This window comes from Pelobates fuscus, chromosome 2 (assembly GCF_036172605.1).
Source record: "Pelobates fuscus isolate aPelFus1 chromosome 2, aPelFus1.pri, whole genome shotgun sequence".
NCBI lineage: Eukaryota > Metazoa > Chordata > Amphibia > Anura > Pelobatidae > Pelobates > Pelobates fuscus.
Window position 1 is genome coordinate 124,142,684 of NC_086318.1, and position 144,179 is coordinate 124,286,862.

Here is a 144,179-nt window from a genome sequence, read left to right on the forward strand (position 1 = left end):
ATCTTTTTATTTTCATTAGCTGGCATAAAATATAATAAAATGTGTTAAGTACTTTGGGTTTTCTTCTTTGTGGTGGATTTAAATATTTATGTTTGTGTTTATGAACCGTGAAAAGTATTTTTTTACATTATTCTCTTATAATACACACTGGCGAATAAACCTGCAAGTGCAGTTATGATCATGCTAGATACGTGGTGCACCAAAGGGTAGATTCTAACCTGATGCTAAATAACTACTCACATGATGCTGATAATGACAAAGAATAATGGGAATTGTAGTTCTTCAACATCTGGGCTTCTGCTTTTTGACCACTACTGCTGCAGACAATTGTTTGGGATTAAAGGAACACTATAGCGTTAGGGATTCAAACTTGTATTCCTAATGTTATAGTGCCGCTGTCGCTACATATATATTGATCAGCCACAACATTAAAATCACTGACAGGTGAAGTGGATAACATTGATTATATTGTTACAATGGCAGATGTAAAGTGGTGGGATACGTTAGGCCGCAAGTGAACAGTCAGTTCTTGAATTTTGAAAAATGGACAAGCGAAAAGATGTGAGTGACTTTGACAAGGGCCAACGTGTGTTCTTGGTATGCAGTGGTTAGCACCTACTAAAAGTGGTGCAAGGAAGGACAAGTGGTTAACCGGCCTCAGGGTCATGGGCATCCAAGGCTCAATGATGCACATGTGGAGGAAAGGCTAGCCCGTCTGTTCCAATCACACAGAAGAGGTACTGTTGCTCAAATTACTGAAAAACGTAATGATGGCCATGAAAGAAAGGTGTCAGAACACAGTGCCATGCTGTGTAGGGGGCCGTGTTGCCGTAGAGTGCCCTTTATGGTCCCAACCACTGACAAAAGTGTCTGCAATGAGCATCAGAACTGGACCATGGAGTAATGGAAGAAGGTTGCCTGGTCTAATGAATCACATTTTCTTTTAGATCAGGAGGATGGCTGGGTATGCGTTGCTCGACAAACCCCAGGCTGCCATGGTGACTAGGAATTGTGTCCTTGTACAATAGGAGAAACGCAAGTTGGTGGAGAAGGGGATATACTCTGAAAAGTGTGGGGTTAATTTTACGCAATTTAAACCGAGGAAATAATCACAATATATGGCAATCAATGTTAAAATTCCATCCGGCCGATTGTAGATTCTATGACACAATGTATGAATTCATAATGTTGCTTTAATATAAAAGGCACACATAAAAGCTTTATGCATTTATTAAAATATACACATTTTGGTAAACTGTGTTTTCAGATAATCACTTTTAAATGAGTAAATATAACACACAATTGTTTGAAAATAAGTCACTCCATTATATATTTGTATGCATGTTTTTTTTTTTTTTTTTTTTTTCAACTTGCCTTAGTTTACATCACAACGCCCCATTGTCCAGTGCACCAATGGGATTTTAGAAAACACAAAAAGAACGCTAACAAATACAGCATTGTAAAATTAGGCCTGCGGGGAAAACACAACAAGAGGACATCTGCATTTACGCCAGAAAAAGACCAGATCAAAAAAACTAAAAGTGATAGAAATTTGAAAGGTGATATTGCAACATAAAAAAATCCCCTTCTATGACCAAAAATTCTAACCTTTTATTTCAGATTTGCAGAGCTTACTTGGAAAATTGGACCTCTTCAGCTGCTATAGTTTACTGGCTAAATACATCTGACATGCTAAATCCAATCTCATTCTGAGGTAGACATCTGGAATCTAGTTTTGGTGACATAGTTGGACTACTAGGGGACCTCTGGTGTCCAGCTCTTATAAAAGACTTCTATGGCACTCAGCCAATGTTATGGATGGCAGACTGAGAATCACTGAGTATGACAGAGCCATAGCTGATAGTACCAGAGGTAACCTGTGTCTGTCTATTAGTGCATGTCGTATCTTGACACTTGATGCACAGACCACAATTTAATGCGTATACTATCCTTTATTTTTCAATAGTTTCTGTATTATCAATTACTAATCTATGCAAATAATCTTAAATGTCTGCATATATAAGTATATATCATCTCTAGAACACAATATACAGAAATAAATGGGCATTTTAATAATTTTTCTGTAAAAGACCATCAGTCTTGCATGGAGCATGATACAAGTAGTTTCCTGTATGTAACATTATTTATATATATATATATATATATATATATATATATAGAGAGAGAGAGAGAGAGAAAATGTATTTTCTCACTACTCTACCTAGAATACGAAAATATTTCATCATTAATGTTAAAGGCTAGTTGTTGGTCTGAACAGACATTAAATAAATGCTCTGGATTCTACGCAAAGTACTCACTGTATCCTACATCTACATAGTAAATAGGACGAACACAGCATTACAGGCATTGCAGTGTGGAATCTTTGGTCTGTTACAGTAACAGGTCCTAAAAATGCTTTTAACTTGTGAAACTATCCCCATTATAAACCGGCAGGTAAGAAATTAGCTACCTTCAGCCTGACATCTTGTTTAGGGACCTCAAGGTGGCTCTACAAACTACACCCCCCTACAAATCTAATTAATATAGCATAAAAAAGTCTCTAAGTAGGTAAACTCTTTAAAATGAAACACAATTTTATATATTTTCCTTTATACATTTCCACTAAAATTAACAGCTTTGTTGCAGCATAGTTTTTGTTTATCACCATTAACCCTTTGTTAACCCAATGCTATAGATTCCAACAGATCGCTTGCACAGCGTTTGTTGTCATACTTTATTTAACTGATATAGTGTGATTAGTTATATGCTGTCTTGAAGTCTAAACATTTTGGGATTTTATATATTTGCAAAGAACTCCCTATTGGGGTATCTTATCAGATATGATCTAACTATTTATGTACCAGAGAGTATGAGCACATCTTCAAGTAGGGAGAGTGATATTTTGGAACATTTTAAACAATTCCAGATTAATATAAAATATCAGCTTTTTTGGCTGCATGGATTAATACAATTTAGGTTTTTGAAGAAACAGTTATACACAGGATCACAAGTATCTGGTATCATTTTATCATTTTGTAATTGAAGAGAAGTTTTTGAGATGGGACCAAAAATGATTTTGCAATAAAAGTCTACAATAAGAGTCTGTGAGCGACTGAGATATATTTTTTTTATGAAAAACATTTTAGGATTTCTATATGAAAGAGTACACAGAAGGTGTACAGTAGTGTAATCGAAGTTTTTACAATTTCATTTAGACGATAACAGTGCTGCATAGGTTTTGTGTTTTCTTTTTATTACACTCCTGGCGTGTTTTACAATGCAAAAGGGTTGCATGGAAGCACTTCTTGTAGTTTATTTTATTTTATCCTATTGTCTTTGGAAATATTGTGTTGTTGTTTAAAAATGTGTGGTTGTAGACACAATATTTGCCTGTCTATTATAATCGCATATTGTGCTCAAAATATTATACTATTAAACACATATATAAGTATATAAGGTGTAGAATTGCTCTAAATTTAGAGATATCAGCATTAGATCATATGTGTAAATAAAGGCAGAATGTTCAAGTGGTACATGTATGTAACATTAAGAAGCTCTCTATGGCCCTTATAATGAGTTCCTTGTAATAAATTCCTTGTAATGTTCAAGGGCAGAAGGGATACAAGATGTATAGATAGAAGAAGGAGGAATCTAGATAGGAGGACTATAGATAGAAGGAAGGCTGGGTTGAAAAAAAAGAAACATTTCAGGAACATCATATATTCCAAATATTTTGAATAATGTACAGTATGTAAGAAATTAGATACTTACCCTTTGATCACTCTTTAGTGGCAATGCAATGCAATAAGTTTAGACAGCCTTTTATGCTTCAATCAGGATACAGGTGAGCACCTTTTCTGTCTGCCCGACACTGTGACTGAGAGGAGGATACACTGAGAATGCTTAAAGGTATTCCAGAATAATACATTTAACAAATTCCATTACGACCAGAAAATGGAGAAGGAGTAAAGCCAGGTGTCACAATAAATATCTTAGACAACTGACAGTACAGAAGGAAAGAGTATTTCTATATAGCAAAGTTGCCCTGATATAACTTAATAATAAGAGACTCTATAGGCATCAGAACCTCTAGAGTTTAATAAAGAGGTACTGGGGCATATAGCCAGTCCCTGCAGCCTCAGCAGTGTTTACACCTCTAGTGGATGTCACACAGCCCTGCAAAGAGTGCAGAACAGTAGAAAGGACTGTTCATGAAGTCAAGAATGTAGTCCAAGTCAGATTTATTGGAGAAAAAGAATCCCAATATTTTGGCTTCAAGCTTGATACAATTCCTATGGGAGCCGAAACACTGTGATTCTTCTCCAATAAATCTGTCTTGGACCACATTCCTGACTTTGTGCACAATCCTTTCTACTGTTGTGCCTGTGAGAGAAGTATACCTTGGGCTTGTGGTATGGTAAGTGCCTTCTCATTTTTGTATGTTTTGTAAAGATTGCAGGACCAACGTTCGCTGATCACTCCCAATATAGATGCATTGAGTCAATGTATCTCTACGAGGAGATGCTGACTGGTGAAGTGCAACACTTTACTACACATGCATACTAGCCTCCTCATGCTTTCTTATGGTGAGTATTGGATTGGACCATCAGAATTGATCTCAGCCAGTAAGGCAGGGCAAGGGCTAAAAGGTGAGTAAATCTCTGTTAGGTGAGCAGGAATCTAAATACTTACTAGTCATTGCGTTAGGAATACATGTTTATATTCCTAAGGCTATGGTGTTCCTTTAATCTGCACTTTGGATCAGTGTGTATACCCATGGTAAACAAGTGTCATTTGGGTAAACCAAGAGGAGTAATGGAACCAACATGCTATTGCCTTTTTGGATCAAGAGTTCTATATTGCTGGTTGTTCAACATTCTTCAATACAACATACCCACAATTACACAGTCCTACCCAAATGTGGAACCCATCACTGGTTCTCCCAAGGGAGTAGCAGCTGAGATATACTTATAAATACTAAAAGATATGTACTGGTACAAAAAGACACTTAACAGCCTAGCCGCTGTACATTGTTCACTGTTTATAAGAGAAGGCAATACAGGCTAACTGCTATGCTTCCTGGAGAGATCTATTTCAGGCAATCGCTTGAATTATCTACATCTATTATCCATCAAGGCACTGGATGACGGTTCCTTCTAATATTTTATTCAGATTATACAGGAGTAAGTAAGATTGTAGGTGTACTGTTTGTGCAACATGGAGACTCTCAAGGTTGTGACCATCCATCCACCAACATCTAACTAATAGATCCTAATACTAGAACCACATGGCTATCTCTCATTGACTGCCCATCATTTAGTTGTGTGATTACCTAGTAAGCGCTGCAGGCACTATACAATGACATAGAAAACAATACCAGATACATAAAGGCTTTAGTAATATTAATAGCATTCAGCAGGGATCAGTAGTGTTGACCATTTAAATGCTACAATATATACATCAAACACATTGGAATAATAAAAGCAGAGGTAGAGAACCACACAGAAATAATAAATGAAAGTAGAACATGCAGTAATCACAAGTTGCAAAAAGAAATTAAAACATTCTCCTACTGAGTGAAAACATATTTAGACAATATTTCACTGCTCCAATTTGCTGAGCAAGATGCAATGTTTAAAGTTGAAACTTTGCATCCATAAGAGAGTAGCATGAAGCCCATAAATCAGCTTTTTTCAGCTATTCACTGTTATTTAATGAGAGGTGAGCCAACAGAGACACTTAACACTTTGAGGGACAGAAGGTTGTACAATAAAGAATACAGTAACTTAGCAGCCCCAGAATCTCATTAAACTGGGGTCTGCTGTGATGGAAAAGAAGACGGTCTGCAATCATTACCTGGGGTATTGCACAGTAACTGATGTAGACAATTACATACATATATGTGGCACGGACCTCGGATAGGGGGGCACAGATTAACCTTTTCTGTATGTGAAAGTGATGGCGAGACAATAACCTAAGGCCTATTCTGTCTGTCATTTGAATTGCACATCTTCATCAGGCATTCAATGGGTTAAGAATTATTTTCCAGCACAATAACAATGTTTTTAAAAAAACACAGGAAAACTGTCAAACTAATCAGCAATCAGTTCTCATGGTACCTGGAAATAGGCAGGTGACGTGTACCTGTCCCAACGGGATCAAGAACCTCTGCTATCAAATAAATATTCAGCAATCAAACCATGTAATAGTGTAAGTATTTATATTATTCAGTAAAACATTGAATTGGACTTCGATCAAATCGATCAACCAAGGTTTCGGGAATCACAGCAGATTAACATTAGGAGGTTCCGTCTATGAGCTTTCAGAGGATGAGATAATGCTGGAGGGCAGTTAAGGATTTCAAATGAGCGCAACGCTTACATTTAACAACAACCTTGTTTTGAACGGCTCAGTGCAGTGAGCGAGTAAAAGGTTCTTCACGCAATAGTCATATAAAGCGCTATTATAGTGGATTTTTATTTTAAACAAGTGTAAACCCTTTTTAAAAAAGGCACTATAAGTAGAGCTTTAAATGACTATTTCGTGAAGCTCTTTTTACACCCTCACTGAAAAGTTCACAAGACTCTTACTACATTAAAGAGCTTCGCTCATTTGTTTAGCTTTTTTTCCCCCCCGGTTTTGTATTGAGAGCAGCTAAGAGAATTGGAAATTGTTAGATTTAATTTAAGGATTTTCTCGGAAGAAAATGTTTATTTACATTAAGGGTTCCAAATATGTCAGCGCTCCAAGGATTAACTGCCCGTAAAATATCCAACTGGCTCCTCTATCCAATCAAAAGCCTGTATAATTGCTGCTTCTTTGAAGGACTTCTCATGATTGGTGGTAATGTCCCCAGTGTATGTTAATACTGAAATGGTAACATTTAAGTATTACCTTAAAGCAACACACCAAGTACCATAACCACTACAGTGTGCTGACCCCTACCTCAGAAAATCATGTAGCTTTATTTGAGCTTATCCAATAATATGAAACCGAGATCCAAGTTATAAGGATCTCTGTACGGTTATGGAAATGTGACAATTCCTCTGAAATTGCTCTAGAGATGAACGATTTAACCTGTGTTGAAAGCCGGTATGATAGTCTGTTTTACTGGATAAAAACACTTACATCATTCAGTTTGGGTTTCCGAAAACTTGTTTGATAACAAAGATGAAACATTTATATAGGATACTTGCACACTGCCTACCTTAGTATAAGGTTAAATAACAAGTACAGCTTACTTTTATTTTTCAAGATCTTTCCTGTCCTGGAATTTATTTTATAACACCAGGCAAATTTTAGTCAGCATCTGATTATTCTGCATAAATCAAACCAAACAGGGTTATTTGCTAAAGTAAGAATTGTTGTGAATTCATAGTGAATTTTAAATTTAAAGGGACACTATAGTCACCATAACCACTACATCTTATAGTAGTGGTTCGGGTGTCTATAGCGTGTCCCTGCAGGCTTTTTGCTTATTCCTGACACTATAGTGTTTCTTTAAGGCCTATATATAAACTAGAACAATTCTTCTAGACAGCTATGCTTAGAGTTTGGATAATTTTACCTTAAATTTTAAATTCAATTTGAATTCCTGACAATTGTCACTTTATTAAATAATCCTGACCATGTAATCCCTGTGAACTATATCATGTTTGGAAATATATTTGCAGCACATCTTCTGATGTCTGTATTCGCAGATCTTTAATATTTTATTTATCTTTTCAATGTTTCTGACCCTTAAATTTCTGCTCCATTGACCAGCACCACAGAGCAGGTTGGCGCATTATATATAATAATATATTATTATAGTCAGCATCTTCAACCCCAGCTGTTGCTCTAAGCCAGGCATAGGCAACCTTCGACACTCCAAATGTTTTGGACTACACCTCCCATGATGCTTTGCCAGCATTATGGGTGTAAGAGCATTATGGGGGATGTAGTCCACAACATTTGGAGTGCCGAAAGTTGCCTATCCCTGCTGTAAGCCAATGATGAGAACTGTACTCTAACAGCAGCTGAACGGATACAGATTTTTCACCCACATACGAAGCAGAGCCTAAAACAGCCATCTAAACTATTTGCATGGGGTGTATCTTGTTTATTATAGGCTTATAAATTGATATCTCAGAGGTTGATAACATATTTTATCTGTAGACCTTTTGGCACACAGTGTTTTAAAACCTACATCATTATATGCTAACCCATTCCAAAACTCCAATTTCTACGCAAGGCAGAGTTGGGATGGTAATAATGCAATGACAGAATGTTAAAATATTAATATATAAAGAGATAATATATTATCTGGAAGCATCTCAGGCTACTGTTGTATATATATTTAATTATGCACATACTGTACACACCCAAACTATTCTAATTGGGAATTTCTAAAGATCACAAAGAACATGCTGCTCCCAAAACTCCTCCAAAACCCATAATTTTGTTTTTTCGACCCTACTGAGAAAGAGGACACAGCAAGAAGTAATTCATATTGTGACGGTCCTGGTGGTAGACCCTTAACACTACTGACAGTGGTATTTACTAAAGTGAGAATTCAAAGTGACCTCAAGGTGAATTTCAAATTTAAGGTAAAAATTGCTGAACTGAAAAAACGTTTAAGGGGAACTATGTTTTCAGTTTGGCTAATATGGCCTTAAATTTTAACTCACTTTTAATTCTCACTTTAGTGCAGGCATAGGCAACCTTCGGCACTCCAGATGTTGTGGACTAATTCTCTTACACTCATAATGCTGGTAAAGCATCATGGGAGGTGTAGTCCAAAACATCTGGAGTGCTAAAGCTTGCCTATGCCTGCTATAGTGTATAGCATGTTAATATCTTCTGCCCATTATCTGTGTCCAGCAGTCCTCCCCAGTGTTCTGAGGTCCATGGGGTATGTCTCGTCTTCAAACATGTCTTCTCTCTCATGCAACTCAACAGTTCCTTTTCCATGTTATTAAACAACGCTCATTTCATTATTTTAAAAAATGTTCCTCTGAAATTCTTGCTAATATACTAATTTCCTTTCATGTTTTTAAAAAGAAATAAAAAGTTCCTCTCCCAGACATGTCTCCCTTCTGGGCAAACTCACACTCCTTGCCCAGAAATTGTACTCTACCCCTGGCTAATACAGCTTAACTCTTTCTATACAGTGCAATGCCTTTTCGTTTTGAAGAACATTTCATTTTCAACATCAACACATATAGCACTTCCTTAGTTTATCTTCTCTCCCTTGCTATTGTTTAATAAAAATGTCCTATGTACCCTCTTCCTTCCTCCATAAACCATCAAAATCTTCCTGCTATCCCTAGGCTTCCCCTTTTTCTGTCCGTGTATATGAGCTCTATTACATATAACTTGTCACCTATAGAATGTTGTACCCAGGCTGCTTCTAGTAGAACTCAACGTTCTACATAAGATTTTATAGTAAACAAGGAAAAACAGTGTCGGCTTAAACTGGAACAATTTAAATTAACATTCAATGACTTGAAAGGATACATAATTCAATCCAAAAATGTATGAAAATGGAGAAATGATCAGAAATCTGTTTAAACACTTTCTTGCAACGTAATAAGCAGTAAACTGTGAGAGACAGAAAGAAATCCCTACACAGAGCCCCAGAAGCTGTCATATCTTGGGCCAACGTTACAGTGGTTCACAAACACAAAAGATTTGCCTTTATTCTTCAGGGTAGTCTAGCTCGTCGTTGGCAATCAGTGCACCAGGGTCCTGTTTGTGCTTCCCTTTGCTTTTGGATCTACTATTTGTCCGGTTGCTGTCATGTGTCTCTGCTGAATGCTGATAGTAGCCTTTCGTGCCTCCGGCTTCCCAGTCCTGATATGCTTCTTCTTCAGGAGCATAGGAGAACCCATCGTCTACTGAGAAGGTGTCATCCACATCGTAGCGCTGATATGTACTCTGGTGTAACACCTCCTCCCGTGCGCTGATCTCTAAGGTACTGTTCCACATACCATAACCAAAATAGATAAGCAAACCTAGAAAACAAATAGCAAAACAAAAATTAGAAAATGTTTTACCAGAAAGAATTATTTGAGATCGAATGAGTTTATTCTGGGGGGGAAAAAGCCTGAAAAAAGTAAGAGAAATGTATTCATTTTCCCAGAAGTATTAACGCAATTTATACTCACACCTTTTAGTCCACATCTGGACAGGGCCTCTACCTTGAAAGGACAAACTTAGCACCAAAACAACTTTAGCTACATTAAGAAGTTTTGACGTATAGATCATGCCCCTGCAGTCTCACTGCTCAAGAAATTACAAATAAAAATTATTTGCAATAAGGGAACCTAAAAATTTAGACTCATTTTTAGTTAGTGTGTAGAAAGGCTGTGTGAGTCCCCTATCCCCTATCTGAAGTCCATATATGGGGGACAGGGTAGGGAATTTTTTTTCCCATCCTTTATCTTGAATATTAGGTCCCCCACCATTAGTATCCCCATCTGGAGCCAATGGGTATTATTTTACAGGCCCCATCCCCACTTATTTTAAACATTTAACAGACATACCCTCACCTGCTGCAGGATATGGAGGTTTACAATCACCATTGTACTAACATAGTTTTATTTTTTATCCTCCCCCTCCCCCCCACTCCCACATGATTTTAAAACATTTTTTTTTTTTTTTACTTCTTTAATGTGGCTAGCTAGCAAGCGTTGGCCAGCCACCATATAATTAACCATGAGGGTTTTTAACTGCCAGCGAGCAAACTGTTCAGATGTTTTTTTAGATCAGGGTCCAGAGTTGAATCCTCCAAACTGGGATTTAATTAGTTCGGTTTTGGATATCAGCAGTCTGCCAGCATCCGGTGCAGCTGAAATCTGGACCAAATTTAGGCCCATTCAGATCCTGAGTTACAGAATCCGGACATTGATGAATTCCATCAATAATGTACGGATTTTGCTGTCCGAATGGCCCTGTATGCAGCCGTATGGTTTTGCCCCCTTTGGTTCAGGGTCATTCTGACTTTATTGAATTGGTCACCTCCCACCCCAAACGCTTGTTGGAAGATAAGAAAAAAACAGTGTAGCACATTACATACAGATGAGAAAACAAAAAAAATGCCATCATCTGCAAATGATTTAGTGTGATAACCAGTATTTACAATAAATAAATAATACAATTCTCTACTTTAAAATAATTATAATGTACTAGGCATTAAAGAAGAGCACACAATTATTGTTTTATCCCAACATTACTCTACCTTGTATACGTATCCATTCCCCTTGGATATTTCCATACTCGCAATGTTACAACCTGTAGTTAATATGGATTATATCAAGATTTCTATATTGGTTAAATGGATATAGTGCAAAGTGTGGGATGGATATATATATATATATATATATATATATATATATATATATAAACTAATGCTGGTTAAGCAGTGTTAAAGTGTTTCCTAGCAACAAGGATGAATATTTATGTAACCAACAAATGTTTGTTGTTTGTTTAATTAACTTCCACGTCAAAAAATGAAAAACGATTTCGGAATTTTCAAACTGTTAAAGGGCTAGTTTGGGCACCATAGCAGGCTCATCAAAATTAAGTTGTTACGGTGTCAGGAGGTCCCTTTGCGCTGGCTCACCTTTGGCGGTTAAACCATTCACGAATGCTTTAACCCCAAGGTCTGTGTTCCAGGTCTGGATCGCTCTGCCCCATGTCTTTCCACTCGCTGAAATCTTAGATAGCAGAAGGCTTGAGCAGCATAGGGCAGGGAAAGCAGTGATTGATTTAGAGTGGTCAATCAGTGGCGCCCCTGACTGATGTTGTCTGATCCTACTCAAGACTTCTGTTATCTAGGGGTGTAATATAAAGACAAGGAGCAAAGCAGATCTGGAGCTAATGCACCTACATTAATCTATTTGCTGAGACCTGTTATATTTTCTGTTGATGTGATATGAGTCAAATCCAGTGACACAACAGCCTACTGGCATGCTGAGATAAAGCAGTCCATGACAAGTTTTACCACAATTTTTTTTTTTTTTTACTTTGCGCAAATCGAGAAAGGAATTTTTTTTTAATTGACCCATGAGGATCAGAGTACTTGACCTAGACATGCCACCATCACGATGAACACTTGGTACTCTGGTCTGCTATTAGATCTTGTCATATGTCTTCTGTATTGTGTTACTACGCTTTGCAAATGAATGAACTTTTGGAAGACTGCCAGGAACGGAACGGTGCCTGTTCTCAGGCCAATTAGATTACTGAGTTCTACCTTTTCTCATTGTTTTTTCTTTCTATATAATATGTGGATTTAGGTGTTTTGACGAGCTTATGTTTGTTTGTTGATTACAAAGTGTTACCATGATATTTGTACACACCAGGAGGGTTTTATTCTGTTTGTGATGTTAAATTCTCTTATCACTGACAGCTTAACATATTAAAAATGCATGAGAAGTGTTAGAGGAATCTCTTGATATGGATAGAAGCCGCAGGACTCACACAGACAGATGGTATGTGAGCGAAAGGCTCTGCTCATGAAAATTTAACAAGGTTTCAGTAGATCCCGGTCATGCAGCTCTGTCCCACATCAGCCCAATTAAAAAAGTAACTACATCATCTGGCTGTCCACATTTGATGAGTGATGAGTCCTCTGACCATTTATCTAGGACATATTACGAGTATATTAAAAAAATAAATCAGGAGAATGTGTTAATTGCTATTTTATGTGCTCAATACTTTGATGTTATATTATGTATGCATAGATCATTCTTCAAACCTGCAAGTCAAAGGCTTAAATAATTGCCTGAAGAAAATAATTCAATTTTTAATTAATCTCCACACCTGTGACTCGGAAATCAAGGGACCCAGATGAAAGAGGAGCATTTGGTGTACCTTTAACCTTTTACAACCATCACAAATTGTACAAAATCTTAATGAGATACCTAGTATGGTGTATTCCCTAAATTGGGAAATGTGGAGAACTGACAAGGAGATTGCCCATATTTTTGCCCTTACAGCTGAAAGAGAACATTCTTCTTCTCAGACTTTTTTGACCTAGTTTGGCCAGTTAACTTGCCAATTCCTCATTATTGCTGGTTTAATGAATTGACCCCAGGTAGGGAGTAGTTAAAGCAAGTACCAATGTCCGTATGCTATATATGAGTAGAGGTGGCTGTTTCTATTTTGTGAAGTCAGGTATTTTGGCTTCTATAATTTGACACAGTAGAATGTATGTTGTTTTTTTTGTTTTTTTTTACCATTCTATCTATTGTTTCCATTGTTATTTTAGCACCCAACAATGCCTAGCACCATTAGTATAACATTTAATGAAGATATATCACACATAACCCAAATATATCTGTTTTTTTATATAATATATCTGTCCTTTTTTATACAGAGTTCTGGTCATTGTCTTGACATCCAGAAGTCATATTAGCTAAAATCAAAAAGGCTGCAGTCATGTGAGCTGTCAGAATATATTATCATGAATATCTAATTATCCAGATATCATTATATTGAACTGGTAGAGCTTTTATGGCTTAGCAATGATTTAAATGTCAACTAGTCAATGATATATGAGCTTGAGATTCTAAATCTGCAGGAGTGAGCAGGTAATCCCAGTGCTTATATTTTCTACAGCACAGGTAATTTAACTCTGGCCAGAGGACTATATTGGGCTTCATCTACTGTACTTTATTTTGAGATAAAATAAGATATAACAAGAGAAAAAATTATTTGTCTGGACCTATAAATTATATCTTAAAGGGACAAGCTAAGGAACACTGATGAACATTATAGATTGAACGTTATTGATTCATCCTAAAAGTGTATCTCAGCATTATATTAGGATTCAAGTACCAAGTCTAAAGAACACAAATGTGCAACATGTTGATATATACATGCATCTTGTAATGTGCTATAGATATGACATATAACCAAAATGTATTGTGTGCCATGTAGAGATGTCCCGAACAGTTCGCCGGCGAACATAGCTTGTTCGCGGTCGCCGCGGCGGGCGAACATATGCGATGTTCGGTCCGCCCCCTGTTCGTCATCATTGAGTAAACTTTGACCCTGTACCTCACAGTCAGCAGACACATTCCATCCAATCAGCAGCAGCCCCTCCCTCCCAGACCATCCCACCTCCATGACGAATAGGGGGCAGACCGAACATCGCATATGTTCGCCCGCCGCGGCGACCGCGAACAAGCTATGTTCGCCGGCGGACTGTTCGGGACATCTCTACATGGCACACAATACATTTTGGTTATATGTCATATCTATAGCACATTACAAGATGCATGTATATATCAACATGTTGCACATTTGTGTTCTTTAGACTTGGTACTTGAATCCTAATATAATGCTGAGATACACTTTTAGGATGAATCAATAACGTTCAATCTATAATGTTCATCAGTGTTCCTTAGCTTGTCCCTTTAAGATATAATTTATAGGTCCAGACAAATAAATTTTTCTCTTGTTATATCTTATTTTATCTCAAAATAAAGTACAGTAGATTAAGCCCAATATAGTCCTCTGGCCAGAGTTAAATAGTCCTCTGGCCAGAGTTCCCGGCGAACTGTTCGGGGCATCTCTAGTGCCATGACACAAACATGGACACCGTTGTTCAGGCATCCCCAAACTCCGGCCCTCCAGATGTTGCTGAACTACAACTTCCATGATTCTCAACCTATCTATTTCATTCATAAAATCATAGGAGTTGTAGTTCAGCAACATCTGGAGGGCCGGAGTTTGGGGAAGCCTGCCGTGGTTAAACCAAACATAATGCAAATAAAAAAAACTGGTGTTTTTTTCAATATTAATGCATAGTGGTAATTACTTAAAAAATTTAAAAATGTGGGGGCAGGGTTTGCACCGCATGGCTTCCAGACACACTATGTGAGAGCTCTCTACTCAAATCTGCTAATTTGCATCCTAACGCATGTTTGCTCCCACACTTTGGATAATCTAAGGCTTACCTACTGCCAGAACCGGGTGCACTCGAGAGGTTCCACTACAAGCCTGACTTTGTCTTTGGCGGAAAAACAGTGAGGCCTAGCCGTCTTATCGGGCAAGAGAGGCAGCTGCTCTCACATCCTGAGCAGCATCGGATTACCTAACAGACTTACCTCGCAGGCCCCAACTATCCCTCCCCCCTAGACCGGTGGGGGTTGTCCTTGTCCCCACTGGCTCCACCACTTACTCATGCAGACACCAGACGACAGCTACTGCACTAGCTGGGACATCCTAAAATGGCGACCACATTCTCAACTCCTGGGCAAGAGACTCCCGCATGGCTCTGTAGCACTCATTAAGGAGGCTGGAAGAAATATTCAACCGCTTCTGGGTGGCCATTGAGGCTCGCATTGGGCCTGCATCCTCTCAACAACAAGTGAAGAGTCAGGGGGCGGGAGGCCGGAGGATGAGTGGGGCACCCTCAGGTATTGCCTGTACACAGCCACAAGTACCACTCTGCATCAGCCCATTTGGGCGGAGGGCAGCTAGGGGAGAGACCCCGCCGCATCGTCCACACAGGAAGAAGACTGCTCGCCGCAGAAGGTGACTGACCACCAAAGTCTCTTGCAAATCCCTGAAACGGGAGGACTTGGACTTTGAGAGCCCCCAAGTCCTCCCATTTCAGGGAGGACTTCATCCAAGCCTGGAGCTGGAGGGGCAATCCGACTCACTCCTGTCTTGCTGCATACCCTGCTGACATTCCTGCACTTTCTTTCAGTCACCCAAACCAGGGAATTGGTTAAGCAAGATTTCATTGCCCTGGGCTGTTTACCTCACCTATCCAGGGGTTTCCCTTTTGCTAGCTGTTAGTTCTGCAAATTTGTGCCTCTGATTGTCCAGCATTGCAATGCCTTTTAGTTAGGCTTTGATTTGTTTTAACATGCACATGGCATGACACTCCACAGTTATTGTAGTCTAAACCCAGTGTTTTTTTCCTTTTATCGTCTCATTTTACCGTCTAACATTGTTCACCCTCTATAATCTTCTTAAATGTATGCCTCTTGTCTAGCAGTTCATTGATACTCTATCATACAGCTGTTTTATACCCAGATAAGATAGTGTAGCCTGTTTTCTTTATTACCTAACTAAAAAAACTAGACAGTTGATCCAGGAGAATGTAACATAACAAAAGTTTTGGCTGAACGTGTACCTGCTCTAACTCCTCTCTCATATACTTATGTATTGTATTGCATCTCATGTCTCGAAAAAAGAAAGAATGACAAAAAAAATGTGAAAATTTAAAAATTGTCATGCAACCAACTTTACATTTATTTGACCACTTGAGATGGATTGACCCACTAACTAAAATATGTAAAGATTTAGATACAATTCCTTGTATATTCTGCAGTTCAGTTCCCTGTATACTCATACAGGGTCTACTCAAAGCGTAACTTTTAAGAATACAAGTAAATTCAAATTAAATTTAAAAAAATTGTTAGAAACATAGAATGTGACGGCAGATAAGAACCATTCGGACCATCTTTTTTTAAAAATACTTTCATCAGTCCCTGGCCTTATCTTATAGTTCGGATAGCCTTATGCCTATCCGACACATGCTTAAACTCCTATACTGTGTTAACCTCTACCACTTCAGGCTATTACATGCGTCCACTACCCTCTCAGTAAAGTAATACCGCCGAGTATTATTTTTAAACCTTTGCTCCTCTAATTTAAGACTATGTCCTCTTGTTGTGGTAATTTTTCTTCTTTTAAATGTAGTCTCTTCCTTTACTGTGTTGATTCCCTTTATGTATTTAAATGTTTCTCTCATATCCCCCCTGTCTTGTCTTTCCTCCAAGCTATACATGTTAACCTTTAACCTTTCCTTGTAAGTTTTATCCTGCAATCCGTGAACCAGTTTAGTAGCCCTTCTCTGAACTCTCTCTAACGTATCAATATCCTTCTGAAGATATGGTCTCCAATACTGCGTACAATACTCCAAGTGAGGTCTCACCAGTGTTCTGTACAATGGCATGAGCACTCCCCTCTTTCTACTACTAATACCTCTCCCTATACAGCCAAGCATTCTGCTAGCATTTCCAGCAGCTCTATTACATTGTCTGCCTACCTTTAAGTCATCAGAAATAATCACCCCTAAATCCCTTTCCTCAGATGTTGTGGTTAGGACTCTATCAAATATTCTGTACTCTGCCCTTGGGTTTTTACATCCAAGATGCATTATCTTGCACTTATCTACATTAAATGTCAGTTGCCACAACTCTGACCATTTTTCTAGTTTACCTAACTCATTTGCCATTTGGCTTATCCCTCCTGGAACATCAACCCTATTTCATAATTTTTCCAATTTGGCTATTTTTTTCTATAAATTTTAATTATGCTTGTATTACATAAAATTCACAATAACACACTTGTGAATAATCCCATCAGTCACCCAATGATACATGATGTTGACATAAGAATCCCTGAGAACCTATACAAACATTGGAACCTGAAATACAACCTGCCTGCAGCCTTCATTCCTAGTTCTCTAGCAGGACAATCTATGACACTCATTTTCTCCACATTTTAGCTTCCATCATCACTATATATTATCATTTATCTCTTTTTAATTTTACCATGAATCAGCAACTTACCAACAAAACACCAGACAGCAAACCGGATCCAGGTAATGGATGACAATTTCAGCATGAGATATGTAATATAGTCTCTTCCTTTACTGTGTTGATTCCCTTTATGTATTTAAATGTTTCTCTCATATCCCCCCTGTCTTGTCTTTCCTCCAAGCTATACATGTTAAGATCCTTTAACCTTTCCTTGTAAGTTTTATCCTGCAATCCGTGAACCAGTTTAGTAGCCCTTCTCTGAACTCTCTCTAAAGTATCAATATCATTCTGGAGATATGGTCTCCAATACTGCGTACAATACTCCAAATGAGGTCTCACTAGTGTTCTGTACAATGGCATGAACACTTCCCTCTTTCTACTACTAATACCTCTCCCTATACAGCCAAGCTGCTATTCATGCTCGCATTTCCAGCAGCTCTATTACATTGTCTGCCTACCTTTAAGTCATCATAAATAATCACCCCTAAATCCCTTTCCTCCGATGTTGCGGTTAGGACTGTATCAAATATTCTGTACTCTGCCCTTGGGGTTTTATGTCCAAGATGCATTATCTTGCACTTATCCACATTAAATGTCAGTTGCCACAACTCTGACCATTTTTCTAGTTTACCTAAATCATTTGCCATTTGGCTTATCCCTCCTGGAACATCAACCCTGTTTCATCATTTTTCCAATTTGGCTATTTTTTTCTATAAATTTTAATTATGCTTGTATTACATAAAATTCACAACAACACACTTGTGAATAATCCCATCAGTCACCCAATGATACATTATGTTGACATAAGAATCCCTGAGAACCTATACAAACATTGGAACCTGAAATACAACCTGCCTGCAGCCTTCATTCCTAGTTCTCTAGCAGGACAATCTATGACACTCATTTTCTCCACATTTTAGCTTCCATCATCACTATATATTATCATTTATCTCTTTTTAATTTTACCATGAATCAGCAACTTACCAACAAAACACCAGACAGCAAACCGGATCCAGGTAATGGATGACAATTTCAGCATGAGATATGTATTTACCAGCATGGCAAATGCAGGCACAAATGGGACACATGGTGCCATATAAGGCAGTTTTTTGGGGTTCTCTGGTTGTTGTAGGATTACAAAGACCAAGGCAATGATCAGCAGTACCATCAATACGACTATTAAGACTGCCCACCACACTTGATCATACACATAGTCTGCACCAAATATAATAAAAGAGCAGAAGATGAAGACCAAGACAAATAGAAGCATAACACAAATAGTGACTGTACGACCAGTAGCAACAGTTGGGCGGTCCATCTTTCCAGGTAATCCAAGGCGAATCCTCAATGTATAATAACGTGGACCTATAAGTTTCTTCAGCTTAATAAGATAGATGTTTTCAGATCCATCAGCTTCAATTCCTGATGTCATATCAACTGTTCCATAATTTGGATGGTTTACATTGTAATTTGACTTATCTGATTTACCAATCAGCATTTCATTGTCTCCAAGAGAAGGCAGATTCTTTGCACCACATGTGTTTGTAGCTGGACTTGAAAATTCTTCTCCATCACTCATCGGTGAACATGCCTCCTTCTCACAGTCTGCAAGGATTCCTTCTTTCTTCTTGGTGTGTTCTTCGGAGAGAAACTTGACAAATCCATCAATGTCACTCTCAGGCTGATAACGCAATAATAATACACAAACTGAGACCAGAGTGTATGCTAACAAAGTGCCAATTGACATCATTTCAATCAGGTCCTGAAGACTGACCAAAAGAGACAGGAGAGCGGCAAGGAATCCAGAGACAATGCAAGCCACTACTGGAGTTTCGGTATAGGAACTGACGTGGGACAAAAACCTATGAACACAAACGGATACCTTTATTAGTTGGAGAATACATTGTTACATTACATGAGCAACACATTTATTCTACAGTATTTAGTATGCAGGCAGGTTATAAATGCATATAAGTTACTATATAATGGTAATAAAATGTGCTATACCAACCTGAATAAAAGGCCATCACCAGCCATTGCGTAAATTACTCTGGGCATTGGAAACAGTGATCCAAAAAGGCTGACAGTGAGACCTGCCACAGATCCAATGGCTACAATAAACTTTGCGGTGTAAAAGCCATGAGCTACAAACATCTCCATTAGAGGGGATTCTGTATCAATCATATTGTATGGCACCATCAACGTTAATATAACGCTTACCTAAAAAGACAACAAAGTTATTGTTGGTCACTATTTCCAGTAAGGACAGAGCATGTATTGATCACCAATATTCTGGAATTGATTGAAGGTTTATGATGTACCTTTAAATGGGCTGGAGTTGGGACCCAGATTGAAATACAATATATAGATGATGCACTCAAATAAAGTAAAACTATCAACAAAATAGAATTAAAATAAATAAATAAATATATATATATATATATAAATAAATACATCTTTTAGAGTCCCTACATTTGCTGCAATAGGCATTGCTCAGATCAGGAAACTGTTAAAGATCTTTTAGCCAATCACGTCGCTCCCAGCAGGGGGTATGCTGTCCAGTTGTGCCAGCAGTTTCATTGATGATATAACATAAATGAAACTGCTGCACAAGCTAATGAATAACCTTACTGGGTGGTGGGAGCAAATTATTTTATATTGTGCTGAGCATGAATAGCAGCATAATGTTGAATACTACATTGTGGCATCTTTATCAAGTCACATGAACCAAGTGAATGAGAGGAGTGAGAACTGCAACATGTAAGTCCTCAAAGTCTGGTGATATCAGTAACCAGCACTATGGTCTTCCCAAACACAAAGAGTCAATGGGACTCACTAGAATGATGTTACCATCAACACAAGAGGTATTTAGGTGTAATCTGTGTAACCTCTAATACATTTATCTCAGATACTGTCTGCAACTTCTCCCACTGAGATATGAAAAAAATAACACATGCATGAAAGGTAATAGATTTAATTACAGAAAGTGATAAAACATATAAAAAATATGTGTATATTGATAGTGAAGCGGTGACCCTGTGAGAAGCTATTCAAAAAGATGAATTCTCATGTAGAATAGTTGTCCCATATTTTAGTTTCATATATATTTATTTATGCATGATTTGTGACTGGAGGCTTACCTATAAGAAAGTATATCGAGTAATACTTACAGACACATATGCTGTTAAACACGTGATCAGGGAAGCAGTGATTGCATACGGGATCGACGTGTTCGGGCTCTTTGCTTCTTCTCCTGTGGTTGCAATGATATCAAATCCAATAAAGGCATAAAAGCAAGTCGCTGCGCCTTTCAATACCTGTGAATACAGTCATGAATGGCATGTAAGAAATTACTTTATACACAAATAACACTCATTTTCATATTTAGGGCTATCTATTACTACTAGAGTTTGTATATAAAACACAACAATTGAACTGTAACAATCAAAGGGATACTAAAGTGGCAGGAATACAACGCAGTATTCCTGGCACTATAGCTACCTCTACCTCCCTTCCCTCACCCCCACCCCCCCCCTTCCCCACCCCTCCGCAGTGGTGAATAAATAATTTAAAGGGTTAAAAACCCTTTTGTAACTTACCTGATCCTATGCAAAGTGTGAGGACGTCCAGCGTCAGTTAGCGGACCAAAAGTCAAGTCGGGTAACATTCCAGAAGCGCCTCTAGTGGCTGTATGGTAGACAGCCACTGGAGGCAGACTTAGTACTGCAATATAAACATTTCTCTAAAACTGCAATGTTTTGCATTGCAGCACTTGGTGCAATAGAAACACTGTACCCAGACCACTTCAATGAACTAAAGTGGTCTGGATGCCTATAGTGTCCCTTTAAAAAAAACTGATTAATAAAACAGAATTGCCTTGCTTTCCTACACAGTCAAAACCATACACAGATCCAACAGGAAGTTTAAAAGTTCAGTGATAAATCTCACCATTACTAACCAGGCCGGACTGGTCATTGGGCACACCGGGCAAATGCCCGGACTTCTCGCGGGCGGCTACCTTCCTATGGAATAGTCTTCCTACCGCCATCAGACTCTCCCCTAGTCTTCAATCATTTAAGAAGTGCCCTAAAACCCATCTCTTTAGGAAACCTTACGGCCTCCCAGAGTAACCTCTACCTTACATACCTGTCTCTTTCTCTCTCCTAAAGGGCAGCACTCTACTCTCTCCTCCAGCCCTGCTTCACTCCCACCTTATTTGACTGCTATTTCATGTCCTAATGTGTTTTATATCCCACCTCCTGAAGACTGTAAGCTCGATTGAGCAGGGTACTCCTCAACCTATTCCTGTAAGTTTTCTTGTAATTGTCCTATTTTTAGGTAAAGGAACACTATAGGGTCAGGAACACAACCATGTATTTCTGACCCTACAGTGTTAAAACCACCATTTAGGTGGCTTGCCCCCCTTAGCCCCATTAAAAGCAATTAAAACTCACCTTATTTCCGCCGGCACTAGCTCCGCACCCTTGGTGACATCACCAGAATTGCCGATTTTTAGCCAATCCAATGCTTTCCCATGGGGTAAGCATTGGATTGGCTGATATCAGCAAGGGGACGGGCCAAACACATTTTAGCCAATCAGCACCTCCTCATAGAGATGCATTGAATCAATGCATCTCTATGAGGAAAATTCAGCATCGCCAATGCAGAGCGTGGAGAATTGCTACCGTGCAGCACTGAGACAGGAAGCCCCTCCATTGGCCATCTGAGGAGTGGCCACTTGGAGGTGTCCTTAGGGGCAATGTAAACACTGCCTTTTCTCTGAAAAGGCAGTGTTTGCCTGAAAATGCCTGAAGGCAATGATTATGTCCTGGTATCCCATTTATGGAGACACCAGAGACAAGTTTCAAGCAAACACAACGCAAGCATGTTATTAAATTTGCTTGCACTGTGCAGAACAAATACAAACCTCATGGTCTGCCCTGCAAGAGCACTGAACCAACATGCTTACTTTGAGATGGGGAGTGCTTGTTATTGGGGATGACAAAACACACCCTATCTGGCCCAGCCCCCTTTACAGTGGGCCGCTGTGATCAAAAAATGCAGGGCCAAATTTTTTTCCCAGTCCGGCCCTGTTACTAAATGCTGATAACCTGTTACTGCCAGGCGTCTTACAATAATTTTTAGCACAATGTTTGATTTAGGATGTTTTAAGAAGTGCAGTCTGGTATCTTCTTCATTTGGACAATAATGTAAAATTCCAAAGAAAAATGTGAAAATCATGAGGTCAGTGGCGTACATACCGGGGTCGCAGGGGTCGCGGCTGCGACCGGGCCCGGCCCACCAGGGGGCCCGGCCGCCCCTGCGACCCGGTATGTACGCTCTGGGCCAGCCTCTTCTCCTGGGGGGCCCAGGAGCCGGCCACCTCCGGGCCCCCCGAGGCTGGCCCTGCTGTCATCCGGCTGGCCGGTACTGCGGGCGCGCGAGGGAGCACTGTCTCCTGGGTGCTTCCTCTTCAGCTCCCTCGCGCACCGCACTGATACCGGAGCCGGAAGATGACGTCAACTTCCGGCTCCGGCATCAGTACGCGGCGCGCGAGGGAGCTGAAGAGCAAGCACTCAGGAGACAGTGCTCCCTCGCGCGCCCGCCAGCCTGCCTGCTCACCGGGTGACCGGCCCCCCAGGAGCCCAGCAGCACCCCTGACCCCAGGAAATCCCCTCAGCTCTCCCACAGGTAAGGAGGCTGGGGGGATTTAAAAAAAAATGTGTTTGTGAGTGTTAGTGTTAGTGAGTGTGTGTTAGAGTGTGAGTGTATGTTAGTGTGTGTTTGTGAGTGTATGTTAGTGTTAGTGAGTGTGTGTGTTAGAGTGTGAGTGTGTGTTTGTGAGTGTGAGTGTATGTTAGTGTTAGTGAGTATGTGTTAGAGTGTGAGTGTGTGTTAGAGTGTGTTAGTGTTAGTGAGTGTGTGTTAGGGTGTGAGTGTGTGTTTGTGAGTGTGAGTGTGAGTGTATGTTAGTGTTAGTGAGTGTGTGTTAGAGTGTGAGTGTGTTTGTGAGTGTGAGTGTATGTTAGTGAGTGTGTGTTTGTGAGTGTGTGTTAGTGTTAGTGAGTGTATGTTAGTGTGTGTTTGTGAGTGTGAGTGTATGTTAGTGTTAGCGAGTGTGTGTTTGTGAGTGTATGTTAGTGTGTGTGAGTGTATGTTAGTGTGTGTGAGTGTATGTTAGTGTGTGTGAGTGTGTGTTAGCGTGTGTGTGTTAGTCTTAGAGTGTGTGTGTGAGTGTATGTTAGTGTGTGTGTGTGTGTGTGTGTGTTAGTGTGTGTGTCTGTTACTGAGTATGTTTGTGTGCATCTGTTAGTGAGTGTGTATGTATGTCTGTCACTGAGTGTGTGTCTGTCAGTAAATGTGTGCGTCTGTTCATGAGAGTCTGTGTGTGTGTGTCTTAAGCACTTACCTTTCTCCAGCGCCGGACTCCCTTGGCGCTGGGAATCTCTCCGCCTCTCAGCTCCGAATACGCATGCGTGGCAAGAGCCACGCGCGCATTCAAACCGCCCATAGGAAAGCATTATTCAATGCTTTCCTATGGACGTTCAGCGTCTTCTCACTGTGATTTTCACAGTGAGAATCGCAGAAAATCCTCTAGCGGCTGTCAATGAGACAGCCACTAGAGGCTGGATTAACCCTCAGTGAAACATAGCCGTTTCTCTGAAACGGCTATGTTTACAGCTGCAGGGTTAAAACTAGAGACCTGGCACCCAGACCACTTCATTGAGCTGATATGATCTGGGTGTCTGTAGTGGTCCTTAAAGTGTATGTGTTTATGCATGCACTGGCGTACATACCGCGGTCACACAGGTCGCAGCCCTGCGACCCGGTGCCCGCCGCCATGTGTTGCGGCCCCTGCCCGCGCAGCGTAAGCACACGCGCGGGGGGGCCCACGGATCAGTTTTCGCACCGGGGCCCCATGGGTTGTGTGTACGCCACTGCATGAGGTATTTATATCTCTTTTAGTCAAACAAAATAGATGCTCCTCGGCAGGAACAATAGCTGTCTGCCATGTGAGTCATAACACGTGGAACAGGAAGAGCTAAAACTGTAATATTTGACCTTGGCAGAACATCGTAGCATCTGTACTGGACAGCAGCTGCAGTGCGAAAGTTTAGACATCCTTGCTTTAGAAGTTGCATCAAGGGCAAGGTTATACAAGGCAAGCTGTTTTCCCTGCAATGATTTCCTGTGTACCGAATATATCATTCATAAAGTATAAACTGGTGCATTATAAAGTATAATCTGGTGCATTATAAAGTATAATCTGGTGCATTATAAAGAGCATATTTATGTTTTGCCATTTTCAAAAAAATGTATTTCTCATTTGATTATACTAGAAAATGTAGGTCAGTTTAAGCTAAGTGCACAGAACTAATCACTCCTACATTTGGAAATAACAATTTACAGTTAATTTGCATAAAATAAGCAGAAATTAAACTTGTAATGAAATATTTCTGCTTCCACCAGGCCAGTTGAAATGAAAGGGAATTCTCCATAATTAGTATGTGTTTGTTTGCAGTTTGCATTTTGTACCATAATATCCATGGCGGAGTGTTTTACTTTGTGACTGAAAAATGCTGGCTTGGTTTGTGGCTGCTGCACGGTGCTTGTAACAGTTTGTGTGGGGATTTTTCTTCATTTTTTCTTTTTATTTCCATAACCTTTGATTGGCAGCAGTTACAGCACAAGGATAAATGGATGTGTGACTCCTTTATTCTATATCAGTAGTTCCTAACCAAGGCCAGCGCGTCCGTAAGGCAGGCGGCACAAGTGGCCGCCTTAGGGCGCACCAGCCCGGAGGGGGGGGGGGGGGTTGTAGATTAGAGTGATGCTCCATCCTGCCAGTCACTCAGTGTAGAACGGCTGAGCAGAGCGGATAGCGCGGTACAGGAGGATCTGTTTCCTGTACCCGGACAGACTGACTGGAAGTGCTCTCTCCTGTCAGTCCACCTAAGTACAGGAAACAGATCCTCCTGTAATGCAGCTCCGCCCGGCCAATGCTAGAAAGAGAGGTAGAAGACACACCGGGGATCAATTGTGGAAGATAGAGGGGCACTCTAGGAGGATGGAACACTTTGGGACGTGAGGTGGGGAAGAACACTATGGGATGGGGGGGGGGGGGAATAGAGGAGAGAAAGAACACTATGGGACAGGGGAGGGGGGGGAGAACACTATGGGATGGGGGGGGCAACCACTAAAAGAGAGGGGGGGAGAGAGGAACACTAAAGGATATGGAGGGAAAAGGACCACTAATGGACAGGGAGGGCAGAGGACTCCTAATAGACATTGAGGGGAGGAAAGAGGAATACTAAGGGACATGGGGGTGAGAATGGCACATAGAGAGGCCTGAGGCGGGAGAAAGACACACAGATGGGCCTGGGGGTGCTAAAGATGTACAGAGGGGCTGGGGATGAAAGCAATACAGAGAAGGGCCTGGGGATGGAAATACAAAGGGGCTGGGGTTGAAAGAGACACAGAGGGGCTGGAGAAGAGGAAAAATAGACACAGAGGGGCTGGGGGGAGATAGACGGACTGGTGGTGAAAGCGAAACACACAAAGGGGCTGTAGGGAGTAAAACACACAAAGGGGGGTTGTAAAAGATACACAGGGGAGGTGTAAGACACACAATGGGGAAAAATAGGGGATAAGATACACTAAAGAGGTTAAGGCATTTAAAAAAAGGGATAAGAAACAAAAGGCGGGTTAAGAGGCACACAGGTGAAGATGCTTTTGGGTGAGGGGGTGGGGGCACCATAATCATCTTCCCCTGTCCACCCAAAAATCATTGCACCGGATGTAGGGATTACCCAGTTGTGTCTAAGGTGTTTTTAGAAAAGAAAAAAAAAAACACTTTGGACACAACAGGGTAATCCCTAAATCCTGGACTAGTAGGGGGAACTTGAGGACTGGGTTGGGAACCACTGTTCTATATCAATGATTCTACACCTCTGGATCCAGAGCTTAAATTTGGTCGTGGTCTGTAAGTAACTGTGCACAACACTATACCGAAGGAGCATTGCTGAAGGAGACAGTTTGTTGCTGTAAAAAAATTCACAAATTTAGTTTCTTACATTTACTATTGCATTTGAAGAACGGTCACACAGCTAATTGTACAATTACAGATATGGTTTTTAACCCAGTTTTATTGTTAGTATTGTTATATTTGAATGGTTCATCAGTAAAGTATACTGTTTTATCTTCACTAATAAGCCACTTACATCTAATTACGGGGTTTGTGTTATAGTATATAGTATGCCATTTAAGTGACTGGTGAATGAATGGTTTTAAAGGCTCTCTTCTGCTGTTCTTTCCTATTACTTGTTTCCCCTCCCACTGCTCTCTCTGAGACTGCAGTCTCCCCCCCTCTAAAGTCCCCCTTCCGTATCATTCGAGACCGGTTTCTCTATAACTCAGACTATTTTTTTCTTCTGTGTGCATGTGTTTTTTCTTTTCCCAGACCTTTTTTCCACTGTCCAGGGTTTCTGGCACGTTAAGCCGATAGTTTACTAGACTGTGTGTAAGCCATATTTATTGCACATTATACCCCTTAGCATATGGTGAAAGCATAAATGGGGGGGCCTTGGTGGTTTATTTCCTCTGAGTGTTTCCTAGTCATCAACATACCTGAAATCTCTCCATTGTTAGCCTGGTGATTCTGCATATAACAGTCAGGCTTTGGGGCAAATTGCTTTTTTGAGGTTGGAGAGTGGAGGTATTTAATTCCCCCTCTCTGGGTAGTCTTAAAACAATGCGGTTACTCCAGTGTTTTAAGACTACCCATCTCACAAAGTGCAGGACGAGCATGGTTGTGTGTGTTCTGCCCCTTTTGGGGACTGTTCCTAAACAAACCCTTTTTTTGGTTGACACGCTCGTTTTGAGGGTGAAACTCCCCGTTTTTGCTCAGGCCCAGACATTTTCTATGTCTGGATGGAGGAAAAATGAACGAGATTGCCAGGATCCAGATATCATTATCAATACAGCAGCTGGCAGTGGAACCACATTCTCTCTAACATGCTCTTATGGCTCAGTGCAGGTACTCTTGGAGACCTTGTACACGGCTCAACCCTAATTCCCAGGCCAAGTCCAAATGGCCAGGCTTCTGTCAGACATGACTGCATTATTTGTAATTAGAAGCAATCAGTGCCACGTGCAATAGAAACACTTTTTGATTGCATGGTATAATCAGGATATGATCCTTTGATACATTTTTTATATGATGCATATTGCTATTTTGTTATCTTATTTTATATTAAACCTTATAAAATATTTTTTTATCCTGTACTTTTGTAAATTAAGAACTATGTTTGCACCTACAATTTTGATAATATATACTCTTTGGCATTTATTTTGATTCATTGAATATTTAGTATGGCACTTGGCACTCTTTTCCAAATGTTTATAATGAATTTTTACAATGTATCTGATTGATTTCACTTGGCACTTCTTATAATGAATTTATTAATGAATTGACTGGTTTTGATATTATTTTGCGTACACAATATTAGAGTTGATAACACATCTTTTATACACGATTACACTTTTTTGTTAGTATTTGGCACTTTATTGGTTGTAAGCACTTTAATGTGCAGGGTGACCATATCCACCATGTTTTCAGGGACACATATCACATATATATATTGATGGGCAGCACATGAAAATGGTTGCCCTGTAGTATGTAGAATTCAGAAGAAGATTTATAAGCGTAAGTAATTAGGCAATGAAGAATCCTGCAGAATATGTATTATACATACTGCAGGCATAGGCGTAACTAGAAACCATGGGGCCCCGGTGTGAAAACTACCCTGGGCCCCCACATAAGTCTTATCCCCCCAGCCCCTTATCCCCTCCATGTGTCTCATTCACGCCCCACAGGGATAGTGTGGCAGGATTGGGGGGTTGAGTATAACAGAATTGTTTTGAATATTTGTATTGTTTTCACAATATAATCACATGTATCAATCTGGTTTGTAAAATAACAAAGCAAGTGATTGCCCACGCAGGGGCTTAAGCATCGGTTTAAAACAGTGTAAACATGTGGTTGGCTGCGCAGAGGACTGTTTAGCGTAACATTTTTGTTCACAGTTCTTTGCTTTGTGTCATAAACTCTTATGTGTTAAAGTTGGTTATTGGGTTCCTAACATATTATATTACAAACACAGTGTTCGAAAGGCGGGTCAGTGCCTGCGTAGAGGCCTGGTTATATATGCATGAACGATTTCGCCGGTTGTGGCCTGCGCTGAGGCCCTTTGAACCTGTCGAATGGCGTGCAGCTTTCGACATAGTAACATTTTCGGGCGTTTACCCTCTAGGTGCTGGCAGGCCGTTAAAGTAAGCTGGTAGATTAGACGTCGTGGGTGTAATCAGCATATTTTATCTGGCTGGTGCCTTACGGTCATTGCATGACTCAGTCGTGTGTTACGTAACAGCTCTTAAATAGTCGCTGTGCTGGTATATAAATCATGGAAAGAAACGTAGTGGTTAAGTATCACCAGTGAGAGACATGGTAATACGAGAGCAGGTCTGTAGCGACCCGCAGGGTGTTTCCCTGTGTGCGTCTGCCTATACCTATAGTAGTGTCGGGCGTAGTCCCTCGCTACGTTGCATGGAGAATTGTATCTGTTCGGGGTGAGTTAGTTACCGTAGCTGCTGTAGTTTGTGGTGGCTCTATGGTGTTGTTAAGGTTAAGTGTCTATCATCATGGTTCTGTGTCGCGTGGTGCGTCTACCGGTTGTCTAGTCCGTTGTGTTCTAACAGCAGAATATAGTCTCCGCTGTCTTATTTGGCGTCTCGTATACGGCCCTCATTGGTGCCCGGTGGTGTGGGGTGGTCCGTTGGTGTGGTCTGCGTGTATGTGGTTAGTGGTCCCTCATGTCTGCATGGGTGCGTCGTGCTTGCATGGTCGTGTGTTCCTCTGAGTGGTTTGTCTGACACCTTCGGCGCCCATGTCATCGTGACTTCTTTACCAGGTCAATCACCTGTTTTTGTGGTCGTCCTGTGTCTTATATGTCCAGGGGTTGAGCACGGTACGGGTCAGGTGTGTGGTCCCGTGAGGTGTGTTATTTGTCATCTGTTTGCGTGAGGGCTATATGTCTAGCCATCCCCATGTGCAGTTGTGGCCTGGCAGGTGGTCATGTGTGTGGTATGTGTACGTCGTCGTGTCTGTGGGTGTCATGGCCGTCTCAGTCGGCTGTGGCAGTCGCTGTGGCGAGGTGGCGTCTGTGTGTGGGATTGGGTAGGGTGGGTCTGGTATTCTGTGGCCCGCCCCCTGTCCCCCGCCCGGTCCGTTGTGCCCCGCCGTCGTCCTTTCACCTTCTGTGTTTCTCTAGGTCTCTTCCTCCTGCCACCTGTTACGGTGTGGTTAAATGGTGTCTGAAGGAGTCCGACGTGGTTAGTCTCGTCCAGTGAAACCAGCATTTGGTATGGCGGTCTCTGAGGTTCGGGGTTTCTGCTTTCATGTCCTCGAATGACCTTGTGACTTCCACCTCCTCTATCCACCTCGTTATGGGAGGTGTTTTGATCTGTTTCCAGAAGATGGGGATGGTCATCTTAGCTGCATTCAGGAGTCGAGGAATAACCAATCTCTTGTACGTTTGTGTCGCCATGGTGGTGTGGTGTAGGAGGAAGGCAGCTGGGGACTGTGGCAGAAGCTCCTCCGTGACCTCGTGTATTATTGTCCTAATTCTATCCCAGAACGGTCTGATGCGGGTGCATGACCACCATATATGTATAAATGTACCAGCTTCAACCCCGCATCGCCAGCATGTGTCTTGGAGTTCTGGGAGTATAACAGAATTGGAGGGGTGAATGAGAAAGGGTGTGTGTGGCAGGGTGAAAGGGGGCGAATGTGACAGAGTGATGGAGAAAGAATGTGACAAGATTGGGGTGGTGAGTGTGACAGTAAGAGAGAAGGTGAGTGTAATGGGGTGAATATGGCAGAGCGATGGGTGGTGAGTATGGCATGGGTGAGTGACAGGATTGGTGGAGTTATTGTAAGTGTGGCAGGGTGAAGGGGGGTAACAGTGTGTGTGGTGGGGTGACAGTTACACAGACACACCTGTGCATACACTGACACACATGCAGATATACAAACACACACTGATATACATGCAAATGCACATACAGAACACTAAAACAAAGATATATATATATGCATATATATATATATATAAATATATATATACAGGGAGTGCAGAATTATTAGGCAAGTTGTATTTTTGAGGATTAATTTTATTATTGAACAACAACCATGTTCTCAATGAACCCAAAAAACTCATTAATATCAAAGCTGAATAATTTTGGAAGTAGTTTTTAGTTTGTTTTTAGTTTTAGCTATTTTAGGGGGATATCTGTGTGTGCAGGTGACTATTACTGTGCATAATTATTAGGCAACTTAACAAAAAACAAATATATACCCATTTCAATTATTTATTTTTACCAGTGAAACCAATATAACATCTCAACATTCACAAATATACATTTCTGACATTCAAAAACAAAACAAAAACAAATCAGTGACCAATATAGCCACCTTTCATTGCAAGGACACTCAAAAGCCTGCCATCCATGGATTCTGTCAGTGTTTTGATCTGTTCACCATCAACATTACGTGCAGAAGCAACCACAGCCTCCCAGACACTGTTCAGAGAGGTGTACTGTTTTCCCTCCTTGTAAATCTCACATTTGATGATGGACCACAGGTTCTCAATGGGGTTCAGATCAGGTGAACAAGGAGGCCATGTCATTAGATTTTCTTCTTTTATACCCTTTCTTGCCAGCCACGCTGTGGAGTACTTGGACGCATGTGATGGAGCATTGTCCTGCATGAAAATCATGTTTTTCTTGAAGGATGCAGACTTCTTCCTGTACCACTGCTTGAAGAAGGTGTCTTCCAGAAACTGTGAGTTGAGCTTGACTCCATCCTCAACCCGAAAAGGCCCCACAAGCTCATCTTTGATGATACCAGCCCAAACCAGTACTCCACCTCCACCTTGCTGGCGTCTGAGTCGGACTGGAGCTCTCTGCCCTTTACCAATCCATCCATCTGGCGCATCAAGACTCACTCTCATTTCATCAGTCCATAAAACCTTAGAAAAATCAGTCTTGAGATATTTCTTGGCCCAGTCTTGACGTTTCAGCTTGTGTGTCTTGTTCAGTGGTGGTCGTCTTTCAGCCTTTCTTACCTTGGCCATGTCTCTGAGTATTGCACACCTTGTGCTTTCGGGCACTCCAGTGATGTTGCGGCTCTGAAATATGGCCAAACTGGTGGCAAGTGGCATCTTGGCAACTGCACGCTTGACTTTTCTCAGTTCATGGGCAGTTATTTTGCGCCTTGGTTTCTCCACACGCTTCTTGCGACCCTGTTGACTATTTTGAATGAAACGCTTGATTGTTCGATGATCACGCTTCAGAAGCTTTGCAATTTTAAGAGTGCTGCATCCCTGTGCAAGATATCTCACTATTTTTGACTTTTCTGAGCCTGTCAAGTCCTTCTTTTGACCCATTTTGCCAAAGGAAAGGAAGTTGCCTAATAATTATGCACACCTGATATAGGGTGTTGATGTCATTAGACCACACCCCTTCTCATTACAGAGATGCACATCACCTAATATGCTTAATTGGTAGTAGGCTTTCGAGCCTATACAGCTTGGAGTAAGACAACATGCATAAAGAGGATGATGTGGTCAAAATACTCATTTGCCTAATAATTTTGCACACAGTGTATATATATACACATACACAAATACACATGCAGATACACAAACACTTAAGGACAAACATTAAAATACACAGAATGACACTCATACAGATACAAACAGTGACACACATACAGATACACAGGGCACACACTGACATACAGATACGCAGACATACAGATACCCATGCAGACAAATAGATACACATACAGACACACACATACATACAGACACACAAACACAGACAAACACATACTTACAGACACACACATACATACATACAGAGACACACACACATACAGAGACATACACACATACATACAGAGACACACATACATAGAGAAACATACACACGTACATACAGAGACATACATACAGAGACATACATACATATAGAGACACACACACATACATACAGAGACAAACATACATACAGATACATACATACATGCAGAGACATACACACATACATACAGAGACATACACACTTACATACAGATACATACATACATACATACATACAGAGACACACATACATACAGAGACACACAAACATACAGAGACACACACACATACAGAGACACACACAAATACATACAGAGACACACACACACTTACAGAGACACACATACAGAGACACACACACATTAGTCACCTTCCTGTTTCCTATGTTTTAGATGCAGGAGGGTGACTTCCCTGGGGTACAGTGGTGGCTCACTCTGACTCCCTCCTCTCCTTCCTCTTGCGTGGCGCTGTGTGTAAGCTGGGAGGAGTGACCGGGGCAGTCACTTCCTCCCAGCTCTGTTGTCATCACAGAGGGCCTAGTCGCACTGTTAATGTGAAACAGGTCTCTTATATGTTCTTTCTTACAATTATTTGTGTATGCTTATGTTACATATCTGAGAAACATGTACTATTTATTATCTATCGCGTATTAATTCATAGTAGCTATTGGTGGATAACATTTTCTGATATATCATATATTAATTTACTTGGGCTCTATGAGGGATTACCCCTTTAATAATTCTTTAGCGGATTTTAAAGCCAGCTTCAGTATAAAAGAGTGGACACTTTATCTCCCCGTAATATCGTTTTTTTAACTGGATATGATGGAATTCAAATTTCCTGTATAGGACTCTCAGTCTTTCCTCATATCGTCGATTCCGGATATGACATTGCTGCACTCCAGCCTAGCATCTTCGGTTCTAGTTATATATATTTTTTTTATATATACATTTTTGGATATCTGTAGTAAAGCTGCTAATTTGACAAGCACCCTGCACTTTCCTTTCCTATAGTATCTTTTGCACCTTGGCACATGTACTTTATACCACTATATTTTGTGTCATGTTTTATTAAAGCTGCTATCCCTAAGAGTTTTTATGCCAATTTTGGCTTATATACTGCAATATTTGCACGTGTTGTGATATTGTCTTATTTATATTTGATTATTAATAAATTGAATGTTATTTTTTTTTATTGATTGTTTCTTCTTTTTATGGAAATCCTATCATTATTGGCAACTGAAGTGATTGTGGCGCCCTGTTATCTGATATCGACTTGATCGTATTCAGTTTTTTTTTTCTGTAGAAAATCCCTCAGTAATTATTAGCACTCCAAAGTGAGTTTTAGATTTTTATGTGTTAAATACATTCTTGGCGATATACTTTAAATAGACATGACTTAATTGCCATTTTCACTTCCTGTTTGTATTGTTATGCTTGATAAAGTCTATATTGTTGAGCCAAAACGTTGATTCAATAAAGTATGCCCACTATTTGGATTCATAGTGCAAGGGAATTTATTTGCGATGGCTACTATTTGGGATTCACCATCCCTACCGGGCCGCACCTGAACATTCTGAACAGTAGGGATATTGTACCTAAATGGGGATATGACACTGGTATCAAGTCAGTTTGGGAAATGTTAAAAAGGCAATGTGTATTTAACTATAACAGTCAATGTAGGTGTAGCTATTGTTTGTGTGGGAAATTGCAGAACTGAGGAGACTCCCTCAATGAGTGTGAGATTGAGAACTCTTCTTGAGGTATGAGTGTTTTTTTTGGAAACAACTTTATGTATAATCTTACATCATATAATTTTCTTTTTCCTACCATTTTCTCCCTGAGCTCAGACATAGTGGAAAGTGTTTAAAGACGGAATTTAACATTTGTAAAAAGTCTCAGCTGTCTGCATATATTCCATCACCATAATTTAGAATTTCTATCTGCAAGATAACTTGGCTCATGCTGGCATGATCTCAGCTCACTTTATTTCTCGAGTTCCCTAATGATCTGAGGATACTGCACAAGTCTCAAATGGCTTTTTCAATGTTCTGGAAATATATTACTATTTTCAGTCTTATACAACTAACTAATGAAAGTACAATGAATATAAAACAGTGAGCAGACACAATAGAAGCTCACATCAGTATTCACATCTATGACAATTATATTTTTTTTATGGCTTTCATGGTCACACATGTCATCTCTTGAGATTTCACACAGATATTCCTTTTAACAACATTTTTTTTAAATTTAGCCCCTTTGATTAGAGCAGCTAGCCTTTAAAATCCACACATAGAACAGGACTCACCAGCTATAGTAATCAAGGACCACTCCTCATATCTAAAGCACCTTAACTTATTGAAGTGCTTTATGTGTGAGGAGTGTGTCCATTCCTTTCCACATTTGGTTAGTGCATGATAAATATAGAGGCATTTAAGGCATGGCTAGAAGAACATTAGCTGTAGGTGGAGGATTATACATATTGTAATACTTATTTTGTATGGAAAATGAAATCTACACATTTGTGTAAGTGGCTTCTCAAGGTCCCAAACAAAGCAGGATTACCCATAAGATGACATTTCGTGACTGCCTAGGGTCTTGGGGTGAGACAGGGGTACCAGAACCATGAATTTGCTTGGCCACGTTCCACGTATCTCTATGTGAAGAATGAAGGAGATCCCAAACCCGTAATTTGCCTAGGACACTGTGGGATCTCAAACCTTCTATGCCCCAAGACTGTTGTGAATCACACAGAATGTGGACATGACTCTCTTTTATTTTGTAACCTATCCCATTTCTTTTTTTTCCCCATTAACAGACTGGGTATACGGAGGAAAATTGAACTGACTCTTACCGTAGTGAACACACAGATACCTCTTTCTGTATAGCCACAAAACCAGGACACACAGCTGCAAGTATGTGTTTACCTAACAAATTAAAAACTCCTTTTTTTAATATATATAGTCTGTTATGTTACGATCACATGTTACAAAAAAAGACACATAAAAACAACAAGTTGACTGTGCTCAACTACTGATTTTTCACATTTGTATAGAATTATTTCCCCTCTACTTGTTACGATCAGAGAAGAGATAATCAAAAACGGGTTGATACACCATCCGTACCCATGCTGTGATGGACTAGAGAGTTCAATCTTTTTTCTGTTCTTTGATCAAAACAAGAAAAAAGAAAGGCCTTAGTTTTGTGTGCTGAAGCAGTGTCAGAATTAGGCATTACTATTCTGTGCTATTGATCACAGCAGGCTAAGGAGACTGAGAACAGTCTATGGGATTGCTGTAACTAGACTGTCTGATGACTCATTTGGCATTGTGAAGAAAGACAGTATACCATTAAATGTGAAGAATACCAAAAACTCAGAATTTAACAAACCAAGAAAAGGATACTCTTCTGCACATGGTATGATAGATACAAACATTCCTTAAAGGGGCTGGAGTGTTCTCCATTTCAATACATTGAGGAAACAATGGGGGGCATTCAATAGGAAGCAGAATGCATCTAAGATTTTTAACCTACTCATATCCCATAATCTCCTGCCTTGCGGAGGGTTTATAGAGTATATTTAGTGCAACACGTGTCAGTTATGTATGAAACCAAAAGCACATGAAATAGGGACACAACATAAATTAGAGCTAAAATGATATATAAAGCATCTATTTTAAATTGCCTTAATTATTTGAAGAAATATTACAGTGGAATTAATTATTTGTGATCCAAATTGCAATCACTAACGGCTTCATAATAATTAACACAAAGCACACCCGTTAATATTATAATATACTTTAATTGCACAATAAAAAAAACAATAATCTAACTCGTTGACATTTTTAAATATTTTTTTTTTATTGAAATATCTTGCCTCACAACAGCACAATCATATTTCAGTGCCATTTAAAAATCAAATGTCAGTACACGATCTACAGAGTTGGACTCCAGTGTCCCCTGTGGATATCAGAAATTCTGTGGACTAAATTCATTACGCTGTCAAACATTAACTATGGTATTAAAAATAGTGCCACATGATCAAAGATCCTGAGAAGAATTTGTTTTAATTGTTTATCAGGGAATTAGTATGTACAGAAAAAAACAATCTAGCTAACCACAGTAGGTCATGACATCATGACATGCGCATAGTCGTTCTTTAGCATATGTCATGAAACAATAACCGTAAACTCCCCAAAATAACACAGACACAAGATTTAAAGGGGAAAGATAACAAAATGGGTCATTGCCAAACATACCCAATTTGAACATAGACACGTAAATTCACCCCAACTGACAATGACCCATAACATGAAATAACAATAATCCCTATAACAAACTATGAATAACATAACACAAGACACAGCCCCAGGCACCATACTCCAAGTAATTTAACATTGTAGGGGTATACCGAGATACCCCTACACACCCAGGCTGAAAGCCACCTACGGGCTCCAACCTACCAATTAACAAATTCAACCATGTGAATAGTGTTATCAAACTTCAAAACATCCCCTACCAATCCTACCTACCCCTCAATTTCTTATCCAGCCTCCACCACCGTGATCAAAAGGGATAAAAGAAGAAAATACCATACCCCAATAACGAAATAAGGGATGGAGGGTAGGACAACAACAGGTAAATCTGGCTAATTAAAATGGCCCCTAATCTAAAATGTCTATTATTAATAACTGATTTCAAATTAAGCCCCATCCCCGTTTGATTTCAAATTAAGCCCCAAGCCTGCTCCAGGCTCCCGCGGGTCTCGGATACCTAGAGAATAAGACATTACACACGCATACGAAGACCCCATCCTGTTGCAGCGTAATCCTACCTTTTAGGGACCTGCCTTGTCACCCTGATTGAAACTCCAGTGGACAGGGAGGAACCCATGGAGATTGGATTTATCCGAACTAGGTTACCTCCTAAGGAAAGAGACCGTAGGAGAGTCCATGGCCTGTGTTTATACTGTGGAGAAAGAGGGCATTTCATCTCTTTCTGCCCAACTCATCCACTTAGGCCAAAAACTCTTCTATTGGCCGACAACACAGCCTGGAAACTGCCAAGGTTTCTGCCAAACCTGTCCACATTCCAGGACACAAAAGGGTACCCAGACTATGGTAAACAACATACCCTGTACTCCTGAGAAGTCTCCACCTTCTGTACCTGAAACATCTGCGCCTCATCCTGTGAATACTTCTATTGCCACCATCCTTACTTCCTGCCAGCCCAAAGAAGATCTACTTTCTAATGGTACTATAGTCCGTACTAAGGATTTATTACAGTTCGAGAAGGCATTGCAAACCCGCGAACTCCGCCACCTGCATCAAAAACCTTGACTGCACCCCAGCTGTACCAGAAGCTGATACTATGGAGTCTCACAATGATAAGGGACTCCACTCTGGGGACTTTGACTACAAGGACTTTCTTGATTTGGATTGTGAAACAAATGAGGTGTATGGCAAAGACAAAGAGTCTGTTCACGCCTGGAAGGCATTCTTAAAGGGGAGTCCTGTCACGGTTCTCACTGTGACATGCAGACCGCCAGACCAAGTCACCCCAGAAGTGCCCAACAGGGTATTTGAACCTGGATACTTCAGGTTTTTTTTTTAGCCTGAAGCTTATCCTTGCCATGTCTCCAGCACTGGGGGCTGGACTTTACCTGTGACTGCTCCTGTCAATCATGGTCCACCTGTAGCTTATCACTTATTAGCCAGGTATAAGACACTGCCTCTCCCTGAGGGCAGTGGCAGTTCATTGACTCTAGTTCACGTGTTTGGTTTCTGTCTCTGCGTATCCAGATCGTGTGTTCTCCAGTTTGTTCCTGGCTCCTGACCTTGGCTCTTCTCATCGTTTTCTCTAGCTTCCCCTGACTTTGGCTTTCCACGACTTCTCTTCTGCTTGTCCTTGCCTGTACTGTGACTTGGAGTTTCATCCCTGCACAGCCCCCGTGCACAGACTCACAGCTGTGCCAGGTGGCTTCTTGCCTGATCACCTTGGTCTGTGTTTATTTGCAAGGGTGAGCGTATATCTCTGCATACTGGACTCCACATCAGGTAAGACCCTGACATTCATGAGTGAAGAGTCAGTGAAGGATAACAGTGTAAATTGATCCATTCTGTGATCAATAGATTTGATTCTGACTTTACAGATGTTCACACCATATATTAGTGGGGTGTACACTATGGCCCTTACATATCATCATGCATCCTGCGAGGGTGGTGAGACTCTGTAATTAGCACGGGCCTACCACAATGATCCGTATCGCATATCTTTCTGGATCCTGCAACACTTTTACATAAAATAAATGTGCAGGAATCTTTTTATTGCCAAGAAAAGACGCAGAGGAAATGAATGTTGCCTGGCATTTGTGGATGTCACAGACTAGTGCTTGGCCAGACTGAAGTCTGTAAATGTATTATACCTTATTATACCTTGTCTTATTTAATGACATATTAGAAAAAGAAAACGTAGAGACATTACTGCCCCCTAAAGATTGTTAGCATTTACACCTATATTTACTTTTTTTTTTTTTTAAACTTGCTCATTAATAGGTACAAAAAATATAAAGGAGCAATGGCAGTGTATTATACAATAAAGGTATTATTAATAAAACAGAATGCACCTACCCCTGACCATCCATGGGGGAGGAAATTCCCTTCTGACCAGTTCTTGCCGTTGACAAAGAAAAGTCCTGCAATCATGATAAAAACCCACACAGCCAGGTTTATTACATTCAGTACGTTATTAAATCCAACCGAATTCTTTACTCCAAGAGTGACAATTATTGTCACAATAACAGCTATCACCAGGGCGAGAAGGTCTGGGTATGATTCCTCACCTTTACCTGGAAGAAAAGTAAAAAACAATGAAAGAAATACTATTTTGAATCAAATGATTGATTTTTAGACCAAAGGTACATAGCCTCCAAATCCCAATGCTTTCCTATGGAAAAGCATTGGATTGGTTCAGATCATCAAGATTGATGATCTCAGCCATGGAGGTGGAGCCAAGCGGGGCCACCCGCAGCAAGACTGGTGTGGTGTGCGAGAAGAGGTGAATAAAAGCACCTTTTTCGTGTGATCAGAGCAGGGCCGGTGCCCTAAACAGCCACACAAGCAGTATAGTATCAGAAATATGATTTTATTCCTGACATTATAGTGTTATTTTAAGAACGGTTTGCACCTCTACCTCTAATGATAATTAAGTTTTAACGTAATTACTAATTATAATAATTAATGTTTTAATGTTGTTAGCTAATTCACTTTTGCAGGAATATTAACATTAAAATGTTTGGTTGGGGTTCTGCTTCCTCTCGTTACCGTCTCATTTTAAAATGATTTGACGATTTCCATAAGTATTATTATCATACCATTTTTGAAATGACTATTGTATTTTTCCATCATATGGGTGCATGTGCAATCAGGAATACAGAGAAAACATAAAGAAACCACAAGGATTTTACCCAGAGTTTATACTGGTATAGGTCCAAATTAATGTGACAGTTTTGTTTAGAGCTTCCCAGAGACACAACAAAATTTCAGTCAGCACGCTTTTCTGGCAAGTGCAATGGGAAAGCCCTTGAACTGCATATTGATTTTGTTTATCTCTAATTTTGTTATTAGATGTGGAGGAAACTAAATGTGATCCAAGATTCCAACTTAACCTGTGATTCTACCACACTAGCATATTATTAAAAAACCAGCATAGCTCGCCATTCCATAAAAAAGCAAAACTTATTTTAACAGCAAACTGTGAAGTAAACTATTATCCGACACTGGTACCAGACCAATAACATTTTCCAGAGAGTTTTTTTGCAAAGAGGGTTTTTTGCAAAGAGTTTCTCTGCTGCTACTACAATTATATAGTGAATGTAGTCAAGTCACTCAGGATCTTTTTCAAACAGCATTTTTATTGAAGAAACACGGCAAACACAGCAAGATTTTGATCCACACATTTGGATCTTTTCTCCAATAAAACTGCTGTTTGAAAAAGAACCTGCGTGTCTGGACTACATTGTCTTTACTATATGGAATGGGGGTTTGCCATCCCTAGGTACAGTGCACTGAGATCTACAAGTGATGAGAGTACCGATCCCTCCTTTGTTTGCAATCAGTGCTACTACAACCGTAGACAGAATACACCAACATTGCTAATCGTGTCATGTCATGCTCAATAAGCGATCATCGTAAGGTTAACATGTGATCCAGGGAATGGCGGCCATTTTGTCTCCCGAACACAGGTAGAGGTACATGGTCATCGAACACGTGAAACTCCTTTCAGCTACACGATCCGGCGAACCCCGGGGAAAACTATACCGCTGCCCGTTCTGCTCCCAGAGAAGTTAGGAGAACGTCGTTCAGGAGAAAATAATTACTGACTGGGGGGAGCATTCGCTCCCTAAAAGCCAGGGGGAGCATTTGTCGGTGTTTGCACAGGAACTCCGAAAAGATGACTGGACATAGCCCTTCTCCACCTGGAACTGTTTTGATTCCATTCTACCGAAGGGATCTGAGCACTATTTTGACAAGTTGGGGGCTCAGATCCGGGCTATTTGGGAATATAAGACTCGTGGGGTTCCTGTGTAGTATGAATGCATTTTCAGGGTGTTTTATGTACTTCATGTATGGTTCCCTGTAAATGAGAGATAATTAAGTTACCAGTGTTTGACTCAATTATCTCCCAGACACAGGGACGCCTGTAAGGGGTTTGTGTTGTGTTGAATGGAGACCCCCTGCTGGGGGTCAGTGCATAAAAAGCAGAGTGCGGCTCAATAAACTTTAGTTGTACTCCCAGAACTGTGTGTCATCCAGTTACTGGGGAGAAGCAGAGCTATTAACTTTTCAGCTCCTTGTTCCTGAGTTCCAGTTACCCAGGATCCAGCAGAGGAAAGTCCTGGTCAGGACTAGCGCTCTGCTATAGCATATATCATCAAGCTGGGGGGGATATTTGTTCATGTGATGGTATCTCTTACTTGGAAGGATTGTGATCACTTGAGTGTTTAATGTAAGAGGCATATCTTTTGAAGATAGCGAATATGGCAATCGCGCCCCTCATGACCCATGTCCAAACATCTGACCCTCCTGCTTGGCTTTCTTCAAGGAAGGGCGGCTATAAGCCCTGGTGGCCCAGTTGAGTGGTCATACTATCTGGTGATCCAGCAGGGGTGGTCTATAGAGGTCCTGAGCCCCTGATGGTCCAGTGGAAGAGTGTGAAGTTCGCATGCAGACGTCAGTAATTGCTCCCTCACAGTCAGGCACTCAGCGAGTCAAAGAACAAGCTGGGAACATCTGGTGGCTGCTCTCTGACTCACTAGAGAGGACCGGATGCCAATAAAGCCATTACTGAGGTTTCAAATACAGAAAAAAACAGGTCATGCACTCAAAGTCCCATCACACCTGTGCGGCAGGACCATAGTACACATCAGCCCCAATACATACATTAAAAACCAAAGAAAAGTTACCTGCGCTCTCTCCTAAATCCCTATGTATATTTAAACAAATGGAGGTCATTTAGGCCATTGGCCATTGGAGGGAATGCCCGCCTGCCACGTCAAGGCAAACCCCGTATGTGGGTCCTACATTGACCTGTCACCTTGCTTCCTTGAGCTTCTGGCAAAGATATCTCTAATGAGAAAGAGAGGGGTCTTTTTTATAAACACCCCTCCATACTTATTAACCCTTAATAGGGAACACATGGGAGGGGTGGCAGCATTGTAACAAAAAGTGAATACAAATACAGAAAAAAACAGGTCCTGCGCTCAAACTTCCATCACTCCTGGGCGGCAGCAACGACCATAGTACACATTAGCGCCAATAGGTGCAAGTCTCATGCTGCCAGCTATGATTCCCCTCTCCAAGGCAGCCGTGCCACTTACCTGTAGCAGGGCTAAAAAAATAAAACTAACTGCCTATCCTTTCACTGCTCAGTAGCTCCAGAGCCAGATTAAAGTAACCAGGAAGCTAGGTAGGATGCCAGATTGCCAGATTAAATACTGTTTCTGTAGAATTTTAACATGACTTCTGTATGTAAATAATTTAAAAAGGTTTTTCTAACAATATTGAATAATTTGAAAAGCTTATTAAATTGCGTCCAATGTTACCAAATGTACAGATTTTAATTTGAAATACTCTTTCTTAGGATACACCTCACACTGACAATGAATGACCGGGGAGAGTAGGAGAATGTGAGGTTCTCCTGCTATTCATCACAGTGTTCTATCCTGATGTCACTCTACTGATATGCTTGGGATGAATCCAGAAGGCCAGTGTGATTAGAAGAGATTGCATAGCTTAGCAAAACCCCAGGGCAGGGACAATTGCACCAAACACAGGATGGAGGAAAGTAGGAAGAGAGCGCCAGTGTTACAGGAATTTAACACCCAATGACCGCAGAGTATGGTGACTCTGGCTGCTAGAGAGGAGGTAAAATATTAACAGCTGTAAAGCAATTGTATGTATCATATATCATGATAAAGTTCATGTTGCTTTATAAGCTGTTATTATTTACTCCAAACTGTCATGTCAGGTTCCCTTTAAAAGCACAACTGGCCCATGACATTTTTCTTCTGGGCCCAAGCATAAATAATGCCCCCAAGCTACAAATCCCCACTCCCTGAATAGACACCCACAAATCTACATAACTCGCCACTCTGCGCCATTTCTGCATTGCTCAAACTTTGCTGATGTAAAAATACATATAATATCTACTCATTATTCCATACGATGAAAAGGATTTGGGTTGAGCTATTTTCAGCTCTGGAATAACCTTCCAGAAATTCTAAAATCTTCCACTGGACTAAAGGATCCACCTCTATGGATATATAATGCCTACAATAATTTATAATATATGTTTTGTATCTATTTAACACATGATTGTATTGTATTATTCTAAAGGCTCCCCAGGACACACTTGTCTCCATGTATTATATCTAATAAAACCTTTCCTGAATATAAAAAAGTCAGAATTGCTGAAACTCTGAGTTACATTAGGCTTTATAATTCTCTGCATAAAGTATGATGTACCTGCAGGGCCATGTGTGACATTTTCCTAAATCTCTGAAAAGCTATAAGCTGCTAAGTGGAGAAAAATTCAAAAGCATACATTATTCATGAGTAGGTAGATCTGCTGTCTTTCTAAAGTTTATAAAAAGACAACATTAATAAATGTTTCACTTGTCGATAAAATATCAATACAACATCATCTGTAAGCAGTTAGCTAATATACAATAAACATTTAAGGAATACAAATATGTAACATATCTCACACTGCTCTATCTTCACACTGTATGTTATGTTAAAATTGTTCGGAAAACACAATCTCTGTGGGTATATTTTTAAAGAGCTGCCACACAAAAGACATTCAGAGCAAAGTTATGCTCTTAATGATGTGAGCAATGATTCATCACTCATCACGTTTTATTTGGTTTACATAACGTAGTATATACAGTATGCACATGTTATTTGTGTAATCAGTTCTTGCAATTGCAATGAAGAGTAGACTGGAATTATCTCATAATGCTGTCCATGGACCAGTGTAGCTAAGGGGAGTGGGCCTTGACATTGTCAGGAGGCAGGCACAGAATGTTTTTAGTGACTGTGAGTGGTTAATTGTGCAGTGCGGGCGGGGGCAATTTTGGGTTAGGGGCCATCTTAATTTAATTCTCACTTACCTGTTGTTGTCCCATCGTCCCTCCCTGTTTTTGTTTTGTCTCCTGTTTGATCACAGCGGAAGGGGATGGATGGAAAAGTTGGGGTAGGTCGGTTCCATATGTGCGATGGTTCTAGTTCTCTAAGAATAGTTAGGTTTTGAACTAGTATTGGTAGGTTTGAGCTTGTTGGTAACTCAGAACCTGGGTGTGTGGGGGTATCTTGGTATACCCCTAAAATTGTAAAGTGGAAAAGTGGCAGTGGGTTATGTGTTCTGTTACTTATATTGTGTTATAATATGGTATAACTTTATTTTTTTAGTTGGGTTGGGTCATTGCCCGGGGTATAATTGTATAAAGGCGGTATGATGGGGTTGATATGTTAATGATTAAGTTATGTTGAGAATTACCTGTTTTTTCCTTGTTCAAATTTTTATATTTGAATAAAGCTGTGATAATTCTCTTCCAAAATATGTGCTGTCCGAGTCTTTTTGGGTTATTGGGGCATGTTTTTTTAATATGCCAGGGGGACGACTATACACATGGTGGGACTGGATACAGCACGGTTTGTATTGGGAGGAATGTAGGCTGGACTAAAAGTTGTCTGTCCTGTGACTTCCTAATACTATGGCACTCAAGGAAACTGTCATATATGTATCTCCCAAAAACATATACATTTTCTTACCCAATCCATTCAGTGTCCCCACACTGTGAATAATCCAGTTACTGATTGAGTGATTTGCGAGGGAATCAAACATACTGCTGAGGGCACTAGCTCCCGCTGCTGTGCCAATCAGATACTCCAGAATTAAATTCCAGCCAATGAAAAATGCCACAAATTCACCAACTGTGACATAGCTATATGTGTAAGCAGAACCAGTGGTTTTGGGAACGCGGACTCCAAATTCAGCATAGCATACACCTGTATAAAATAAAAAATAACAATAACAAGAATAAGGTTATAATACATGCTTAAAAAAAACTCCCAAGACCCCTGACTTATTAACTATATCTAACATATCTAAGACATTCTACAAATAAAAGGCTTCCGTTACCTATAAAGAACTTTACATACCATAAGAATACTCTTTTTATGTTAACCTCTTAATGACCACATTCACAACCTCTTAAATGGACACTCCACAATCCAAAAAAAAAAGGCAAAAACACAAAATCACTTTTTAGTAGATATGCTCCTGATTAAAACATGTGTGCATTTATTTTTGTCAATAAGGGTTTATCTAAGAACAATGAAAAAACAGGGTTTATAGGCGCTCACTATACCGTAAGATAACAATGGGGGCTGCTGTATACAATACAAGGATTCCCAAACCTTGTGTATTAGTGAAACAGAAAATATAGGATATGGCGTATACTGCGCCCAAATATTATACGTACATACACCTCTGCGAGGAAAAGTTGGTAAAATACCTCGGAATAATAAAACAGAAAAAAAATAATAGTGCAATACAGTATATAACAGTGCAAATATTTGTGCTAGGTAACTGTAGAAAAAACACTCACATACAGTAGAGCTATATAAGAGCTTCACTTTTTTCAGCGTGGACGGTATAATCCCCGTCTAAGGATGTAAGGTGGTGAAAATATCACATATAAAAATATAGGTACAAATGTCCAAAGTATAAGGGGGTCCCACTTGACACGTTTCGCCTCTCCAGAGGCTTTATCAAAAGTGTCACTTATGATAAAGCCTCTGGAGAGGCGAAACGTGTCAAGTGGGACCCCCTTATACTTTGGACATTTGTACCTATATTTTTATATGTGATATTTGATAATAAATAGTCTATTTTATACTTTTAGACATTTATTCTTTTATTATTTTATATATTATTCCTTTATGTCCTGTTCAACTACCTAGTGCCATCATATCCTTAGGTGGGGATAGTACCACCCATGCTGTGATAACTAGAGCAAGTCTTGCTCTAAAAATTGTAAGTACATTACTTTATCTTATCACCCTGATTTTATAGTACTTACTACACTATCAGAGCGTCTCTTTCTCTTTTATCCCCATTGTGCATTTGGAGGACCAGTACCATCTTCACCACCTTACATCCTTAGACGGGTATTATACCGTCCACGCTGAAAAAAGTAGAGCTCTTATATAGCTCTACTGTATGTGAGTGTTTTTTCTACAGTTACCTAGCACAAATATTTGCACTGTTATATACTGTATTGCACTATTATTTTTTTTCTGTTTTATTATTCCGAGGTATTTTACCAACTTTTCCTCGCAGAGGTGTATGTACGTATAATATTTGGGCGCAGTATACGCCATATCCTATATTTTCTTTATCTAAGAACAGTTTGCAAAAGCTTCAGATCTCTTTTCTTCAACCTTTGCAAGCCATCCTCTTATTCCTCAACCCAGATTATCTGTGGCTGTCCAATCAAAGACTTCCCAATGTGCTCAATGAGAAGTCTTTGCAAGGTAGGTGCTCTGGGCAATTGCTGTCTCTTCAGTTTATCTGCACAGAGCTAAATGACCAGGAAGTAACTATGCTAATTGCCTGATTGAAAGCCAGGGGGTTAATTTATAACAAATTGCAATTTCTATTAAGATCTGAACTTTTTTGTAAAATGAAAAGAGGACACACTCTTCACACATAAAGCAATGCATTAAGCTAATTAGTTTCAAGCATTTAGAGTGTTATTTTAAGGATTGTAATCCAGTCCCTAAGGACCATATACTAGTATACCTCCAAAGTGTCCCTCTTTTCTATCCTAATGTCCATCTTTTCCAAGAGCTTCATATTGTTGGTATGTCTAAATATATAACAGATTTTAACAGCAATAATACTCACAGTAATGTGTCTTTAAACTACAATACATGTGTTTAGAAATCAGTCTGTGTAATTAAGATACATTGTTCTTGTTCTAAATTACATTTTAGTTGTATAAATTGTTATTAGTAAGTCGCCTAAAATTTCTCAGAACAACCTACCCTGGCCACAACCCCACTCACTCCCCTAAAATTAAATCGTTCCTCTTTGTCCATATGAAATATTGGGAGGTATGAACTAGTATAAAATGGCCTGACTATTTTCTTTTTGCAACTCTACAGCCTTGTGTTTGTTTAAAGGGATCCTATAGTGCCAGGAAAACAAACCTGTTTTCCTGGCACTATAGGCTCTCACGGGGCCCCCCTCCCTAGGTGCTGAAGGGGTTAAAACCCCATTCAGCCACTTACCTTAATCCAGCACCGGGCTCCCTTGGTGCTGGTGACCTCTCCTTCCCTGCCGACGTCAGCTTGCGAGTGGAGCCGAATGCGCATGAGCAGCCAGAGTCACGCGCATTCAAACCCGCCCATAGGAAAGCATTACTCAATGCTTTCCTATGGGGATCTTATCTGACGCTGGACTCCGTCAGGTAGACAGACACTAGAGGCTGGATTCACCTGCAGTGTAAACATTCTCTGAACCTGCTATGTTTTCAGCTGCAGGGTTAAAATTAGGGGGACCTGGCACCCAGACCACTTCAATGAGCTGAAGTGGTCTGGGTGCCTATAGTGGTCCTATAATGAAAAAAAAAATCTTCTTTTTGATTTAGGATCTTTAAAGGCTGATTTGTTATGAGACTGGTTATGGGGTTTAATGTTATCAGTTATATACTCTGCATAGGTTTATGATATGCTCAGTATATAAATTGAAAACAATGGGGGGAGGCGACACTGCCTAACTAACCACGTTTTTACAGAAGGGAACAAAGATAAAACAAACAGAAAAGTGATGAATACATAAGGAACGCAAACAGCTGAAAATAAAAGCTTGATTTTTATAATAAAATAAAACCCTAACATGTTTATTGCAGAATTATATCTTATATATATAGGATATAGGATCATACATTGTAATGTAAGCTTCACCACGTTTTACAAATGGGTGATGGCCACAAAGGTTTGTGTGAGAAGCCATCCATCTTTCTTATTTAATTTGGGACTTGGCAGAAGGGCCCTGAATGAAATCAATCTGTGAATCAATGAGGAAGAAAGCTGGCAAGGTTTAACTAATATTACTGCAAGTCGATGGAAAAAACATATGCAATGACGTTAATTCACCTTACTCCTGCACAGCAAGGGGAAAGTGCTACTGAGGACCTTTTCTGATTCTATGCTACACACTAGATTAGTAACTGTCTAAACTGCAGAATGTGCATTAAGGACCACAGGACCGCAATATAGTGCCCCCACCCTCAGGGTCCCACTCCTGTGGCGCTGAAGGGGGAGGAAGGGGTTAAACCCTTACCTTTTTTCAGGTGCTGGGACTTTCCTCCTTCTTCTTCTGTGAAAATCACAGTGAGAAGTGTGGAAGCGCCTCTAGCAGCTGTCAATGAGACAGCCACTAGAGGCTGGATTAACCCATAGGTAAACATAGCAGTTTCTCTGAAACTGCTATGTTTACTGCAAAAAGGGTTAAACCTAGATGGACCTGGCACCCAGACCACTTCATTAAGTTGAAGTGGTCTGGGTGCCTATAGTGGTCCTTTAAGACTGTTTACCAGAGGCGGCTCTAGACTTTATGAGGCCTTAGGCGAAACTCAAACATGAAGCCCCACTAACAAAAAAGTGAAAAAAAATAGAGTTGCAATACATGCACACTCACATACACACATTAATGCACAGTTGAGTGTGTTTGACAGAGTATCCTTGTGTGTGTAAATGTATGTCTCTGTGAGCATGTTTGTGTATTTGTCTGGGACCGTATGTTTATGGGGTAGCTGCTTGAAGTGTGTTGTGGATATGGGGGGTCTGCCTTTATGCATTGTGTTTGTGCATTGTGTTAATGGCAAAGCTATTTTTCCTGACTGTGTATGATGAATGTCTTCAGCTGGTGACTGTGACAAGGTGAGTTAAGGGGTACCAGTGGCAGGGAGAGTGTGGCAGGGCGAAGGTGATAAATGGACAGGGTGGGGGTGGGAGGTTGTGAAAGAGAATGAGGGACAGAGAGTATGACATTGTTTGATGAGGGAGTGTGACAGGCGAGTGGAGGTAAAGTGTGGATGAGTGTGGAAGCATGAAGAGGCTGACAGTGTGGGGGGATTATGACAGTGTAGGGAGGGGTGACAATGTGTGGGGAGGTGACAGTGTGAGGGTATGCTAACAGTGTGTCTGGGGAGGCTGAGTGTGTGAGGGGGGTTATACTGTGTGTGTGGGGGGTGATCCTGTGTGTGAGAGGATGATGATGATAAGAGGGAGTGGGGGTGATGGTGAGAGGGAAGGGGGGTGATGGTGAGAGGGAGGGGGGGTGATGGTGAGTGGGGGTGATGGTGTAAGGGGGTGGGTGATGGGGAGAGCGGGGAGACTAAATACCTTTAAAAAAAAAAAAAAATATTCCCTGGTGATCCAGTGTTGCCCATTATATCCAGTCTGCAGCTCCGCAGAGCTGCAGACCATGTATCTCGCCAGACCCGTCAGAGCGTTGCCGTGGTAACCCACGGCAACACTCTGATTGCCCAGTTCTCACGAGCAGAGGCGGCTCTCTAATTAGGCGATTTAGGCGGCCGTCTAAGGCCTCGCGCTTGCTGGGGCCTCGCGGCCGCCTAAATCGCCTAAGGGCAGACTGAACTGTCGTGTTCTCGGACCCGACAGTGAGAGGGGGCCCGGCGGCTTGCCCAGTATGCCGCCGGGTGGCCCCTCCACATGGTCTGCCCACAGGGAGAGCCAGCCTCTGATCTGCAGCTCCGCCGAGTGCAGAGCTGCAGATCACATAATGTGGTTCTCGCGGGCTTACAGAGCGTTGCTGCGGGTTACCACGGCAACGCTCTGACAGGCTCTCGCGAGAACAAGGTCTGCAGCTCTCGCGGAGCTGCAGGCGGAACAGTCATCCCACCGGACCACCAGGGACTGCTGCCACTGGACCACCAGGTAATTATATAATAAAAAAAGGTATTTTAGTGTGTGGAGGCTTGTCACAGCCTCCACACACACTGTGCCTAAAAATGCCCACCCACCCTCACTGCCCCAAAACTACCCACCCTCACTGCCCCCAAACTGCCCACCCTCACTGCCCCAACAATGCCCACCTACCCTCACTGCCCCAAAACTACCCACCCTCACTGCCCCCAAACTGCCCACCCGCTCTCACTGCCCCAAAACTGCCCACCCGCTCTCACTGTCCCAACAATGCCCACCCGCTCTCACTGCCCCAACAATGCCCACCCACCCTCACTGCCCCAAAACTGCACACCCTCACTGCCCCAACACTGCCCACCCACCCTCACTGCCCCAACACTGCCCACCCGCTCTCACTGCCCCAACAATGCACACCCTCACTGCCCCAAAACTGCACACCCTCACTGCCCCAACAATGCCCACCCACCCTCACTGCCCCAACAATGCCCACCCTCACTGCCCCAACACTGCCCTCCCACCCTCACTGCCCTCCCACCCTCACTGTCCCAACACTGCACTCCCACCCTCACTGTCCCAACACTGCCCACCCACCCTCACTGCCGCAAAACTGCCCTCCCATCCTCACTGTCCACCTACATACACTGCCCCAACACTGCCCTCCCACCCTCACTGTCCACCTACATACACTGCCCCAACACTGACCTCCCACCCACACTGCCCCAACACTGCCCTCCTACCCCCACTGCCCACCCACATACACTGCCCTGCCCCCCACATAACCTGCCTCAAACATGCCCTGCCCCAACATACACTGCCCCGCCATCCACATACCCTGCCCCCCACACTGCCCTGCCCCCCACACTGCCCTGCCCACCACATACACTGCCCCCACACTAACCACCACAGACACTGTCCCCCCCACTGACCACTACATACACTGCCCCCCACACTAACCATCACACTGACCACCACAGACACTGTCCCCCACATTGACCACCACAGACACTGTCCCCCACATTGACCGCCACATACCCTGACCCCCACAATGACCACCACATACCCTGACCCCCACATAACCTGCCCCCCACACTGACCACCACATAACCTTCCCACACATACCCTGCCACCCACAGTCACCACCACATACCCTGCCCCCCACGCTGTCCGCCACACCCTCTGCCCCCACACAATTTCTCACACAAAATGCCCCCCACTGTCACACACCCTGCTCTCCCACACTGTCTCCCACACACTCTGCCACCCACATGGTCACACACCCTGCCCCCCTACACAGTCATACACACTGCCCCCTCATGCTGTCACACACCCTGCCCTCACTACACTGTTTCCCATACACCTTGCCCTTCCAATCTGTAACACACCCTGTCCCCCCACACTGTCACACACTGCCCCTACACTGTCATCTTCCTCCTCACTGTCACCCACTCACACCCTGCCCCCAAAAGTGTCACATTCCTCCACACTGCTCTCTCAGCCTGTTACCCTTTCACACACTGCAACCCATATTGTCCGCCCCCAACACTATGTCACCAATACATACAGTCCCCCCTCCCACACACTGCCCCTGCACACACTGTCACCCTTTCCAACACTGCCTCCCACACTCTCACCTACCCACCGTCACAATTCCACACACACATACAGCCACCCCACACACTGTCACCCCCCACATGCTGTCATGCCCCCTTCACCTCGCTCAGATTAACCTCTCCTAATCTTGTTGCTCTCACCCCCTCCATCCATACCACAATTACTGGCCCTCGCTCTTCTACACTCACCCTATCACATTAATCCCCCAATCCTATCACACTCATCTTCTCTCATACTGTCACACTTACCCCCAACCCTGTCACACTCATCCTTTTTCACATTAACCCTTTCACGTGGGCCCAACCATGCCACACTCACCCTGTCACGTAATCATGTCCGGCTCACTTTCCCTTTGCCTTGTCACACTCCCTACTCCAGCCGTTCAACACATAACCCATAACCCTGTCAAACTCACCCCCTCTTTACCCTATCACATTAACTTCTCCTATCCTGTCACTCATCCTGCCTAGACATGCCACACTAACCCTGTCACATAACCCTCCCTCATCCTGTCACTCTCACCTCCCCTCGCCCTGTCACACTTTCTCCTTTAACCGTGCCACACTCACCCCAACAGTGAATACAGAGACTAGCACTCTGTATCCAGCACTGCAAACCTGTCATACATTATACCTACAGCTCATTATACACAAGATGCAACCCCTATATGTTTTTTTATTATGAGTGTTAGTTGGGGGCCTCTTGTTTGAGTTTCGCCTAAGGCCTCATAAAGTCTAGAGCCGCCACTGCTCACGAGACACATGGTCTGAAGCTCTGTACACTGTGGAGCTGAAGACTGGTGTCTGCTATTGCTGGCCGGCCAGACAGGAGGGGCCTCGCACCCGGTGGGATACTGAGCAAGCCGCCAGGCTCCCTCCTGGTGTCTGTCCTAAGGTGGTTTAGGCAGCCAAGAGGCCCCAGCCAGCGTTGCAGCCTTAGCAGCCGCCTAAACCGCCTAATTAGAGAGCCGCCTCTACTGTTTACCCATTTAAACAATACACTTAATTTATGTTTCTGTGTGTCAAATTTGATTTGTCACCTTGACTTTTATAAAATGTTTTCCCATAGTACATAACTTGAATGTTATAGCATCTTGTAAGTAACACTAGTAATCAACACCTCCCAACAATGGGAGTATGGATAAATGCCAACAGGTAAGAGTGAAGGAAGAGCAGCAACAACAGGTAGGTCTGCCTGTCATCTTAGCATGCCTGACGCAATAGGGGGAGTTTCAAATTACCATGCTTAGGGTCAGCCATGATCACAGCATTCTTGAAGCACTATTACTGTGGGCTGATAGCCCTGATGTTACTCAGCGTAGGCAAATCTACTAATGCACTAGTGTTAATCTGATTAAGGACATCAAGAAACAAACCCAGAGCAGCGGGACAAAACCACAAATTCAGGATAGTTTTGCTAGTTTTATCCACCCATCCCCCCTCTCATCTTGCAGTATACAATCTCAAGTTCAGCGAGACAGTCCTTTTTGACCCGAGTTTTGTTTTTTGGATTATGCTGCACTATTTCCTTTTTACTCTAAAAATACTGATGTATATGATATAATGACTTTTGTGAGCTCTAGTTCAGCTGTTAGTTACTACCATCGAAATCTGGCATTTGAAATAAAACTCGCTCACTTTGGCTGTAAAGCCCTGCTCATGGAATACACTTAACCATATAAATTGCTGGGGGAGCTTTAGTGCTCAACCCCAAGTTGTGGGAATCTTCAACCCCAGATCTCTACAGTTGATCGAGGAAACAGGAGGATTTTTTTAAATTTGACATCAGTCAGCAGTTTCTCAAAGCAGCTAAATGTAAAACGAAAGATCTCTAGTATAGTGCTTCGTAAAACTACTTAGTGGAGGTTTTTGTTGCCCTTTACATAACTGTTGGGAGGAGGTGATATGATACAGAATACTTGACTGTGCAGCATGTGATTGTATCCAGCTATGCTTTCATTGAGATTCCAGCACAGAGAAGAGACAGAATGGCGGGGATATTATTATTTTTTATATAGCGCCAACAAATCCCGCAGCACTGTACAATGGAATATGTCATGATATACCCCCAACGCTCTGTTAGTTTAGGGGTCTTCATGATATTCTTTGGGGTCCAGCCCCAAGTGTTCCTGGGATCTGGCAATGCCTCAGCACTCGACAGTGCTCTAGAACGTAAAATTATCATTGCGGGTGGCTGAGTCAATTTCTACATAGAACTTCAAAGTTTTTTTTTTTTATTATTATCTATATAATACATTTAAAGAGCATCCACTCTATGATTGCCTTAGTAATTTTGTAAAGCTCAGCTATGGGTTAATGAAGCTTAGAAATAATTGTGATGAAACAAGTTAGACAAACAGGAACACAAGTTAATGAGTCCTGCAGAACCATCAGAAAGCCACTTACCACATGTTTAATCAGTGCATTTGTGCACTTATTTGTGCACTTATTTTCGTCTAAACATCATTGGAAACATGACAAGTAGGAAATTAAAGGCCAGTAGCCTTGAAAAATTATCACGTATTTTAAAAGTATAAGTTCTATTCTCCTGGATCTTGGAATACATGATAAGAAAGGGGTTAATCTTTGCTTCTTAATCCTTTCCTTCTCCTTTTCTCTCTGATTTGTGGATGATGTGCTTAGAAATAATGGTTTAATGCTCTTATTTAATTACTATGATTCACTGATGTTATTTGCACTAGAATAATGATTTTTCCGAGTTAGATTATGATGGCCAATTATTATAATGAAATAATCTAAATGAAATAATATAAAATATGTTTTTTTTTACCTACAGGCGAGGTCAGTATAAGTAACAATCTGGGATCTGTAGCCATTAAATCGTCTAAAGCATGGGTCGGCATTTCCTGCATTCATACCTGCTATTAAGTTGCTTGGAAACAAATCTAGCGGTACAGGAACGTGGCCTCACAGCTAATTGCGTTGCGTTATGACTCAAGGCAATATAAAGGAAACTGGCCTTGGAAGCTAAAACTCCAGGCATGGCTATTTCAGTGTGATTTGTTTGGCCTTTTGAACAATAATTTTAAATGTAAGTCCTACATACAATAACAGAAATGTCTCCCGGACGTATGGAGTCTGAGACCTCTGCCTGCCACTAGTCCACAATGGAAAGGAAGTGGGGCACTTCTCTTTCCTCATCTGAGGAATCATCTGAAATAGAAGGAGGGACGGTCATTGTTGGGCGCTTATTGTGCTTGAGGGGTGTTTTACCCTTACTTGGGAACTTCCTGGAGCCCTTGCCCTTCCAATGGCATTTTTCCGGGCGTGCTCTCTCTCTAGAGGAGTCATCCGACTCATCTGAGTCATCTCTTGCTTGAGAGCATTTTGGGGCCGGCTTGACAGGGTCAGAGGCCGTTGGGAATACTTTGGCCATAGTTTTTTACAGAGATGCGGCCACCGCCGCGTTAATCATAGCTTGGAGATCCATGGGGTTCTGGGTGTCTTCCATGATAGGCTTTTAACGAATACTGCTTCTAATAGGCACAGGTATGAGAGGTATAGGAAATGGTTGTGAGGGGGAATAGGCTGCCTCGGGGAAGAGCGGGCCTGGGGAAAGAGGGGACAGAACCCCAATCATAGAAAAAATAGCCCCACTAGACAGGTTGAGGTAGAGGATAGCCCCCTGTCACCCCACAGGAAAGGAAAATAGTAATCACATACAATAAGTACAGTTTTAAAACAGAGGCATAGAACAAGTACTCTGACCTGACTTGTAATGGAGCAGCAAAGAAAGGAAGTGCTCTGGCTATGCTTTCACTCATATACACTCTGATTGGTTCTTTATTTCACCTGTTTTTTCTTTGCTGCTATGGAGTTAGTAAAGAAAGTTAATGCAAAATATGAAGCCTCCTATCATGTGGTAAAATTAAATCCTCCTCCCTGGTGCAGCACGGCCACGGTCCTTGTAGCACTTCTGCATTAAAGGAGAGCTCTGTGCACTCTCTCTCACCCAGGGAGTGTATTAGCTGTGTCGGAACAGATAATTGTTATCATGTCCAGATGTGTAAAATCATAGAATTCAAAGAGGGTGTACTTTCTTTTTCCTGTGACTATATATGCACATTGGGGGCATATCACGGCCTGTACAACCCTGGTGGTGGCCCTGTACACTGGAGATGAATTGATATCTCTTTTATGCAAGCAAACCCTTTTAAATGTAGTTTTGTTTCAATAGAGAAAACATTGTTTATGTTTTGCGTCACTTTCTTCAGTTTGAAATGGAATAAATATTTAGCTAATTCTAATGTAATGCAATTAAGGTTAGGATTATTGAGTAATTATGCAATTAAGTGATTACTTGACAAATCTGAGATACCCCTGCTGACTTGCTTCATTATAGTTAAAGGACCACTTGCAAACTGCTCATTTTAAAATGCAAATTTGGAAGACTGAGGATGGTAAAATTACATATTTAAAGCTAATGAACTCTGTAATACATGTAAGCACGTTGAGACTTGAGAACAATTCAATTATTTTATTTACATGGAAGAATCTGTTCAACTGATTATAACTTATTAAAAATATATTTAATTGCGAATCAATATTGATAATTAAAGGGCCAGCGTAAACACCAAAACCACTAAATGCATTTGACAATTAAACTACAGCTCACAGAAACCTTTCCTGTGTACAAAAGGGGGACAAGCTCACCTGTGCTATGGAAGTCAAGTGGGTCCCGGCACTGACCTCTCTCCTCCATTTGCTGTCAACAGAGGCTCGTTGGTCAGAATCCCAGGCTCCTCCTAGACAAGCCTGGGATCGGACCGTTTCGCTAGCTCAGGCCACGTACGTGCGCTTTGGGCCAGTGAGGGGAAGGAGGAAGTAGGGTGGACAGGGGAGGAAAACAATAAACAAATAAGGCAGACAAAGTGCGAGGAGGATGGGGAAGGCTTATTAAATGAAGGGTGGGAGTGGAGAATGAGCTAAGCACATCTGTCTCAGAATTGTTATTAGGCATGCCCAATATCTCTGGACAAGGAAGAATAAGATAATAAATATAAAGGCAAGTGGCAAAAATAGAAGTATACTCTTTAAGATATTAAGGATATAAAAAGCATAAGTAAAGGAAAATTGAAAGAAAAAAACACGACAGAGCTGCTTTTAGTACTGGCAGCAGGTTACTCCCTGTCGCTACTGGAGACATTTTGCAGTCAGTAAATGGCTGCTACACACTAACAGTAGCAGCAGAGAACTTAACGACTAGCAGCTGGGTAGTAAAATTTGTGGCATCATTGGAAATGAGCCCTAAATAGCCAAATCCATAATATTTTACACTGATCAGCCACAACATTAAAACCTCAGACAGGTGAAGTGAATAACATTAATTATATTGTTGCAATGGCACCCGTTAAAGGGTGGGATATAATAAGCAGTCAGTGAACAGTCAGGTAATGCATTCAATGTGTTGGAAGCAGGAAAAATGGGAAATTGAAATGATCTGAGTGACGTTGACAAGGGCCAAATAGTGATGGCTAGATTACTTTGGCATCTCCAAAATGGCAAATCTTGTTGGGTTTTCCCAGTATGCAGTGGTTATTACCAAAAGTGGTGTAAGAAAGACAACTAGTGAACCAGCATCAGGATCATGGGCACCAAAGGCTCATAGATGTACATGGGAATGAACACTAGCATGTCTGGTCCGATCACAGAGAAGAGCTACTGTAGCTCAAATAGCTGAAACCCTTAATCCTGACCTGGATAGAAAAATTGAATTGCTGTGTATAGAGCCACACAGAGCTGGGAGGAAGTGACTCCCCGTCACTCCAGCCAGCATACACCGAGCCCGCGCAGGTGGAAGAACTGGGAGTCAGAATTGGAACTCTGACTCCCATCCACTTGAGCCACCACTGGACCCCATGGAAAGTCACCCTCCTGCACCTAAAAGGTAGGAAACAGGAGGGTGACTTAAATATTTTGTGTGTGTGTGTGTGTTTGTATGTATGTGTGTATGTGTCTGTCTGCGTGTGTCTGTCTGTCTGTATGTGTATGTGTGTCTGTCTGTGTGTATGTGTGCCTGTTTGTATGTATGTCTTTGTATGTATGTGTGTGTCTGCCTGTATGTATGTCTTTGTGTGTGTCTGCCTGTATGTATGTCTTTGTGTGTGTCTGCCTGTATGTATGTGTGTGTGTGTGTGCTTGTCTGTATGTATGTATGTATGTATGTGTGTCGTGTGTGTCTGTCTGTATGTGTATGTATGTATGTGTCTGTATGTGTGCCTGTCTGCATATATGTATGCCTGTATGTGTGTGTATCTGTCTGTATGTGTCTGCCTGTGTGTATGTGTGCATGTCTGTTTGTATGTATGTGTGTCTGTCTGTGTGTGTGTCTGTCTGTGTGCCTGTCTGTATGTATGTCTGTCTGTGTGCCTGTATGTATGTGTCAGTATGTGTGCCTGTCTGTTTGTATGTATGTGTCTGTGTGTGTGTGTGTCTGTATGTATGTGTCTGTGTGTGTGCCTGTCTGTGTGTGTGTCTGTATGTATGTGTCTGTGTGTGTGTGTATATATGTGTGTCTGTCTGTTTGTATGTATGTGTGGGTGTCTATGTGTGTGTCTTTTGGGGGTGAGTGCGGTGAATAGGGAGGGGTGGGGGGACCACGGATCAGTTTCGCACCGGGGCCCCGTGGATTGTGTGTACGCCACTGTATAGAGCTACTTGCCTTGGCCTCCAAATTCCCCAGATCTCAATCTGATTGAACATCAGAGAGATGTGCTGGAAGAACAAATCTGATCCATGGAGGTCCCAGATTGCAACTTGCAAGATATAAAGAGAGCTATTAGATAAAATCTCAAAAAATATCAGGAGTCGTTATGGTGTGTGGAATAAGTCTTTAAAAAATATCAAAGTAAAAAACGTCAGTCTGTGTATAACAAATATATTTCAATACATTAGTCCCAATGTTATTGGAATATTGCCACAATAAATGGTTAACTAGGATGCAGTTGATACAATAACTCTCTTTGTTTCTGCAAATTCTGGCTTTAAGTGGGAGCCTGTTTTATCCATATGAGTAGTATCACAGCCATTACTGCCTATCCTAAATTGAGAGTTTCACTCTCACATACACTTGCAAGATTGAAAGGTTTTTCTTTCCAAAAGTCTTGGTGCCAGATACCATAGGACACGTTCAGAGGTCTTGTGGAGTCCACGCCTCGACACATTACAGCTGTTTTGGCAGCACTAGGTGGGCCTACATGATATTGGGCAGGTGGTTTTAATGTCGTGGCTGATCGGTTTACAAAAGGGACACTCTAAACAAAACACGACATCTGATTATAGCTGTTTTGGTGCATAGTTGCCATCCCTTTTCGCTGGCAATATTTTTCTGAGAAACACACCTGTAGTGACTGTCCAATTAAGAGCCACCATAAGGTTTCTCATAGAGAAGCAGTGGATTGGACCAGAGATCAACAAGTATGTTAATTTCACCACCGGCCAATTGGACTGCAATGAGGAAACTGTCACGGCACTGGATTACATAAATTGTATCTTTCTTTTTTCTTTATATGTATAACTTTTTTGAGTTAACCAAGTAGGGAGGGGGGGGGCAACATCTAAAACTAGAGAGGAATTAACCTAACTTCAAAATAAATATATTTATCGATAAAGTTAGAATGGTCATTTCAAATTTTCAGACACACTGAAATACAACATGAATCCCATTGTAGTTCAAATTAAATATGTAGTCTATTCTATGTTGATAAACTCTCTGTTTCCTTATTTAGCCACCACTTCCAAATTTCCACTGCCACCTCTTGTCTCAAATCCCCACAGTATCCTTTAGATTGTAAGCTCACAGGCTATCTACCTATGAACTTCATATAAAAGAGCTTAAATGGCAAGATTTCAGCTGACGGGCAGGGCCCTCTCTACCTTTTGTATTTGTCTGTGTATATTGTATGTTCTCCACCAATTGTACAGCGCTACGGAATCTGTTGGCGCTTTATAAATACCAGTAATAAATAAACTCTGCTACTGGTGTATTAGTTATTCTTAACATAACTAGAAAATTACACATGTAGTCCAAGATCTATGAACATCAACTAAAATGATTTTAGAGGATACGGAGTGTATTTAACAAAATTCATAAATGTCATAATGTACACCAAAATAGCCATATTTAAAAAAAATGCCAACAATTATACATTTTGTTGTCAATTCATTAAACATTCCATATTAAAGAAATTATTATTATTTTTATTATTAATAATGTTATAAAACAAATATATAAAAAGAAGTGATGTTAACTGTTCTCAGGTTTGGCTCTCCTTACTGACCCTGACGGACGACTACTACTCAGTTCCCCCTAATTACTATTCATTTACACCAAATGTACTGTTCTTCATTCACTTTTGATATATTTGTATTTTCTCTAATTGCACTGCCTGACATTTGAATATTTTTCACTAATAGTTTGATGTACAGTTTTTTTCTATGGCTCTGTGTGTAGCCAACATAAGTGTCAGTTTATATACAACTTGTTCATATAACAGACATCACAAGATGTGCTAAAGAATAACTATATTTATCTTTCACTTACACCCTTTGAGAATGTCCATAATCCTAAACTGTTAACATTTTGTCTTCAAGAGCCAATCTGTTCTATAAACAGCATAGAGAAAACTGAGACAACACCCACCTGATAATATTGATGCCACAGCTGCAATTATAAAGGAGACAATGACTCCAGGTCCGGCCATTTCTTTGGCAACCAGTCCCGACACGACATACATGCCTGTGCCAACACAGCTCCCGACACCGAGGGAGACTAGGTCCACTGTAGTAAGTACCCGAGCTAGCTTGGTTCCATGAGCAGTTGTACTCCCAGTCCCTTCCAGCATTGACTCCACGGGTTTGGTGCGTAGAATCCGTGCATTGACTGCGTGCCATGTGGCTCCCCATGGAATTCTCCTTGGGTCCAGATAGGAGAGGAACCCACTCATGGTTTCAAGAATGTTCGAAAAGTAGACACAATGCTAAGGCTGCTTCAAGCATTCACTTTCTAATAATAGAGTATTATGCTACAGTTGCTGAACCGCATGACAGAATGCACCTTCGTCCTCGTAGATCAAGATCTTTAATAGCCTGTAGGGAAACAAGATATAATGTAACCAGACCAATGCTTGTTGATTACACATCGTACATTAGGTTAAAAGATCCAGAACGGTGCTTGATTTATTTTTTTTTTCATTTTTTTTTGTGGAAAGCTCAAAAATTTGATGCAAAATAAATCGTTCTATTGTAAAAAAAAAAAACAGCATGTATGTAAATTAACTTTTTGAGTGCCAAGAGATAACATTGCCTATCAGTGCATTTTTTTTTTAATAACTATGTATTTTCAGAAACTCTTAGTTTTGTAAGGTGAAGCACATTTCAGATTTCTGCTTAGTGTAATAGTAGCATTCTTAGACACAGCTAAAGATATTCCATAGTAAAGTTATACTAAGAGAAGATCAAATGCAGTCACATCAGCTGCAGTGCCAAGGTTAGACAGCCACCGCAGAGCCAGGGTTAGACAGCCACCACAGAGCCAAGCTTAGACAGCCACCACAGAGCAATGGTTAGACAGCCACCACAGAGCCAAGGTTAGACAGCCACCGCAGTGCCAAGGTTAGACAGCCACCACAGAGCAAGGGTTACACAGCCACCACAGTGCCAAGGTTAGCCATCACTATTCTAATTTATGCAAACACTTCTACATGCAAACAGAATGGTGAAATTAACAGGAAACGTAATGTCAGGACCTGACATAGTTAATAATAACCCTCTTTAAAGTGGATCTGTCACTTTTTTAATGTTGGTAACCCCACCCCAGTTGCCCCATATTGTTTATATTTTTGTTTCTTTTTTAAATTCCATTTTTGCTTTTTAAAGTTATATAAATGGAAAAGTAGGGGCTATTTTCCTTTATGTAAAACCTGAAGGTTGACAAAAGTTGACAAGGGGTGGAGCTTTAGTCAAACTCCAAGGCCTTTGTCAACTTTATCACTGGCATTACTCACTTATTTCCAGTGTCAAACTACGTCCGGGACCAGAGTGTCCAAGGAAGGGCAAAACAGGGAATTCACAGTAACACCATCTTCGGAACACAAAGATGGCGGGACTGGCACAATTTAAATTTGTTTTAGTTGCACCAGTCACCGAGACTGAAGTGGTTTTTGGGGTGGGTGGGGAAGCTATAGGGAGGTTCTGGGCTTGACCGTGATAAAATCGTCAGGGTATTTATATCGGCAGACATTTTGTGCTATGATAGAAATTAAAATGTATATTGTCAGAGTCACTCGGAACAGAGCAGACTCCATTTTGTTATTTTCAGCTAACAAAAGACACAAGATTTCTATCCCTTCTGTAAAACTAAACACTTTACCAGAGCTAAAGGAATGCTTAGTATATACAAACCTGTTGATAAGAAATGAGAACGGGGGATGGACAGACTGTCTAAATGCTAATGGAATATAATTAATTCTAAAACCAGACATTTATGACAGAGAAGATTAAATAATTTAATTTTACTTTCGATATTGTATAACGTCCCATTGTAATTTAGAGGTCATACTTAGTTTACGAACTGTCATATTGGAAATTATAGCAGAATTTGCCAGACACATAGTCTGAAGAAAGCCCAAAGAAACTCTTTGAACTGACAGTAAACTTAAGTTATGGACAACCATAAAGATAAGGTAAATGACGTCAAAATAGCCACCAGGAAAAGTTAACTCTTTCCTGGATAGGAATGTTTAGTGGGACGAGACTGCCCTCTATAGACCAAATACTTAAATTGCTATCTGGAAGGTAACCTCACCTCCAGTTTTCTATTGGTCTATCACCTAGTGAATTTTCCCTTTAAAAAGTTAAGACAAAGGGAAGAGAGGAGGTATGCAAAGATATGCAAAGTAAGCAAAGAAGCAAAGAGGTGAGCAGTCGGGGGGCAATGCAGAGAAATCCATGACAGATATCCACTCCAGGGCACTCAGAATTTCCTACACACCAATCACACATCCATGCAGTTCCTGAGACTACCTACTAATCTGATGAAAATATCTACTCAACTGGTAATTATACTGGTTTCATTTAATTAATCTAAATTAATTAAAATGTTCTAATAGCATGATATATGACTGGATAAATCACGATCAGATTTCGATATTTAGAAATCTTAGGTACTAAAGAATTTATAGTTATAATATCCCAATCTGCAGATGGGAAAAGAATAATTATGTATTTATGTGATTTATCACATGTTAGCATATCGTGGTATTTATCCAGGTATATTGATTTGCTCTAAAATAAGATAAAATATCTGTTTAGGCAAGTTAAAATTCTGCTTATAGAACATGGTAGATTACTCTTATTGGATGGTTCCAGGAAATGACTAATGAGCTGGTTTAAATGTTATTTTATTTAAAATTACATGAGAATAGATCTTAACTACCTAGGCGGTCTAACCAGCATTGAAAGGGTTATTCTAACTGTCAGCTAAAGTTTTATGGCCTTAAGCTGCAAGCTCTGTGTGTGTAAGTTTCACTTTCGTTTCTCTGTGAAGTACCGTCATAAATCTTCTTGGCAATTGCTATGTTAACCATTGGATTGTGTATTGCCATTTGTATTGCATACTCATGTTATACTGAATATTCATTGATTATTGTCACGCATGTTACTTATTATTATTATTTAATTTGTCCCAATAAATTGTATCTATTTTTATAACAAATTGTGATTTTTATTTATATGGAATACATTTCACTTACACGATAACGATCTTTGGGATCTGAGAATTGAAATAGTGGGCAATTCTCAACTGTTTACTATTATTATCCCATAAATATCCCCACAAAATGCCAGTGTTAAATATATATATTAGATACTTTTTTCAAATAAATAATTATATAACTACAGTATATCTATTTAGGATCTGACAAAGGGGACATGTCTGCTTCTATTGCAGCTGCGAGGGAGAGAAGCAGAAAATAGAGGTACTTATCTGAAGCTCTCCTTGGCAGTTTATCCACCAGGAGTTGTTTCAATCTTGTACTTTTGTGCCACAGTGAGTGTACAGCAGAGATCTATGGAGGATCTTGCAAGACCAACTCTTGTGATGTGTAAGAAGATTCCAGTTTCATACAGTCATCACTGGATATTGGCAAAAGTTGAAATCTGAAGTTCTGACTTGTCCAGTTTTGTCAACTTGGGCCATGACCATGTGACAAAGTATCTTTTGATTGCATTGGGGTTTCTTCGAAATTCCAACACAGTCAATATATGTACATCATAATGTTTTTATTGCCTTCATTTCAGTTTGCCTGTTGAATAGCTCTGTGATGGATCTATGATGGACCTTCAACAGATGGGAGAAAGTTTTCTCTGAAGAATAATGAAGCAGAAAATGTCTCTTTCTGAAATGGTGTAATTCTAACAAATATGATCAAACATCATGGTTTTAATTAGTTCTGGGAATATCAGAGTTAGTAAGAGGGAAGTTCAATTAAGTGACATTATTGGGGTTATCTAGTATTAGATGAGTGGAGGAAGGCATCAAATATGACTTCTATCTGCTACTTTATACAGAATACCAAAATATGTATTATCCATAGAGATATCATGCACTTCTATAGGAATTATATAATTGAGTAAGTCATTGAAAATTACATTTACTTGCGTTAACCCTTTTTACAGGTAAAGCTCCATTTTGTTTAACGATTTAGTAAATTACATCACAATTTAGTTTAGCCCAGGCAGAGTCAAGGTACACATTACAAACAAGGAGAAATAGAAACATTGTTTAATTTCTCTTCTTCTCTGCAGGCATTTTCTATTCTGACCGCCAAGTGTGAAGGACGATTTATAACAATGACTTACATAGAAGCAAGATGACGACATTTGCAAAATTAACAGGTCTAAAGTTCTACATTTATATTCTCACAAATACATATTAGTTAAAGTGAATAAAAGATATAATATGGTAGTTTCTTATAAATCTGTTTTAGGATGAAACCTCATTGCTGTCCTCCCTGTTATTATACACTGAATACAGTTTAATAGCCTTTGTGTTAGACGACACTTGGAGTTTTTGCATAATGAGTTAATTGAGCGAATAAAATGTAAAAAAAAATGCTAAATTAGACCTTACAATATCTATAATTATTTTCTCTCGCACAATGAAGCAAATTAAGTGGTGGGAACAAAGAACACATGCTGTAGTATGATTAACAATACAAAACATTGGCGCAATCATGTGACTAGTATCAGCTGGGAATTCAAAAGGTTTATTTTGTATAAATGTGTTCCCTTACTAAACAAGGCAGTTTTACTTAATACCCCTTCTCTTTTTTCAACAACATGTCCTGACATGAAGGTTTGTTTCAAACCAGTGTTGTTTTCCAGACACCTTGTAATTGGTTTTATAAATTATTTTCTATAAATATGACACATATAAATAACAATACGCATGTGATTTGTATCTAACTAGCTTGCACCTAGTCACGAATGCAGGTACTTGACAAATACACATTTATTAAAAAATTTGACAAACTGAGTATATATGTACCACTGAGTTCACTTATTGATTTAAACGTCTTTATCAGTAAGCTCTGAATTATTAATCACACTTTATAATTTGCTTTAAACACTCAAAATGTATAAAACCCTGAAATTCTGCTCTGTAATAGATACAATTCAGGTGACAATCCAGGCATTTCAATATAGTTCACAATCTGAATCAGTTATAAACTACATTTATCTTACTAAGAAAATGTTAGAAATTCTGCCATTTATCAGCATTCCAATACAAAACAAATTGTTCCCAAATCTTTCAAGCAAGATAAATTAAGACATAAAATGCATATGCTTTTATAGGATCACTAAAGTCACCTGGGCCACTTAATCTCCATTAAGTGGCTTGTGTTTAGTGGTCCTGCCCTTCTAACCCTTCAATGTGAGCCACAAACTGCAATGTTTATATTGCCGGGTTAACTCCACCTCTATCTTCCCGACAGCCACAAGAGATGCTTCCACTGCACTGATCACATAGACCTCATAGGAAAGCACGGATTCAATGTTTTCCTAAGGGGAAGCTTGGATTGGTGCATGGCATTAGGTTGCTGCAGGGCATCAATCGCTATGCCTACTCCATGACGAAGCAGGAGGAGGAAGGGTTAGCAGAATCGATGGAGTCTTGGCTTCGGATAAGGATAAGTAAAAAACATATATTTAGTCACAATGGATGTTTAAATAAGTCATGTATAAGTAATAAACTTGTGCTTTAATGAAGGAATAGACGGACTTCTGCTAAATCCTTATATTTCTTTAATTGTCTGGTTCTACAACTTTATAAATATACTAGAATTTGGAGGCAACGTGCCTATCTTGGAAAAAAACACAGAGTATTTGCACGTGAAACGCATTGATGCGGCGCTGAAGGACTTCTCTCATCAGGAATTGAACCTTCTACCAAGTGGTAACTTGTAGTGGTGTCTTACGGTCCAACCCATTAAAGCGCTAGGAGTACAGTTGTGTATTCATAATGCTTTAGGTTTCCTGTTTTTTCTTTTACATGAAATTCAAAACTGTCATTTATAACATAGAAACACATTAAATGACTGCATAAGCTGCCATCAGGCACAATGTGACAAAAACATAGATAGAGTGCAGGGAGTGAGGGGCTCACGAGGACCCCTCAATAACCAAAAAGGGTTCAGAAGCGAAAGACATACAAATAAAACTAGGAAGAAATATAAGTGCAATGTGTGACACTTCTATCATTTAAACAAATTGTGTGAAGTTAATACGTATTTTTTCCATATGTCTTTTTTATATATATTTTTTTTCAGATAGAAAAATGGGATCAGAGAATATACATAAACAGAACACGTCCTTGTTACTTATATATCGTATACAGTATATGTTCGCATGGGTTCACTCTACAGAGTATAACAAATACATTGCACAAATCTGTCAGCTCAAGGTACAGCCACAATCAGAGCCTATGCATATGTAATAGTGACATAGCTGATAAATAATACAAGACAATCAACCCCTGTCAACAATCAACTAAATTCACAATGTGCATATTGAAAACAGCTTATATTGCTCACATGGTCATTTGTGAGAAGAGGAGAAGATGGCTCTCAGATATAAGTGTTCCACAATAATATATATTTACCCATGTCTTCCCGACGTACATCCAAGGTAGGCTAACTGGTCATTATGAGAGGTGAAATTATGGAGGGGGGGGGGGGGGGGGATAAAAGGGGCACGTTAAACTGGGGTAGATGGTGTGTGTGTACATGCTCATATTGATTTTAAGTTATGTCCTATGCCGTGCTGCATCTTCCCTATACGGCAACCAATCTCGCCACATTTGTTGGTGCTTTTCTTTTCTTCCCATCCATCTATTCTGTAGGCAATTTTTTTAATGTTGGCATGCCATATCCACTCTTTCTAGTGCTTCTGTTTTATCTGGGGGTGTCGTTTTTTTCCAATTGCAGGCAATGCTAGTTTTAGTAGCCAGAAGCATATGTACAACTGCTGTTTTGCTTGGTATTGTGTGCAAGTCCTGGTGCATATGTAGTAGGAAACATTCTAGGTGAGTAGTTATAGACGTTCCCATTAAAGAGTGAATGGTTTGTTTAACTGCATTGTTAGAACTGTTTTAGTTTTGGACAATCCCAGAAGATATGTAGAAGGGTTCCCTTATGCCGCTGGCCTCTCTAGCATAAGTCAGAGACATTTGCATTTATGTGGGAAAGTTTTGCCTGGAAACATATACCAGCGCATAAATAACTTGCTATATGATTCCCAGTGAGATAAACTATGTGACGAACCTTTAGTGTGATGTGTGGCTTGCAGCCAAGATGATAAGGAAAACATTTCCCCCAGATCCCATAGAAGCATATATGGTAATTCCCCCCTCTCCATTGGGATCATTGAGTGAGATATAGCACAAGGAAAGGAGTTTTACCAGCCGTGTTGGGTTTCAAGCAGCATTTGTCGGAGGGGGTAAGTGATGCCATATTAGATTTTATAACATTGTTAGATAATATTACATTCTTAATCCTCATGTATGTGAAAAAATCTCTAGGTGGGAGAAAGTAAAGTGTGTGCAGGGCCGCCACCAGAAATTTTGGGGCCCCTAACTCAGCTCAGGGTCTGGCCCCCTGGGGCCCGCCTCCAATCCCGCCCACAGGGTCCGCCTCCAAATCCCGCCCACAGGAATACACACAGACACAAAAACACACACTGATACAAAAGGACACACACACACACACAAAAATACATACTAACAGACACACATACTGAAACAGAAATACACGCATATAGGCATACATACTGACACACATATACTGAGACATACACACATATACAGACACACAGGCATACATAGTGACAGATAGACACATACTAACATACATACAGACACACATGCATGAGGACTTACACATACATACACCGACATTACATACATACACACAGATATACATTCATTCATACTGGCATACATACATACATACAGACATACTGACATACACACAGACATTCTAACATACACACAGACATACTGACATACATACAGACATACTGACATACACACAGACATACTGACATACACACAGACATTCTGACATACACACAGAAATTCTGACATACATACAGACATACTGACATACACACAGACATACTGACATACACACAGACATTCTGACATACACACAGACATTCTGACATACATACAGACATTCTGACATACATACATATATACTGACATACACAGACATACTGACATACATACAGACATACTGACACACACAGACATACTGACATACATACAGACATACTGACATACACACAGACATTCTGACATACACACAGACATTCTGACATACACACAGACATACTGACATACACACAGACATTCTGACATACACACAGACATACTGACATACATACAGACATACTGACATACACACAGACATTCTAACATACACACAGACATACTGACATACACACAGACATACTGACATACACACAGACATTCTAACATACACACAGACATTCTAACATACACACAGACATACTGACATACATACAGACATACTGACACACACAGACATACTGACATACATACAGACATACTGACATACACACAGACATTCTGACATACACACAGACTTACTGACATACACACAGACATTCTGACATACACACAGACATACTGACATACATACAGACATACTGACATACACACAGACATTCTAACATACACACAGACATACTGACATACACACAGACATACTGACATACACACAGACATTCTAACATACACACAGACATTCTAACATACACACAGACATTCTAACATACACACAGACATACTGACATACATACAGACATACTGACATACACACAGACATTCTGACATACACACAGACATACTGACATACACACAGACATTCTGACATACACACAGACATACTGACATACACACAGACATACTGACACACACAGACATACTGACATACACACAGACATACTGACATACACACAGACATTCTGACATACACACAGACATACTGACATACACACAGACATTCTGACATACACACAGACATACTGACACACACAGACATACTGACATACACACAGACATACTGACACACACAGACATACTGACATACACACAGACATACTGACATACACACAGACATTCTGACATACACACAGACATACTGACATACACACAGACATTCTGACATACACACAGACATACTGACACACACAGACATACTGACATACATACAGACATACTGACATACACACAGACATTCTGACATACACACAGACATTCTGACATACACACAGACATACATACACAAATACAGCTAATTTTTCTTACCTTTTTTTGCAGGTGGAAGGCTGTGGCTGATGGGAGTCGGTGTGGCTCCAGTGGCGGTTGTCTTTCTTCCCTCCCGCGCGGCGCTGAGGGAAGGGGAGGGAGGGAGCTGGGAGGAAGTGACTGTACTTTGCGGCTGGGATTTTTTTAAAGGGGTCCGGTCGCGCTATTGCAAAGCCGCAGCGCTGACCGGGCCCCTGAAGATACAGGGCCCATCGGGTGTCCCTAAGTGAGTGGGCCCCCCGATGGGCCCCATCAGCATGCACTACACGTGGGGCCCGGGCGGCCGGGCCCCCCAGGGCCGCCAGGCCCGTGACAACCGTTATGGTTGTCACCCACAGATGGCGGCCCTGAGTGTGTGTAAAGTTGAGTAAGGTTTAATCCCAGATTTATCACATGTGCAGCAAGTGCAGCTTATCAATGCCGCTAGCACTCCACAGGGTTAAGTTAAGGTCCTGCGTAAAGGTAGATATAATGTGTAATGGGGTAAGAGATAACATTCTCAGATCCCCGATTAATTTTGGTGCCCAGGTGGGCCAACATTGGAGCATTATTCTAGACAACGGAAGCACGTGTTTGTAGTTTTGGGGAATTGGTAAGGTCTTCCAAAGAAGTTCCTCTAAAGTATAGGGTTTAATGCATGCGTTTTCTACGGCACGGCTGGACGGAAGAGTACTGCCATGCTTTGAGATAACAATGAGGCCTGATAATATTTAGTTTTGTTTTGAATGCTTAATCCTCCTTTAGCGTATGAAAGCCATATCAGCCTAAATGCAATCCTTGGAGGTTTTATTTCCCAAATATGTGCAATAATGATTTGCTGGAATGTTTTGAGTAATTTGCTCGGTAAGGCAATAGGGACAGTACGGAAGAGATACAAAATATAAGGTAGTATCATAATTTTTATTGTGTACATACAGCCCAACCACGACAACCCCAGGGCCCCCCAACCTTTCATTTGGTTCTCCAATCTGTGCAATAGTGGGGTATGATTTTCCTTAATTAAAAGGGAGTTGGATTTAGTTAACTTTATCCCTAAATAGATAAGTGAAACCTTACGCCAATCAAACATGTAAGTTCTATTCAGTTGGGAGATATCTGTTTTTGGTATTTTTGTTTTTTATTATTATTATTTTTATAATACGATACTGTGCCATATCTATGCAAGAGGTTTAGCAAATGTGTAAGCGATTCGGCAGGGATTGCAGGATAAAACTTATTGGGAAAGGTTAAAGGATCTTAAATTGTATAGCTTGGAGGAAAGACGAGACATGGGGGATATGATAGAAACATTTAAATACATAAAGGGAATCAACACAGTAGGGGAGGAGACTATATTTAAAAGAAGAAAAACTACCACAACAAGAGGGCATAGTCTTAAATTAGAGGGGAAAAGGTTTAAAAATAATCTCAGGAAGTATTACTTTTCGAGAGTGGACGCATGGAATAGTCTTCCAGCTGAAGTGGTAGAGGTTAGCACAGTGAGGGAGTTTAAGCATCCGTGGGACAGGCATAAGGCTATCCTAGACTTAAGATAAGGCCAGGGACTAATGAAAGTATTTAGAAAATTGGGCAGACTAGATGAGCCGAATGGTTCTTATCTGCCGTCACATTCTATGTTTCTATGCTAAGTATCTCAACAGCCTATCTCGACAGTGTTAATCTTATCGAGCAAGGTAGAATAAGATGGCTACGTTGATTCTACTAATCTATCTCACTGACACATTATGATGGTAGATGTGAAAGGTTGTTGTTAGTCAGAAAATGGCATAGTGAGGAAAGAGATGAGAGATAAAAAAGATACAATCTTTAATATATTACATTTTAGGATAATCCATCCTACAACATACAGCAGTAAGACATGTTGAATCTTTATGTTCCGGGTGAGAGTGAAGTTGGTGTGGAAAGATAGATTTTTCTACATGTAGATAGCTGAAGCTTTATTTTATTAAGAGTTGCCCAAAGAAAATGGTACCTGTCTATCTTGAGAAGATAAGGGAAACCGAACACATCCTTATTGTGCCTGAAAGGGGAAAAGTATCGGAGGATGTGTACATATTTTACAAAGAGAATGGAATAAAGAATGGTAGCATGGCAATCAGGAGTGGTTAAAATCAAATATTCAGTGAAAATACAGAAAAGAGAAGCATGTAATCAACCATATCAAATCTAGCAGATAAATCTAGAAGGACAAGGGAACTGCTAAGGATAGAAGCTGGGCAAAGGTAGGGCTCCCACTCTGTATGGAAAATGGTCACGTAATGCATGCATGTGTAATTGTGGCACATTGGATAAACATGGTTATCATGTGTGATTCATGATATGTGTTTTTAATAACAGATCAATTAATGAATGTCATACATTTTTTTAAAAGATGGAGATTGATCTTTTGATGCTTATATCGAGGTGTGTGTTTGGATTAAAAGTATAACTTTTTAAAGTTCTGCATTAACCATGACATTGACATCACCCACTACTTCTTACAGAAAATAAAATGAACACTTTACAATTGTAGTAGTTGCTTTAAGTATAAGGGCGCAACGGGTCAAGTACTATGCTACTACCTAGGCGTAAAGGTTACTCATTACAATTACAAATGTCTAGGAATGGCAGTGGCAAGAGCATGCGCAGCTTTCCTGTCCACCAATAACTTAAACAGAGTCACACATTGCTTCGTATGATGGCACACGCAACACGCCAAGCAAAGTACATGTCTGGTAGGTGGGAGAGAAGGAAACAGGAGAAGTAGGGCTTAAGGATCTAAAAATTCTACTAATTCTGAAAACATGCATCTGTCAGGTTTCTGGTTTAACTCCAGTCAAGTGCGAGTAGACTAAAAGCTCACAAAGGCAAACATAAACTAAACAAGCAGAACTACAGTAAATGATCAAGAAGGCAGAAGAAAACTAAATGCTTAAGAAGGCAGCATTAAGTTAGACATACTATTAACTAAATACATCTTCTACATCAGGAATGAACGTATCTTATACTCCAAGTGGATAGCACTGTGCTGTACATGTCAAGTGTACATGAAATAAGTTGGAACACTAATAAAGACCATTATTCTTCATCTGGTTCCGAACTGTACACATCAAGCTGTTTACTTGATGTCCACCACTTGGACTTTTAAAGGGTGAATTTTTTTTATTTTTATTTTTTTTTTAAGCTGTTTAGATCAAGTTCCAGATCCCAACTGCCTTGTAAATCATCAACAAAAGTTCAGTTCAATAAATCTATGGTGTGTAGCTTCAACTGCTCTCTGTACTGCAATTTGTGACAAAAAGACAAAGATTGAGCAGTGCTGGACATCCGACGAGAATCTGCTTTTCTGTTTAAGTCGTTTAGAACTGTCAAGTGATCTGTAGACCACTGACAAATGATAACCGTATTTCATTGAACGGCTAGCTAAATGTAATGGTAATGGGAAAATATATTTATCAACAGGCTTTGTTTTGTTTTAATAACACAAACAAATTGCAGCCAAATAGCTTATAGATTTATTGATTTTTAGTAAAAAAAATAAATAAAATAAAGTGTTGAAATTTCTCCATGTACTATGTCAGCTCCAGCACAGTGCCGGTGCCCATTCGAAGGTTGTCAAAAACAGAAGAATTTTAAGAAAAAATATGCACTTTTCTCACACTAAACCACAAAACAGAAGGATTTTATGAGCTAAGGCGAATGCTAAATACCAAGGTATTGCCAGATGTACTATCAAACTATACTTTTAAAAAATAATCTATCACAAGAATACTGCATACCGATTAGTGACAGCTTAGTTTCATTTAAAGGGACAAATAATATTTTTTATTGTCTAATCTTAAAGCAGTTAAGGTATTGTATTGTTAAAAATATAAATATTTCCATGGCAACATTTGTGTGAGGTGGAAAATATTCACAACATGTCCATTGCACTATAGCAAAATAACAACATTTGTAAAATTTCTTTTTTCTTTGCTCGTAAGTCAATATAAAAATACTTTGTAGGTTCAAAATATATTTTAGTGGGTAACCTTTTTATAACTAAGAACAATATTCCTTATTCATATAGGCTGTCTGTTTAACAAATATCGACCACTACAATGTATAATGCATAAATGTAGCGACAAACAGATGTTTCTTTCTCAAAACTGACTATTTGGACCTCATTTACTCTTGTATTGAGTTTATTCAGTGTGTTGTTTTTTTTATTTATTTATTTTTTGTTTTTTTTAAACCACCTACTTTGTAACTTGAATGTGCCTAGACCCTCTCCTGAGAAGCTGATTTTCCTTTTTCCCAAATTGAAAATACGCTCAGCTGGAACAAAATACGAAAAGAATAGCAATGCTACTCAGTTGATTTCCCATTATTTTTGTGCCTCAGCCTAGTGAATGGATTATTATATTGAAATATGGGTTTTGCAATGCTAGAAAATAGAGAGATGCTATTCTAATCTTTTCTTAAATTTCAGCTGGTAGCTATGTTTCTTCATATATAGTCACAAACCTGGATCCACTGGTATCTGTTTTTGGCACAAAAGTCAAACTTGGTACCACTCTAGTTTTGACCAAGAGAGTTTAGTTCAACACTTGGTTTCCATGTCAAAAGGTTCATCTGTGTACACGAGGGCAGTGGGGTTAAGCTCAGTATAATTTAGAATTTTCCATCCCCTTCTGCTTTTTGTTCATTGCCCATTGCAGTAGTACCACCCATTACTAAAACATCAAGATTAACATTAGAAAATGCCTTGGCCCCTTACATGCTTCTGTGTAACCAGTATGCATATGGCCAGTTTAATTAGTGAAATATTTGATTTACAAAATTTCCAATATCCCTGACACTAAAGGAAACAAGGAAGCATGTGGGTGTGATGCTCTTCTTAATGATCTGGATATGGTATAATTATTCAAAACTAACAGGGTAATCTACCAATGTGAGAATTCCAAACTGACTTAGAGCATTTTTCCTGTTTGGATATTTTATTCCTTAGATTTGAAATACACCTTTAATGCTCACGTTAGTAAACAGCCATGTACAACACAACATAGCCTAGATAACAAATGGTGATTATTTAATTCAATGGGGGAGGGGAGGTGACATTGATACATTAATACCAGGAGATACACAGTGACCCCACACTCATATATCATTATATATTTCGGGATGTCACATTCAAACATTGATAAAATCTTTTGAATAAATTAAACAAAGGTTGTCCCTGTTCTCATGGGTTTTACGATGGGTTTTATTAAAAGCAAGTGATGCACTTTGTATCATTATCTCCATGGTCTAGTCAAATAAACGAAAACAGCCTCAGTATAAATATGATAAATAAGTAAGTATATAAATATGTACACATTCACGCATACATATCATGGTAATGGAATAGCAATCTAATAATACGCCTAATATTATAAAATAACAATATACTGTAAGAAATAATTAGTCACCCATTATGAATCTGTGAAATCCATCTGTAGTTATCGATACTCATCTGAAATCCATCTGTGATAACATATTCGACACTAAATCCAATCAACTGACAGGAGAATTATGCATGCATACTATTTCAATTGCTTTAAAACCATTCTGCCTCACCGGAGGCTTTCTTCCCTGACCTCTGTGTATTTACCAGGTTGCTTTGACATGGTGTAGATTAGGAGTGACTAATTTATGCTGCCTGAAACATGGTCAGGTGTTTTCAGCATTCAGGGTATCTACAAAGTTCCTTTAGGCTTAGCCTTTGTTTGTAACTTTTAGTAATTCATTACATGACACTTTTCACATTGCATTATATTAAAACAGATCTCTAACAAGAAGGAATCTTTTCCAAGTTTGTTGCAAAATTGGAAGCGCTTCAGACTGGATTTTTTGCCTTCTTTTGGATCAACAGCAAAAACATATGTGAGGAAGGCTGAACTTGATGGACGCAAGTCTCTTTTCAGCTATGTAACTTTGTAACTATGTAACATCTGAGTTCAGTATTTTAAAATTCAGTATATATTAGTATCCACCTAAGCTGTTTAAATATTAACTTTTATAGAATACATTTGTTCCATTTTCACTCCAACAGGCATAGTGCAAATGAGCTTCTATTGACTTTAATATGGGCTGATTTGGGAAAACCAACCAAAATTCAGTACAAACTGAGTTCCTACTGAAGTTAAGCGATCGAACGGACACTCATGTCTTTAGAGAGTATCATCACTTTTTGAGTTCAAGGATGTCTATCTGGTCCCTTCTGCATTCATAAGCCGCCGTCGACTTGACAATTGTGCAATGACAACAAATAGACCAGGGGAAATCTCATAAACACAGGATATTCTTTGCTTGGAATCTCTATATCTATCACCTGCAGCTACATAGATAGACATAGAACCTTTACTAAATTAGAACCCTTTTCTCCTCCCATATCCCGCAGGCAGCAGGTAATACTACTGAGAAAGAGGTGGCTTAAACGCAGTAGATATCTAGCCCAACAGGGCAATGAGGATAATGTGAGGTTCCTTTCTTCCAAATGTGGAAGCATGTGATTGTCAAAAAAAGTTGCAAACAAGAGATACCAGAATATTATTATAGGGACAGAGACATTTATATGCATTATATTTATATGGGAACAAATACTTTTTTCCCACTGGCATTCTAAATTTAAATTGAATCATGATCACTACGCAAATGCCACATTCATTACTTTGGCACAACATGCTGATAAAGTAATTATTATGTATGTTAGGAAAAGGTCTAGCATTATTTTATTTTTGTTTGTTTTGCTAAGGGATATTCTTTTTTTTATTTTTTTATTCTGTATTTATATTGCACATAAAGAGGATGTAAGATGAAACATAACAAGAAGATAAATAAGAGTCTCACAGGACTCATAATACATTTGTTCAAACCATAGAATAAGTGTTTCAATATATACACAATATATATTTTCAACAATACAAACATCAGAAACTAATTTAGGTAGTATCTATAAAAGTTCACATGTCCAACCGTTCATCAAGGTACCGTATATACTCGTGTATAAGTCGAGTTTTTCAGCACATTGTTTGTGCTGAAAAATCCCAACTCGACTTATACTCGAGTCAAGGGGCTGTGTAGGAGGGGGGCTGGCAGGAAGCTGTTACTTACCTCTCCTGTCAGCTCCCTTCTCCCCCGCGCCGGTCCGGTCAGCTCCCTTGTCAGCTCCCAGTGTAAGTCTCGCGAGAGCCGCAGGGTCATAGCGCGGCCGCGAGACTTACACTGGGACTTGCAGAGGGAGCTGACCGGACCGGCGCGGGGGAGAAGGGAGCTGACAGGAGCTGCAGGAGAGGTAAGTAAACACTCTGCCAGCCCCCCTCCTACACAGTGCACACCACTGGACCACCAGGGAGTGAGAGCCCCTCTCCCTGGCCAGCTAACAAGCAGGGAGGGGGGACGAAAAAATAAATACAAATTTAAATAATAAAATAATAATAATAATAAAAAATGTAAAAAAATATTAATATAGCAAAAATAAATTAATAATTAAATTATAATAATTAAAAAATAATAATAAAAATGCCCACCCCCACCAAGGCTCTGCATCACACTCTGCATCACACACACATACTGCATTCATACACACACACTGCACTCATACACACACTGCATTCATACACATGCTGCACTCATACACACACGTTGCACTCATACACACACACTGCACTCATACACACACTTCATTCATACACATACTGCACTCATACACACACTGCACTCATACACACACTGCATTCATACACACACACACTGCATTCATACACACACACTGCATTCATACACACACACTGCATTCATATACACACACTGCACTCATACACACACTGCACTCATACACACACTGCATTAATACACACACTGCATTCACACACACACACACACACACTGCACTCATACACACACACACACTTCATACACACACACTGCATTCATACACACTGCATTCATACACACACACTGCATTCATACACACACACTGCACTCATACACACACACACTTCATACACACACACTGCATTCATACACACACACTGCATTCATACACACACTGCATTCGTTTTCCCAGTTTTTTGGGATAAAATTAGGGGCCTCGGCTTATATTCGGGTCGGCTTACACTCGAGTATATACGGTACTTGGTCTCTAAACTGTGCAATTACAAATTTCAACAAGAAACAATAAAAGAAAGTGAAAGAGAGAGAAAAATAGAGGACTAAAGACATTTAAAATGAATAAATTTGGTATTACCATGCGTCTAGCATTATTGATGTTCTGGGATTGCTCTTTTGTTGTTAAACCAATAACACACTTTGTGAGTATTGAGCAGGTTAATGTTTTTGTACAAAGAGCTGATAATCTTTTATACTAACTGTATGGTGTATTTGTCATTGTGAGTTAGTCACTATAATCCAACATTTGCCATTTTTACTAGTGCCACTGTAAAATATACACATGAAGTGGAGTTTAAATTTCCAATCATACTAATCTAAGTAGGAAAGCTACAAATTATCAGTTACCTGTATCTAGCAGTATTTACTGCAAGGAAAATTAATTGTATATAATATAAAAATCAGTGGGTATTTATTCGATGTCGTGACATATAAACTCATGACTCTAAACCAGGGCAGATACCGTGTTTCCCCGAAAATAAGACCTACCCCGAAAATAAGCCCTAGCTGAATTTTCGGGGTGGGCTGCAATATAAGCCCTACCCCGAAAATAAGACCTAGGCATTTTACCTTTGCGGCCCGGCGGGACTTCCTCCTTCTATGAGGAGGAGGGGGAGGAGCGTTGTGGGCCGCGGCATTGCGCAGCGTGATGACGTGCGCAGCGTGATGACGACGTGCGCAGCGCCGTCAGTCTGCCTTCACGGATCTTCAGTGAAAGGATCCATTCCGGGCGGTGAGGCACCCAGTGGTCGGACTCTTTGAACTGTGAGTAGATACCGGTTTTATGTCTGGGACTTAATTAATTAAAGAGGGGGGGGGTGTGTGTGAATTAATTAAAGGGAGGGTGGATTAATTAAAGGGAGGGTGGATTAATTAAAGGGAGGGTGGATTAATTAAAGGGGGGGTGGATTAATTAAAGGAGGTGGATTAATTAAAGGAGGTGGATTAATTAGAGGGGGTGGATTGATTAGAGGGGGGTGGATTAATTAAAGAGGGGGTGGATTTATTAAAGGGGGGTGGATTAATTAGAGGGGGTGGATTTATTAAAGGGGGTGGATTAATTAGAGGGGGTGGATTAATTAGAGGGGGTGGATTTATTAAAGGGGGTGGATTAATTAGAGGGGGTGGATTAATTAGAGGGGGTGGATTTATTAAAGGGGTGGATTAATTAGAGGGGGTGGATTTATTAAAGGAGAGGTGGATTAATTAGAGGGGGTGGATTTATTAAAGGAGGGGTGGATTAATTAGAGGGGGTGGATTTATTAAAGGGGGGTGGATTTATTAAAGGAGGGGTGGATTTATTAAAGGAGGGATGGATTTATTAAAGGAGGGGTGGATTTATTAAAGGAGGGGTGGATTAATTTGATGGGGTGGATTAATTAAAGGGGGGTGGATTAATTAAAGGGGGGGTGGATTAATTAAAGGGGGGGTTCAATGTACATACCGGTACCGTAAATAAATAAGCCCTACCCTGAAAATAAGCCCTAGTGCGTTTTTTGGGACTAAAATTAATATAAGACCCGGTCTTATTTTCGGAGAAACACGGTAGCTCGACAGGGTATAACTTTGTGCAGCACACACACAAGGATTGGACACACATTCAAATCAGAGTGTGTGTTGGTACTGGCTGAAAGTTGGGACATGTATATTTTTTTTTTGATTGGATTGTCCTTTCATGTAACAGCTTAAAGAGTAAAAATGCATTGCAATGGAGAGGCAGTTGTAGCATTATTGCAGTAGTGGAGTGCAGATCACAATCATGAAATATAATTGAATAAAGTCAGTACTATTATAGCCAACGGGGTCACAGTCCAGAGCATTTACAACCCCCCAAATACCAAAAAGCAATCATAAAGGTTACAGTATAACCCCATAACCCTAAACCCTTTAATCTTATGTCTCCTGACATCAAGCCTATGTCCTCTTGAACATTATCCCTTACGTTTATGCCTCCTAAACATTTTTTTTTTTGTATGCACAAAGGCTAAATACATTTTTGGAATAAGCATTAGAAATGTTTCATAATGTGCTTAATTTTAGAATAATCAACACTGCGGAACTGACAAGGGTTCACTTTCTTAGAGAGGTGATCTGTCACTCATACTCTGATGTAGGTTTACTGATGTAAACCTCAAACCTCTAGGGATTGTTTTAGACAAACACAGTGAGCACAATCAAATCTCCCTTTAATTCTACAAATATGCCTCTACACAAGTATAATTATAAGAAGACACAATTAAACTGTGAACACTGGCCACAATGTTTCTTTAAAGCCAACAAATGTAAGTCAAGTTTAGATTGTGTGCTATCATTGGTTAAACATTAGTGGTTACAGATATCATAGAAAAGCAGTCAGTGGTCTCACTGATACATCAATTTAAGTATATTTGACTCGTGGTCTTGTATAAATTTTATATGACATTCTCCCTTACTTCATTAGTACAGCTTCATGAAACTGAGAGCAATACTGTGACATTTAATCCTGAAGTCTACTTTATTCATTTTCACTAGGAAGCTAGCCATACATGGGCCTAATAGAACAAACACTGATAAATAGCGGGGTTGTATAAAATTAAGGGAGATGCAGAGGAAAGGAAAGTATTGAGTTAGAAGTTAGAAGCAAAAAAAATGCAATAGATTGGCTGTAGGCATGATACTCTTAATAAAAGGATGGTTGGTAGAAAACAGAATGTTGTAGGCAATATCTCATCATTGGAAGGATGTTTAAAGAGCCAGAATGAATCACCAATTTATCCTTCACCCCTCTGTAGACAGGGTGATGTTCTTAAAGTCTAAAAATGCCATTCACTGTAACCCATACAAACACTATATTACAAATAATTCTTTTTGTTGTTTTTGACACTTTTCTTTCACCAATGCATACATTACTGATTTAACTAGGTATATGTGCTGTAATAATTGATAAAATAGTTAATAATATGATTGCCAGCAGCAATGGAGCTGGCCAAGCAATAACACGGGAGCTGTACTGTTTGTAGATAGGTATATAGCAAAGATATGCTTTTCTAAAATTAAAGCTATTTCAAAATTCGTCATGCAACCCAATATGGCAACATAATATATGGGAGCTATACCAAAGATGGCAGAGCACACTATAGAAATGTCTCAGAGAACTAATTTTAAAAAGTTTTTGATATGTAAATTAGATTTTGTTGTTATTTGAATAATACTTTTGTGACAATTTCAAAGATAGCTGCCAAACCACATAACGTAATGACCAATAAAGGTGTCAAAGGAGACAAGTATGGATATAGCACATGCATAGATAATGCATGAAGAAAAGAAAAGGAAACTTATTACAAATTCAAAATGGCTGCTGACCTTTGTGAAGTTTGACCCCGTATTATCTTTGATACTGATGCTATTGATGACAATTTCAAAATGGCTGCTTGACCTGGTTTTCCAGCAATCTCAAAAAAACTATACTCAATTAGCTGGCCTGTAAACAAGGTCATAACAGGTCAGGAATATAGACAAACCTGTAAACATCAATTTATTCTAAAAATAATGTTGGTCAGGGGCGTAACAAGGAATCACAGGGCCCCGGTAGAAGAATTAAAGAAGGGCCCCCATTATTGCCCTTCCTTCCTCCCCCTAAGCAACACACCTTAGTGGGATGATTGTGGTGTGTGTGCGCGATTGTGTGGGGGTTGGCTGAGTGTTATTCTATGTGGGGCTTGGCTGAGTGTGATTGTGTTAGCTGGCTGAGTGAGATTGTATATCGGATATGGCTGCATGTGAGTGTGGAGGGATTGGCCCTGGTTGGGGTCACAGTTATTAACCCCTTAAGGACCAAACTTCTGGAATAAAAGGGAATCATGACGTGTCAGACATGTCATGTGTCCTTAAGGGGTTAAAGGCCTTATTACACCTTTGAATAATCACCATCACCTTTATAACTACTTGCATATTGTATGGCTTACTGTATGGGAGCTTATATGTAAAATCCTTCTGTTTTTGTCAAACTAATCTCAGGCACTATAACTGCTACATTTAGGTATAATGGTGACAGTGTTTGGACTGTTCCTTTCGAATTGGCATCTGATAAACAGATGCCATCATTATTTATCTTAATACTAATTTTATTAAGTTTACATTGCCTATTCCCTAAGGTTTGATCAAATACAAGATATTATGGAGGATATTTATCAAAGCAAAACTTGCTTTTCTGGGTGCTAAATGTTGAGATATATTTTATTGGTTTGCATGGTGATTGCTCTCTATTTAGCACCCTTCCCTTAGAATAGCACCTGCTTTTGGTAAGTCTCATCCTACATTTGTAGCATTAATTAAATTTCCTTACAAACCTGCATAGTGGTTTTTTTTTTTTTAATTGCCCCATATTCAATAAAAAATCATTTGGAAGAAATGTGTTCTTTTTTTTTTTTCTACTTTGAGAAAACGACTTCTACTTTGTTGATAGGCGCTTCAAATATCAACCAAAGACTTTAAAAAGTAACTATATTCCCATTTCTCATTAACAATGCCTTGGTATGTCTCTTACTTGGGTAATTCTAGATAGATGTTTAGTGGCTGACATCATCTGTTAATGAGAAATATAATTACAGATACAAAATTAGACTGTTACCTCCAGCTGCATTGTGTGATTTAATATGTCTGGGCTCTGCACAGATTATGTATAGAGAAAGATAGAATGGAAAGAAAGAACATTAAAACAGTTTACTCAGAAGTTGATAGTGAACACAAATTTTAAAATGAAGACTGCACAGCCGGAGTTAGATAGTGAGATATAATATTAGTTTTGATTTTCATTTAATACGTCTACTGTTGTCTAGGAGACAGGATGACTTAATTTACCTAGATATTCCTATTTATGTTCACAGGCAAGTCGCTGAATAACAATGCTGTATTGATCATTCTTGTGTCTGTTTCTTTTCCAAAGCCAGTGGCCCAAAAGAGGAGGCATTTTTTTTTTTTTTATTGATTTCCTTATTGCTATAGAATTAGGATATCCCCAGATCTAAGGATGTTGTGGATAAAGAAGTGGTTTACTAAAACACATAAGACATAGGATCACTTGAATACTTAATACAAAATAAATCTTTATTATTATTAAAAATCACTCTCCGAGATAAGCTCATACAGCAGATCATCAAATGAGTATAACAGTATTCATGTAACTGACATTCGGTAGAACAAAAATGTAAATCACACTTCCAACCCACAATATAGGCAATAACATGAAATCATCCATGCAAGCCAACGTTCAAGTAAGGCTAAAATAGGTTTAGATCCATGAGCATGTACATACCTAATGAGTGAAATATCAGCAACCACTAATATAGATAGCGCAGAACAAAATAAAATACCTCCCCCCCCCCCAACATTTCGGCAATCAGCCGGCTGCAAGCACTGTGTGATCTGAACTACAAAGCAACTTGTCTTAGACCACATTAGGACAACCAGTGAGACTTATAGTAAGCATATCACCATAGGGTGTTGTACGAAAGGGCTTTAGGGGCTGAAGGCCTGCATGTGGATATCTTTACTGCCTGGTCTTTACAGTTGATGGAAAGGCAGGAGAATACTGATTTTGTTTTTTCTTCTTTTCAACTTTACATCTGGAGACTGCTTTTCAAAGCAACTGCCTATTACAAAAAGAAAGATTAGTAGTATAATGCTCCTTCAGGCTACGTAGGGGCGGTTGCTGCAATATATCAACACCCCTGGCTATCACTTTCATTTGTCTGTAGTTTTTCTGACTGTCTGCAGCCAGGTTGTAAATTAAAAGCAGTAAATTCAGTGCTCTTGGAACTGAGACTGTGTACATACACTGATAAGGAAGTTTTTCTGGAGTGAGGAGGTGTGGCTAAAGAGGAAGGCTTATAGTGCTGCATTTTCAAAACATTAATTGTTTTGGGGCAAAAACTATAAACATTTGAGAATGCAAACAATACAGCATATTAATAAGGTTTAAACCTTCAAATGTATTACAGTTTTATTGGTGCCTGGGGTGTCCCTTTAAACAAACCAATGTTTTAGTTAGATAATATCCTTTATAGTACCACACAGGTTAAATGATTGCAGGATGTACAGAGAGCTTGCAGGAAATGACCAGCCCAACGTGGGAGAGAGCAGGAAATGGCTTAATATTAAATGCTGTTTGAATAAAGGAAACATTTTGTAATGCTGCCTATAGCCGTTTTGCAATAAGACTAAATTATCCTGAGAAGAGGTGGTGATGGAATGCAATTGATCAAAAAGAAGTTGATGATGTGGATTAAAAACTGAATTTAGTATCCCCATATGATTTGAAAATGGATTGCTCAGTATATGCATTTATTTGAAGACGTAAGGGAATTGTTATTCGGGAAAAAAACTGTTTAGTAGACCCTACCCCACGATAGGGTCAAATTGTAAATGTGTGATAACTATTTTGTATGTTCTTATATTTTATTAGTTTGTTTTCGGTTGTTAATATTTTCCCCTTTTCTTGACTATGATGAATACAAAAATTGCTATCAAAAGCAGCTAAAAGGCAAAATGTGATTTAGTTACATAAGTGAAAACAGTGTAGTTATATGCTTTTTAAAAAATTGTTATCTTTATATGTGGTGTGCATAGATGTACAAACATGCATGAGATGACACGACAGCGATTACAAGCTCTTCAACAGCAAAACATACAGGGAGTGCAGAATTATTAGGCAAATTAGTATTTTGACCACATCATCCTCTTTATGCATGTTGTCTTACTCCAAGCTGTATAGGCTCAAAAGCCTACTACCAATTAAGCATATTAGGTGATGTGCATCTCTGTAATGAGAAGGGGTGTGGTCTAATGACATCAACACCCTATATCAGGTGTGCATAATTATTAGGCAACTTCCTTTCCTTTGGCAAAATGGGTCAAAAGAAGGACTTGACAGGCTCAGAAAAGTCAAAAATAGTGAGATATCTTGCAGAGGGATGCAGCACTCTTAAAATTGCAAAGCTTCTGAACAATCAAGCGTTTCATTCAAAATAGTCAACAGGGTCGCAAGAAGCGTGTGGAAAAACCAAGGCGCAAAATAACTGCCCATGAACTGAGAAAAGTCAAGCGTGCAGCTGCCAAGATGCCACTTGCCACCAGTTTGGCCATATTTCAGAGCTGCAACATCACTGGAGTGCCCAAAAGCACAAGGTGTGCAATACTCAGAGACATGGCCAAGGTAAGAAAGGCTGAAAGACGACCACCACTGAACAAGACACACAAGCTGAAACGTCAAGATTGGGCCAAGAAATATCTCAAGACTGATTTTTCTAAGGTTTTATGGACTGATGAAATGAGAGTGAGTCTTGATGGGCCAGATGGATGGGCCCGTGGCTGGATTGGTAAAGGGCAGAGAGCTCCAGTCCGACTCAGACGCCAGCAAGGTGGAGGTGGAGTACTGGTTTGGGCTGGTATCATCAAAGATGAGCTTGTGGGGCCTTTTCAGGTTGAGGATGGAGTCAAGCTCAACTCCCAGTCCTACTGCCAGTTTCTGGAAGACACCTTCTTCAAGCAGTGGTACAGGAAGAAGTCTGCATCCTTCAAGAAAAACATGATTTTCATGCAGGACAATGCTCCATCACACGCGTCCAAGTACTCCACAGCGTGGCTGGCAAGAAAGGGTATAAAAGAAGAAAATCTAATGACATGGCCTCCTTGTTCACCTGATCTGAACCCCATTGAGAACCTGTGGTCCATCATCAAATGTGAGATTTACAAGGAGGGAAAACAGTACACCTCTCTGAACAGTGTCTGGGAGGCTGTGGTTGCTTCTGCACGCAATGTTGATGGTGAACAGATCAAAACACTGACAGAATCCATGGATGGCAGGCTTTTGAGTGTCCTTGCAAAGAAAGGTGGCTATATTGGTCACTGATTTGTTTTTGTTTTGTTTTTGAATGTCAGAAATGTATATTTGTGAATGTTGAGATGTTATATTGGTTTCACTGGTAAAAATAAATAATTGAAATGGGTATATATTTGTTTTTTGTTAAGTTGCCTAATAATTATGCACAGTAATAGTCACCTGCACACACAGATATCCCCCTAAAATAGCTAAAACTAAAAACAAACTAAAAACTACTTCCAAAAATATTCAGCTTTGATATTAATGAGTTTTTTGGGTTCATTGAGAACATGGTTGTTGTTCAATAATAAAATTAATCCTCAAAAATACAACTTGCCTAATAATTCTGCACTCCCTGTAGTATAACATTGGCATTCAGTATACGTGCACAATTTTATTGAAATGGTTATTCAGGTTAGGCAGATAAGTTAAACACGGCAAGACATGCATGTCTAGCTTTTAGTCAGAGTTTAAGCAATAAGCAGAATAGAGATTAGCTGAGTATCGCTATGAGTAAAAGAGTGCTAGGTTAAGTAGACATACAGAGCTTAGACCAGTTTTACAGCTAGGTAACATGTTTGTTTTTAATCTACAGAGTAGATAACATGCTAGTTAGATTATATATATATACCGCTGGGTACTGGTGAAAAAAACTCAAGGTGTTATAATTAAAATGAAACATCACTGTGCATTGCCGGTTGCAAATACCAGGTAGCATTTCCAGGCGCCTTTCAACCAACACCACTGGCAGGCAATGATAGAGAGTTCTCCGTATCGAATGCTGTGCAGCTTCCCGCCACCTCAGGACACAACAGGGAGCGATAATTCTTGTGTTGTTGAGTGAGTCCACACTGGTAGTGCTGTGACTGCACTGATCCCCGAGTCCAGATTGAAACGGGAGTCACTTCCCTGTGTCCATGGGTCCCCCTGCTCTGTGCAGGTAAGACCGTGGGACTTAGGGAGCTCCAAAGAAGAGAAAGGTGCAATCCCGGCAGCTGTGAGGATCTGAAGTTTGGCATAGGAGGTAGAACTGTGAGGTTTGTGTCAGAGACCTGGAACAGCAGCCATTTTGCATGCTCCACTAGAACTCTGAGGTGAGTTGTCACTCTGCTTTGGCAAGCTGCTTTTGGCGCCGTGCCACTTTTCTCCAGAACTCCTCGAGTAGTGCGTCCAGCTTAGTGGAGAAGTCGGCTCGCCCACCAAGACAGGCAGCAGGGCTCACCTTGCCCTGCCCGGATTGTGAGGTTATTGCTGTGGCTGCCATCTTGAGGGCGTTCCACGGCTGCGGGAGATCGTGCAGCGGTGAGTTAAGTATCCCAAGTGGGGACCAAGATAACCTGGCCATCTTGGCTGTCAGACCCCGCCCCCCCAGTTAGATACTTTTTATGTACATGAGGATAACAATTTTGTAAGTGAACATAAGGTAATATTGTTAGTTGTCTGTTACGAAAAGACATGTTTTATCCAGTTTTACTTTTTGTTTTTAATGCTAACTGATACATTACCACTTGTTCAGTATAATAATAGGTATGAAGCAGGTATCTCAAATGTTAGCCTCCCAGATATATCAAATAAAACTATTGTGGTTCTCTGGCCTTCTATTGCACTCAGAGAATTCTGTGAGTTGTACGTCATCATCATCTGGGCTTCCAGAATTTGACATCCCTAGTATAAATGCTAGCGTGAACATGGCTATAAAAGAAGCTTGAAAAAGACTGAATTGTTGCAGCATTTTTGTAACATCAATAAATGTAAAAATTCTTCAAGATACAGACCATTATGCTGGAATTAATATATCAAGACCAAATCAAATGTATAGTATTTTGGTTTTTTTTTTTGTATTCTTTCTTTTTAATTTTGCATGTGCATGGAGGAAACAATGAGTTTTTATGCACAGTTGGTATACCGACAAGTATGCATAACAAGTACAAGAAGTGCAGTTATACAGCAGCACATTTTTTTGAGCATAAAAAAGAGGGTTCATTTGCAGGATATTTATGTGCTATAGAGAGCAAAGAGGTTCAAGTAGAGTAGTCATATTAATAGATGGGTCTTGTGCTGGCTCACAGTGTAAAATATAGGACTCAAATATTATTTTTTTTCTTAGTGGTTGGGTGATTACCCATGGGGGCGGGGGGTTGTTGTCATGGTTGCTGGGGTAAGAGTCTGTTGGGGTACTGTGGTTTGCTGAAAGTAGGTGAAAGCATTCTGTATAATGGGGAAACTGGCTGAGTATGGTGGTAAGCTCAGACTATGTGCCCTTTATTGCTTTATGGCTACATGGGTGGCCCTTGGATGACTGCTCGCTGGTTCAGTGGATTGTGTCTAAGGGTCTTTCGGGGGGGGGGGGGGGAGGGGAAAGTAAGGGAGCTGGTCTGCTTGGCCTACAGTCATTGACCCACGGATGACAGTCTGGGGGTCACCTATATGGGGTACCCCAATGTAATTCTTGTGGTAGGGCATAACAGTAGTATGGACTCTGTGAATGAAGCCTAAAATTTAAACAGAAAGTAAAACAGAAACACATATAACATCATGCAAACAGTGTACTGGTGTTGATATAGGGCTCTCTGAGGAGACCAGTAGCGGGAGTTTAGGTGGTGACAACTGCGTAGGAGTCCGCAGAGGGCCTCTGGGGCACAAATGGGCTGTGTTAGCCAGGTCCCAGGTGTGCATTGTAGCCGTTGTTGCTGACCCCTTGGTGGTGAGAGAGTCTTGTGGGAGTCCCAGAGTCTCCAAAATGGCTGCTGCCCCTTCAAGATCCTGGACTGGGTAGGAGGTGCTTCCTTGTAGGACCACCAAGGTGTGGGATCTCTTCCATATGTAGGGGATGTCTCGTGCACGGAGGAGCGATGTAAAGATCTGTAGTGTTTTGCGCCATGCTAGGGTGCTTCCTGATAAGTCTGCATAGAAGGTAAGGGATGAATTCTCGGAGTTGTAGGGGGTTTCCCCCTGAGAGCACCCCTTACTGCTGCCTTGTCTTGCCTAGTTTGGAATGAGACTTATAGCAAATCTCGGAATCCGAAACATCCCGTCGATCATCACCAATTTTGCCTGTTTGGGGGGGTAGTATTGCACTCAGTAGACGCCTCATAAAGTGCGGTAGTTCTGCTTCGGGGACTGTACTCTGCTCTGATTTCGAGGTTATTACTGAATCCTCCAGTATTGCAAACCGCTGCTCTATGGTGGTATGTTGCCTTTGGAGTGTGTGCATCTCTTGTTGTAGGTGAGTAATTTGTGCCTTTGCAGTGTGGGAGTCGCTTTCCAGAGTTCCCATACGTCCTGTCGGCCTTGTAGATCTTTTTGCGGAACATGGCCACATCCATTTGGATGACTCCTCAAAGGCCTACCAGCAGCTCCTGCATGTTAACCTTAGTTACCGGTGTTGAGTCCGGTCTAGAGGCAGCGAATACCGGGGTCGGAGACGGTACCTACTGAGCAGGTAAGTGGAGGTCCCCAGGCTCCAAGGATTGGTCGTCTGAGAAGCCGGAGCTCTCTTCCATGTAGGAGGTCATCTTGGGCTGTGAGGCGCCATTTGCCTGCCACCACAGATTGATCATGCTGATGCCCATAGGTTTCTCTGCCCTCTGGTTTTTTTTTTGGGGGGGGGGGGGGTTCGATTTGATTGGGGCAGGATTCGAGAATAGTGGTACAAATAGGTCTCTAGTCACAGAGCCCATCGGACTTGCGACCCCAAGTGTATAGTTTTAAAATCATAGATACTAAAAAATAATATATGTTTACATGCTTATAGGTTAATTATGAATAAGTAATACAAGATAATGTATTATAAATAGAATATGAAGTAACAGTATATTAAATCAATGGGGTTCTGCTACAGAAAGAAAACACTTTTAAAAGTGTGTGCCTTTGTAGAAGCAGCTAGCATAATAATTTTTCCTTTCAACTCTGCCTTTAAATATGCAGAAAAAATGCAGAAAATATTCTGCAACATATAAATTAAAGAGTATCTGAGCTAGGAATAGACATTTACAGTAATATGAGCTTGGTTATTCTGGCACATAGCACGTTTGTTAGGAATATTTATTATAGGATATTGATTACATTACATCTCTTATAAGAATGACGTCAATGGAGCTATTTAACAGTGTCCCAGGCACAATCAAGAGTGAAAAAGCAAATATTGTCTGGAGTCTTCAGCTAAGATACTTTCTATTCAGCACTGATGTGATCATTCCTCAATCTTTTTTTATCTTTATAAATGTGATGATATATATTTTCTAAAAATGTAGTCTGCATTCTAGATTCAGGTTACTGCGTTAATACATTGTTGACGGCCCGGATTTAATTTACATAATGTGTATCAAGATTCTATATTACATTAAATCACCACTACAAATATAGAACTGGATTAATGAAGACACAAAGAAATATTGGCACATTTAATATGCAAAAGTCATGCTATTATCTCTAACTTGATGTTTATCACTGACATTTCTGGGTCATCAACTGTTCCATGCTCGTCTTCCGCTACGGTTACTCAACACCCGGTTTTGTAGAGAGAAATGCTAGCCATGTTATTTCTGATATTTATAAAGATGTGCCATGTTAAATATTTACTGGCCTGAAAGAAATGCTGTAGCAGTATATTAAATCTACACAATGAATGTACTAAACACAGAGGGTTATCCACTAAACACCAAATAGTAGAGAATTAAAGGACCACTCTAGGCACCCAGACCACTTCAGCTTAATGAAGTGGTCTGGGTGCCAGGTCCCTCTAGGATTAACCTAGGAGCCTCCAAATCCTCTAGTGGCTGTCTCACTGACAGCCGCTAGAGGCTCTTGCGTGATTCTCACTGTGAAAATCACAGTGAGAGCATGCAAGCGTCCATAGGAAAGCATTGTAAATGCTTTCCTATGATACCGGCTGAATGCGCGCGCAGCTCTTGCCGCGCATGCGCATTCAGCCGAAAGGGAGGATCGGAGGCGGAGAGGAGGAGGAGAGCTCCCCGCCCGGCGCTGGAGAAAGGTAAGTGTTTAACCCCTTCCTCTCCCCAGAGTCCGGCGGGAGGGGGTCCCTGAGGGTGGGGGCACCCTCAGGGCACTATAGTGCCAGGAAAACGAGTATGTTTTCCTGGCACTATAGTGGTCCTTTAAAACAAACTAATTGCACAAAATAGCCAAACTGTCTCTATTGCTGAGTTGGATTTTTTTTTCCAAATCACAACATATTGGCTAAATTTTTTAAATTCACTTTTCAGTTTACTACAGTTCGAGGATGACATTGAAACCTCAGAGTTTCCTGTGTGAACCTTTTTCTCTCTAGAATTTGGAAGGGAAATCACTATTTGTAGGGTGGGGAGTAGCTCAGGCCGTCATTATCTTTAAAGTATGGAAAATATCAGCTGAATTAGAGCAATGCAGGAAACAGCTTGCCCTTACAAAGATATCATTCACAAAGGATGATGGAATAAAAGCTTTAGCATGTTGACAATTCTCAACAAAGGACGGCAGGTCTGATGACTTTTTTCTTAGTAAAGCCATCTGCCGTAACTGCAGTCATCGGGAACGCTGTAAAATGTATTGTCATTATACTCATTGGTAATGTCCAAAAAAAATAAATAAACAAAACAACATCCAGTCCAATAGACCCGCCACACAGGAGCTGCGCAAATTATTATCCAAGTCTATAACAATAAAATCACAGGTGGAAAATATTTGCTCGACTGCCTGCGCTAATATAAGCAGTTTATCAAGATTTTCCACTACTTAACAAAGATAATATTACTGAAACAGGCTGGTGGTTATATTTATTTTTTATAGGAGAGGTACTAAATCATCCAAAAATGAAACGTGTTACTGACCCTCATTAATAACCAGTAAGGTAATTGTGTTTTGTAAAGGCCTGGGGTATTTGAGATCAATATATATAAAAATAGACTAAAATAGACAAAAAATTTATCAAATGCAACTTTCTGAATGCAGTAAAAATTGGTTTAATAGTGTAAAAATGATTTACTCCAATAGCTTGAAATTTGTAAAAAGTGGATGCCAAGGAATTTTAGAACATACCCAGCATCATGGTCCATACTGTAAAACCCTTTTTTTGAACAATTGACTAATCCACTAATGCCCATTTCCTATCTAAAATCACCCAGTTCATCCTTGTTTCCTGATTTGTTTCCTGTTTTATTTTCCGATCAATGCCAAAGATGAAAGCAGTAGAGTTCTTTACAATATAATTTTAACCCTATAATGAGCACATTTTGTTAAACCATATCAAAAAATGTTCATATTCGGAATTAAAATTATGTAGTAACTAGAATATGATCTAAAAATTAAAATATAATTCTCCATTGTTCCATAATAAGAGAAATTAAAGTATATCTTCTACCATAAGGGAATGGGACATTTCAGTTATGAAGAAAGATTTGATAAACTGAAATCGTTTACTTTAGAAAAAAAGATAGTCCTGTACAAATATATACAAAATCAATACAAACAGCTGCCTGGCAATCTATTCATTAACGTTACTGCACATAGGACAAGAGGTCATCCTTTGACACTTGTAGAAAGGAAATTTCACCTGCTGCAGAAATATTGGTTCCTCACAGTAATAAAAATAAGGAGGTGGAATAATGTGCCTAAAAATATTAGCAGATCCTGTAGAGGCCTGGATATTTAAAAAAAAAAAAAAAACCCACAAAAAAACCCAGACTATTACAGGGTACAATGATTAATGTGGATGGTAAAAGCATCTGGATCCAAGGAGATATCTAACATTTGTGATTTGAAATCAAGAAGGTCTCTTTCTGTGGTTTTGGCACTTTTTGAAATGACTCCAGACTGGATTGTATTGCCTTCTTTTGGATCCCTTGCTGAAAACAGATGAGTGGATGGTTGAACTTGATTGACTTGAGTCTCTTTTCAACCTATAGTACAATGTTTCTATGTTAGTGTAAAAATGTCTGTATTATCATAATGCCTTCCTGCTATTGCACTAAATGATTTTAGGAGAAAGTATACTTATATACTTTTATGTACAATTATACAAATATACATACAAAATAAATGTATAATTCTATAAGGTATATGGGCACATACACTCTCTGAATGGTGGATGTTACCCAGTAGACTCCAGAATGTAAGAAATTGTCCATGCAACATATCAAGGGCTGGGTTTACATATCTACATTTAAAATAATACAAATTATACTGGTTAAAATATATTAGAAACCTAAATGTCGAGAGGAATGATGCTAAAAAATACTGTTACCCGAGCCACAGATTGCCAAAAAAGTTTTTCCTGCATGACATTAATAGGGTTATTTACTAAAGTGAGAATTCAAGGTTAATTCAAAGTGCATTGTGCATTTTAAATTTAAGGCCAGAGAAGCTGAATGGAAAGTGTTTAAATAATATTTCAAGTTCAGCTATTTTGACCTTAAATTTGAAATTCACTCTGAATTCACATTGAGTTATACCTTTAGTGAATAACCCTATATTAATAGAACTGAGACATAACGCGAACCCAGATGGATATGGACAGAATATGGTAGGAAATGTATTGGTTGTTTCAAGTATTTGAGCTAGACCTACTTACGGTATGTCTTGTGGCACATCTAAATTATCAATATTTTCATTGGCTCGTTTTTCTAAATGGTTATCAGGACCTGTGTCTCAATATAAAGTTTCAGAGGACATCTTGGAGAAAGCATCTCCTAGACTCAAGAAAGTATTCTTATTTTAAAATATTCACTTACTAGAAATTGCTTAGACAGGATATATAAATTGTGTATTCATTCACTTGTTTTAGGGATGATGGATTCATAGCAATGGCCAATAGGTACTGTGAACGTATAGTTATCATGGCTCAATTTTTCAAGTCCTACACTACTAAAATGACTTGCCCCATAAGCCTGGAGAAAACATGGCACAGTTACCAGGGTTGAACTTCAACTTACCAATACTGAATCTTTACTCACAGATGGCTTGTGAGCAGGGCAGCCCGTCCATTGCCTGCAGAGGAGCCACGGCTCCCTGTCAGTGGCAGGCCAGCGGCTCTCTAATTAGGCAAGTTAGGCAGCCGCCTAAAGCCTCGCAGCTGCCTAACTCACTCACTCACCGTAGGGAAGGCAGACTGTGTCAGGTCCTCGGCCCCTCACCAAGGATCCGACACCAGGAGGATGCCCAGCGGCTTAACCGGTATGCCGCAGGGTGCGAGGTCCCTCCAGTCTGCCCTGAGAGGCAGAGAGCCAACACAGTCTGCAGCTCCGCCGGGTGTGAGCTGCAGACTGTGCAGTGTCTCACGATCTCTGGCCCACCAGGGAAAAAAAGTAAGGTATTTTTAAAATTACATTCCCCTCCCTCACTGTCACCCCACCCCACTGTGTCACCCCTCCCTCCCTCAGTCACTCTGCCAACCCCTCCCTTACTGTGTCACCCCCTCCCTCCCTCAGTCACTCTACCACCTGTCACCCCCTCCCTCACTTAACAATATGCAACTTGAGGTTCTTGTTTAAGGGAGAGGCGCCATAGTGTGTAAGTGTTTTACAAGACAGCTAAACATACTTGGCTAAATGTTGGCATATCCAGTAGATTATTTTCCAAGAGCAAAATAAAATAGTACAGCAGATTTCAAAGGGACACAGAAATATCCCACAGAAAAGCAAAATGTGGATCTACATCGGATTTATATGACATTTGTCCTAAAATGTTGCAGTGGGGGTTAGGTAAGAAATTGAAGTCATGGCAGGGATAGGATATTGACTCTTTATCACAGCTCGTTGCCAAGTTAATTAAATGCCAGATGGTTAATGACACACAGTCTTATCAGGGGCCAGGTTTATCTAGTGTGGTGTGTAAGGGCTACCAGAATGGGAAAAATTAATGATTCCTTTTTTATAGGACCCACAGGAGAAGGAGGCTGAACAGGGTGGTTGTTAAGCATCGATACTAAATCCGAATTACCTGGAGTCTTTGCATTGCTAGGGTGATCATGCTGGGCTTCAAGACTGGTAAAAAAGGTTCTTTAAAATCCATCTATACTTTATTCCATAAGTAACTGCCTAAGTGGGCAAAGTAATAGTTATATTTTATTATTTTAGGCTGATAATGACAGGGAGAGCAGGATAATGGTGGGTTTGACAGTAATATACAGTCTTGCTTTTATTACATGTGCATTTTCAGTTTTATTTTTCATTTTAATTGCCTCTTTGCCGAAAGGTGGAGATGTTCTGTTTTACATAACCCAAGTCTTGGAAGATGTATCAAATTTTTTTTTGTTTGTTTTCTGTAAAAAAAAAGACAAATCTCTAATGCTGACATTAAAAAATGTATTAACTGTGAAGAATTGACCATGGCGCTGCAAATGTAGGCTAAAATAGTCTAAATGGGAAAATTTCTCAGTCTCCTAAACACTATCTTACCAGCCTTGCTATTTTGACCTATAATTCAACCCCAGAATCATGTTTATTATTTAACTGTGTAATGTGGATTATTCCCAATCTGTTCTGGAAAATAACTGTTTGTCCTCCTAAAAAACTCAAAATAATTTCTTGCAGTTACAAAATAGGCATTAGATTAAAGCTCATGAAAATGAAAAGTAAAAATGTTTTGTAGAAAGCCTTCACAGGGATTTGCAATGAGAACATAAGCACTGGCAGTCAGAATTCAACTTACCGTATATACTTGAGTATAAGCCGACCCGAATATAAGCCGAGGCCCCTAATTTTACCCCAAAAAACTGGGAAAACTTATTGACTCGAGTATAAGACTAGGGTGGGAAATACAGCAGCTACTGGTAAATTTCTAAATAAAATTAGATCCTAAAAAAATTATATTAATTGAATATTTATTTACAGTGTGTGTATATAATGAATGCAGTGTGTGTGTGTATGAATGCAGTGTGTGTATGAGTGCAGTGTGTATATGAGTGCAGTGTGTGTATGAGTGCAGTGTATGTGCATAAATACAGTGTGTATATAATGAATGCAGTGCAGTGTGTGTGTGTGTGTATGAGTGCAGTATGTGTATGAGTGCAGTGTGTATATGAATGCAGTGTGTATGAGTGCAGTGTGTGTATAAATGCAGTGTGTGTATGAATGCAGTGTGTATATAATGAACGCAGTGCAGTGTGTGTGTGAGTGCAGTGTGTGTGTGTATGCAGTGTGTATATGAGTGCAGTGTGTGTGTATAAATGCAGTGTGTGTATGAATGCAGTGTGTATATAATGAACGCAGTGCAGTGTGTGTGTGTATGCAGTGTGTGTATGAATGCAGTGTGTGTATGAGTGCAGTGTGTGTGTATGAATGCAGTGTGTGTGTATGAGTGCAGTGTGTATGCAGTGTGTGTATAAGTACAGTGTGTATATGAGTGCAGTGTGTGTGTATGAGTGCAGTGTGTATGAATGCAGTGTGTGTGTATGAATGCAGTGTGTGTATGAATGCAGTGTGTGTATGAGTGCAGTGTGTGTATATGAGTGCAGTGTGTGTGTATGAGTGCAGTGTGTGTGTGTGTGATGGAGAGCATTGGTGGGGTGTGGGCATTTTTTTATTATTATTTAATTATTATTATTTAAATATTATTATTTTTTCTTATATTATTATTTTTTTAATTTTATTATTATTTTTTTATTATTAATATTTTTTTTTCGTCCCCCCTCCCTGCTTGTTAGCTGGCCAGGGAGGGGGACTCTCACTCCCTGGTGGTCCAGTGGATGGGCTGTAGGAGGGGGGCTGGCAGAGAGCTTTTACTTACCTTCACAGCAGCTCCTGTCAGCTCCCTTCTCTCTCCTCCGGTCCGTGCAGCTCCCAGGTCAGCTCCCTCTACAAGTCTCGCGGCCGCGGCAACGCTCTGACCCCGCGGCTCTCGCGAGACTTGCAGAGGGAGCTGACCTGGGAGCTGCACGGACCGGAGGAGAGAGAAGGGAGCTGACAGGAGCTGCTGTGAAGGTAAGTTACAGCTTCCTGCCAGCCCCCGGTCCTTGTCTGTATTATGGCAATGTAAATTGCCATAATACAGACAATTGACTCGAGTATAAGACGAGTGGGGGTTTTTCAGCACAAAAAATGTGCTGAAAAACTCATCTTATACTCGAGTATATACGGTACTCATTCAATGATCAGTAAAAAAGACAAGTTAACATCTGTTTTAAGCCAATCTGCCACAAATCAGAATAAAAACCGTGCCTGTCTTATGAAGTATTTGTTTTATACACAACATAAATAAAAATCTGTTCCTATTTCAAGCTAAATATTACAGATTCTAAACACCATATATTGCTATATGAAAGGAAGAAAACAATAAACCTACATTCTCAACTATACCCCTATGCTACAAAGAGCCACAGATGATCTCAACAGATGGCAGGAGTAGTCCCTGTTGTGGCTGAGACGCCTAACTTCGACAAAGATGAACCTCTACCTATTCCAAACCCTTCCTAGCCCAATCCCAACCCCAGACTTCAAATACCTCCAAAAACAAATCGACAAATTCATATGGGCAAACAAACAGCCTAGAGTTAAACAATCGACCATCTACATCCCCAACGGAACAGGGGAACTAGGTTTGCCCCACTTCCAATACTATTATAACACTGCGCAACTCAAATCCCAAATCTGCACTCCCCAATAGGAATCAAACGTTGGGTAGAACTAGAACATGACCTCTTCGGCTTTGATTTCCCATCCCTCTACATGTGGGTAACAAGGAAATCCTGCCCTATGCTACCTCCCATAACCCCACTCCTTACCAACTCCATAGATATATGGAAAAAAAAATCACCAAGAACTTTCCCATCATTAACCCGACACCAATGATCCCTATTCTGCGCAACAGGGCATTCCCCCCGGGCATGACTCCTAATGATTTCGCACACTACGAACAAAATGATCTCTATAGGTTACATAGTTACATAGTTACATAGTCAGCCTTCCTCACATATGTTTTTTGCTGTTGATCCAAAAGAAGGCAAAAAAAAAAACCCCAGTTTGAAGCACTTCCAATTTTGCAACAAGCTAGGAAAAAAATTCCTCCTTGACCCCAGAATGGCAGTCAGATCTATCCTTGGATCAAGCAGTTATTACCCTACATTGAAATATTATATCCTTGAATATTCTGTTTTTGCAAGTATGCATCTAGTAGCTGTTTGAACATCTGTATGGACTCTGATAAAACCACTTCTTCAGGCAGAGAATTCCACATCCTGATTGTTCTTACAGTAAAAAAACCTTTCCTTTGCCTTAGACGAAATCTTCTTTCTTCTAGTCTAAACGCATGACCTCGTGTCCTATGTAAAGTCCGGTTTGTGAATAGATTTCCACACAATGGTTTGTATTGGCCTCGAATATATTTGTCTAATGTTATCATATCCCCTCTCAGGCGACGTTTTTCTAAACTAAATAGGTTTAAATTTGTTAACCTTTCTTCATAGCTGATATGTTCCATTCCTTTTATTAATTTTGTAGCCCGCCTCTGCACTTTTTCTAGTGCCATAATATCCTTCTTTAGAACAGGTGCCCAAAATTGCACAGCATATTCAATGTGTGGTCTTACCAGTGATTTATAAAGAGGCAAAATGATATTCTCGTCCCGAGAATGAATGCCCTTTTTCATGCATGACAATACCCTACTGGCCTTGGCCACTGCTGATTGACATTGCACATTGTTGCATAGTTTGTTGTCTATAACAATTCCCAAGTCCTTTTCGTGTGTTGTTATCCCTAATTCGCTTCCATTAAGGGTATACGTTGCTTGTGTATTCTTTACGCCGAAGTGCATAACTTTGCATTTTTCAACATTAAATTTAATCTGCCATTTGAGTGCCCAGTCCTCCAGTCTATCTAAATCCCTCTGCAGCAAAGTAATATCTTGCTCACATTGTATTAGGTTATATCATTTTTTTGCGGGGGGAAGTTTAATCCCATACAATTACTTACCACAACATAACTCAGCATACAACGCCCATGACTTTTTCAGATACCTACAAATGAACAGCTTCCTAGAACACTCAGAAAAAAAAACAGGACAGCGGCCACCACCAAACTCATCTTTTGAACCAGCCTGCATTCATAGCCCAGTCCGCAAAGGTCAGATCACTGACAACTACACACTCCTAATTACTAACCAGCCCTCAGAGGCACTGGCTTATGTGTCGGCCTGGGAGGGGGACCTGGAAAGAATCCCCCAGAAGAAACATCCGATTGGCAGGACATATGTGAGGCCATGGCCTCTATAACTATTTCTGTGATCCATAAGGAGCAGACCTATACGACCATGCTCAGATGGTACCTGACACCCACACATCTGTACCAAATGGGTAGGTTAGACTCGGACGTTTGCTGGAAACAATGCAAAAACATGGGAACATATATACACCTCTGGTGGCAATGTCTCAAACTGATCCTATTATGGGCAAAAGTTGCCAAATTGGTCTCGGACCTCCTGCAGAAAGCCATCCCACTAGACCCTCTCCTCTGCAAACCCTGGGACCCATTAACCAGAGCCCAAAACAAACCAGCCAACAGGACAGCCCTGGCAGCAAGATAAGCTATAGCAGAGCTCTGGGGTTCACCAAACATAACCACAATATGGACAGTCATTCGCAAAACAAAAGATGCAATAGAAATGGATGGAATTTCAGACAAAATTCATGAAACGTCAAAACACTTTTACAAAATTTGTGACTTGTGACTAAATGAGCCTCTACTCCAATAACTACTCAAGTCCGAAAACCCCAACACGCCAACAGACACTCCTCATACCCTCAACAGCTGAAATATCCACATGCCAGGGGAGGGGGGAGACCAACTACCTTTCTTTTTCCTTTCCTTTCCATTTTTTTTTTCTTTCATCTACCCTTTAAAAACCTATAATGTGCACTAGACAAATGCAAGGCTGAATTGTGTACAGCACAACAGTACACCACCCAGCACTAAGAGAAATTAAAACCTCACTACAGCAAAGTATAGCAAAGGATCCCCACCTAGCGAAGATACCCAAAGGCTTCAGCCCAGGTCACGGCACTGAGCCCACAAAGGAGCCTGGACTGGAGACCCACACACTAAGACCACTTTAGCGTACTCTTGTGACAAACGCTCCTGGATGTTTGCCACAAATTCATGGAGAAGTGTAGTCCCAGTGGTACTTAGCCGCGACCCCTATGGAACTAATTTCGGCATGAGGACTCCGTGGGTTCCCGGTCACCTCAGTGGGACTTAGCCGTGAATGTTATGTTTTCAGCATGAGGTGACCTGGCGGTTCACGGACAACTTGGTTTGCGGTTTTGAACCACTTTGAAATCCACCAGGAGAGTGCTTTTTGGAGGGAAGGTGACTGAGACTAAGGGGAACAAATGCTACCTAGGAGCCAGCTGGAGCAATCAATACTGCAGTCGCAGGAGTTCCCGGAAGTTGACTGTCAAAAGCACCAAACGTCCTGGAACTGTCTTTGGCATAGGTGGCGTTTCCCCTACACTGCATGGTGAAACGCTATGAGCGCTATTTGGAGAACTTGGCAGGGCTATTTGACAATATAATATTTATGCCTATTTGTGCTATGTGTATCTTTAATATTTTATGTTTTATGCTTAGTCATGCTGACACAGAATTCATGGGTGTGTTCAGGGCCGGACTGGGGATACAAAGCAGCCCTGGAAAAAAATGTATGCCAGCCCCATAAGTCATTGTACCATGTAGAGTGTAAGAGTGTGTGTATATATATATATGTATATATATATATATATATATATATATATATATATATATATACACAGAGCTATATATATTCTACGTTTATAAATTAGTAACTGGAGCAGGATAGTGGAGTGCAGGGAAATGTTGGTGTGTGAATGCAGATAAGAAGGGGTGTTTGTGTATGGTTCGCACTGTCTGGGTGAATGAAGTGGTGAATTTGTATCCCTTATTGTCTGTAGTCCATTCCCATCTCCAATAGCTAGTAGCCCATTACTGCCCCATAGCTTGTAGCCCATTTTTCTCCCCTATTTCTCATAGGTAGAAGCCCAGTCTCTGCTCTCTGTAGTTAGTTGCCCATCCCCCCATAGTTAATAGCCTATGTTTCTCCTCTCCCCCATAGATAGTACCCAACCCCCCGTATAGTAGAAACACTCACTTCATCTCTCCCATTGATAGTACTACATTCTCCTCTTGGCCTTGATTTTTCTCCTCACCCCATTCTCCCCCCCATAGATAACACTCAAGTCCCATTCCCCCCTAGAGAGTACCCCAATCCTCCCCCATAGATAGTACCTCCATTCCCCTCCTCAGAGATAGTTCCCCAATCTCTCTCCCTATATACAGTACCCCAATCCTCTCCCTATATATACAGTACCCCAATCTCTCTCCCTATATATACACACAGTACCCCAATCTTTCTCCCTATATACAGTACCCCAATCTTTCTCCCCATATACAGTATCCCAATCCCTCTCCCTATATATACAGTACCACAATCTCTCTCCCTATATATACAGTACCCCAATCTTCCTCCCTATATACAGTGCCCCAAACCTCTCCCTATATATACAGTACCCCAATCTCTCTCCCTATATATACACACAGTACCCCAATCTTTCTCCCTATATACAGTACCCCAATCTTTCTCCCTATATACAGTATCCCAATCCCTTTCCCATATACAGTATCCCAATCCCTCTCCCTATATATACAGTACCACAATCTCTCTCCCTATATATACAGTACCCCAATCTTTCTCCCTATATACAGTACCCCAATCTCTCTCCCTATATATACACAGTACCCCAATCTCTCCCCATATACATTACCCCAATCTCTCTCCCTATATGTACAGTACCCCAAACCCTCTCCCCAACCCTCCTATCATAGTTGGTACCCCAATCACACTATAATAGATCAAACCCTAATCCCTCTCCCCATAAATGGTACCCCAATCTCCTCTAAACCCACTCCTTTAGAAGTTACAGATTCTAATGATTTCCCCCACTCCAGCCCTGTCCCAGTCATTGATAATGAGGACCTTACCTGTACCTGATGTAGAACTTCATGAACTCAGCGTGCTGCCTGTACTGCTTATCATAGCAGCTCCGCGCGGCTTGTGCTGCCCTTTCACTCGTGACGTCACTTCCTCTGGAACGAGCCGCACTGAGCTGCTATGATCAGTACAACAGGCAGCACGAGTGCAAGTCTGTGCAGCTGCGTTCCAACCCCCGACAGAGGCTCTGCTCATAGCGCCTCTGTCGGTTTTATTACAGGCAAGACCAATTTTTCAATGAGCTGTGTCGGCCGCTCATGGTGCATTGTGCGGCCGCACTGCTCTCCCCACACAATCCTAAGGCTGGCCGTGACTGCATGCCGGCCCCAGGTGCCGCGGCCCACCGGGAAATTTCCCGGTATCCCGGTGGGCCAGTCCGGCCCTGGGTGTGTTGTGGGAGTGTTCTGGGTGTGTTGTGGGAGTGTTATGGGCATGTTTGACTGTATCCCTGATGTGTATAAAAGCAGGCCAACTGGCCAGAATAAATTATTCCTGTGGTACCCTTCATCAAGTCTAGGCTGATGTTTGGGTAGCTCAGAGCTTTAATCATGGCTTCACTTGGGATTTGGAAGAACTACAGCGGCTATACTCAGGCGGAGTATAGAGGATCCGTTACAACTCCCATTTCTTTTCTCTCCTGGCTCACACGCGCTATACCCCATACAGTCCTCATATCAAACACCCTGGCTCTGCACAGAGATCCAGCTGTGGCCAACTGAACCCAACAGAAATACCTTCTATACCTATTATTAATAGCTACCATCATAGTATATCTTTTTTTTTTTCCCTTCTAGTTAAGTTCTTGTTACGTTATGTTCTTTATATTCTGATCCTAGAAAATAACAGCTATATAGCCACAAATTGACTCAAACACCAGCTGGAAGCACTCACAGACAAAACCCTACACAGACCCAAGGGCACTCGAATAAATGGGTCGCAGTTTTAAAGCCTACAGAATGTACTAATAAAATGTGTAACTATAAAAGAGCCTTAATACAATCAGTAACCGCATAACTGTTGACTCATAAGACAAAATTATATGTACTAACCTGTGCAATGTTTCCTTTCTGTAATGATCTATTTTATGATAAAAAAACAAATCAATAAACACAGAATGTTTAAAAAAAGAAAAGAAGGAACAAAATGATAAATATGGTAATTCATTTAAAGGGACATGCCACTTTCCAAATAGAAAATCAATCAAAAATCACTGCTAGTAGATGTATTCCAAATAAAAAAAACATGTATGCATTTTTCAATTGTGGTTTATATCTAAAACGGCTTGCAAAACCTGCCCTTCTCTTGTCTGCATTCTTTACAAATAGGACACACTCTTCACGCATAAAGCTTTTCAGCAAGCTAAAGTGCTTAAGTGGTCTTGAGTATTCCTTTATGTAGGGATGCACCAAAATTTCGGCTGCCGAAATTTTCGCGTGAAAACGGGCCTATCCTATTTTGGCCGAAAACGGGTTAAATCTGCTGAAAATAGGGCAGAGTGACTAGTCGAGGACCAGACATTGGTAGGGGGCCCAGCTGCTTGCCTTGCTTGGCGTCGGGTGCGAGGTCCCTCCCGTCTGCTCGGGGAAAGAGCCAGTACAGTCTGCAGCTCTGCCTGGTGTGAGCTGCAGACTGTGCAGTATCTTGCAATCTGTGGCCAATCAGAGCGTTCCCGCGGGTTACCACGATAACGCTCTGACTTCTGAATTTTGCGAGATACCACACAGTCTGCAGCTCACAACCGGCAAAGCTGCAGACTAGAGAGACAGACCACCGGACCACCAGGGAGCCAGGACACTGGACCACCAGGGAGCCAGGACAATGGACCAACAGGGTGCCAGGACACTGGACCAACAGGGAAAGAAAAAAAAAAAGGTATTTCTAACACACTCCCTGCCTGTCACAAATCACACCCTCCCTCAGTCACTGTCACCAGTCACCCCTTTCCTCAATCACTCTGTCACCCCCTCCTTCAGTCATTGTCACCAGTCACTCTGTCACCAGTCACCTCCTCCCTCAGTCACTCTGTCACCCCCTCCCTCAGTCACTGTCACCAGTCACCCCCTCCCTCTGTCACCAGTCACCCTCTCCCTCAGTCATTGTCACCAGTCACTCTGTCACCAGTAACCCCCTTCCCTCAGTCACTCCCTCCCTCAGTCACCAGTCACCCCCTACCTCAGTCACTGTCACCAGTCACCCCCTCCCTCAGTCACTCTGTCACCCCTCCCTCAGTCATTGTCACCCCCTCCCTCAGTCATTGTCACCCCCTCCCTCAGTCACTGTCACCAGTGACCCCCTACCTCAGTCACTGTCACCAGTCACCCCCTCCCTCGGTCACTCTGTCACCCCCTCCCTCAGTCATTGTCACCCCCTCCCTCAGTCACTGTCACCAGTGACCCCCTACCTGAGTCACTGTCACCAGTCACCCCCTCCCTCAGTCACTCTGTCACCAGTCACTCCCTCCCTTAGTCACTGTCACCAGTCACCCCCTCCTTCAGTCACTGTCACCCCCTCCCTCAGTCACACTGTCACCTCCTACCTCAATCAATCTGTCACCCGCTCCCTCAGTCACTGTCACCAGTCACCCCCTCCCTCAGTCACGGTCACCAGTCCTCCTCCCTCCCTCTGTAATTTTTTACTGTTTTTATTCATGAATGGTCTTCATGACACACACTACCTGCTACTGCTACATTCAAATACCCTGATTCAACGATATTTGGTGAGATCCTACCAATCTTTTTTTACCTTAACTTACATATAGAGACTCTTTCTTTGCCAATTTTTTTCCACGCTTTCGTTTCTTGCAGTATTTAAATATTTTTTGTCTTTCTTTAGAGACTCTGTTACCATTTTGGGCAGGCCTGCCTATATTCTTTATATATAGTACGGACTATGGTAGGATGTATCACAAGCATATTACACCTAACTTTGATCCATAAAGAGCCCAGGATCTCAATCACTCTGTCACCAGTCACCCACTCGCTCTGTCACCAATCACCTGCTCCCTCACTCTGCCACCCCCTCAGTCAGTCACTCTGTCACCAGTCACCCACTCACTCTGTCACCAATCACCTGCTCCCTCACTGTGTCACCCCCTCCCTCACTCTTTCACCAGCCACCCACCCCCTCAGTCTGTCACCAGTCACCCCCTCCCTCCCTCATTCTGCCACCAGTAACCCCCTGCCTCAGTCACTCTGTACCCAGTCACCCACTCACTCTGTCACCAGTCACCCCCTCCTTCACTCTGTCACCAGTCACGCACCCCCTCACTCTGCCACCAGTAACCCCCTCCCTCAGTCACTCTGTACCTAGTCACCCACTCACTCTGTCACCAGTCGCACCCCCCACACACTCTGCCACTAGGCACCCTCTCTCTTACTATGTCACCCCCTCACTCTGCCACCAGTCACCCCCCCCACTGCCACCCCTCACTCTGCCAACTGTCACCCCCTCACTCACTCTGCCACCACCTCACTCTGCCACCTGTCATTCCCTCACTGCCACCTGTCATCCATCCTTCCCTCGCTCTGCCACCTGTCACTCCCTCTCTCCCACGCTCTGCCACCTGTCACCCCCGCACTCTGCCATCCCTATCCCACCCCACACTATGTCTCCTACCCATACTACATCCCTATCACCACACACTATGTGCCCTACACCCCTATCACACCCCACACTATGTGTCCAACACACACTACATCCCTAGCCCACCCCACACTATGTGCCTTACACACTATACATAACCTACAAACATACAAACTACATCTCTATCTCACACCACACCGTGTTCCCTACACACACCACATCTCTATACTGCACCACACTGTGTGCCCTACACACACTACATCTCTATACTGCACCACACCATGTTCCCTACACACACTATGTAACCTACACACATACACACCCTTTCCCTTTCCCACACCTCGCTATATTCCATACCCATACTACATAACCTACACACATACACACTACATCCCTTTCCCACACCTCACTATATTCCATATCCATGCTACATAACCTACACACATACACACTACATCCCTTTCCCACACCTCACTATATTCCATACCCATACTACATAACCTACACACATACACACTACATCCCTTTCCCACACCTCACTATATTCCATACACACACTACGTAACTTACACAAATCATTTGGGGGAAATAGGGCATCCTGTATTTTTGGTTTCGGCCCAGAATTTTCATTTCGGTGCATCCCTACCTTTATGTATGAATTGTCAAGAATTCTAATCAATTTTAAATTTTGGGTCAAACAAGTTGAACTGAAGAAAAAAACACCAATACCTACTTGGATAAATTTTCCAATTGCCTATTTTTGCCTAAAATTTCAAATTCACATTGGACTCCTGGCAAATCACACTTTAATAATATGAATAACCCTGTGATTGAGCCAAGGGTGGGCACAGGACGGCAGACATTGAGGAGAGTCTCTGGAAGCCATTTAAGCAGTAAGTGCTGCAGTTTGCATGTTCATCTCCCTTGTTAAAATTATATTGGGGTACTGTGACATAGTGGTGGGCTTAACCAAACATGGATAAAAGAAAAAAAGGAATATACTGGTGCTAAAATATAAATGTATGTAAATTTATACAGAAATTGCCTAAAAAATAAATAAAAGTCCAATAGTGTAAAACTACTATAACAATGGAGAGATGGACACAGTATACAGAACCAATCACATTCTCCTGAGCTATAAACCTAGCTCAGGGATGAAACGCCAATTGGAAACCCAACATGGCCATATGGTGTAAATTAACCCTTATATTTCTTTGCTACGATAGTGATTTTAAGTAGCCTTGCAAAATGTAAAACTGTATTTTTTGTGTGTGTGCACTGTTCCCTAGTCTGTATTTTGTATATATTGTGGTCTTTACAGCAGCACCAGTACTTAGAACTGCATGTTCCAGGCGTGACCCCAATCCCCCCCTTTTTTAATTGAACAACAGGTATACAGATATTAACGTTGTTCATGTTTATTTACTACGCTCCACATTTTGGAACACATTTAAATAACAAAAAAAAACATAGTAGCGCATGCTAATTGAGAGGTAAAAGTATATTAGCTTAGCACACCTGCAGCTTCTGTTAGCTCTGTGCAGATGCTGAACAAAACATCCCTAGATGTTTGATTGACAGCCAGGGAGGTGTTTCAGACACAATTACTCAGGTGTTGATTTCTACTGAAATCAGCACTCTAACAAACTGTCACAAATATGAGAGACTCCAGACATATAGAGCAAATCAGCAAGGCGAAGTGTTTGTGGAGTGGTTCTTTAATGAAATGCCTTGGAAAGATGATGGGGATAGACACATGAATAAACAGCATGGCAGCCATTTGTAAAGGAACGCCTTCGCCCACTATTGAGGTGAAAGTTAGTTTTATTAACCTGTTGCCAGAATGATTCTATTCGTGAGCATTCCCACGAAATGTGGATCATAGTCCCAATTCTCTGCTCACATCTGTAAAAGTTATTAGAGATGTCAGGAGAGATTATATGCATGAGATTTGCCTCCTAAATAACTGGGCTGATTGATAAGTGATGAAGGAAGATACACATCAATTTAGACCACATCAAAGAAACTAGTCACAAGATCATCTCCCACTTTTCAGGAATTTGGGAGGAGAAGGCTGATTTGGGATGATCAATAATTGATAAAGAGTGGAGATAGCTTTGGCCATTGATTATCACTAGAACAGAAAGGTTCAAATTGAGTCAGTTCTCTGTGTACTACGGTATATGTTTTTCTGAGAGAAATTAAAATAATGTTAAATCAGATAATGAAATAACTTCTCAGTTCCATGTATGTGTGCTGTCATTAAAAAGACATCCAAAAGAGCTTTTACATATGGGGGAGTTGACCGAGGTGACTATAGGTCACAGACCCAAGGATATCAATGTAAAGGGCTGTAAACCAGAGTGAAATCCGAGTTTAAAGACATAGCAAGTAAGGAACCAAATTAAGAGATAAGGCCGTGCCTCCCTCTGCATGAGTATCAAAACCGCCAGGGTATCGCCAATTTAGGGATGGGAAAGGAACATTCAGCCACATGTCAAGTATCCACCAGACAAAGTCTAGTAGAGCTTAATAGAGTTAGTCAACTTCAGGTCTACCCAGTGAGTCTGAGTTCCCCATGTCTGACAGTTAGTAATGCTATTTAGTTAAGTGGTGTTATCGGACAGTTTAATAGATAAGACTACAACCCACCCCCCCCCCCCCCCCCAGTGGACAACAGTTTCATTGTTAGCCTGAGTCTCCTGGAAATCTGCAATGGGATGTGTCATTTCGCAATGATATAGATTCAAGCAGGCATGTTTTTAGAAATTACTAACATTATTTTATCATTTAATATAAAAATGCATTTATTACTAGCAAACAAATATAGGGTTGAACCGAAGCCCCTGGAATTGAACTATACTGAAACAACTGGTATTATTGCCCTTATAGTGCATTCAGAAATAATTCAAACACCTTAAAGGGACACTATAGGAACGCAGACCACTTCATCTTATTAATAAAGTGGTCTGGGGAGGGAGGGGGGCACGATGGAGAGGGGGAGTGGGGGGCAGAGGGAGCTACAGTGCTAGGAATACAGCTTTGTATTCCTAACACTATAGGATCCCTTTAATTGTCTAATTATCTTTTTTTGTTTAATACATTTGCAATAGTGTCAAATATCTAAATCAAACTTTGTCATTATTGGACACTGAGTGTAGATTGATGTAAATAAAAATATATAAATATACAGTACATACGCATACAATGTATAGAAAATAACTGAACTGGCTACTTTGGCCTACAATTGTCAATTCCCTTGTCTATTCTCCTTTATTCTCAGTTTAGAGAATAAAACAAAAGCAAGACGTTATGCGCTAAATAGCACTAAGAGAAAACAGTACATATAATTCTGCAACCGACACTTTCTGAGTAATTATTTTATCTAATGTTACTAGCTTGTCTGTCTATATTATGCAAGTATGACATGTGATGGAAATACGTGATGTTAAATTGCCAAAAATAGAAAAAACAAATGATCACATTTAGTGTATTTTTTCAGTCTAATTAATGTTCTAAATATCCTTTGTATGATTTCTTAGCATCACTTCACTACCCCATTAGCTATCATTATATAACACATTCTAAAATAAAGTTGGAAATGTGTAGTGTTATCTTGGTAAGCTAAAAATAAAGTAAAGGTAACTATTGTTATAATATATTTAACATAGAATTTTAATGTTTAATATTTTTACATGGAATATTAGAAAACAATCATGCATTAAGTAGATTAAGATATTTAAAGAGAATCTTTGCATACGGTGACATTCTCACTTAGCATGTAGCGGCCAAGTGGTAAAGATAATGGGATATATATTCAACTGAAGCTCTCCAACACAGAGGTTTACTCCCACACTGCATAATCCTCCATAGATCCACTCTCGCTATACTCTAGTTAGAAGTCTAACAAGAGTGTTTAATGCAATTAATATTGTTTAATGAACTTTGCTCAACTTTAATTCTTTAGAACTGCTGTAGATGAAGGAGGCATTAAGATGAGTTTGTGGTCATTACTTACCATCTGAGCTTTATCTACTTACTCTCAGGGTACAAGAACTAGCTTAAATTCACATTTTTTTTGCCAATTAAAAGTATACATGATTACATTCTACATTATATGTACCTCTGTATTGCCAAGAGAAATGTTCTTGGGTAGAGTCCTAGACTAAACTCTCTCTGTTTATAATGGATTGTGTTTTTTTGTATTAAGTTCAAAAAAACATTTCTAAACCTTCTACTTTGCTCTTTGTGGCTAATCAGGAGGGAAAGAAAGCTTGCAATTCTAAATATAAAGCCCCCAGAACCTGTAATGAGTAGTAACCTTTTTTTTTTCTATGTTACAATTATATTTTTACTAGAATTACCATTTAGAACTACCATGGTTTAGAAGAGTGGTTTTCAATGAATGTGATTAAGCACAGTTATTGTGACCACATATTGAATATGCTGTGCAATTTTGGGCACCTGTTCTAAAGAAGGATATCATGGCACTAGAAAAAGTGCAGAGGCGGGCTACAAAATTAATAAAAGGAATGGAACATATCAGCTATGAAGAAAGGTTAACAAATTTAAACCTATTTAGTTTAGAAAAACGTCGCCTGAGAGGGGATATGATAACATTATACAAATATATTCGGGGCCAATACAAACCATTGTGTGGAAATCTATTCACAAACCGGACTTTACATAGGACACGAGGCCATGCGTTTAGACTGGAAGAAAGAAGATTTCGTCTAAGGCAAAGGAAAGGTTTTTTTACTGTAAGAACAATCAGGATGTGGAATTCTCTGCCTGAAGAAGTGGTTTTATCAGAGTCCATACAGATGTTCAAACAGCTACTAGATGCATACTTGCAAAGACAGAATATTCAAGGATATAATCTTTCAATGTAGGGTAATAACTGCTTGATTCAAGGATAAATCTGACTGCCATTCTGGGGTCAAGAAGGATATTTTTGTCCTAGCTTGTTGCAAAATTGTGCTTCAAACTGGGGTTTTTTTTTGTTTTTTGTTTTTTTTTGCCTTTTGCCTTTTGGATCAACAGCAAAAAACAGGTGTGAGGAAGGCTGAACTTGATGGACGCAAGTCTCTTTTCAGCTATCTAACTATGTAACTACGTAACTATGTAACAGTTGTGTGCCACAAGCCACCACAACATGTACCATAAACACATTGACTCAAGCTGCTTATAAGGCTGAATGCAATCCTTAAATGAACTCTCTTGGTATCAGGCGATCCCTGGCACTTCCTTACCTGAAGGGATTAAACCACTCAGCTGACTTCTCTAAAGCAATCAGCATTTTTTTTCTTTACATTGTGCCAATAAATGTGATCTCAATAAGGTCACGGTTTACTGACTTATAAATTGTTATGTATATATTATGTTTATATTTGTGAATGGCATGACATTATCCTTCAAATAACAAAGCTTATATTTCTAGCCAGTATTACTTTAGTTGTACTGCACAATTGAAAATTACTGGCATGTAACAGTAATTTGCCTCCCTTTGTTACACAGGAAAAAACTGACAAAAGCCATTATTAGTATTATTATTATTATTGCGTCTGTATATTATCAAAACATGAAAATCAACACTACACCTATGTAATTAATTTACACTAACTATAATGTAATATTGTATATAGCATAGAACTTCACATTTTCAACCGTCATATATATCAGGGCTTAAATTTTGAAATTATATGCTACTGGTCAGTCTCTAAAATGTACTCAGCACTGCAAGCCATAGCATACATGCCAGGGGTAAATTTCTACTCGCCGAGATTTTCACGTGCCAAAGGCTAGTGTCAAGTGGGTATTTTGGGCTCTGTATATATATAATTATATATATGTATATAAATAAGGTAAAAATTATTATGGAATCCTCATTTTCTTGAGCTTTATATTGTAAGATTTTAGAATTTCCACAATAATATAATAGAATTTCCAGCTCAACATACATAATTCTCAGAATGAATGTGCCCAAAGTGGACTTTCCTGGTCCTACCTGAGATATGAAGATGGATGAATTATGTAACATGATACCTGTCTGTGTTGGTATACATGCCATGCTGGGAATTCTGGGAGGATTGAGGAAACTATATATTGGATTTAAAGTGCCCATGGTAAATTTTTCCCAGGGTCCTATTTAAGATAAACATGATCCACAACAGTAACTTTTCAACTTGTATAAAACTTTGTGGAGTTCTAGTGTGACTTTAAAATGTTCTCCCACCCCCCACCTGCCTTTGATACAGAGGGCTGACCATGTGACCACATGCAAATGTGTTAAAATGGAATACAAGACAGATAATTGCTAAGAGATTATCCCTACACACTTCCTTTCATAGCACGCCTTATCTCCTATTTGTCAATTTATCTTAATTGATTTTTACATTACACTTATCACTCAACATAAGCTTGCACAGATTAACCCAGGTCATATATAAACGGGCGTCTGTTTTTTTTGTTTCATCTACCAATAAAGAACATTAATATATTTAAATCTACATTGGTTTTATTTTCTACAAAAAAATAATTTTTATTTAAAAAAAAAATCTCTTATTTGAAAACCAGAGAGTGAACACACAAATTGCAAATATATTGCATGCCCCCTTAGCGTACAACGGGTTAATATGAATGAGTCATGCTAACCTTTTTTTCCTGTATTTATGTTATTCACATTAAGAGAAGGAACAGATAATCCCAACAAATATCTTTAAACATTGTTTTTTTTTCCTATTATAAATCATCATGACTCATTCTCCTAGCAATATCTTAAATACAGTATCAGAGATGGCAAGAGTTTATCTATGTCTGCTACAGATCACTACCATGATGCTTTGCTGGCAGAACATAATGGGAGTTGCTTGCTTTATATATTGTAAATATTTATATATTGTGTGTGTGTGTGTGTGTGTGTATGTAGATAGATAGATAGATAGATAGATAGATAGATAGATAATTAGATAGACAGATAATTAGATAGATAGATAGATTAATAATTAGATAGATAGATAGATAGATAGATAAATAATTAGATAGATAGATAGATAGATAGATAATTAGATAGATAGATAGATAGATAGATAGATAATTAGATAGACAGATAATTATATAGATAAATAATTAGATAGATAGATAGATAGATAGATAGATAGATAGATAGATAGAAATGAAGCAACTCCCATTATATATTTTACATGGTATAAGAAGTGCTGAAATCCAGAGACGATAATTCCAGGACCCTGGAGAGCTCCCATAGACTAGCAGCAGTTGAGTTGCTGTCTGCCAAGTAATAAAGCATTACTGCATCAAGGAAATGTAAGCAGTACTCAGTGTAACTGATCAATCAGACAACTGTCAACTAAAATTAACCCCTCTGGCTGAAAGCATTTTGCTTTGCCACTGATCCCTGAACCCTAATCACCACCTCCTAGCTACAGCAAAAACGAGTTCTGCAATAGGAGGGGGAGGGGGAGGTATATAATTGTATTATATTGATGTTGGAAAACAGCAATTTCTTGAGATTGGAAACAAGTGTTCAATTATTAGAGATCTATAAGAGAAAGACAGCTTATGTTAGCGGTATAATTCTCAGAGTGTGAAGAGGCATGCCAGTGCTAGTAGGATGGAGTCCCTGTATTAAAGGGGTATGCACACAGATTGCTATATAACACCAACACCTGTTGGGTAAGAGTGACTTTAATTGATGACGCTACTAACTGATGACTTTGCCACAGGATACAATTAAGACACTAGGCACATAATGAATGCACTTTTATAATGCAGCATTTACATCACAGTAACAGGACTGGATTTCTGTTTGGGTACAGGGACACTGTATTTTTAATGAAGCTTATTTCAGTTTGTGTATATTTCTAATCGCTGTACCATGATATATCTTCTAGCTAAGGAACAGGAAACACGATAAGAGATAGTCAATAGATGCACTGTGCATGGACCACGACTGAGTGTAGGTTAGCATTCACACACAGCCTGCTCTCACAAGGATTCAGAATCCTGCGGTTTAATTAGAATCTTACCATTACAATGTAACAAATATAAACAGCACATCCGCATGCAACATTCCATATATATTATCTATCTGCCGAAGTGACAGCATGTCACATCTCATTAGCTCTAGTCCTCACTGTCACCTAAGGAAGACAAGCCCATGGTGTAGATTACAGTACATGACCAGGTGACCCCAGGTGGATTACACTTTCCTTCCTAAGGCTGGTGGGGTGGGGGGCTGGGACAGCCTTAGGGCTCCTGGACTCCTTTCTATGGGACAGAACTGATGGTCTATAAGTACAGCATGCAGTATAGTGAACCCCCTTCTCCGCCTGCTGTAATGTATAATAAATGCACGGACAGCTCTGCTGCCCTGTTAATGCTGATACATAGTATTAACATCATTCAGGAGCTGATAGCACACACACAGCTCTGGGACAATATTCCAAGACTAAGCCAAGAAGCCAATGTACACAGGAGCTTGGGGATGAGATAATTCTGCAGGGTGAGGATCCCAGGCAAAAGGTGGGGAGGCAGCTAAAGGGATGATATAAGGAAGGTGGCACTCACCAAGTCCAGGAAATCAGCAGACAGAGCAGGCAGTGCTGAGCTCCATGTCTCCTGTGTGTGGCTGGTAGAGAGGAGGAGGAGGAGGAGGAGGATGTGCACGCACAGGTCTGAATCATTCACACTAAACCTGGGTCACGTGGGCCCAGCCACATATATAATGCATCAAGCTGCTCTGGCAAGAGAGGGGGGTCTTATTAATAAGAGTTGTGTTTGGCTGGAGAAAAAAAAAACATGGCTGCTGAGGGGTGTCAAGGGTTAATTGCAAAAGTCTATACAGTAGGTATGCAGGGGGTTATGATATAAAAAAAGGTGTAGCTTGTAAAACAGAGAACAGAAATGAAACCAGACGTCTGTGTATTGTGTGTAAGTAAAGATATCACCTGGTGGAGACAAATTAATCTGTCTAGTGCTAGGCTGCATTGAACCTGTGATACATAAGGGAATCTATTCACACCCAAACTGCTGACAGCCAGCTATGGCAGCAATAGGATGATAAAAGCTGTATACTATATCACAGGGGAGCTGACCTGTACACACCTGTGACCTGTGTATAGAATATGCATGTGGGAGTCACATAATAGAATCAAACCCAACCTCCCACCCCTTGTGGCTTTGAAAGTCTAGCAGGAGTTGGGATTTTTGTTCTGTAAACTTTGTAAACTAAAAAAAAAGATGCAATCTACAGTTGATACAAACATATATCTAAAAAAAACGATTCATGACAAGAAAACAAAACAAAACAGTTTGAAGCTATAATTTGCATCAGAGAGTGGATCTGTAATCATACTTTGTCTAAGGTGAGCAAAATCTATATGATTAGTTCTACAATAAGAATGTGCACTACTACAGTTTAGACTTGTGCATTAGGTATTGGTCAAATGGCAATTGGTCTGCATTTAGGCCGATTGGAGGTTTGGCTGAATTCTGTGTCTCTACAACACTATACGGACGCCCAATCCATGCAAACGCCTAGCATGGTGTACAAGCATATTCATTTGTTTTGGGATTCAGAGTTCCACTCAATGTGCAAGTGATGTTTAATGTGAAAAAAGATACTTAATAGCTGGGGACACACTCCCAAATGGTGATTTTATTCACAGACCACATGACTAATAAAGGCAAAATAAGGAGGAACAGCAAATAAAAATCTATATTTATGTATTACATATTTAATAAATATATTTTACCATTTATTGGTTACTTTTTCTCACTTGATTTTCAAACCAAATGGCAGATAAATGTACCTATCAGTGTACTTCATATAATATTTATATTGTGTATCTATTTCGTATTCCAGTGAATCGCTCATTTTCGAGCCCCATTTTTTCCTTCATCTGCATAGTTTTCCTGAATATTTTTCATGGGCGATGTTCTGATGAATAAACATGAATCAAAGGTCTTTAACTAAATGGACATATTTGGAAATAAGGATTCAGCCTCACAGAATTTGTCAGCTGTGCACAAGTATCCTACAATTTGTTAGGGAAACCGTAAAATGAACCCTTTTTATATCAGTGTCTTGGTACTACAATAAAAAGTAATATTAGTAGCAATATGTGTTTACTTTCTCTGTATAAAAAACAAGCCTAACCCTATATATATGTGTGTGCCTCGTTCCATTTAATTGGAAGACATTAAAAATGAATAGGATTCATAGTTAATAACAGAAAGCACAGTGACAAACAACAGGTTTGTCAAAGTTGAAAACCTTGCACATTTTTGCCCCAAGTTGAAAACCTTGCACATTTTTCAGTAAACAGTCCTTTGTAACTCCCTGTACTCAATCTAAGACTTCAAGGTAGTCCATGAGTTGGAGCTGCTTTCAGCCTGTTTGCGTGTCATTCTACTCGTTTTACTCGATGTAAAACTAGCTAAATAGGTCCATTTCAGACTGCAGTTTGTCTAACAGGTACATTGTCAGTCATTGTCAAAAATAAGGTTCTATAGAAACTGGCCAATAGATTTCAGTACACACAAGCTCTTTCGATAAAGAACAAGCTAGGGTCTGGAAATATGTAGGTAATGTTCAGAATTGTCTTTGGGTAACATGGGTAACTAGGTCATTGTTATGCACACTTACTGTAGGATGAACAGTTTTTGTCTTGTCATTGGTGACCTTACAATCTATGGATAGGTGTGGTAGTATAAATACAGTGGGACCTCGGTTTACGAATTTAATGCGTTCTCCGGGACATTTCTTATTGCGAAAAATTTGTAAACAGAAACACGGTTTCCCATCGGAATGCATTGAAAACCAATTAATCCGTTCTGGAGGTCAGAAAAAAGTCAAAATGAACTGGCATGGAAACCAATCCATAATGCAGAACACACAATAAAAGGCATGCAAACGATGAAGCTCAGCTCCCTACCTTTCCACAGTTTGAGAAATGCACCAAAAAGTCCCAAAACAACTGCAAACAATTTCCAGAATGGCTCCAAAACTCGATGCAAAAGCCACTCCAATACCTCCACACTCGACGCCACGTACTACCCACAGGCTCCAGCATGCAGAGCCGGTGCTATAAACCTTCCAGGTGCAATGCATCCTGGGGAACTTGCTTTGTATTGCGAAAAAAATTTGTAAACCGAGGCATTATTTTCAATGGATTTTCATTTGTAAACCGAAAATTATGTTGACTGAGTCATTTGTAAACCGAGGTTCCACTGCACATATACAGGGAGTGCAGAATTATTAGGCAAGTTGTATTTTTGAGGATTAATTTTATTATTGAACAACAACCATGTTCTCAATGAACCCAAAAAACTCATTAATATCAAAGCTGAATAATTTTGGAAGTAGTTTTTAGTTTGTTTTTAGTTATAGCTATTTTAGGGGGATATCTGTGTGTGCAGGTGACTATTACTGTGCATAATTATTAGGCAACTTATCAAAAAACAAATATATACCCATTTCAATTATTTATTTTTACCAGTGAAACCAATATAACATCTCAACATTCACAAATATACATTTCTGACATTCAAAAACATAACAAAAACAAATCAGTGACCAATATAGCCACCTTTCTTTGCAAGGACACTCAAAAGCCTGCCATCCATGGATTCTGTCAGTGTTTTGATCTGTTCACTATCAACATTGCGTGCAGCAGCAACCACAGCCTCCCAGACACTGTTCAGAGAGGTGTACTGTTTTCCCTCCTTGTAAATCTCACATTTGATGATGGACCACAGGTTCTCAATGGGGTTCAGATCAGGTGAACAAGGAGGCCATGTCATTAGATTTTCTTCTTTTATACCCTTTCTTGCCAGCCACGCTGTGGAGTACTTGGACACGTGTGATGGAGCAGTGTCCTGCATGAAAATCATGTTTTTCTTGAAGGATGCAGACTTCTTCCTGTACCACTGCTTGAAGAAGGTGTCTTCCAGAAACTGGGAGTTGAGCTTGACTCCATCCTCAACCCGAAAAGGCCCCACAAGTTCATCTTTGATGATATCAGCCCAAACCAGTACTCCACCTCCACCTTGCTGGCGTCTGAGTCGGACTGGAGCTCTCTGCCCTTTACCAATCCATCCATCTGGCCCATCAAGACTCACTCTCATTTCATCAGTCCATAAAACCTTAGAAAAATCAGTCTTGATATATTTCTTGGCCCAGTCTTGACGTTTCAGCTTGTGTGTCTTGTTCAGTGGTGGTCGTCTTTCAGCCTTTTTTACCTTGGCCATGTCTCTGAGTATTGCACACCTTGTGTTTTCGGGCACTCCAGTGATGTTGCAGCTCTGAAATATGGCCAAACTGGTGGCAAGTGGCATCTTGGCAGCTGCACGCTTGACTTTTCTCAGTTCATGGGCAGTTATTTTGCGCCTTGGTTTCTCCACACGCTTCTTGCGACCCTGTTGACTATTTTGAATGAAACGCTTGATTGTTCGATGATCACGCTTCAGAAGCTTTGCAATTTTAAGAGTGCTGCATCCCTCTGCAAGATATCTCACTATTTTTGACTTTTCTGAGCCTGTCAAGTCCTTCTTTTGACCCATTTTGCCAAAGGAAATGAAGTTGCCTAATAATTATGCACACCTGATATAGGGTGTTGATGTCATTAGACCACACCCCTTCTCATTACAGAGATGCACATCACCTAATATGCTTAATTGGTAGTAGGCTTTCGTGCCTATACAGCTTGGAGTAAGACAACATGCATAAAGAGGATGATGTGGTCAAAATACTCATTTGCCTAATAATTCTGCACACAGTGTATTTACATATACACTACAGTTTTGGTTTAAGTAACACGTTTTGTTTATTTAAAGGACCACTCTAGTGCCAGGAAAACATACTCGTTTTCCTGGCACTAGAGTACCCTGAGGGTGCCCCCACCCTCAGGGACCCCCTCCCGCCGGGCTCTGGAGAGAGGAAGGGGTTAAACTTACCTCTATTTCCAGCGCCGGGCGGGGAGCTTTCCTCCTCCTCTCCATCTTGATCGCGACGTCATCGGCTGAATGCGCATGCGCGTCAGGAGCCGCGCTCGCATTCAGCCGGTCGCATAGGAAAGCATTTACAATGCTTTCCTATGGACGCTTGCGTGCTCTCACTGTGATTTTCACAGTGAGAATCACGCAAGCGCCTCTAGCGGCTGTCAGTGAGACAGCCACTAGAGGATTTGGAGGCTGGATTAACCCTTCTCTGAAACTGCTATGTTTATAAAAAAAAAAAGGGTTAATCCTAGAGGTACCTGGCACCCAGACCACTTCATTAAGCTGAAGTCGTCTGGGTGCCTAGAGTGGTCCTTTAAGCTTGCATTTGAATGTTTTTGCTAAATACTCATGGCCATTGTTCAGTAGATTATCTGTACACTAAAATGCTACCTATCAGCAAGATATACATAGACACATACACTAATATTGGTTGAATTTACATTATAGACATAAATCAGTGTGAGCTTTGTCTGCAATATTCTGTTATTTGGATACGTATAGAAAGTTCAAAGTGATAGACATTTTATTATATAGGTAACATGCGGATGTAAGCTCGATTGAGCAGGGTCCTCTTCAACCTATTGTTCCTGTAAGTTTATTTGTAATTGTCCTATTTATAGTTAAATCCCCTCTCATAATATTGTAAAGCGCTACGGAATCTGTTGGCGCTATATAAATGGCAATAATAATAATAATAATAACCCATTCTACACTATTTGCTATACCTGAGTGACAGTTTTTCTATACATGATTGTTACGTGCCTATGTCCTTATTATGTGAGTGTCAAGAGATATTATTAGGATCTGTGACCATACATTATCTTTGTAAAATTGAATAAATAAACTATAACTAACCTGGTCTTCACGTCATTATTCTATGGGTATTGTTGCCAAGTGATATCATTGGATACAAACAATGGGTTTGGTGTCTCTTGTACAATGGAATGCTAAAAACTAATAACAAAATGGAAATCCAAGATTGTGATTAGCTGATGGGTTTCTGGAGTAATTATTTTGTTTTGTTTTTTACCAATACCTGATAATATAGTTTATTTAATAAAAAACTGAATATTCAGAGATATAGTCAATATGTAGGTAACAGCTTGTTGATCGAACACGAAACCTGATTGTCATTTTGAAGACAAGAAGGAATATTTTTCTATTTTGTGGAAATCCACTTCAAATTAATTTTTTTTCACCTTCTTGTGGATCAACAGCAGAACTTGAGATATTGAAAGGTGATGGACTTGTGTTTTACAGTAGCATATATTATTATGTAGTTATGCAATTAGTAAGTACAATTCTACTACGTTTGCATCCACACTGAGAATGGTATAACCCTCAAACTAATATTTGCTGTCAATTGCTTTATAGCAGGCAGGGGTGCCCAAAGGGTAGAACCCCAGATGTTTTAAAACTAAATCTTCTATGATGCTTTGTCATTCTAAAGGCATGCAAACCATTATAAGAGTTGTGGTTCGACAACATCTGGGGATCTACTTTTTGAGCACCATTGCTTTTAGCTTTGTGAGATAAAAAAATAATATTATTAACTTGTGCATTTATTGTCAATGAGTTCATGAAATGTTAATGCATCATGTATTGAAGGTATTTCTATATATATATATATATATATATATTCATCTGTATTTATGGAAAACAAGTAGGCGGCTAAGTTAATATCACTATAAATTTGAGAGATGTATTTGCCCTGTAAGGCTGCTTTTAAAGGTCAAATGGATCAAATAACTGTAATAATATACTGTATTTCTTGAATGCTGCGCATAGTTTTTACAGATGAAGTATTGTATAATATGATGCAAGAAATTTGGTGTTAACACATTAAATGTAACCAGGTTAATTTATAAAAGTGTCCATTTCTATTTAGATCTGCACTTTTTGGAAAATTAAAAAAATAGGATACACTCTTCACACATACAACTTTTCAGCAAATCAAAGTGCTTTAGGGGTCTGGAGTGTTCCTTTAAGGCAATACATGCTGATTATTTCAATTATTAATAATTGTAGTGTTAATGGATTAATCTAATGACACGTGGTTTAGCTTTGAAATCTATTTGTTTTCTGTGGTTGTTCTGCTGGTATATTATGTGAGTTGCATCTTAAACATTCTAATATACCCAATGGAAAATATCTGCTAAACTCTCATTACACACCTGTAACTGTTTTACTGATGCTGTGATTTTAATTTTTTTTTGTCAATCTTTATTTTGAAAGTGCAAGTGGGAACATAGATGCGCACAGTGCCACGACAACAGCTGCATGCAAAGCAATTATTAACATGGAATTAACAGGGACATGGCAAACTGTATATTACATGTGCACAATTTTTTGTTATTTAAATTCTTACTGCGTGCTTAATCCACCAAAAGTACTGGCTGTGTGCTAGCAGGAGCATGGTTAAAATAACATCGTACAATACACAACATCCAGATCCAGAGGTATGCCCCTCCTCGTACCCTCCGCTCTGCCCGCGACCACCTCCTGACCGCTGCTCGCACCCGTACGGCCAACTCACGCTTGCAGGACTTCTCACGGGCGGCTCCTCTCCTATGGAATAACTTGCCTACTGCCATCAGACTCTCCCCTAGTCTTCAATCATTTAAGAAGGGCCTTAAAACCCATCTCTTCAGGAAAGCGTATGGCCTCCCAGAGTAATCTCTCCCTTACATACCTGTCGCTTGCTCTCCTATGGGATAGTGCTTTGCTCTCTCCTCCAGCTCTGCTTCACTCCTACTTGATATTTCCTATCCTAATGTTTCTAATACCCCACCTCCTATAGACTGTAAGCTCATTTGAGCAGGGTCCTCTTCAACCTATTGTTCCTGTAAGTTTTCTTGTAATTGTCTTATTTATTGTTACATCCCCCCCTCTCAAAATATTGTAAAGCGCTACGGAATCTGTTGGCGCTATATAAATGGCAATAATAATAATAATAACATAAGCCATTATTGTGAATAGTAGTATGAACTAATGGATTAAGAGTTTTATATGTCGAGAGGGTAAATAAAAATAAAAGTAAGTAAATTTGAACAGCGAAGACTGAGCCCACTATCCCTATAAGAAGTGGTGTAGGGTAGAATTTTGATTTAAGGGGTAGCATAGTCTATGTGCCTCGTGCCGTCTCGAAATGTAAACATATAAGCCACAGCAGTTTGGCTAGAGGTTAGCACTCACGGTAGAAGCACAGTTACAAAAGAGGTGAGTGAGTGAGTGAGTGGAGGGGGGTAAAGGAGAATAATCCCCATGCCAGTGGGTGTATTTAGAGTATGGGGATGCATCCCAATGGGCTGTCATTGTGGTGATAGCGTATTGGTGCAGTGATACAGTGAGGTTATGTGTAACTTCAGAAGAAAGAAATATCAAAACAAACTAAACATAACAGAGTCACTGCAGGTGGTCTTGGTCAGTACAGGAAACAGCGGTAGTTGCAGGGCTACCCCTTGGCGCGGCAGGCACAAACAGACGAACCTTCGAGGGATCCCAGGCAGACGACTGTGGGTCCGGAGCTGTATATGGCAGACCTTCTGCGGCAGCGGACAACCTGATTTTCTGTAGGGTGCTGGGTGTAACCGAAGCCTTCAGTACTTTCAATGTCTCGGATTCGTGGAGGATCAGAAGACTTCTTGGTGCCCCCCATCTTTAAGGCACCTTGTGTTTTGTAAGTTCCAGAGTTAAGGGTCTCAGGGTCCTTCTCCAGTCCAGGGTAGCTCTGGATAGATCTGGGAAGAATACCAGCTGGTGTTCTTCAAAGGAGTAGGGTGACTTATTGCGAATGGCGGTCATGATCACCTGCTTGTCAGGGCTGTTTTGGAAGCAGATTATGATGTCCCTGTGCACTCCTGTTGAACTTGCCGGAGGAGCTGGGAGCCTGTAGCATCCGTCCAGAGTCATTAATTTGGCTTGTTTGGCAGAGAATAGTTGGGCTAGAAGCCTCTGGAACAGGTGAGGTAGTTCAGCTGTGGCGATATCGTCGGGAAGGCCTTGCACCTTTATGTTCTTCCACCACCTCCAGTCCTCCATTGCCGCCATGCGATACTGTGTCTGCGCCTGTTCGCGCCGTAACGTGGAGAGTTCCCATTCTAGGGTAGTAAGTCGTGTCTCGTGGCAAGCTGTGGTAACCTCTGTTTCGTGTAGGCGGGCCGTTACTCCACTGATCTCTTCTTTAAATGCAGAGATGTCAGCAGCAATATTTCGGCATAACTCGTCTAGGAGGGCCTTCAGGGTACCTTCCGTCACTGGTGTTCCAGATTTTCGATCAGACTGTATAGCAGCTTGCTTGTCTCTAGTCTTTACCTCCAGTTCCCTCAGATCATGTAGGAACGTTTCACTGGACGAGCAAGACGGCCCATCCGAGAGAGGCGCCATGACAGGCCTCGTGGAGCTTTTGTGCCAACATAAGTGATCACCGATATCGGTGGTAGTTGGGGGCTCGTCTGCCCGATATTTCTTAGACTTACGCCCCACTCAAGCTGGAGACAACAGCTCTCTCTTGGGCAAGTTTTGTGGGTCCAAACTAGTGAACTAGCTGTTTTAGCTCGTGGCTTAGCCAGAACTCCCGCATTCGATCAGTCAGGCAGTTGGCTCTGCCCTCCCTGATGCTGTGACTTGTCATAGAAACACAGGCTGGCAATGCAAATGAAAACCAATTAAGCCATCCTGTGTAAAGATTAAGAAATATCTCTGTTATTGAGAACCAATGTAGCCTTGCGTGCATGCTTGGCATTCTTGAAATACTTTATTGTGCTACCCTTAACTGCATTGTAATTTTAATCATTTATATAGTGCCAACCCATTCTTCAGGGCTTTACAATCATTAACTGGCTAAAATATATAACAGCGAGAAATCAACACACAAGGTCAAAGTTGGAAGACACAAGAGGTGAAGCAACCTGACAGCCTATTGGAAGACAATTCTAGATGTCTACTATCCTTTCCATAATGTAATTTTCATGGAATTTCTTATCAGTCTTTTACCTTCTTCCAGTTTAAAATAACACTATCATATTTCTAACTTCACTTTATTGCCATTATATGTAATCCCTTAAACAGACACGCTTAGCACAGTAACCAATACATTTGGGGCCTAGCCCCCCATTTGTGATCAAACCATGTCTGACAAAAAATGGAACAATCCAAGCAATCAACACCTAGTCCTTCTGCTGCCTCTCAGATAACAGTGAAGCTAAAAAAAGGCGTCTCTCAGAGTACAAAACCCAGCACTCACAGCCACCCCTACATCGTTTATGAGGAGATTTCCTCAGACAGAGAACAGTAACAAAGATTTGTAGCAATTTATCTACTAATGACTCTCCAAAGTCTTATTAAATGGTATCATGTATATGAAAAGGTCTATGTAGCATAGAACCCACACAGCGCTTAGAGCAATTTATTAATGGGATGTGTACATGATGGTAAAATGACTTGAGGGAGAAAAAGCTGTAAAATCTGTTATTTCAGTTTTTTTTGTGGTGGTGTTTTTTTTTTGTAAGGTCGCTACATGTCAAGTAGTAATAATTCTTGTCTAACTTTAATATCCGCACACATACAGTAAGCTTTTAGTGGAGGTTGCTGCATGCACAGTATACATGCACGAAAGCCCCTTTGGTACCAGAAACACAAAAAAAAGCAAACTGTTAAGTGTAAGAGCAAGGTAGCGCTGCGCTAGCAGTGTCTGACAGAATGGGTAAGTTTAAATAACACTACGGTTATTCAAGCTCTTAAAACTAGGACAACTCACAAGGGATAATAGTAAGTGCAACAGAAATTGTGATTTCCGGGATAGAAACACCACAGACCGTCAGCATATAATAAAACGAGCCTTATCGTGTTTACAATCTTTAGTTAGGCAGCTGTGAATCTTGAATCTGAAGCTAATAAATTGTTTGTTTTGGAAGAGTAGTTATTGCAATATCCTGTGTGGACTAAGATACATTTTCACTAGTTTTCAACAGAGATTATAGAGAAAGGTTACGTTCTTCCACTGTTGACAAGAAAGAGTACATCTGGATATAGTTTAACATTTGCAAAATTTGGTTCTATACATTGTTTAAGCAGACAGTAATGGTAAATAAAGTGTTTTAGTGCTCTGCATTCATTTTCAGACAATGCTGTTCCTTCTAATCCAATTAAAGGCTTTTTCGCAGGTTTCATACATTTCTCTATATATTTGGTGCTTTAGAATAACGATCTCGAGTCCTGGTACTCTACCAGCTAAAAGTCAGTGACCTAAAATGTAACATTTTCCTCAAATCCTTGTTTTATTAAATAATTCTGTGGGTGTATCTTTTCAATTAATATGAAATTATTGAAATACCTGTATCATGCTTTTGAATGTATATATTGTTTCTGGGAGTCTATCAGTTTAAAAAAAAACCTTTGTTATTTGATATGATCTGTGAAATGATCTGGGTCCATGTGGAAAGGGGACAGGGCTGTACACAAATACAACAATGCAGTGTCAGTGTGAATACACCGCAGGCTGACTGACAGCCTCCAGATCTGCCGCAATCAGGGCAGGCTATGTAGAGAGCACCGCTAAAATCACTCAGTACAAGGTCCTAATGATGCTCCTGCACTATGCTGGCTGGGGATAGATGGGGAACAAAGTTGTTAAGGTAAGACAGGGACTAAATTAGTTTTCAAAAAACAATAAGGAACTGCACTCAATCCCATCACTCTGAGCCAGGGTGCAAGCACCAGTTCCCAATATCAATATGCATAAAGTACAAAAGGGTTTAAGCACTCCTGAGTTCAGAAAGGCAATTTATTGAAGCCCAATGCAAAACAACGTTTCAACCTACATGGTCTTTGTCAAACTGCATGCGCATTAGACACTCCCCATAGAAAAGCACTGCTTCAATGGTTTCCTATGGGATTTTCACTGACGCTTGATGTCCTCGATGCAGAGCATGTGGATGTCCAGCATCAGCTAGGCGACCAAAAGTCTCTAAAATTGCAATGTTTTACATTGCAGCACTAAGGGCAATAGGGACACAGAACGCAGACCACTTCAATGATCTAAAGTGGCCTGGATACATATAATGTCCCATTAAGCACTCTAAATATTGTGGACTACATCTGCCCTAATGCTTTTCCAGCATTATGGCTCTAAGAGCATTATGGGAGATGTAGTCCAAAACATCTGGAGTGCCAATGATTACCTATCCCTGGTCTAGAGTTTTATAGTATTTTGATCAATCCCATGTAGTACTGGGTGTCATCTGCCATGATGATGCTGTTCTTAAAAGCGCAAAATAATTTAGTTTATAAAATAAGAAATGCAACTTGTTTTCTTTAAATTGACATTTCCAATTGTGTTCGGGTGCAGGGACTTATATTATCAGGAATCAGGTGTATAGTCTGATGTATAATAAGTAGTTATAATGAGGGAAAAATACATAATCAATGTTTAATTATCGAGTGTGTGCCGTAAACAATAGGTAGAGTGTAATGAGCATTTAATTTTCACTGTGTCTGTTAACTGAAGCTCATTTAAGGCTAATTTTAATGTTCTCCAAATTGATGTTAGGATACTTGGGAATTCTATTAATATGTTTAACTACAGTTCTAGTGAGGAATTATTATTTTTGGCTATTATTAGTATTCCTTTGGTTAAAGTTTCCATTAAGTCTTTGTCTAGTTGTGAATGAGCAAATATACACTGTATTTGCAATACCATACATAGAATTGAATCTTAATTTTAGAAGTAAGAACAATTGAGCAACTCAGTTTACTAGTCATGTATCCTTAGATATACTTAAAAAAAGACATTAAGACAGTCTTGATGTTTCACATGTTTAAATGTGTTTCTTGAGAATAAAATTGATGGCTTTTCTGCATTTTTCCAGCTCCTAGTTTTTGTTGCATTTTAACTGAGTTTGTAACTTCAGAAATTGATATAAAAGCCTTATAAAATAATATGTTGTAGAGTAACAGCATAAATGGAAAGGATATATTAAAACAGAACAAATCATGTAGAATAAAGTAAGGATGGGGTCATTGTGTCCTGTCAAATAAAAAAGATTCATCGAGCTCAGCAAAAAGTGTTGGAAGCACTTTAAAGCCAGGGAAGAAATTTAAACCAGTAAAGCGATGGACTTTCTTCAAGCTACAGAGTTTCCTGGCAAGGAGAACAATCTCCTGGATACATTGTTAGGTAATTAAATGGAAGGCTATGCAGAATGCATCAGCAAACTCCAGAGGACTGCAGTAAAAGGTAACTGTGAAGTCTCCAAGGGAGGAACCTCGAGAGAAAAATATATATTAAGTAACATAATCCCCAAGAGAAAAATAACTTCCAAGGCCTTGAGAACACTGCGGTACACAACAAGCTAAATATATATAATAAACCTTAAATAGCAGGCGCTTGATTTTCTAAGCCTCCTTCATTTACACTGTGCAACATCACATGTCGCCAATATGCATTAAGGGTATAGATATATAAGCATGCATTTTAAATCTTTCCTCAAAAAATATTTTGGAATAATTAACATGTAATATATATAAATATAAAGGTACATAATCCTTGTTAGCCTTCTTTTTTTTTCGAATTTGCAAATAAACATGATACTCTTTCTGGGGGTGGGGGGTCAGTAATAATGTTTTGAATTCTTACCAACTTCTTCAATGAAAAAGATCAGTTTCCTTCTTCTTTAATTCTTTATTGTAAGCTAAAAATTGAAAGCCATTATACATCTTAATAATGCATGGGAGGGCTAGTAGGGTTAGCAAAAGGAATGACTTCATCATTTTACTTTATCACCGTTGGCATTGGCTGTGAAACCTGAGCTCATACTCAATGGAGTTAACTTGTGTTATTATTCCCATGCAGATAAGTCCAATAATGTTTATGCTTTTGCTTGGTTTACAACCTTGCTGTTATAGTTACCGGCAACCACTTTCCCTCCAAATTTGACACCAGTTTGTTCCCGGTGTAAAGTAACAAAAGCAAGTTAACATCTGCAAATTCCCATACATCCCATAGAGAGAGAGAACTGGCTTACACACAAAGCTTTCAGCAATGGGCTTTCACAACAATTAAACTATTACATAACAATTATAACAACAACAAAAAATATCTCATGGTAGATGCTTGCCTAGTGGCCCCTATTCCATCCTTGAACCCATAGGCATTGAGGTGAAGAGAAATAATATGCCCTAGTCTCCTGGACTTTTTTAACAGTTGCCCAAATAGCGTGCAGGATATGCCCAGTATTATAGGCTCTTCAAAAAATGTGCCCCATGGGGGACCAAAAGATACCCAGTCCCCTGGGATTTTTTATAATATGTGGCTTTTGAGAGGCTGGGAGATGCCAAATCTCCTGGGCACTTTATAAAAAATTATGATGGTCTTACTGAGCACAGGACCCAAACTCCTGGACCCATATAACTAATTAGGCATTTCCCACCCCCAAGGTGGCTGGAGGTCCTTGAGGTCACATCCACTCCCCTAAATATGTCCCTATTTTAATAATCTGAGATGCCTAATAAATCTAAAACAAATAATAAAAAAATTATAATATTTATCTTTTCTTCTTTCTTTGTCCTCACGGGCCAAAGTCTCTTGTGCGGTAATGCAAATATAATTAATTTAGTTTACAGGTAATAGTATATAGGTTCTGAATAATTAATCAGCTGTTGTACAGAGTCAAATATACAAAGAAATAACTAAATTCCGAAGAGGCCCTATCAAACAGCAGACACTATATCTGATCCACAATCCTATTTGTAGACACTGAGTGTTCCTCGGAGGCATGCATCAACATTTTAAAGCAATAGCAGTATTTGTTAAAATTAATGTCACAAGTGTGTTGCTCAAAGTAAGTATTTACACATGAAAGCAGAGATACCTTATGCATGCACTCCTTTGTAAAGCTGTGTAGCAGCTAGATTGAAACACATATTAAACAGACATAAATGATGCCGTTCAAAATGCAGTATAAACTAAGACCGAGTGCTCATCCAGTGATGGAGAAGGTATTTGACAATTGTATGGAAACACACATAATTAACTTAATGTATTGAACAATAATGACCCTGTCGTACATTTAATCTCTTTGTGACAAGGTGTTTGAGAAATCCCATTATAACAAGACATGACAAATCTTCAGTGTGCATAGTGGTAAGCAATCCAATGTCAATCACAAAGCTGGAGATGTTTGTGTAATACCCTAGACTTGCAATCTGGATATAATAGGAATAAAGCAGTGAATTTTCAAGTACACATTCAGTCCAAAGTAGCAATGTTTTATTTATTTTTTTATCAAATAACTCTTCATTAAGTAGAGTTGGTTTGATGGTCAAATGCGAAACAAATACAAGTAATTGGCAAATGTACAGGCTAACAATAATATGTTACCTGCACTCTCTCCTAAATCTCTATGTATATTGAAACAAAATAAAGGTTATTTAGTTACTCCAATGGCCATTGGAGGGAATGCCCGCCTGTCACGTCAGAGGTTTGCCTTGACGTGGCAGGCGGGCATTCCCTTCAATGGCCTTTGGAGTAACTAAATAACCGCCATTTGTTTAAATATACATAGGGATTTAGGAGAGAGCACAGGTAACTTTTCTTTCTTTGGTTTTAACAATAATATGTATCTGCTCACATTATCTTCTGCACACAGAGAAAACAAAAAGGGTTACCTTTATAATTCATTTCTAATGCCTCCACTAACTTTGCTCTCTGCCCACCTTTCCCCCCTTGTAAACCTATTTTCTTAGATTTGCATAAACAGTGAAATGAATATATAGCAATATATAAACTGCATCCAAAATGAAACATCAGCAAAATGTTGCCAGTATTCACACGCTAATATTCTTGTAAGGCGTATGAGAGTGCTGAAACTGGCTTTTTATAGGATTATTCATCAGCCCATAGCTGCTCTAAAATTGGAATAAACCACTAAACAGGAGTATATTCAACACTGCCCTGACCATGGAAGAGGGACAAATAAAGATTGAAAGAAGGAGAGGATACATGGAACACAAACAAGAGCAGATGAAGGAAAAATAAAATAATAAAATTAGAAGAAAGAAGAAGAAAGAAAAAAAAAACACCATACCGAAGCTGCTGCCCAAATTCCATCACTCTCATTTACTGGGTTGAGGGACCCAAAAGAAAGAGGTCCGTGCACCAAATGCCACCCCACAACAGATACTCTGTGCAGGGCCCTCCTGCTCCAATCCCACAAGCCCAGAAGATAGAAGAAACCATCTAGCCATGTAAGACTTAAGATCTTGAACCATCAGGTCCTCTAACTGTAATCTCCTAAACAGCCTCTTCTCCACGCCACATAAAAGGGACCATTGGTAGTTTCTATGTCCTAGGAATTATAGTTTTGCTGCAGAAAAAAACTGAAACCCTTTAAGGTGTTTCAGAGAGATGAAAAAGCATTACCACTGGAGTCATGGGAGGGGGACCATTGGATAGCCTTTAAATTACTTGATAAACTTTTCTCTAGAATGTTGAATGTGCCATACATCCACCAATTGACATTGATGGCGCAGTTTCACCGAACTGCCTGCATACCCATTTTACCTTGTTTGCTCACACTCTCATAACCTCAAAGCTGTGGATTAAAACATCCTTGTGGAATGATCCCGTCACCAAGGGCGGGAGCACTCCCACCTAGATGTGCATCTCCTGGATAAATGCCATTCTAGACCTAAGGAGGGGAGCTCTGCCAGGCGTCTTACTCTGTTTTAAGGTCCAACTCTGTATAGTGGGGTGACCAAGAGCCCATCTTCACTCCATCATTTCTAAATACCAATAATAGCCAACAGAAAATGAATTATATTTTTTCTAATGAAGAGCACCACAAGGGTGGCTGGACAATAACATAGTGAAATTGCTGAGAACCAAAATTGCAATCTTTTATTTAGGCAAATGGTGACAATACTAGCCGCCGAGTTTAAAAGTTCTGTTAATTTTATCATTTGGATATTTGGTTAAATTATCTTTTCCTTTTTTAAAAAAAAGAAAAGTGGGTGCGGTGCGTGAGTGGCAACAGCCAAGCAGCCCTGCTCAGTAATAAATATTGCCAGTAACCTGAAGGTAGAAAACATAATGTTTACCAAAAAAGCTTAATCAAAAATTAAACATTTTCATGTGCATTCAGTTATAAATGAGAAAACATCAATTACACCAGCCAGATTATACTTGGATGACAAATCCTCATTTGTGATAAATTATTTTTTCTAATTTATGCATAAGTTGTTTTTTTTTTTATTCCAGCACAGTCTTTTTCGGAGAGATTCTGAATTTAAATCATGTTCTATGAGCAATCTCCTGAAGTTCTTTGTTCTTGTTATATTGACAAATGTTTGCAGCAAACAAGAATGAAACGTAATAATGTAGTTATGACAGACAGATGGCATAATATATATATATTTTATTAAAGACACGGAGGCTCCTATTATGCTTCTCTTTCTTTAATTCTCCCTCAGCAGCGAAGAGAGATATATGCAAAAGAGATAAAAAAGAACAAATAACATTAGCATATTGACAGTGCTATCATGGGTATCCACCCCCTTAGTATATAAGGTGTAGCACTTCCTGCTTCTTCCTCTTTCTTCGCTGCTCCCTCAGATAAGTACACTTTATTTTCTATGGTGTGCTCTGGTGGGATTACATTGTAGTATATTATACTGTATATTATATTGCATTTTACTAATTTACTCTGCTGTTGGGATACTCTCTTCTGTTATCCCTTTGTTCCATCTAGTTTACTTACATTTCTATCTTTTCTTGCTGTGTTTTTTTCTATTTCCCTGTGTGACCGTGGTGCCCTCATTTCACCCTCTGGGCTTGGCTGTTTCCCTCCCCCTTAGCCCCCCCTCCGGTTGGGTCTCCCCCCCCGGTCACACTCTACCGGGTTTCTCCGGCGGGGCTCGTCTGTTACCCCCGCGGTGCTTCCCGGCACTATTTTCTTCACCGCCGGCAGGAAATACTTTCGTCCGTGCGGCAGTTTCGTTTTCCTTTTAGTTCTCGCCACTCGCGAGCGGCGCGCATGCGCGGTTGCTCGCGGCGGCCATTTTTTGGTCACACTCTACCGGGTTTCGCCGGCGGGGCTCGTCTGTCACCCCCGCGGCGCTTCCCGGCACTATTTTCTTCACCGCCGGCCGGAACTACTTTCGTCCGTGCGGCGGTTTCGTTTTCCCTTTAGTTCTCGCCGCTCGCGAGCGGCGCGCATGCGCGGTTGCTCGTGGCGGCCATTTTTTTGGTTTCTAGTCGCCGATTAAGGCGGCGCCCATTTTATGAACCGTGTATCGCGGATTTTCTTCCTCTCACACGCTGGATATCGATCCTCTCACCTCTCCAGACGGGTACAGTCCATTTTCTACCCTTTATACCTTGGAATTACCCTCCATCTCACTGTACTTTCCCATCCTGTACCTGGGTTAATCTATCCTGGTACTGCCTTTCACTTATTATCTCATTTATTGTTTTTCTCACTTGCACTCATTATCTACCATGCAGTCTGGTGATAAATTCCCTGGCAAGCTTAGCCCCCCTATGACCAATACTAATCCTGACCCCCAGGTTGACCCTGGACTCATGGGCTCGGAAGAATTCCAATGCCTTCTGGACACCACCATGTCCAACTCTATCTCTAAGGCCATTTCATCAGCCATGGGCGCTATGTCCTCTACCATCTCGGACTCCATTGCACTCGCACTCAGGCAGGTCCAGCCCCACACTACTCCTGCCTTGACCCATGCCCCTCCTGAAGGGACATTACCGGGTCGCAAAGCACTAGGCAAATGAAAGCACTCACAGGACCCCCCCCATGCAGGTTGAACCTGCTCTGATTGACATGCCTCAGGCTGTCCATGATGGCGCGCAATAACCGCGCAGTAGAGCTTCTGGGCGAGCTACGGCTACCAGAGACTGGAAACGGGCAAGAGCCCAAGATATACTGTCTGACTCAGACGAGGAGGGGGATGAGGGGTCTGACGTCCCGTACTCTCACCCGTACGAGGACAAGCTCTCAGAGGGCGAAAGCCTCCAGGGAAAACAATTCCCCTTAGCACCAACACGTACCTTGGCACATTCAGGGGCGCCCAGGGCAGATGCAGAACGCAACCCTAAAGAGGTTCCGCTTTTTGATCCTGACAACCTGAGACACCCACGCTCTGCTGAGTGGGAACCCTCCGAACACATCGCCCGATACCTGGCCCTCAGGGTATGTAAGTCCCTCTCTCAAGAGGGCCGTAATAAGTTGAGAGCAGAATGCCCCCGACCCATAATACCTGATGCTGTGGCAAAAACCCCAGAAGTGGACCCCCAGATAGCCCAGTTTCTGGCCAAGACCGGCTGGAAACCTAAGAGGGGACTGGACTATTCCCTCCGTAACTGTCAGGACAAGTTCCTAGACACCCTAGGTCCCGCTACAAAACTTTATGAACTGCTGGAAGCAGCTCAGTCGGGCAAGGCACCATTAGACTTTGAGGTGGCATTTGGCTGGCTCCAACGCCTGGTCTGCATGATCGGCAACGCCAATACTGCCATGTATACGGAGCGCAGGAAGGCTATCCTGCTAAAATTTGAGCCCAAACTGGCTAGCATGGCCCCCTCTGAACCAGGGGCCGCGGCTAAGGGTCTATTATTTGGCGACTCCTTCGTCAAAGATCTGGGCTCCTATGTAAAAACCTTCACGGCTCTTGATAAAGCCCAATCATCTATTAAAAGGGTCTTCCACCAAAAGGTTTTCAGTGGGGCCGGTAGAGGTAGGAGCCGTCTACCCGGCCGCAATCCCCGAGGTTTCTCCAGACCGGACAGAGGCTCCTTCAACACACAGAGGCAAAGCCAGGAACGTTCCTACACACCATTCTTCCCCTCTCGAGGAAGATCTTGGAATGCCCGCGGCGGCAGAGGAACAACCCCCAGGAAAACGCCCTTATGGTGAGTACGATTTTTCCCCATTTTCCCATATAAATGTGGGGGGCAGATTGGCTTTGTTCTCGCAGACTTGGGCCACAATCACATCCGACAGCTGGGTGGTACAGACTGTAGAGGGTTACCACCTAGAACTGATGGGTCTTCCCTTTCAGGATTCCCCTCCACGTGTGCCACACATGCCACAGTCTCACCGCGACCTCATCTCCGCAGAGATAGAGGTCCTTCACAACAAAAATGCCATAGAGGAAATCCCTCTAGATATCCCAGGTTTTATAAGCAACCTGTTTTTGGTACCAAAGAAAGGCGGGGGTGTCCGCCCGGTTATCAACCTAAGACCCCTCAATGCCTTTATCCAATATCGACATTTCAAAATGGAGGGCATACACTGCCTCCGAGACCTCCTTCTGCCAGGAGACTGGATGGTGAAACTCGACCTGCAAGATGCGTATCTCACGATCCCGATAACTCCAACACACAGGAATCTACTACAATTCCAATGGGGCACAAAGAAATGGCGCTTCCGCTGCCTTCCTTTCGGTCTATCCTCCGCCCCCTGGTGCTTTACGAAAGTATTGAAACCAGTGGTTAAATTCCTCAGATTACACGGAATTCGTCTCATTATCTACCTAGACGATATGCTCATATTGTCGGGGACACGATCCCTTCTGCTATCACACCTGTCGTGGACCCTTCACCTCCTACAGAACCTCGGTTTCCTAGTGAATTGGGAGAAATCGGTGCTACAACCCTCTCAACAGATGGAATTCCTGGGATTCCGAGTCGATTCTGTACAACAAATTCTGTGCCTCCCTTCGGACAAGATGTCCAGCATCAAGAAGGAGATCAGGAAGATAATGAACCGTCCAAATATTTCTCTGAGACAACTGGCGCGAGTAATTGGCTTACTAGCGGCCTCCATACAGGCGATCTTCCCGGGACCACTCCACTATCGGCGTTACAACGCCTGAAAGCATCCTGCCTAAGGAACGGGCAGTCGTACGAGTCCAACGTCACTCTGGACGAAGAATCCAAGGAAGAGCTGGACTGGTGGTTAACCCACATGGAAGCATGGAACGGACGGGCGATTTTCGGTTCCACTCCGGATATAATAATAGAGTCGGATGTGAGCTTACATGGCTGGGGCGCGCGCTGCGGCTCCATTTCCACAGGAGGCAGATGGTCAGTAAACAAATCGTTCCTACACATAAACTCACTGGAACTACTGGCAGCCTCATTTGCCATCCGCAGCCTCACACCCAGGGGTGTCTCTTGCTCAATCCTCCTCAAGTTGGACAACATCTCGGCGGTCAGATACATAAACCATCTAGGAGGTACCAAATCACGCATCCTGGCGGTTTTGGCTCGAGACTTCTGGCATTACTGCTTGCAAAACAATGTGTCGGTGACCGCGGAACACATACCAGGCCTAGACAATTACACCGCGGACTGGAACTCCAGATACCTGAGGGATCTAGGGGATTGGAGACTCCAACCGAAGGTCTTCTCCAAGATCGTGCGACTATGGGGTTCCTTGAGTGTGGATCTATTTGCATCCAGACTGAACACACAACTTCCTCAATTTTTCAGCTGGCGACCGGACCCCGAAGCCTTAGCAACAGATGCTTTTCTTCAAGACTGGACCGGGGGACGAGCATACGCCTTTCCCCCGTTCAACCTGATTACTCGGACTCTGGCGTACATTCGACGGTACAAAACCACGTTGGTCTTGATAACACCATGCTGGAGATCTCAACCCTGGTTCCCTCATCTCCTGGAAATGGCGATCGATTTCCCACAATTACTACCGGATCAAACGTCCCTGTTAACCAATCCGGATGGGGAGAACCACGACCTGATAGAACGGGGAATCCTCCGTCTCATGGCATGGCTCCTTTCCGGGGACCCTGGGAAATCACGGAAGTTTCGAGAACGACTACCCAACTCTTGGCGAACGCCTGGGCACCAGGAACACGTTGCACATATGCTACGGCATGGAGAGCTTGGTCCGATTGGTGCCTGGAAAAGTCAGTGGATCCCATATCAGCTTCTGTAAAGACGGTACTAGACTTCCTCACTCAATTGTTCGAATCGGGCAAGGGTTCCGTACAGTCAACATCTACAGATCTGCTATCTCAGCAGGTTATGATACTGTGGACGGAATTCCTCTCGGACAGAACCCCCTGATCTGTCGCCTACTCAAAGGTATACGTTTCGCATGTCCACCAAAATCCAGATACGGATCCTTTTGGGATGTCAACATAGTGTTCAAATTCTTAGAAGAATGGCCCAACAACACGGCACTGTCAAATAAACAATTGTCTGCAAAATTGCTCATGATTTTATGCTTACTATCCTGTAAACGAGTGTCAGATGTACGGGCCTTGGACTGGCAAGCCCGCACGTTCACTCCGGAAGGAGTGTCATTTGATATTTCACGAAGAACGAAATCAGCGACTAAGTCTTCTATCCACGCCTTCCGAACCAACCGAATCTGTGCCCAATACTGTGCTTAAAAGAATACGAATCCCGTACTTCTTCCCTACGACCATCAAACGACGGCCCTTTGTTTATTTCACTAAAGAAACCACACCTCCCAGTATCTACACCTACTCTCGCCCGTTGGGCCAAGTGGTTATTAGCTTCGGCCGGGATAGACGTAACAGTCTTTTCAGCCCACTCGGTGAGAGGCGCTATGGCTTCTAAAGCATCAACAATAGGATGTCGATTAGAAGATATCCTGAAGGCCGCAGACTGGTCTACGGAATCCACATTCCGGAATTTCTATTTTAAACCAATCCAACATTTCTCGGAAAGAGTTATTGCTCAGCTTTGAAAGAGCATAATAGGAGCCTCCGTGTCTTTAATAAAATTCCTAGATTTTACTATTAACATGACGTAAAGTCATGATTTTATTAAAGACACGGAGGCGAGTATTATTCCCTTCCCGCCCTCCCTGGGTGGAGGGATTGGATTTCACGCGGATATCGACCACAGATCGGATGTGCCCTTACGATCAAATTACCTTATTGCAGGTTTCATACATCTCTCAGGTAAGAGGCTACCAGTGGACATAATCTTTATAGATGTCTTAGGTTTTGACGACATGACAACAATTCTGTACATATTAAGTTATAACCTTTGTGGGGATACATGATACAACCAGTTACCAACCGAATATTACCATATTTTCTCCTCTCATTTTAGCCTGAATTATACTGTCAAGGTGTTGAAGTTCCGATACAAAGTTCTACAGTTCATCCTCAAAGAATGGACTTGGCCACTGTTCCTGTTCGGGCCAAGTTTATCGTTCAGTTATGGATCTGGTCTTCGGATCGCGGAAGAAAGAGGAAGAAGCAGGAAGTACTACACCTTATATACTAAGGGGGTGGATACTCATGATAGCACTGTCAATATGCTAATGTTATTTGTTCTTTTTTATCTCTTTTGCATATATCTCTCTTCGCTGCTGAGGGAGAATTAAAGAAAGAGAAGCATAATACTCGCCTCCGTGTCTTTAATAAAATCATGACTTTACGTCATGTTAATAGTAAAATCTAGGAATTTCCACTCCCACTCCATAACAACTTAAGTTTAATTAAGTTATTATTTGGCAGGAGTGCCTGGGCACCTACTTACCATCAAGGTTTAAAATGTCTGTAGGGCACCACCCCCAGTGCTCCTGCATTCCAGTTTCCGTTCCATAAAAGGAAGCTGATAGCTGGACAGTTGTGCTTAGTTTCCCAATGTGTGCCCACAGAACAAATAATACCTACCATTTTTATCAATGGTGCCTGATGAGAGGGGCCACCCAGCTATCTCTTTCGTGTAGAGAGGAACGGAAGCTGGGAGGCAGCAGCAAAAGACCAAGGAGCGCCAACTTTGGGATTAAGCCATTGACAAATCGATTTATCCCTGTAGGTAGGAAGTCACCCCAACACTCCTGCCCCATAATAACTACATAAATAAGCTAAAGCTGTTATGGGGGTGGAAGTGTTTCTTTAATCTTTAAGACAGATATCACATTAAAAGGAAATGCTGATACTTTACATCTGTTTATACACTACTTAATAAAATTCCCCAATAAGTCTAACCCTCTTGTGACAAACTGCAATTTGCCACTGGGCATTGGAGAGGACTGATTGCTAGCCTCCTGCCCTGCGACTATGTCCCTGGGATGTATTGCCCTTTAAGAACTGTATTTGGGCATAATGTACTTATAATCTACGGTTTCTGGCCCTTTAACTGTGTTGCACAAAGAAAGGGTTTGTACTTTTAAACTGGCACTTCGGATGCAGTCGAAGTGCCGAAGTCGTTGAAGTGCCGAAGTCGTCGAAGTGGCCGCCATTCGACAAACGAACACGTGGCGGTGGCCATTTTAACTTATTCGAACGCGGTCAGCGGTGTGTGCAGCGAAATCTATGGAACTGTTTTCAGCTACCCAATTGTACGAACACCACTGGCCCGTACCGTCTACGTTATTTCGACACCGCGGCTGGAGACTGAGTCCCGTTCGAAAATTCGAACGATCATTTTCTCAGTGTAAAATAGACCGACCGCACAGCCCAAATCCATGGAACTGTTTTGGGCATGAAAATGTGCTTGCGGTCGGTCATAAAGGACTTATACCTATCTCCCGAACGGCTGAACGGATTCAAATGATTTTTGGGTATGTTTGTATTTGGAATGGGCTGATTAATAATATGTAGTATGTATGTATGTTTATTAATTATGGATGTATGGTTTTAGAGTTATGAAAGTTGGGTAAAAAGTATGTTTAAACTGTATGGATAATTGGGTTACTTCTCAGGCTAAGGGGAGGGAATCTGTGGATGTAACCATTGTGTGATTGGGTAATGTATAATTGTATGTGGGCGTCTCCCTTGCAGGGGAGAATTGCATAAAAGTAGAGTGTGTGCCATTAAACCAGAGATCTTCTTGACCCTCAATACGTAGCCTTGTCTCGTTATTGGAGGGAACTGCTATATCACACTGGGGATTGCTATGCTCTGCATACTCCCTTGAGCTTTAATCACTTAGTTCTTGTTCCTGATACGCTCTCCTGGAGGAGAGGTCTTCCCCACACGGTCCTGGAAGACAGAAGCTGATCCAGGGTGGACAGAAGACGACGAGGCTCCAGTTAAGCTACGGCGGTTGTGGAGTCTGCGGTGGTTGTGGTGTCCAGTGCGGGGCTTGTGGTCCTCGGCGCAAGCTAGGAAGCGTCCATTAACGGAAGGTGTCCGTTACACCTCTATATGAAGTAGCTTGCCTATTTACTAACAGATGGGCAGCTCCATTCAGGAGAAACAAAAGGGTGAACAAAGAAGAGCAGCACACACATAAATATACTTTTAGATATTAAACGGTTATTTAAAATCGCCTATCTTAGCAAACAAAAAAGTGGAAATGGTTACATCATATGGCCATGCCGTATTATATCCACCACTATATCCAAAGCATTCCAATATTGGTGGGCCCTAAACTATTATTATTATTATTATTTATTCAGGGGGATAAACTGCAATACTTAATGCTTAAATGGCTGCCAGAAACTATCTGCAAATATATGCTTTGTTATGGTCACCTTCAAGGGGAGCACGTAGAGTAGAGGGCAGGGGTGCACAATCAGAAATATACCTGGTTTGGATTCCAAATATACACAGAAAAAATAAATTGGAGGTTCTTTGGAGAAGTGATGGGCTTAATACAGTAGGGGCATATGGTGTAACTAAATCCCCATTTTTGTTTGCTATGGTAGGTGATTTAAAGTATTTTCTTTTTGTGTTTATGTTTGCTCTGTTTCCGTAATTTGTATTATATATATATTTTGCTTTTTATAGCAGGACCATTATTACTATGGAATGCATGATCTGGGTCTGCCCTCCAATTCCTTTTTTTTTCTTCATGTTATAGCATTCCAGGGGATACACAGTCCACTGGGTCTATGTTTAAAAAAACAAAACAAAAAACCCCATCAATCTCATCCCTGTATCTGTGTGACCAGGGTTCCCCAATCTACTATTCACCAAATCCAAATATTCACAAAATATAAAAACAAATGTTTAACCTAATTACCTACTTTCGTGTAACTGTTCATATGAAGAATGGTGTTCCAAAACCTTATCTATTCATTTTGTTTTATTATTACAAAATACCAAACTGTTCTTGAGACTTATAAATCATTAGCTTTCATTTTGTCCAAAAATGAAAGACAACCTCCCTCCCCCCCCCCCCCCCCAAAAAAAAAAAAATTAAATGGAAACAAATAAATGCAAACAAGTCGAACCTAAAATATTTATAATAATCCAGATCAATATATAATGAAGTAGAGAGCTTGTTGGAACCAAAAAGGATATGTAAATACTTCTGTCTTCCGAGCTTCATTTTCTGACCTGTTAGTCATGTTCGTTGGTGGGTTAAGATGACTTTTTTCCTCTTTCAATCTATTTTTTTGCTTGTGGTCAGTTTGTTTTTAAATTCTTTTTTTAATAATGAATTCAGTTTTATTTTTAGATTTTTAAATCAAGTCCACAGACATAGTACAATAACTTAAAAAAGTTTCCTTTGCAATGAGGACATTGGGTAATATATTTAATTTACTGATTAGGTGGCCAAAGGCTTGGTAATTGCCAGTCACATGAGCGTGAGTGGTATGCAGATGATAAGACAAAGAGGATAAGCACAGATTTAAGGAAAAGCATAAAGGGCAGTTTCTGGAATATCAATACATTTATCAGTAGTTCAGGAGAGACTCAGAAGGATATTATTAGACTACAAAAACAAAATAGAAAATGAAATTAAGGGAATACGTGAAGGAGAGGAACGAGAACCATGTGCTGTTATAATAAATGTGAACATCAAAGCTACAAATCCCCCTGAATAAATGTTTTTGTTTGTTGTTCTTCCTGATTTTTTAACTTGCCACAAACTGCTCGTCACTTCATGCGGCAACTGCAATGGATTCACTAAGGGAAAAAAATAGAGAGATGTCCTTCCTGGTTCTCGGCTGACCCTGTGCAAAGTGGAAACACTGATCTTTTGTAAGGCATTACTAGTATGCCCATAGCTATCAAACACTGATATTATCAGTAAAATAAATTTACAGCATATGCCTTAGCATGCACTACAATGGTGTCACATATGGCAGCAAAGTTACCTGGAGTCACTTTGTGGGCTCTTCTCATACAGTAAGGATTGCCTAGACATGAGTGCCACATTGTTTCTCTTCTGATTCCCAAGGTGAAGTGGTGTCTGATATATCTATTATGCATAATTCAGTTAAACTATGGGATAAGGGAATTATGTAAATAGGTTACATTTGAGATGAGCAAATTATTTTAAATGGTTTCATGCTTCCATCTTTCCTCCTATTGTCACAGTTTACCAGGAGTTGGAGCCCAGGTGCAGGAGATGGCACAATGAAGAGGCAAAAACCAAAGCGCAGTACAGATGAAGGGGTAACCCAAAGGCAGGGTCAGACGAGAAGCAGAAGTCAGGGCTGGCAGTGGAGTATTGTAGTCGGTAAGGCAGGCAGAGGTCAGAGGTCAGAGTCCAGGAAATCAGTCAGCAGAGTAACAAAATCTGGCAGGAAATAAACAAAGGACCAGATACCAGGCCTCAGGCAGAGCTGGCTTCTACAACCTGCTGATTAGGAGCAGATGACCGTAATTGGTAAGGGGCTGTAGGTGGATCAGCAGTGGATCCAGGCAAAGGAATCAGGTAGCAGAATAATGCAGACAGATACTGAAGCCCCCTGGTGGACAGCATGGTAGAGAACTTGACTGGAATGCTGGAGCTGTGAGTTCAAATTCAGCCAGATCTCTTAAAGAGGTAGCCACGCCTTGCTGCCTGCAGGGTTTGGGGGGCACTTTGACAGGGCACCCCCACAAGGGATGATTTCCAACACACAGGGCTTCAACTAGGGGTTCCAGTTCAGGCTCAGACAGGGACTCCAGGTCTATGTAGGCATCAGAATCATCAGGATTCGAGAGTGTTGGAACATTTTGCAGGTTGTCCGCATTTTTGGAAATGGCAGTGGAGGCAAGGAGCAGCAACCACCTGAGGGGATGCAGCTCTGGCCCTAAGAGCCTGTTCAAAGGCCTCTACATCTTGCTGTGACACCTACACACCTTCTATTGGGATGGAGAGATAATGCATATGAAGTGGGACAGGAGTTCCACTGTACTGTGAACCCAATAGTGGATCAGATATGACAAGTCAATTGGTCCTAAGAGAGTAACCCACACCCCAATACCGTGTGGATATGGGCCCAATCATCCCCAAGCTAATGTCCACATACAGTATTGTTACCCTACAGTATAAGAGAGAGGATTAGAAGACAGTCTGGAGATATGAGTTGTTTGGAGAGGCCTATAGGTAGAGCAAATTCTCAGTTTTGCATATTCAGAAATAAGCAAAACATTATCAAAATAGATTTTCATATTATTTTTTTACCCTTTAAACCATCATTGTTTGTTTACCACTGAACATAAAAGATTCCATGTACTATTTACTTTTTGTGTATTATATGGTAATGCAAAAATACAAAAGTTAATACCTTTTTTTAGTGTATTGACTGTCTTATCCTTCCTTCTTGAGTTAATCCACCTTCATGTCTTCTTTGGTCGGAAACACAACCTCTCTGTCAAGCACATGTGTAATTTAAACGTCAGAAACTGACTGAGAAGGCATTTTAGATGCCTGCCACATACATATGATGCCACTATTTACTGTATTTAAAAAATAAATAAAATAAATGATCATCCCCATTAGAGCAATTGGAAGACAAGGGATAAATTGAAAAGAGGTGTTTATTTATATGAATTCAGTTCAAAATGATTTGTAAACAGGCAGTAAAATGTGTAATTTATATTTCTCAGTAATAATAAAAACCGATGACAGTTTTCCTTTAAGTGTAAACCGATCTGTCAAATGAATATTTTAGTGGTGTGTATGGTTTCTCTTCCCAACTGAGTACTTTTAAAAAATTCTACCAATATTAACTGATAAATACGGCTCTTTGGAATTTAAATACCTATTTATTGTTATATCCTTTTTTTCCATATACATAAATAATATATCACATGAATAATATATAAAACACTGTCAAAGTGTCCTGGGTTATATCTTGAATAGAACTGCGTTGCAGAATTATCATTGTCATTTTCTGACTTTTGCTTCTTAATCATTTTATGGGCTCAGCTTAATGGAAAAAAAGAAAGCATACTTACTGCAAAAATCATAACAAAAAAAAATCCTTTAACTTTCTGTATAAACCACTAAGTGCTGGAGAGAAAGTAAATAATTGAGTTCCTCTTGTGGCATCCCCTACGTCACAGAAATCATCATGACAGATGTATGTTTTTATACGGCAAAGTCTGAGATCTGATGAGCAGCAGAGGGGAATTCTCATCCATGACAAAACAAAGATTGAAAACAGATTCAATAATGTAATTACACAGGGGGAAGAGGACTGTGTATGTTCGCCTACGTGATCTGTGTTCTTTTTTTTCTTTGCTGTTGACAGAAGTGCAAAAATAGGAAGATGTTTTAAATTTGAAAGCGGATTTTAAAGAACATGTAGTTTAGATCTTTTCTATCTGTAGTGGATCCAGTAAAAGGCAACTAGATGTTTGTTTTATTTATTTGTTACCTTTTCATGATAAATGCCAAATCCTCAATTGAGCAGATATCTAAGGATCCTTCAAAATACATCTAGCTGGCAACAGTCCGAGTGCGAACACATGAATTTTAAGTGTGACATCAATTCTTCTTTTGTAAAACCACATATGCTACCAAGCATGTAGAATAAGCATTTCCACATCAAATATTAATGCAATTACTTTCAATTTAAAGATGAGGTGATCAGAACTGCATTCTAACTGCCAGTGTAATGTTTCCATACAATTTTCGAGACACGACAGCTGGGGTCATTAATTATAAAAAAAAGCATGCAAGTCAAAGTAGATGCTAAATGTTCATTGTGGTGACTGTTTGTAAGTGCTCAAGAGAGTAGTATTCACTTACGTACCCCCCAGGCCTACTAACCTAATTTAAGGTGAGCTATATAGTAAACAATGTATTGAATTGAGTTGCAACCTGCTTTCAAACTTTCAAAAACAAAAAAACTAAAATTCAGCTAACATTGAGATTTTTTTTAACTGTGCTACTTGATCTTAATCTTGAAAATTATTTATCAACGCATCACATGCATATGACTCTGTAATCTATGCAAGAAAACCAAACACATCACAAACGAGACAGTTTGTTTTACTGTTAGAATGTGCACAGAGTGAAAGACTTCTAATGAAAACAAATTATTGCACTGAGCTAGTCAGCAGTGGTTTGCATTTTAAAAAATATGCAGGGCCAAGAGGGAGCCCAACGGGAGTCACAGCGCTGGGCGAACTGGGTCCTGAGCCGGAGCGCTGGGCGAGCGGCTCTAGAGTGGCCCCCCTGTCCCTCAGCGCTAGGCCGATGCCTAGGCTTCTGTCAGTGAGTGTGTTTGTGTGTGTGTGTGTGTGTGTGTGTCAGTGAGTGAGTGCATGTATGTCAGTGAGTGTCTGCATGTGTGTGTGTGTGTGTGTCAGTGAGTGTGTGCCTGTGTGTGTGTCTGTCAGTGAGTATATCTATGTCAGTGAGTGTCTGTCTGTGTGTGTGTGTCTGTCAGTGAGTGAGTGTATGTATGTCAGTGAGTGTTTTCCTATGTGTGTGTGTGTGTGTGTCTGTTAGTGAGTGTGTGAGTGTTTGACTGTCAGTGTGTGTTTGTCTGTCAGTGGGTGTCTGCCTGTGTGTCTGTCAGTGAGTGCCTGCCTGTGTGTGTGTCTGTCAGTGAGTGTGTGAGTGTTTAACTGTCAGTGTGTGTGCGTCTGTCAGTGAGTGTGTTTGTGTGTGTGTGTGTGTCAGTGAGTGAGTGCATGTATGTCAGTGAGTGTCTGCATGTGTGTGTGTGTGTGTGTCAGTGAGTGTGTGCCTGTGTGTGTGTGTGTGTGTGTCTGTCAGTGAGTGTGTGAGTGTTTAACTGTCAGTGTGTGTGTGTCTGTCATTGAGTGCATGGATGTCAGTG

General features: G+C 40.6%; 1 protein-coding gene across 1 annotated transcript; it reads right to left on the reverse strand.

Moving 5' to 3' along the window:
* Positions 1–8,294: 8,294 nt before the first annotated feature.
* Positions 8,295–113,824, reverse strand: SLC7A14 (solute carrier family 7 member 14). Its single transcript, XM_063442660.1, has 8 exons — positions 113,761–113,824; positions 60,324–60,769; positions 44,865–45,101; positions 39,162–39,379; positions 20,720–20,866; positions 19,561–19,769; positions 18,534–19,411; positions 8,295–9,995 (listed from the first exon to the last, which is right to left on the reverse strand). The coding sequence occupies exons 2-8, from the start codon at positions 60,625–60,627 to the stop codon at positions 9,679–9,681; spliced, it is 2,310 nt and encodes a 769-aa protein (XP_063298730.1). The 5' UTR covers positions 60,628–60,769; positions 113,761–113,824; the 3' UTR covers positions 8,295–9,678.
* Between the last annotated feature and the right edge of the window lie 30,355 nt (positions 113,825–144,179).

Excerpts from the sequence above, each read along its gene's own strand:
- SLC7A14 (XM_063442660.1), bottom strand. The coding sequence starts at position 60,627 with ATGAGTGGGTTCCTCTCCTATCTGGACCCAAGGAGAATTCCATGGGGA. Across the intron at positions 45,102-60,323 it reads TGTGGCATCAATATTATCAG|GTGTATGCTATGCTGAATTT; the intron begins GTGGGTGTTGTC and ends TATTTTATACAG. Across the intron at positions 39,380-44,864 it reads GGGGACACTGAATGGATTGG|GTAAAGGTGAGGAATCATAC; the intron begins GTAAGAAAATGT and ends CTTTTCTTCCAG.